The sequence below is a fragment of the Cyprinodon tularosa genome, unplaced genomic scaffold (assembly GCF_016077235.1).
Source record: "Cyprinodon tularosa strain WSP-4 unplaced genomic scaffold, ASM1607723v1 ctg4, whole genome shotgun sequence".
Classification (NCBI taxonomy): Eukaryota; Metazoa; Chordata; class Actinopteri; order Cyprinodontiformes; family Cyprinodontidae; genus Cyprinodon; species Cyprinodon tularosa.
In genome coordinates this window covers 1,703,724-1,847,902 of record NW_024039118.1, presented here as the reverse complement: position 1 = coordinate 1,847,902, position 144,179 = coordinate 1,703,724, and the positions used below count along the sequence as shown (strand labels likewise).

At 37.5% G+C, this 144,179-nt stretch overlaps 4 protein-coding genes across 15 annotated transcripts in view; 1 reads left to right on the top strand and 3 right to left on the bottom strand.

Annotated features, from left to right (window-relative positions):
• arl8 (ADP-ribosylation factor-like 8) overlaps nt 1–5,280 on the bottom strand; it is a 9,632-nt gene extending 4,352 nt beyond the window's left edge. The window contains exons 1-3 of the mRNA XM_038297999.1: nt 4,866–5,280; nt 1,622–1,682; nt 1,376–1,523 (exon numbers count right to left, since the gene is read on the bottom strand). Coding sequence (XP_038153927.1) covers nt 1,376–1,523; nt 1,622–1,682; nt 4,866–4,911 — 255 coding nt within the window. The 5' untranslated portion in view covers nt 4,912–5,280. The remainder of the gene's footprint in view (nt 1–1,375; nt 1,524–1,621; nt 1,683–4,865) is intronic.
• A 2,002-nt stretch (nt 5,281–7,282) lies between these two features.
• On the top strand, nt 7,283–21,938 carry nsun6 (NOP2/Sun RNA methyltransferase 6). 5 transcript variants are annotated; one of them, XM_038297989.1, is made up of 12 exons: nt 7,283–7,336; nt 7,606–7,707; nt 10,143–10,298; nt 10,374–10,471; nt 12,063–12,169; nt 12,251–12,404; nt 13,340–13,421; nt 13,587–13,706; nt 16,262–16,406; nt 16,506–16,654; nt 20,809–20,934; nt 21,014–21,938. In XM_038297989.1, exons 2-12 carry the CDS (start codon nt 7,633–7,635, stop codon nt 21,191–21,193), a joined length of 1,392 nt encoding a protein of 463 aa, XP_038153917.1. In that variant the 5' UTR covers nt 7,283–7,336; nt 7,606–7,632; the 3' UTR covers nt 21,194–21,938. The 5 variants fall into 5 exon arrangements, with proteins under 5 accessions (XP_038153917.1, XP_038153920.1, XP_038153918.1 ...); XM_038297992.1 differs by lacking the exon at nt 7,283–7,336 and having other exon boundaries at nt 7,344–7,707; nt 10,377–10,471; nt 16,509–16,654; XM_038297990.1 differs by lacking the exon at nt 7,283–7,336 and having other exon boundaries at nt 7,344–7,707; nt 10,377–10,471.
• A 2,889-nt stretch (nt 21,939–24,827) lies between these two features.
• Nucleotides 24,828–118,064, bottom strand: cacnb2a (calcium channel, voltage-dependent, beta 2a). Of its 8 annotated transcripts, none has more exons than XM_038297970.1 (14): nt 117,756–118,064; nt 116,548–116,640; nt 45,074–45,193; nt 36,388–36,510; nt 36,137–36,273; nt 35,938–36,014; nt 35,588–35,721; nt 31,707–31,787; nt 31,557–31,615; nt 30,979–31,088; nt 29,145–29,296; nt 28,469–28,564; nt 27,773–27,955; nt 24,828–25,764 (listed from the first exon to the last, which is right to left on the bottom strand). In XM_038297970.1, exons 1-14 carry the CDS (start codon nt 117,837–117,839, stop codon nt 25,012–25,014), a joined length of 2,202 nt encoding a protein of 733 aa, XP_038153898.1. In that variant the 5' UTR covers nt 117,840–118,064; the 3' UTR covers nt 24,828–25,011. The 8 variants fall into 8 exon arrangements, with proteins under 8 accessions (XP_038153898.1, XP_038153901.1, XP_038153902.1 ...); XM_038297973.1 differs by lacking the exon at nt 35,588–35,721 and adding an exon at nt 35,359–35,378; XM_038297974.1 differs by lacking the exons at nt 116,548–116,640; nt 117,756–118,064 and adding an exon at nt 84,929–85,289.
• Nucleotides 118,065–126,548: 8,484 nt separating this feature from the next.
• On the bottom strand, nt 126,549–140,566 carry LOC119791654 (zinc transporter ZIP12-like). The gene is made up of 12 exons (XM_038297873.1): nt 140,063–140,566; nt 137,560–137,862; nt 137,267–137,474; nt 136,512–136,654; nt 136,213–136,384; nt 135,232–135,404; nt 134,205–134,360; nt 133,928–134,008; nt 130,852–130,927; nt 130,581–130,739; nt 130,303–130,490; nt 126,549–126,969 (listed from the first exon to the last, which is right to left on the bottom strand). The coding sequence occupies exons 1-12, from the start codon at nt 140,309–140,311 to the stop codon at nt 126,841–126,843; spliced, it is 2,037 nt and encodes a 678-aa protein (XP_038153801.1). The 5' UTR covers nt 140,312–140,566; the 3' UTR covers nt 126,549–126,840.
• Nucleotides 140,567–144,179: the final 3,613 nt, after the last annotated feature.

The following is a 144,179-nucleotide window of genomic DNA, read 5'->3' as shown; positions in this document are numbered from 1 at the left end:
CACAATCTCAAGAGCATGGAAGAGATTCCAGGAGACAGGCAGTTACTCCAGGAGAGCTGGACAGGGCCGTAGAAGGTCTACAACCCATCAGCAGGACCCGTATCTGCTCCTTTGTGCAAGGAGGAGAAGGGGGAGCAGTGGGTCCTGGGTTCCTCCTGGTGCAGGACAATGCCCGGCCTCATGTGGTGAGAGTATGCAGGCAGTTCCTGGAGGATGACAGAATTGATACCACTGATTGGCCCGCACACTCATTATGTTTTGGTCCATCCGACGCCGCCAGGTTGCACCTCAGTCTGTCCAGGAGCTCAGTGATGCCCTGGTCCAGATCTGGGAGGAGATACCCCAGGATGCCATCCGTTGTCTCATTAGGAGCCTGCCCCCACATTGTCAGGCATGCATACTCACGTGGAGCCATACAAATTACTGAATACAATTTTGAGTTGCTGCAATGAAATTTCAGTAAAATGAACTAGCCTGCCGCATCATTTTTCAACTGTAATTTTTGTGGCGTCTTTGCATTTAGCCCTCTGTAGGTTGATCGTTTCCATTTCCATCAAATGATGTGGCATCCTTTTGTTTCCTAACACATCACCCAGTCCATATCAGTATAAATAAACAGCAGGATTTTTTGCCCCATTGAGATCTGATGTGTTTTCAAAGTGTTCCTTTAATTGTTTTGAGCAGTGTAGTATTTTAACCCAATTCTGTCGATTCAATGTAAAAGGCAAAACCTTTCACAGCGACTGAATTCACTCAGACAGCAGGACAGTATTATATTTGCTTCTCTTATGAAAAGGCAACCAAGGAAGAGCCAAAAGGTCTCAGATGGACATTCATAGAGCTGTAAGCTTTGGCTCTCAAAAGAGAATATGGAAAAAAATTAAATCTTTACCGTCATGTTAAAGCTTTACTAAAACCAGAAATTAAAAGTCTGCCATAAAAACGCCTCATGTTTTCTGCTTACAGACATATTATTTGCTGATCCTAAGCATGATTAGTTTACAATTACTGTATGAAACATGTCAATCTTCATCTTTATTTTTATGAATCTTATAGGCAGAATTATACTTTAAAAATATAACTAAAGTTTCTGTAAATGTATTTATTTCAGTTGAAAGGTTTCACGTACAATCTGGCTTTTTTGAGCAATCTCCTCAAACACATCTGCCTCTCCAACTTTTGGCCCGTCTGCAGACCCCACCTCTACCTCTTAGTCAGGCCTCTTTGTGAAACTGCTGGCCTCTGACCTCCTAAACCCCCCAACAGTCGGCTCTGAATGAACACAACAGCAGCCACTCTCAGGAAAAAGAACAAAAAGAACAAAAAACAAGAGGCAATGGGAGGAAGTTAGGAACGATGTTAAAATGCTTCTCACCTCTGTGTTGGAGTAATAGGTGTTCCAAGAAGACCTCAGAGATTCCTGTCCCCCTATATCCCACATCAGGAAGTGGGTGTTCTTCACCACTATCTCTTCCACGTTGCTCCCAATGGTGGGCGATGTATGAACAACCTCATTCATCAGACTTTAGCAATGAATAAAAAAGACAAAGCATTAAAAAATAAATAACAAAAAAAAAAGTTTATGAAAGTTTTAAGCAGTAGTTTCAAACACCATACTTACAACTGGTAAAGGATGGTGGTTTTCCCTGCATTGTCTAGACCCACAATAATTACCTTGTGCTCTGCGGGAAGGAAAAACAGGGATTTGTTTTATGATCTGCTGAAAGACACAAACTGTACTGTTTAACAGGACTGCGTGGCAGAGAGGGAAAAATACAAAGCATTGTTTTCAGTCAACACAAAGCACTCCCAGGTGCAAAATACAACCGACTAAACTTCCTGTCTCGTATCTCACTGACATCACACCTCATTACGCTTTATCTTTCATATTTTTATTTTAAGAGAGATAAATAATATTCTGTTGTATCTTAACTAAGAACTGCTAGAAGTGGAGGGAGGACTTCAGCTGAGTACATCTAGTAGAGCAAACATTTAGGATCAGGGTGTGAACTTTTCTGCCAGTTTGAGTCCTGAGAGGAAGGAAGTTCTGCTTGTTAGGATGAACTCTGCTGCTTTCTGCAGGATAAACACAGCATATTACTTCCTTCATTGTTCAGCTACTGCGTCCATCACAAGCACTGCATGCCAATAAAATGCATCTGTGACCTGTTTTATAAGTCACAACCTGGGAAGATTTTATTTCCATCTTTGACAGTCTTTTCCTTCCGAGTTAAGTCGAAAGCACCTTGTGCTTTATTGGGATTTCATGCAACTAAAAAATACGGGTAAGTTTGAAGAGAAAAACAGGAATCATTTTTTTTATGGCGTTGAAAAAGTAATGACGCTGCTTCCCCTGCCTAGATGTGTTCAGTGTCTTGGCTGCTTCTACTTAAGCGTTGCTATAATGTGCTGTTGTACTGCTTTGGATATTGTTTTACAAACCTAATCCTGCATAAAACCTCTCTGTAAGGTTATCCTTTATAAAACACAGCTGACCTGTCGGCTGTTTCTTGGCGTGGACCTGTGAGGCCCTCAGAGAATGGTTCATATATGAACAGTTTGAATTACAGACAGCTGAACTCTGTTTAATAATTAAGTTACTCATGAAGGATCATGTAATGTGGTTTCATTACAGGTGTCAGAGTAGGGAATATAAATGCACAGCCAACTTTTCTTGTTCTTATTTGTAATATATTATGAACTGTGAATAATAGTTTCCCTCTGCTACATCTTCTCTGGTTGATTCTGTATTTATCAATCACATAAAATTCATCTTGAGGTTTGTGGTCATAACATGACTTGCTCGACAAGAAATGTCATCTTAGCATTTAATGTAACGACCGCCATTTTTGCAGATCCTCTGCCTGAGTGACATGCAACCAGAAACACTGCATTAGTGAAAATGATTTAATGTTGTCACAAAGTGAGAGCGCTGTACAAATAAAGACATCTACCATTATTTTCCCTTCATGAACTTTCACACAGTTCTGTTTTATTGGATGCCATCCAAATAACACTAGCTGGTAACTTTCCAGCACAGTTTTAATAATATTGTAAGGTTTTATCTAGTGTTGCGGCAATGCCGTTTTTTGGCACCGATAACGATAGCTGGCTGTGCAGTATTGGCCGATATCGATACTATCTGTTTGAAATTAGTGTGTGTGTGTGTGTGTATATGAAGAACTGCATACTAATTGGATGTAAAATAATTGCCATCATTGCTTTGTCAAGCTGCCGCCTACCTTTGTGAAGCAGGAAAAAGATTAATACAAAGTGAGTCCAGTAGAACTTTTTATTGCCTACCTGGAATGGGTGACAGTTGAACGCCCGATATTGTTATTGGTATCGGTGCAACACTAGTTTTATCTGAAAGCTTCGCCTATTGGGCCATGCTTTCAGTCAATCTGATGAAACTACTCAGTATCCCGAGTTAACTTAACCGTTGTTTAGATTTTTTTCTCCGATTTTGCACTTTAATAATTTAAAGGCTAGGTATTTAGTTGAAAGAAGCTCTGGGTAAACCTGCAGTATGGTTTTCTCTTTTCAATTTAACAAGTCAACAACCATTATCACACTGTTGATATGTATGGTTATATGTAGAGACTTCGTGTTTTATTTTAACCCAGAAGGAAACACATATTGGCCTATATTAGTAGGTTTTCTCCTATTGAAGTTCTGTAAAGATTCTCAGTCATCCAGGTCAAAGTCAGTCTTAACAAAGCTGAACTTTTCAAGCTTGTATTGAAGTAGGTAATGCTTTTGATTATTTATTATGTTGTTTATCACCTTTCTCTACCCCCAGCTTAAGACACATGATGGAGAACAGAAGATGAATGTTAACTTTCTCCATGTCAAATCAGACAATTAAGTAAATATTCCCAATTTACAGGATATTAATATTTCTTCTTCCGCAAATTCTTCGCAAATGTAACAAGCAGAGCTTAACTGCATAGCTATCTGCCTGGATAGCCAAAGGATTCAGATTAACACTGTTTAAGTTCGCCAGCTCTCATTTTGAAACAAGCAGTAGTTTAATAGAATTCACAGGTGGTGTTTCCTTTAGTTTTTGCAACTAACTGTGATTTTTCCACTACCATAAGTATTTGCAGTATAACTGAATATCTCATTTTTGTAAATGAAGGGAAAGGCTTCTTTTAGCCAGCTGATTAGCAGTGTGCAGGTGGAGGCATCTTTAGTAAATTATGATGTAATATATGATATGATCATGATACACTCATGTGAATAGTGAGAGGAACAACAGGATAAGTAGATTCAGTTCCAGGAAAAGTTGCAGTGTGTGTTGTTTATGTAAACAAAGCTAACATGCAAGGTTCTGCAGTTGGAAGAACCCTCTGTTACAGGTTTACTTAACAATTACCAACTTGTTGAGGGCTGGAAACGAGTTCAAGCTAAATCCAAACTTTCATGAACCCTAAACATGTTTTAAAATCGTGGAGCATTTTATCTAGTTGATAATGTCAACAGTGAGCAAACTCTAGAAAGCTCATAAGTTATGCAACGCTGGGTGTCCTGGATAGGGAGCTAAAGCTGATTGACAAACTGGATAAAGTGAGGCAGGCTCTAGGTAACTTAATGTAATTATATCGCCTGAGTGATAAACAGATTAAGCGCTGTGGACACGAAGAGACGCGTTTGGAGTTTGAGTTGTTTTTGTCACTCATTTCAAACAAAGAAGGGGACAGATCAGAGTCAAAGAGATGCGTGGCGAGATAATTCCCCCCTCCATCTGTTCCTGCAGCTCTCGCTGTTCGGTTCATGCCAACAAACTCATTATTTCCAGTAGAGTTAAGCTTTAGTCAATCCAAGTGTGCGGGAGGCTTTTTTTTTCCAGACACGAAACCTACCTTGGTTGCAGAAGTAGCTCCACAGTTTGGCGAATATCAGGCCCATGGTCGGGTTGGGTTTAGGGGTGTTCGGCTAACAGCAGCCCTTAGCTTATACTCTCCGCTCCCTGCTGGTCCACAGCGCGCACCCGTCGGTCCGAGCCTGGCTGCTGCCGCAAGCTAACACTAACTGCACATTTTCTCAACAACAAAGCGCCTCCCTGACACCCAAAATCTTCACGTGCTGCGGTTTCTACTAAATATACCTGACGTCAAGATGAATACCGTGTTGTAGTGATTACGTATAGATAGAAAAAACGTTATAAAAATGACAAAGAAACTGGACAAACGCCTGTTCAGCGGAGCAATGCGTCCACACAGCTGGTGGTTAGGACCTGAGCCAGCGATAGCACATCACCGGGAGAAAGCAATCCCGACTAGAGGTGGGCGGATCGATCCCAGGATCGATACTATCGATACCAACGCTGGTATTTATATTGAACAATATTCGTTTAACAAGATCGATACTTTTTATCCTCTCTCGCGCGCGCTGACTGCTGCGGAGTCACCAGTTTCCCCATATGTGTAACAGCACTTTGCTCCCCCTCCCCTCTCCTACAGTCACATGGCTCAGCGGCGCCAGCCAATCAGCGCGCAGGCTTAGCTTGGCCTGCCCACTCAGCACTACGTCACACAGACAACCGCGCTGCCGGTTGCTGGGTGAGTGCTCACTCAGACTTGGATGGAGAGAGAGACCAAAGACCCGCCTCCAGCCTCAGACAGACATCTTTGACCCAAGCGTTTCAGTCCTCCAGAGAATATCCAGGTAGATAACAGTGGTCATCGTCTGCAGCACTTCATTATACATCATATATTACTCAGAAAGTGTAGTTAAAGGAATAGTACACCCAAAACATGATTAGCCTTCATTTTCTACTCACCCCCATGCTGAACAAAACTCTGGAGTACTTTTTTGATATCTCAAATGCATCTGGAGATCTGGGAGGCTTCTTGCTGTCTGCTGACATTCAAATAATGGAGGTCTATGGCGCCCGAGACAGAAGGTCCACAAAAGTCCACAAAAACTTGTCAATATTCCTCCATACTGCTCGTCCAATGTAATCCAAGTGTCCTGAGTGGGTAGCATCCAGAATTTACTCGAAACAAAGTCATTTAGAATGTTTTTAGGGCATAAACAGTAGTGTATAGGATTTCCTAATAGCGCCCCCATGCGCGCTCACGATTCTACGGAAGCCGGCAGACCAAACCGGAAGAAAGTGCGCATTCAGCGTCTGGTCTGCCGATAATGCAAGCGTAGAAGAAGAAATGTGCTGTTTACCTGTGCAAAGAAAGAAACAACGAAAGAAAAATGTCTGAGGACTTCAGTGTTGAGGAAGAGCATGAGTTCTTTGCCGAGCTGAATGCGCTGGTTTGGTCTGCCGGCTTCCGTAGAATCGCGAGCGCGCATGGGGGCGCTATTAGGAAATCCTATACACTACTGTTTATGCTCTAAAAACATTCTAAATGACTTTGTTTCGAGTAAATTCTGGATGCTACCCACTCAGGACACTTGGATTACATTGGACGAGCAGTATGGAGGAATATTGACACGTTTTTGTGGACTTTTATGGACCTTTCTGTCTCGGGCGCCATGGACCTCCATTATTTGAATGTCAGCAGACAGCAAGAAGCCTCCCAGATCTCCAGATGCATTTGAGATATCAAAAAAGTACTCCAGAGTGTTGTTCAGCATGGAGGTGAGTAGAAAATGAAGGCTAATCATGTTTTGGGTGTACTATTCCTTTAAGACCTTGAAAAAACCCAGTACATTTATCCCATTAAAAATTGTTAGCTAAAATAAGCTAACATTAGATAATCTCTTATTTATTCCACGATTGAGAACTTTATAGAAAAAAAGCAACAGGCAAGTGCAGCTTAAATGTAAAAAGTATCGGTATCGGTATCGATATCGGCGATACTGACCCAGTATTTACTTGGTATCGGATCGATTAAAAAATCCCGGTATCGCCCACCTCTAATCCCGACTATTCACTTCAGTGTGGTACGTCATGACGTAATGCTACGTCTGTTATATTTCAGTTACGCTCGCATAAAGCAAATTGCAAAAGATGACGATATTACATTTCAGATAACTGTTATTGAAATACTAACAAATAAATTTAATTAACTAAACTACTTAATACTAATTATAATATAATAGTATAATTATTCTAACTAGTAGTTATTTTTATTTTATGTTATTTTTTATGTTCATTAAGTTTTGAGTTGTTTCATATGTCTGTCATGTGACGCGCGTAGTGATTAAAAAATTGAGTTTGATGTAAAGTAATGTTACTACACACTCATGTACAGTAGGTGGCGGTATGCACCTTAAAGTTGCTTGCGATCCGCCTTAATAGAAAAGAAGAAGACTCGCGTAGTGACGCATGCGGAAGTAGTGGCCATAAGAAAACAATTCAGATCCATGCCGCGTAAGTATAGAGAACTTGCATACTTTAGTAAAGCGTTTGGTTAAAATTAATGATATCATTCCTTCTGTTAATATTCATACAAAGAGAGTATTTTTAACGGTTTAGTGGCTTCTTTAGAGCAGATTTACTTTCATAACAAAACGATCAAACGTTAGCCGCTATCAAGTCATTGAAGATTGCAAGGATAGTATTCAGTGTTGCTTATTTGTATATCGGGTTAGGATTGTGCAATTCTTGTACATACATTTTCCCACGTTTTCTTTTGGCAGTCTCAGGTTCTTGTGCACAAAGGAGAAATGTCAGTATTTCCAAGAATCTCCCTGAAGCCTGAAGTAACAGAACATTTGAGAAGCGTCTTCTTAAACAAAGAGGTAAATAGTTATTTAAAATATATTATCATATTAAAAAAAAAAACTAAAAACGTTTAGATACCTTTACCAACATTAAATACTAACCCCATGTCACAATCTTTATTTGTATTTACATAGAATATTACATTCTTGAAGATGTAGGAGATAACAGATAATTAGTCTATGTCGCTGTTCAAGAGTTTTGTTTTATTTCCTTGTGCATTAAAAAAAATACATAAATGAAGATACATCTGAGGGGTTTTAAGCACATTTTAAGTTCACCACAAGACATCTTAATTTGACTTTGACTGGGCCAAAGTTGTAGGACTTTTCAATCAATGTCCTACAACATTAAAGTGTGTTTAAGCTTAATGTCACGTAAACAGATGGTTAGGCATCCATGTTTTACCAATCATAGGAACAATCCCGATTATTGTTGGAAAATGTGTAACCAAAACAGTGTTGTTTTAGTCGGCAGTGGTTTTTCCCCCGTTACCCTCCAATTAAGGCTATTTTTATCCATCTTTTTTCACGGTTTTGATATCAAAATTTGTTGAATGATCTGATAAAGTAAGAAGAGATTAAAAGCATTTTAAAATACAATTATAAAGTGGCAAATACTTTTACTGTATTTAAGAAAGGATGTTCCAACTGCCAAAAACAATATCAACAGCATCACAATAGGGGATTGTTTAAAGGTTGTATGTATATATATATATATATATATATATATATATATATACACTATATTGCCAAAAGTATTTGCTCACCTGCCTTGACTCACATATGAGCTTAAGTGACATCCCGTTCCTAATCCATAGGGTTCAATATGACGTCGGTCCACCCTTTGCAGCTAGAACAGCTTCAACTCTTCTGGGAAGGCTGTCCACAAGGTTTAGGAGTGTGTTTATGGGAATTTTTGACCATTCTTCCAGAAGCGCATTTGTGAGGTCGCACACTGATGTTGGACGAGAAGGCCTGGCTCTCAGTCTCCGCTCTAATTCATCCCAAAGGTGTTCTATCGGGTTGAGGTCAGGACTCTGTGCAGGCCAGTCAAGTTCATCCACACCAGACTCTGTCATCCATGTCTTTATGGACCTTGCTTTGTGCACTGGTGCACAGTCATGTTGGAAGAGGAAGGGGCCAGCTCCAAACTGTTCCCACAAAGTTGGGAGCATGGAATTGTCCAAAATGTCTTGGTATGCTGAAGCATTCAGAGTTCCTTTCACTGGAACTAAGGGGCCAAGCCCAGCTCCTGAAAAACAACCCCACACCATAATCCCCCCTCCACCAAACTTTACACTTGGCACAATGCAGTCAGACAAGTACCGTTCTCCTGGCAACCGCCAAACCCAGACCCGTCCATCAGATTGCCAGATGGAGAAGCGCGATTCGTCACTCCAGAGAACGCGTCTCCACTGCTCTAGAGTCCAGTGGCGGCGTGCTTTACACCACCGCATCCGACGCTTTGCATTGCACTTGGTGATGTATGGCTTGGATGCAGCTGCTCGACCATGGAAACCCATTCCATGAAGCTCTCTGCGCACTGTTCTTGAGCTAATCTGAAGGCCACATGAAGTTTGGAGGTCTGTAGTGATTGACTCTGCAGAAAGTTGGCGACCTCTTCGCACTATGCGCGTCAGCATCCGCTGACCCCGCTCCGTCAGTTTACGTGGCCTACCACTTCGTGGCTGAGTTGCTGTCGTTCCCAAACACTTCCATTTTCTTATAATACAGCTGACAGTTGACTGTGGAATATTTAGGAGCGAGGAAATTTCACGACTGGATTTGTTGCACAGGTGGCATCCTATCACAGTTCCACGCTGGAATTCACTGAGCTCCTGAGAGCGACCCATTCTTTCACAAATGTTTGTAAAAACAGTCTGCATGCCTAGGTGCTTGAATTTATACACCTGTGGCCATGGAAGTGATTGGAACACCTGATTCCAATAATTTGGATGGGTGAGCAAATACTTTTGGCAATATAGTGTATATATATATATATATATATATATATATATATATACAGTTGTGCTGTGAGCTGTTGCTCAACACACACACGTGTGTGTGTGTTGCTCAACAGCATTTTATTTCAGGATTAACACTTTGAGACAAACACTGAAATCAGGTGTTTTCTGTAATGGTCAGTAAGAATTCTATGCATGTTGGCAGTTTTTATGTTGGTTCACTGTTCAGCAAGGTCCTTTAGGTTGTCTAGGACAGTTTATTTTTGAGATTATTAAAAAAGAAAAATCTATATTTTATTTTTTAAAGTTATTAGTAAATTGTTATTTTTTTTCTGTTTAGTGTTATTTGAATTATTAGTGTAAATTTATAAGTTTCTTTAATGGGAGGGGATGTAAACTTTCAAGCACAACTGAATAGAAATGAACTCAACCTTACTGAAAAAAAAATGGGACCTGAAAGGTTTCTCATTCCTGCTGTAAATGGTTTAGGTGTTGGCAGCTGTGGGTCTCCAGGAAGCTGAGTGCCGTTTCCAGAAGCTGCTCACTTGTTTGTCTCACCCACCTTCGTATACTTGTGTGCGAGCCAGTACTCACCTGGCTCCTCTAGAGGACATCAGGCTCAGCCTGGAGGAGGAACTGAAGAAGGTGAGAAAGAAGGTGTCTATTTATTCAAAGCTTTCACTTGAGTTGCAGGTGTGTGACTTAGTTTCATTTCTAAAGCAGCAGAAGTGCAGCTCATCAGGAGAGAAGCTGTCTATCCAGATTGCTCAACACCCACAAATCAAAGATGTGCTGCTTCTGCCTGTTGATGGCCCGAGGTATGCAAGGAATCCTGAAACTTCCTGTTTATCTCTGTAGCTTACATTCAACATGAGTCCTAAAGCTCAGCTCAGAAATTAAAGAAATACAAACATGAAAAAATTGCATCCTGTGTTTAATCAAAGAATAACCCACAATTGTAACAGAAATAACTTTAATCTGACAAAAATAATGATTAAAAAACTCTATGAAGGAGCATCGATAGCAGACCATCAGTTCTTGTTTGAGCCAAATTGGACTTATTAAGCGTTGATCAAGAAGGACACCATTGTTGGAAAAAAATCATAAAAAGCCAGAGTGGAGTTTGCCAAAGCACATTTTGACAAGCCAAAATACCAAAAAATTGTTATTTTTTTTGCCAAGGTCCATCAGCTCTATGTTCACAGACAGGAAGAAATGAAGTATATCCAGAAAAGAACACAGTCCCTACTTTGAAACATGGAGGAGGCTCTGTTACGTTAGGTTACATAACGGTGAGAGAGTAAAGCACAAAGACATTGCCATCCCATATGTTGGTAGACACTCTGAAAATCTCAAGGGGATTTTCATCAAACACAAAATTTCAGTACATTCCAAACTAAAAAAGACCCTTAAACAGAGACTAGTGCATCATAAGGACAAAAACCCCAGACCAAATATGCGCAGGGTGGTGTATGAAGTTCAGTGCAGTGAGGAATGATCTGACCTTCATATCGGAGAAACCAGATACCTCTCCTCAGACGCATGCCTCAACACAGGCAAGCTACCTCCTCCGGACAAGATTAGGCTGTACATCTACACCTTAAAGGACATTCTACTGAGCACCAGAATGTTCACATTTTGGACCAAGAAAATAGGTGGTTTGAGAGCAGTGTGGGTGGACTCAGGTTTCAGCTTTCAAAAACCTACAATGTAGCGATGCATTTGATTCCTTTCGGCTATCATCGCAACCCCCACCCTCATATAGGGGACCAGAACATCTCGCATGTTTGCAAGGCCAACAATTCCCCCTAATGACCCCCTTTTTGAGGCATAGACCAGTATCGGATATTGCAGGCTAACAAAGGACCTTGGCTCAAGGCCTTGTTTTGTCCACTCTATAAAGCCTCGAACTCAACGCTAATTCTGATATTTTGAATTGAAAAAGTTTCCTGGATGGGAAGCGAAACATCCTCAAACTTGGAAAAAAAAAAGTCCGGTGGATTTACTCTTTTTTTATTACTTTTTTGGATTGGCCTTCTATAAGTCCTGGCTTAAATCCTATTGATCTTTAGAAGGAGCTTAAAAACCCTTCAAACCTGAGAAAACTGGAGCCTTTTGCTAAAAAAGGTGGGGATCAAAATACCTGCTGAGAGGCGCAGAAGTCTTAGTGACAGTTACAGGAATTCTTTGATTGCAGTGATGCCTCCAAAGGTTGTGCTACAAAATATTAACTTAAGGATACCAACATTTTTCTCTAAATTTTTTCCAAAATCATTCTGTGGAAGCATGATTGAAAATGAACGTATGACTTTCATTTCTTGAATTGAATTATGACTTGTCAGAGTAAAGTTCTTTCAGACAAAGAAACAGACAATTAAACATTTACTGCATGTACTCCTGTTTTCTTAGACCAGTGGAGCAGCTAAGCTCCGAGGTGGTAGTGGGAGCTCAGTGCGGCAGCGCTGTACTCAGAGGAGCCCATGTCTTCGCCCCTGGGATCATTGCCAGCCCTAAATGTAAGACTCTTTCATTTGATTCACTTGGAATATCTTCTTTTCCTCCTATGGCTGCTCTTCATGTTGTGTTATTGTCGTCAGACATGAAAGCGGGAGACTTGGTGTCCGTCTTCTCCGATTTAGAGGGAAGGTGCACTCGTGGAGCGACGAGCTTCCAGGGAAACAAAGTGTTTGTGGGGAATGGCGTGGCAGAGATGGATCGGTCGGCCATCTTCAATGCAGAGACCCCTGCAAGGTTGGTGACATTTTTTCTTTTTTAAGCTAAATGTCTGCCAAGCCGGCCAGCCATGATAGTTTCAGCATAATGTGGATATTATAGCCTGACAAATTCCGCAGAAAAATGTCTTAGATTGAGAGTTTTTATTGTGAAAAGTGTTTTTTTTTCAATCATATTCTAATAGGAAGAAATGAACATGTAAGGATTCGGATTTCTTATTAGATATTGAGAACTTTGGCTGAAATATAATAATTGAGGTCTTTCTCGACCCTGAAATATATTTCCCAGCAAATGATTTACCAGTAAACAAAATAACTGGATTAGTTTGGAGTTTTCTGATACTTTGTATCAATTAAAAGAACACATTAAAGTAAATTATGAGATTTTTTAATGTTTAAGCATTTCCTGATCAGCCTGTAAATTAATGTTCTTAAACTATTTTTCATTTTATTTCATACAGTCACAAGCTTTAATGTTTTTCATTGGGATTTTCGATAATAAACTAACTAAATACTGTGATTTTACAATGAAGCAAAAGTGGCATCTAAATTTGGGTTCTTTTGCTTTTATATCTTTAAAAAAATCTAGGGAAAACCTAAGACCATCTTTGTTAATAGAGTGCACTTTTTTATGATTTAAGTTCAGTAGAAACTCAACTGCTCAGTCAAGAATTTTGCAGAATTAAAACAACTTCAAAAACATTTTATGAAATGCATCAGATCAGCCAGGAATAATGCTTTTCAGATTTATATTTCTTGTCCTCCTATATAATTTCTCTCCTTTATCCACTAAGACATGTTTTTATCACAGAAAAGGGTTGGTTTAAGGCTGATCATTTTAGCTTTGAGTATTTGGCAATCCATTTTTTGCTATTTCCAAATAACCCTAGATATCGTCTGTCATCATACCGATGCTCACAGCTGCTGTATCTCTTTGTCTACTCTGCTTTTTAGAGGTGTAGGTGTACGGATGGTGGATCCACTTTTCCAGAGTCCCTCCTTCGATGGAGTTCTGCCCAGTATGGCGTTCTTACAGGTAATTCTGTCACTTCCTATTAAAGCAAGGGTCATAAATGGTTCATCTGATATACTCAGGCAGGGTCCAGCTTTTATCAAATATAACCTCTTTACTCTCTCTTGACTAGTGGAACCTGCTCTACATAATCTGCAAACATGAATGCTTTTTGTGTTGCTTTTGAAGAACCTTCCCTCTGTGGTCGTGGGGCACGTCCTCGGGCCCCAACCTGGAGAACGGATCTTGGATATGTGTGCTGCCCCTGGGGGGAAGACCTGCCACATTGCTGCTCTCATGGGGGATAAGGTACAGTGATGGTTTCTGTTGTGGGAATCCCAAGACAGCTACAACCACAGACATGTATATGTAGACACCACGTTGGGCGCAGATTTGCACGTCAACATCACTGCCATATTGTATGTGGCAGAAAGTAGTTAACATCTGTTGCAGTGAATGCCTATTGGCTGTGCAAGACCATTCTTTTTCATGGTTTTTAGCTTGCATACCGTACAGAATGTATGTATGTATATGTATATATATATATATTAGTGCTGTCAAAATTATCGCGTTATTATCGCGTTAACGCAAGGCCATTTTAACGGCGATAATTTTTTTAACGTGAGATTAACGCTATGTGGTTTTATGGTACAATTTTCCAAGTACATCCCGCTGCAGCCTGCGGGAAGGCGGGGCTATTTTCCCCCAGTCTATGCATTTTCCATAGGCTTCGAGAGCGGAGCTCCTCAAGGAAAAAAGACGCTCATACACTGGGTAGCGCTAGTGCCTTTTTTTTAAGCCCCACCACCAACAAACAAGTTGAGTGTCTGGTAACTAGTAGCAACCTGAAATACGCTGAGAAAACAGATTACTGAGGTGAAATGGAATCTGCTACGGCGCTCTTGCTGTCTGTGTACGCCACAGGTCAGTATCGCGTGTGTGTGTGTGTGTGTGTGTGTGTGTGTGTGGGTGGGTGGGTGGGTGGGTGTGTCTGTGGGTGGGTGGGTGCTTGTGTGTGTTCTCATTTTTGTTAAGAGGCTGAAAAGTAACTTTCTAGAGCATAGACTACCTCCATCTAGTGATGTCGGTCTATTGATTTTGATGTATTGATTGAAAATTGTTCATTATTATCTTGGTTAATTAACATCTAATGTTAACTGTACTACATTTTATAGCAGTAGGGTAAAATGCTTGTCTTTGTTCAAAAGACTGTATTAACTGTAAAGACTGTCTTTTACATCAGCCTGTTTTCAGGGCCTTTTTTTTGGCTACATATTTGTTATTTTTTGCTACATGCCTCCCCATCTTCTTGCCATATGTTTCTATGGCATAAATCAGTGTCTGTGACCTGTTTTTATTTAAAAAAAAGAACATTGGCACAAACCTAGCCTGTATGTATTTTTTGTATGTCATCGAGAGTATTTAAATGATTTTCAATCAGAAAAAAAATTTGCGATTAAAATGCGATTAATCGCGAGTTAACACAGGCATTGATGCGATTAATCGCGATTAAAAAAATTTAATCGATTGACAGCACTAATATATATATATATTAGGGATGGGACGATTTATGAAAACCGTCAGAACCGTTCGGTTCAACTGTCTCGGTTCGATTCGCGTGTGTTGCGTTCGGTTCATGCACTGCTCCTTTTTCTCATAGGCAAAGCGTGTACACTCCAGAGCGGAACGTGGCGGTATTGCGACATAAGCCAACCACCAGTAGTAAACAAGAAGAAGAAGCGAAGCAGCTTAGCCGGGTGTAGCAGGGGAAAAAATCAGTTGTTGTGGAGAATTGTGTCGGACTGGCGAGTGGGAAAGAACAGGAGTTGGAAGACGCGCCAGCAGCACTTTATAGGTCTGCTGTATGGGAGCGCTTTGCATTTAGAGTGACCTACGATGACGGCGGAAAGAAAGTTGTGGATAAAAGTGCAACAGTGTGCAAGCATTGTGCAACACGTTTTGTTTATGCTAACAGCAACATGACCAACATGTCATGCTAACCCCGAAATCCCACATACTCCATCAGCGCTCCGCCCCGCTGGCTCCAGACCGGCTGCTCAAAGCAAAGCCTTCAGCCCCAACTGTGGCTCCCGTCCGCTCCCCTCTGAGTCCCTTGGAAATGGTAGAGAGCATGCGCCAGATGATTAAATTCAAAACAGCAAAACATACGGAAATGATCCAGGGTTTCCGCGGATCATTTAAAATAATTACAATCCATTATTTTTGGGGGGATTTTTTCATTAATTACATAAATTTTTATGGGATTTCAGTGTAACAATCAACATGTATCGAACCGAACCGAAAACCGTGTCCATGAAACCGTGAATCGAACCGAACCGTGGATTTTGTGACTCGTTCCCCTCCTAATATATATATATATATATATATATATAATTATAAGATAATAACAGTTAGCTTGTCAATTCAAAAAATATTTCTTTTAATAATTTTTTAACAAATAAAAGTAGACCATTTTTTTTTTTTTTTTTTTTAATCATGTGAATGGGATAGGCTTCCGTAGATTCTATATGAAATGTATAAAATGATTTTATGAGCATTATGAGTTCAGTATTATTTTAACTCATAAATGTTATATTTAATTCTAGTTAAGTTAAGTTCCTTCTCGTGCTATGTCAAAGTGTACCAGTCGATCCTCTTGTATTACGGATTGAGCCAATGATATTTAGGAAAAAACTCGTTCCGAAATGCGACGCCAGATTCGACAAATGATATTTGAAATCTTTTTTATTTTTTTGAAATTAATCACTTATAATCGTGCTACTTTTTTTGGTTAAAAGTTTAAAACAATTTACATAATTATACAGTTAATACAATTAAATTCCCTCTTGTTTTTTCCGACATAGGGAGAAGTTGTGGCCTTGGATCGAATCCGAAACAAGATCGACCGCATTTGTCAGAATGCACAAACGCTGAGATTGCAGAGCATCAAAGCTTACTGCTTCGACAGCACTCAGGCTGTTAGTGTTGAACCAACGGAGGAGTATAAAGGTAAAACACAACATATTTAAGCTCCCTCTGGGTTTATGGTAGGTTAAATAACAAACGTTGTCTTTTTATCTATTTATTTTTCTTCCTGCACATCCACAGCAGGACCTCCTTTCCCTCCCGAGAGTTTCGACCGGGTTCTGCTGGATGCTCCCTGCAGTGGCCTGGGTCAGCGGCCCAACATGGCCAGCACATGGAGCCTGAAGGAGATCTGCTCCTATCCGCCACTGCAGCGCAAGTTGTTTCAGGCCGTAGGTTTTACTGCACACAGATGCAACACTGATGACCCTAAATTTATATCCTTCCATCATTTTTTGAAATGGTGATGATTACTCATTGTTACCAGTAGAGGGCAGCATTGGATACATGTTTAACATGTTTTATAAAGTCTGCATGGCCTAAAAGAAGCAAACTTCTAATTATATTTCTGATCTCAGATAAGTTAACTAAGTTCAAAACTTTTTTTTTTTATAGATTTAGGCTACTTTTTGATATTTACATTGAAATTTTTCTTTGAAGGTACATATGAACGGGATGCTCTGCCACAAGCTTTAAGCTTTAAGAAGATATCTGTCTTTCATTCTTTGTTTATAAAGCACTTTACACACAAAAGTGACCAAAGTGATGTACAGGTCCATGGATACAAAAAGAGACAAATATGACAATTGTACTTTGGATACAGCAAATTGACAAAAAGATAAAAACCTATAAAACAGCTAACAGCTGAATAACAAAATAATATAAAATCCTAATAATTAGAATTATGATATTTCTGCACGATGAGATTTAAAAGCAAAGTTACGAAAAAATAGGACTTTTATAAATTACCTTTAAGAATTTATGGCATTGACTAATCCATCCTTCCAGTAATTCTCTAAACAGAATTTACCAGCAGCAGCAATAGATGCGTTTCAATCCACCTTGGTAATAAGCCAAGTTCTGAACATCCAAAAGCAACAGAGGCCTTCACCTTAAACTTCCTGTGGGACTGTGCTTGTGTTAAAGCTCTGTTAGATAAGGGAGTGCTAGAAAGTTTAAACTCTTAACAACAAGATCATTATCCAAAAGTGAATCCTGAAATGTACTGGCAGCCACTTCATGGGGAACTTTATCAGTGTAATGTGCTTATGTCACTTGCAGGCACCATAAAGGAGAGTTGTCCAACTAAATGTAAAGTAAGTAGGGTTTGATTTAGCTAATTGAGCTCAGATGATAAAAGTGAAAGAGGAATACTGTACTGATGTGTTCTATAAAATTAAAAAGATATATAAAAAAAATGCTCTTTGATAACTCAAATGTCCAATAACACCTCTGCAACCAGAAAGTAACCACCCTCATGACCAGTATTGCGGCCATTCAAATGTAAGAAATTTAAATCCGTCAAAGTTTTCATGTCATTACAACAGTTTACCAGATTATGTGCCGACCTGCTTTCACATGCTCAAAATGGGGGGTAAATAAAATAGAAAATCCCTTTATTGTTCCACAATGGGGAAGTTCTGGTGTTTATTTATTTATTTATTTATTCGTTTATTTGATAGGGACAAGTATGTTTCATGCATCATGTCACACACTACAACAATTTAGCTAAGGCTAATTCTCAATGTCTGTCCCCAGTTAGGCTTTTACACAAACACAGTGACTGTACACAAGAACAACAGAGCAAATTACACATTAAAACATCACAGAAATAAAATCAGGTCAGTTAGGTTATTAATGTTCACATGACTGACCTCTCAATAAAAAGCAGCAAAAAGATTATAGAAAAAAATGTCACACAAATATGGACCTTAGAAAAATGTGTAAGAATAACATAATAGTGAAGAGTTAAAACATAGACAATAAAATACTGTACTGTAAAGTATTTTAACAATATGAAACATGGAGAATAAATAACCATTGTACAGCTGTGGACATTTTTACAGTAATGTATATTTGAAAATAGCAGCAACATCAGAGATGTGCAAAATGACAGCAGCATGTTATTTAACCGACTAAGATAAAACCTGTGCAACATCAGCATGAATTTAACAACTTATGGAGGTTGTTGGGAACAGTGGTGGTTATAGAGTCTTATAGCTACTGGGAGGAAGAATCCGTGATAACGCTCCCTGGTGCATTTAGGGTGCAGCAGTCTGTCACTGAAGGAGCGCTCTAGTTTTGCAACAGCATCATGCATGGGGTGGGAAAGGTTATCCAACAGAGATGTTCATTTAGTTAGGATCCATTTGTTTTCCCACCCCCAGTCCAGATGGCATCCAATCACAGAGCTGGGCCTTCCTGATCAGCTTATCCAGCTGCTGTCTCTCATCTACATGGGTATAAGCCAGTGCTCCAGTAGACAGCTACATAGAAGATGGCAAATGCCACAACAGATTCATAGGAGGTCTTTAGGAGAACCCCCCGCACTCCAAAAGACCTCAGTCTCCTCAGCAGATGTGCATATCTTCTTTAAAATAATAAAGATACATGTTTTCTAAAACAGCCTGACTGCAAAGGAAGAATATTTAGGATAAAATGTATAGGATAAGACAGAGCCTTAAGGTACCTCCACATTTAAAGGGGACTCAGGACTCACAAACTGACACAGCTGGACAGAGAAAAAACTTCCAGACAGGTAGGAGCGAAACCAATTAAGAACTCTGCCCTTAACACAGATGTCTGAAAGCATCATGGTCCAATGTGTCACAAACAGCAGTTAAATCAAGCAAAATTAAAGTAGCAGAATCTCCAGAGTCTGCAGGTAAAAGCAGGGCATTTAAAACTAAATGGAGCAGAGTTACAGTACTGGAAAACAATTTAAAACTACACTGAGTAATTTTACTAATCTGATGTAAAATAAACAGGAACTTAGATCCTAATGTTCATTCAAAGTTTAAGCCTATTTCTAAGTTGCTCCTTTTCTGTAACTGGTTGGACCATGGTATGTTTAAAAGCAGCTGACACGGAACCAAAAGAAAGAGAGGAGTTTATTAAATACTGTGCAGGGACCTTCAGCACTACAGAACTAGTTTAGAAGGTTGGAGGAATAGTGCGGCCTGGAAAGCTTCCTGACGATGCATGACAACCTAGAGACATGAACACAGACTGGTCTAAAATGGCAGGATGAATGGGGCAAAATGCAGGATAAGGACCTGCCTGTATGGCTTTATCACTACAAAAACACATTTAAATGCTTTACAGATTCAGACAGAAGTAACCAGTGAATATGTGTCACAAGGATCCAGGAGATTCTCAAGTTAATGAACAACTGAGGCTTGTTAATATGTATAGACGAAACTTAGAAATGAACTGAGATTGGAAGCTTGATATCCAGCTATGGAGTTCCACCTAGTCTCTGAAGAAATGTGAAGCTTGTCCAGTCTTCTCCTTCTCTTGCCCCATCCACAACACTTGTGTTTAATCATTAAGCCACTGCTCTGGTGATCAGAAATACCTCAGTCGTGTATATGTCAAAATCACCAGTGATCCACTATATAACTTCATTATTTAATTTAAAAAAGGAATATTTCAATGTAAAAAAATTGCTAGTAACCTACTGATTAATAGGCTGACATTAAAGCAGCAGGACATTAAAGATTCAACAAAGTTTTAAAGTCTAATGTCCATCTACAACCTAAGTTATCAATAAAAAATACCCTTTTATTCAGTCAATGCAAATTAATGGAACTTTTTACCATTTATATTGGAGTTATATACTATGCTTACTTTATGTAATCTATCTACAAGCGTCTGATAGGATGGAGGTATGCTAATAGAAGCAGATAATCTGTTAGGCAGACTCATAAAATAATACAAGTATGTTATATATTAGCTTATCTAGTGTGCTAGCATGCATTCATTATATATGCCTCTTACAGGACGTAGCCATTGCCATCTTCGATTGTTTAGATTAACCATCCAGTATGCCCAGATCTCTTATGCTGTGATTAGATTAAATACTAACATGCAAACCAACTCTGGGAGTTATCTCCAACCATGATACCCAACTCTGGGTATCATGGTTATTATATTGAGTATACACCAACATGTACTGGGAGGATGGAGTTTAGAAAATGCTAATAAAAAATTGACTTGTCTCTTGTTTCAATAACTTCCATGGCAGGTAGGTTATAAAGCATCTTAGTTATTTGGAAGGAGTTAGGAAGAAAGCTTTAACTTGTTTCTTATAGTTTTGTTTAATGTTTATACTAATAAATAGATATCTTGAATAAAAAAAAGCAATTATGGTATAAGAATGCACAATCATGTTTTAAGCTAAAAAAAAAAAAAGGATTATGTTTCAAGAGTTACTCTATGTCAGAGTCCTTATCTGCATAACAAACTTATGCAATGTGTTTATGTCCTGGAAAGTTGATTATTGCTACTTTAAATCTGAATAATGCATTTTACTTTATTGCTGCAGGCAGTGCGGTTGTTGAAGAAAGGTGGCGTTTTGGTCTACAGCACCTGCACTGTGACTCTTGCAGAGAATGAGGAGCAGGTAGCCTGGGCCCTCAAAACCTTCCCCTGCCTCACTCTGCAGCCACAGGTAAATGACTTTTACTATGCAGACAGATTGAAGGTTCAGAGATGCAAAAAGATAACATGGAGACTTCCTGCTGTCTTAGGAGCCTCACATCGGTGCAGAAGGCATGCCAGGAGCCGGACTGTCACCTGAGCAACTCAGCATCCTCCAGAGATTTAGCCCTGAGCTGAGCTGGGACTCGATAAATACGACGGCCCCTCTTTCCTGCAGGGCCGACAGGGACACCATCGGTTTCTTTATCGCTAAATTCCAGAAAACCTGACTGGAGAATGGGTTTCCTTACTTTCAGACGAGCAGGGTCTGATTCTGTGTGTGCTTATATATAGCCCATGAAGAATGGAGGAAGTTGCTCTAGAATTCAGCTGCTCTCTAAAACTGTGGGCCATATTGGGATAAGCTTTAAAACAGAGAGCAGAAGAGAGGGAGAGAAGCTGAAGGAGCATTAGCAAATGCAGCAGCACTATGGTCGCCATAACAACGGTGACGACACAGCTGCCATGGTGACGATGGATTCACTAGATTCAGGAAGTAGCATTCAGAAAGAGGTCATAAGAGTTATTAACAATTCATTGATGCTGTAGACAACCGGGATATCTAATTAGTCCATCTGCAAAGAGAAGTAACTTTATGTATTTTTGTCACATCGATTAGTGCACTTCTTTTTTATTAACATTTATTATTAATGAGTGCAGCCTTCTTTCAGTTTCCATTAAAATTGATTGAGTGCTAAGAAACTGAAATATCTCCAAAAATATTCCTGTCTGAAAATATTTTTTTTTAATTAGTTTTTTCCCCTAGTGTAATTTTAATAATTTGTGTGATTTTATTGGACAAAGAAATTCTTAAAGTTGCCTCTTTAATGTGACCCACTCTAAAATATGCAACATTGTGAAAAACCATCGGTTTCACAGCACTGACACAAAAAAACGAAAAACCAAAAAATATCATAAACATTCTTTGTGCTTTATTGTTGTTCTGGCATTGAATAAAATTATTTAAAAAGAAAACCATTTTATTGTATTTTGGTTTATTTCACACAGAACCATGCATTTTGCCTCCTGCTCTTTTAGGCTTTATACATGTTTAAGGTGTTAGAGGTTATCAGCTGTGATGGAGTCTGCAGTCGGCTGCCCCACAGGAATAACACTCATAGCTTGCTGATTTTTTGAGTTTTAGAACAGACATACCTTAGTTGTGATGCATGGTGATACTTCAGTTTCCACGGCATGTTTTTTTTGTAAACAGGTTTTTCCAAACAGCAAAAAAAAAAGAAGAAGAAAGCCAATCAGCTTTCTCCTAGAGTTCAGCTAGATGCAAACTTCTCCAACCTACCTAATTTCATTTCTGACTTACCTAGGACAAAATACAAAGCGTTTCTGACTCCTGATTGAGCTGCAAAGTAAAGATTCAAAATCCCCCCAAAGATTCCCTCAATGTTGCATTGCTTGCAATACTTGCAAATCAACATTCTGCCTTTTTGCCATCAAACACTGAAGAGAAACCAGAAAGAGATTTTTAAACTGAACTTTTAGGAGAGAAGACTAACCCCAGGGAACAGTACACATAAGAATGAAAGCTCTGACCATTATGACACACTGAAGACTTGATATTTTTATCATATTTTAGTGAAATTTATTTTGATCAACAACACTTATTCTGTTAAAACTGAACTCTGAGCATCCAATTAAATATGTTTGTGCAGCTATCTGTATTGCACATCTGTATGTATATATGGGGCCATTGTGAGGTAGAAAATAAGCTTCAACTAATGATGTTATTAAAAAGATTCAATCAGATGCATCTAAGGGAGCACTTGTCTATTTAGGTGGCAGCCCTGCAAAGACGCCCCTTGCTATTTTAAACACTGTGTTGTCGTTGATGTTGAGGTCGCCATGACGACTGGGCGGGAAGGGCCGATGAGCCTTCCTCAGTTCTTTTTTTTTTTAAGCAGAGTTTTTCTTTACTATTAATAGACGACCCCCCCCCTCTTTGAAACTAGTTCCTATGACAAAGCACACATCGAAATCCCCCCCACTGTTACATTTCTCTGTTGTCATCTTTATTCTTTATATTTATGCATTATGTACATACACATGTACAATATTATAAAATCTGTGGGGCTACAAATGTAGCATAGAAATATTTTTTTTATATATATATAATTACACTTGTTGGGTGAGAACAAAAAAGGGGGGTGGAATGCAAAAACTGAGTCAAAATAAAAAAAAGTGTCGCAAAATATCAGGTGGAAACTGCACAGATCAGGTTGGGGGAGTGAACAGATGGCAGATACCAACACTGAAAACACTTTGAGCTTGTTTTATGAATGAATATTTCAAGTGCAGAACATTCTGAACATTTCCTTTTACTGACATTCTTTATACTGTAAAAGATGTGGGAGTACAGGTGGGAATTCAACATTCATTAGAAAATGGGTCAGACTTGATGAAAGATGAACCAGAATGGAATCATATTAAACCACTTTTGTACTGGAACCAGAATGAACTGAAAACAAAATGCAGGATATAGCATGTACCCATGTAAGAACGTGTTTCTGGACCCATAAGAAGAACAGGACTGCATGTCTTCTCTGCAGGGAGAAGAACAGGAACTGAGCAAATAATGGTTACCCTAAGGTGAAAGGAGTAGCCTGACAATTTGGGAAAAATGCTTTTTTTTATGTGAAAACAGACAGACTTACAATGTTTTGGTCAATATAAAGACTTTTTTTCAGCTTAGTCTTAAAAAAAATAATACAAGATTTTCTTGTAAACAAAGACTCACTGAGACGACCTATTCAATCTTTTTTGGAAGCAAAAAGGTACCTCGCTACAATCTGTTTCAGAAATAATATCAGGACTGTGTATGTCTTAGCTAAACTAATGCCATCAAAAATTACACCTTAAAAAGAAAAAGTCAGTATGTGATTTTTAATAATGTAAAGATTAATGTTTTTGCTCATGAGCCAGAGGCAGGCCTTGTGTATACGAATATCGGTCAGTATTACAGTTATAGTTGGAACAATTAATCATATTACACTGTTGAGGAGAATAGGTGGGGCTTTGAATGAAAGTCCTTCCTTTTTGAATAAAATGGTCATGAAATTAAACTAATATGTATCCAAACTGGCATCAATGCTCAAGACAGGATCACTTTTTTCAGCAATTTAGCATTAGAGAACAACTTTAGGATGATAAACTAGACCTACTGTTTGAGAAATGGGCATAAACAAATACTATATAGTTAAATGAGCTTCGCTTAAAATGAGTATCAAACGCAAAAATGACAGGAATATTTCTTTTTTCCCCCATACATTTGAATTAGAACCAATCAGACACGATTGCTTACTAATCAACTTATCTATAAATTCAAACAAGAATATTTATTGTAGCACTTTTCCATAAGAAATAAATACTTCCAGGTTTTTTTTTTCTCTTATTTTCTTTAATCCAAGCAAGCAAATTTCCCAAACTGGCAAACTAATCTGTAATTACAGCATCAAAATATGTTGGCTGGTAAACCCCCCACCCCACCCCCACCCCAGCAGTAGTCTGAAGGAACACATTATTATTCAAGTGGTAGCAAGCAATAAACTTAACAATAATATTAATATTAAAAATAATAAAAATTATAATGCTAATCACAGAAAGCACAGCTCAGTACAGAAAAAAATTTCTGCTTTCGTGTCATGCTTTATCAAAACACAGATTTAAAATATGCATATTTCAAAATAGTCATGCATATCCACACATAAACAATGTCTATGCATAGATACACACACACATATATACATATATATAAATATATATACGTATTTATATATATATATATATATATATATATATATATATATATATATATATATATATATATATATATATATATATATATATATATATATATATATATATATATATATATATATATATATATGATTTATGTTCACATCTATGTAGTCAAAATCCTGTAAAAGACGTGAGAGCATTTACAAAGATGGGAAGAGAAACAGGATGCTTCAGAGTTTAGCAGCATGATGGGGGAATGAGGAGTCCAGAGGGGCTTCAGCAGGCCTTTGGTCTGTCAATGATGGATGTGAGAGTCTTTGGCCCACGCCTCGCCTGTCTCGCCTCTCCTTTTGGGAGCCACTTCCCCCTCTCTGTCTCTCTCCCTGTCCCGCTCATAGTGATGGTGGTGGTGTTCACGGGCCTGGCGGCGGTGGTGGTGAGAGCGCTGCTTGTTGCGCTCGTTGTGGTCCTGCTCACGCTCTTTCGAGCGGTGATGCCCCTGGCCGGCCTCGTCCGCCCCGCTGCGATGATGGTGGTGGTGGTGATGGTGGTTGTGGTCCCGATGGGGCAAAGGCTCATGTCGACGCTGCTGCTGGGGATGCCCCTCCCCTAATTCCTCGTCTTCGTCGTCCTCCTCCTCTTCGTCGTCCTCGTGGCGTTGTGGAGCTCTCGACTCAATGCGAGCAGATTCCTTGCTTTCGCGACTCTCTCGGCTCTCGGGGGTCTCAGAGTCCAAAGTCTCCTGCCGAGAGAGGCCCCTGGCTCTGCCGCTGTGGTGGTGATGGTGGTGGTGGTGGTGATGGTTGTTGTGGTGCTCAGTCCTAGTGGAGGACGACCTGTGGTGGATGTGTGGGGCTCTTTTACCAGACTCTGTCCTTAAAGGGCGCTCCTCCTCATTGCTGTCCCCCTCAGCCTCTACGTCTGCCTGCTCCTGGCTCTGGTGATGGTTGTGGTGGTGGTGTTTGTGATAATGATGCTGCTGGTTCTCCTCTCTGGACCCCTTCCTCTCCACCAATGCCTTCTCCCCTTTTGGCTCTGTACCATTGCCCTGGAAGCAGTGACACATTATAAGAAGGACAAAGATGATAAAAACGTACAAAAAAGCTTACAAGATATCATTCACCATATCCACATCAGCACAGAATACTTTAATGTCATGCATGGATCATAACACCACACTTTGTCAAATTCAGGAAATGTTTTTAACTGCACTGCACCACTCAACTCAGTCCCACAGCATAGCCAAACTTACCAAAAAAGCAAATATAACCTCACTCCTGATCCTCATCAGCATCAGCATTGTCCTCATTCTCAGTCTTTCATTTCCCAATGAGATGGCAATGGGTGGAGATAGTGTACTAGTAAAGACTTTAGCATGAACAAGCGACTCTACCTACTTTTCAACACATTGACTATGAATAAAGCAAAGAGTTTACAGTGTCTGCAAATGTTTTCAGACTCCTTTTCCACATTTTGTTAGTTTACAAAAAACAAACATTTTTTCTACCATTTAATGTCATAGATCTAGGTGTGGCCATTTCTCGTATCTTTATTGTTATACATTTCTAGGGACCATTCATTGAGAAAACTAGTGTTGAATGAAAGCTGAGAAGTTGGTAGGAGACAAAGGAACCTGTAAAATAAAATTCCCTACTTTAATGAGACCAAAAGTAGCTTATGTTTTTGTCCTCCATTAAAATTCATAAGGTTGACAGGAAATTAATGCTGTACATCACCCTGAGTAAGCAATCCCTACGGCTGTACATGGTGGTTGCAGTATCATACTGTGGGAATTAGGCCATCTAGCAACCTTGCCTGGTTAACATTCCTTATTTATCCATTTTTGGGCATAAGACTCCCCCTTGGGTTCAGGATAACTGGCTTGGTGGTCCCTTCCTCTCAGTAGCCACCTACAGGGGTCGGTAAGTTTACAAGAGGTATGGGAAAAATGGAAGGATCTAACAAGAGGCAAAGCTTGAAAATAAACCTGTTAAAGGCTGTAAAAGATGTTGAACTGGGGCAGCGGGATGACATCTATAAACATACAGCTAGAGCTGTATGTAGAACTATGGGTTGGTCAAAGCACTTTAATTTAGAATCTGTGGTAATTTAGAAACTGATATTCACAAACACCGTTAACAACTTGACTCAGATATAAAAGTATTAACTTAGAAAGAGATCTGAGCTTTGCCTTCAATCTCTTTAATTTACCATCAAAAAAAAAAAAAACGGGCATCCCTTTTCCTTTCTCTCCATGTGTGGGTCTATCCCAGACAGCTGCAATCTGTGGCTCTTTGGACCCTCTACAATGGCTTTTCTTTTGTAATTGAAATGATAAGAACCGAGCAACATTTCTTGAATAAAATAAAATACCGGTCTTAGAAGCTTCAGGTTTTAAAAAAAATATTTTAACTGCAATTTCAAAACAGAATAACATAAAAAAAAAATAATTTACATGTTTTTCAATCTCATTTTTTTGTCTTTAGCTTGGAAAGTATGTTTTGTTGATAAACATAATTTTCCATTAATAATATTCCAGATAAGAAAATCCACACTTCTTCTTTATTATTAAACATTTCAGTTTTCTCTTATTTTAAAACATATACAAATAAACTGTATCTGTAACAAATAAAGTGTTGTTCAAAATGGCAACAGATTTTCTATAGAAGATATTTAACAAAAATAAGTTTTGTTTCACAAAAAGGTTATGTAATATTTGCTTCTCTTAACAACTTTTATCCAGCTGGACTCAGAGTAAATTTGGATTTTTAAAGGTTGCAGTGCCCTGATCTATCCCATCACAACCCCAGTAAATGAAATGGAAAATATAACTGCAGTATGACAGAACATGATGGTGTTTCATTGCTTTTGCAAGGCCACTGTAAGGGATTTTTTACGCATGTATATCATATAAATCTTTTTTTAAGAGCTGACCATTCATCTAAAAAGAAAGAAAAAAAAAGAAGCCCTTTCTAAAACAATTGAATTCAGACTGAACTTTAAAGTTTTATTTTTCTGAACTGTCATTTCTGTGGTAGACTCCTCAGCATCCATACCTGGACACCAGAGGCTGGCGTTGGTGCGCTGGGCAGGGCCGCTGCGGGTAGATTTGTAAGCACCGGGTCTGGGGGGCTGGAGCTGGTGGGATGAGTACTCCTCCAGTAGGCTTCGAGGTAATCAGCCATGTGCTCACATGCATCTTCCAGCTGGTTCTCATCTAGGATGATATCAAACATCTCCTGGGAGAAGTGAGACAGTCCCAGATTAAGGAAATGAAACAGACGCAGGACCTGACCAGGTCAAGAAATATCAGGCTGTAATGTTGAGAAATTGGCTATTGGCATGTCGTGAGAAATCTAAAGATAAAAACAGACGTGTGACTGCAGAAACTCATCCTGATTTTCATAAATACAAAATGCTACAGCTAATGTTAAACAAACATCCCTCTGAATGAAATATCCCAACTTCAGCGACTAACTCTCAGGCAAACCTTGAACGATGATTCCCTGAGGACACCCAGAGTTATTTGAATTAAATTAAGCCTGCTCTTTCGCAAGCAGAGGATGCTCGCTTCACTTTCTAAAATAATAACTAAGCCGATTAATGAGGAGTGGAAATAGAACTGGCAGGAACTACAAGCTTTCAGCAAAAATAAAAAAATAAAAACTGCAGAAAAAAAGCCCATTAAATTTAGAGCCAAAAGGCATTTAACTGAAAATAATTCCCACCAGGAAAGATCACCCTCTACTCACAGAAGGACACTGCGCCAACTTGTCAGCAGCCACCATCTGGACATTCAGGTGTTTGGCCTGAGACTTTCCTCTGGACTTGATGAGGCGCTGCAGCACCTGAGGGCAAAAGAGGATGGAGGACAAAACTTAACTAAAACCAACACTTTGTTTGGGCAAAAGTGTTATGTTCTATTCTGCTTCATTACATTTCAAAGTTGCTCTACATCAAAGTAGGATTATTTTCCCCTTTTGATAATTGACATGGGTTGAACTGATAATGCATAAGTTATTGGTTTGAATACTCTTATGCTTGCTGTTTGTAACCTAATTAAATCTGCCAAATAAGACAACTTTCATTCCTTTTCTCCAGTGAGTGAGAGGATAGATAAAAGAAATGCATTACATCTTGCTGTGAACGTCATCCAAAGATTTAGAGCTGCATCTTTAACATCTTTAGTAGTGTCTGCTTTTTCACTATATTCACATGCCTCTTCTCAATCAATTCTAAATCAGGAGACTTTATTTTTAACACTTGCTGAAGGTCAGAGAGATGATTCAGTGCTCCCATAAATTTTTTCTCACATATTGTCGTTCCCGTCTGACAAGCGTTTTAGATTATAGCCGGGGAGCAGCCAAGCTCCGGGAAGACAAAAGGATACCTGCAGGAATGTCATTATTGTGCTGCTTTTTGTCTCACCTTGGGGGAGGTGATTTTTACGTAGACGATGATGGGGGCGAGGGACGTCTTCCCCAGCTGAGAAGGATGGTTGATTGTGTCGGCGTCCAGAACCACCAGCTGCAGCGTACGAGCCAGTTCGAATATGCGCTCAATCTCACTTTGAACTTCAGCTAAAAGGATGAGAGGCCTATTAGAACTGGAAAAAACTTTGCATCATGCCAGCTGTGTGGTTGGCTTTGGTTTAAGGACAGTGCCATATGCAAAACATAAGACTTGAGTGTTAAAACTTCGGGAGGTAGGGTTTCTGCTTAACACTGAGCTCAGGTCTATACACTTTAACATGTCCAAATTCCCACAATTTCAGGAGTTTTTTTTTAATAATAAGAAAGACTTTATCAAAGATCCTTCCTCCCAGCAGATGTAAGGCTCTATGGCCACCACTGTTCCCAAAAACCTCAATAAGTTGTTACATTCATGCTGATTTTGCACAGTTTCTACCTTAGTCAGTTAAATATCATGCTGCTTTAACTTTCTACATCTCTGATGTTTCTGCCTTTTTCAAATTTTCATTACTATAAAAATCTTCATAGCCCTATATTGGTTATTTTATTCTCCAGGTGCAGTTTTTATATTGTTATGTTATTCTTATACATTTTTGCTAAGGTCCAAATTTATGTGGTCATTTTTTTCTATAATATTTTTGCTGCTGTAAACACCAGAATTTCCCCATTATGGGACAAAAAAAGGATTTTCTATTCTATTCTATTCTTGCTATTATTATTATTATTATTTTAGCCTGTGTGTGCACGTGTATGAACTGTTACTCAAATAAGAAACAATCAAATGTAAAAGAAAAACAATGCTATGCCTTGGTCTTGCTATATCCGACCAAAAGAATATTTAAATGAGTTTTGACTTTTCTAAGCAGCCCAATAAACAAAGACTGAAAACAGTAATGACATCCTCCAACATGAGATTAAAACAGCAGAGATTCATCTTGCATAAACACATAAAGAGGGACGTTAAAGTTTAAACTGTGTAAAGTTTAAACCTAACTGTAGGAACCACGGCTCCTTCAAAAAGTCTTTTTTTCTGACAAAACAAACCCAAGCAGAAAAGTAATCCCTCTCATTTTCACTAAGATGTTTTTTACACAAATCATTTGTTTAATCTTCCATAGGTTTTCTTTTAAACTACCATCACATTTTATTCAATTATTTCATAACGAGAGGAATATTTCTGTTAGTTAGACGGCTAAATAGATCTCATGTGGGACTCATCAAACATAAAGTAAATACAATCATTTGCATTCAGTATAATTTATGTCATGTTCAGTTAGAAGAACTATTATAGGTGCTTAAAAAAAAAAAAAAAAAAAGGAAAATAGCCAAATCATCATCATCATCATACATTGTTGTGGCTCTCTAAATGTCAAGATCTTTAAAAAATACTTCATATAATGACATGTTTTTGCTTCCATTATTCACTTTGGCAGGAGCTCCTAGTGCTGCTGTAGCTGCTGACTGATGCTTCTGGCGATAAATAGCTGAGATTAGCTTTCGTCGCCTCTATTTCACTCAGGAATCCCTTTCATTCTAATCACATCTAAACTCTAATCAACCTTAGTCATATCAGAGCAGATGTAGAGCTTGTTACCGTACTTCTATGCTCACTTTTTCATTCTCCAACAAAGGGTAGCCAGCAAAGGCCATGGAAAGCTTTTGGGGTTATCTTTACCATTCTCGAGAGTTTGTATAATTGCTTCCTTCCATTTCTGCGTCAACCGTTCTCTTTAGAAACATTATCAATCAAGGAACCCAGATGTTCCCAGGCTGATTTAGGGCAAACTTACCCAAGTTGGAGCGTGTGTTGGAGCGCTCGATGATGGCGTGCTTGCTGGGATTGTTCAGTACCGAGCGTTTGGCCAGTGAGATGTCCGCCGTGACACGGGTAATTGAAATTCTGAAAAAACAAAGAGCACGATGAATGAAATAAATGATTGGCGTGTGTTACACAACTCAAAAATCTTCGTTTCATTTTCAGGTTATTTCCAAATAATGTAAATTTCTTGTATTTAAGGAAAAAGTAAGAAAAACAAACTGCAAAGCAGAAACAACGGGCAAATGACATCCGACTGCAAGATTACACTCAAATAAGCAGCATTATTTGATGCCACTGGCAGCCTGAGCTGATCTTAAGTAACTTTATGGCTTCAGCATTGAATAAGAAGAACCCTGCTCTGCTCCAGGGCTCATATGGCCTATTAAGGACATGGAGAGAGCCTATTTAAAGCGGCAGCACACATCCCTCGGCCAAACAAACTTGTTACACACTCCCTTCTCTAACCTCAGGGGACTGATAAATACCAGCCTATAGACATGGAGAGAGGAAATTAGATCCTTGCGCTTTTTCTGAATTGAAGGAACTCACCTTCCTTCAAATCTGTGTTTCAGGAAGTCAAACAGTGCTTTTTGCATCATGTCTGTCACCTGTTGGCAGGAGATTCAAAAGAGTGAATGAAGAGGAAAGTTTTTCCACAATAATGATGTGAAGTATTACATAGACAAAGCGTTGCTGCACCTCATAGCCCTTCAGAGACGGTCCAACTAGAACTACGGGTCGCATGGAAGGCACAACGTCGTATGGAGGAATGTGTTCCGTCTTTAGAAAAACACAGGAAGGATTTTTCTTTCAGTTTTATCGAAAGAGGTACAACCTCACAAATTATGGAGCATTTAATTATTATTAAGCAAAGCTAAAAACAACAACAACCAAAAAAAACAAAGAAAAGAACACCAGAACTTTTCAGAACCATGACACAGAACGTCTCAGTTAGCCTGACAAAATATGAGCAGGCGTCTAATAAGATGAATCAGTTCATTCAAGTTTTAACAATGCAACTGCTTTTTGGAATACATAAAAATATAATTTAAGACTGATCACAGTGTGTCATGGTCCCTGTTATTGAAAACAGAGAGAAAAAACGGAGAGAGCCATCATGGTGGAAAGGTTAGTCAGAGACTGAAGATCAACAGAGGACACGGCTAGAAAAACAAACTCACCGTAGATGGGACAAACTGGGATCTCTGTCTGAGGAGTTTGAGATAAGCATGTAGATGTGCTGCACACTGATATCAGGGTAGACACCCACTTTATTTCGTAAAGTCTCTCTTATTAACCAGTCTATCATCTGGTTATTGTCTATAATTTAGTTATCTTGTAAATGTTAAAGGAAAGTTTTCCCCCTCAACATCTGTAGAAATTCTCTCTCTAAAAACAAAAATTCCATGAAAATTAGACCTTTGAACTCTATTTAAATATGTGTAACTGCCTAGATTATGATGCAGATTATAATTATTAAATCCCGATTTTTCACTTTTAATTTTAAGAGAGGCACAGAGCATTGGTATCTAAAACAACAATATAATTTAACAGATTTTAACATTAACAAAGCATCAAATTATATAAAGTAAAAGCTTTTTCTATTGTTTTCTGTTCTCTTTATAAACTCTTAATAGAATCTCAGGTAAAGATTTAGCCTTGATATAGTCTTATTACTATCTCTCACACAAAAGAAGGTCAATTTTCCTAAAGTGAAAAAAATGTTTCAATGATTTTTTTTTTTTACACCCATTAAAGCAGCAAACAAAAAATACTGAGTGGAATGGAGATGATTAAGTTTGATATAAAGCCCCTGAATTTTAAAGTGGACTAGGAGGAAAAGCATAACCTTTAGTTTCACTTCATCCACGTAATTTTATTAACCCAGAGTCTTTAAATAGCTCAGCGTTAAAGTCAGGCTTCTTATATGAAAGTGCACCAAATTTGTATTTTACAGTTTTTTTAGCATCTGAATTAACATTAATCATCCCTACTTCAAACTCTGCAACAATAATATGATTCACATTTGTTCTGATTTAGTCTTATTAAATTGGGGGTAATTTGATGCAATGTTTGACTGCTGTAATACCTCTATTCTGTGTTTAAATTAAAAAAAAAGAATACAGGCATCAATGCTATATATGCACTTCAGTCAGTGAAATGTCCATCTGCATCTTGTCAATGCTGACGGCACCACTTGTACCACTCAGTTGGCTGCTCTCAAGCTCCACATTAAAAACTGGTTTAGATAAAGGATCAAGGAATAAAGCATAAAAGGCATACACACACACACAAATAAATGTATACCTGTCCAAAATTTCATTTATAAAGCTAAATGTTTTCATTTGAAATTGTATGTTTACTTTTACACCTTTAGCCTATGAAGATGTATCTTTACCCCACTTAAGTTCTCTATCCCCTAAAGCAAAATTAGTTTGTGATTTCACATGAACTCTGAGGGCAGCTGAAAAGCAAAAACCTCATCTGAAGGACTCTTCGTTCCCCATGCAGCCATGTTCTCTGTCATTCTCTGGCCTTTGTCTGTCGCTCTAATAATGGTTTCAGTGGATTACTTGTGACTTTTTTATCACAGTCCATCATCCTCCCTTACTCATCAACCCACCTCTAAATGTTTTTTCCACCTCACCAGGCTTCCCTGGGGATGTTGTGGGAACTGATGAATACTTCTGGTAGCTACAACTAGGCTATCATAAAACAATGTGGTTATGGTGAAAAACTTCTGGTAGATTAAGTAAATCCTTGTAATACATTGTAATCAGGTGCTTAACATCAAACTGAGAATGACAAAGGACTGTTTGGAGTGTAGTCTTCATTGGCTCTAATTTTTTTTTTAGAGTTATTAGCTTGCATTGTAAAGGCTACGTTAATATCTAGCTAGCTGGACAGTCTAATGATAAACTGCTAAGACTGACATTTCCCAAAACCTTATGTCACAAAGAGCCGGAAGCACACATGGGAAAGAGAAAAAATAAGAAACTACCCATATTTCACACCTTATACCATCATAGCTTGTCATGATCTTGGCACTGATGACTGGACTAATGGTTCATTTTATCCAGCTGCCTAGCTCCGCCCATTTCCTCATTACCACTCATCATATCCACCTGTTCCAGCTTTTATTTAAAATGTTTGCTCCCAGCCATCAGTGCCAGATTATTTGAGCTGTAGATGAGAGTTCTCTAGTTTGTTTGTGTTGATAACCTGATTCTAACTAATTTCGGCCCTTGGAGTTCTGAGATTGCCTGACCCTGTTCGACCTGTTTGCCTGACCCGTCTCTGGATTTCCTTTGGATTCTGCCTGCTTACGACCTTGGATTTGTCTCCTGACCCCAGCTTGGATTTCCCTACGGTACCTCTTCGGATCTCTTATCTTCTGGCATAGACTTCTGTTTGCCTCATCAACACCGGCTTTGGCTTCTCCTTCTGGAATCCCCTGCTCCCTCTCATCTTTTGACTCCTGCTCGTCAGCCAATTCAGCAGCCGTTTGGCTTTGGCTCCTGGAATTCTCTGAGCGGCGTCCGCTATATGCTGTGGAGAATCATCTGGCTGGAATCCACTTCTTCCTCTGGGCTCGGACTAAACTTTATAACCAGATTGGTAACTCACACACTCGTTATCGTCCTCTCTCAGAGTTACGTTGTCACTAACCTGTGTTTTCTCCTCTACGAAGACTCCAGCTTTGTTGTTCTAGCTGCTGAGTCGCAGATTTGTCAAGCAGTCAATAAACGCTATTCTAAATTACTTTAGTCTGTCTGTCTGAATTCTGGTTCCAATGTTCTAGTTTCTGGCATAGCTGGGTTTTCTAATATGGTGAAGCCCCGTTTACCAGCTTTAAATCTCTTTCCTACTAAATGATATTGTTCTGGTTGTTTTACTACATGAAATATTCTATTGTGGGAAACAGGTTGTCACCATTATCTAAATTGGGCTTCTTCTGTGATGAACCCTGGTGCGGATCCAGCCAAAGTGTCATCAGTGTTTTTTACTGTTCTGATCAATGCAATGGTTTTACTTTCCACAGTGCCAATTAATTAGTTCCACATCTTTACCAACATCTCTTTGTGTTCTGTTGAGATATTAAGGTTAATAAAGAGATAATAAATGATGTGGCTTACATTCATTTATACTAATAAAAAAAAAATCTCAGACTGAGGTCCCAATAAGTCAGGATTACAGGATCACGTACAAAACACAGAGGCAAAAAATGAGAAGGGCAAGAGTGAAGTAAGGGGGGAAATATCTTGTTAGGAAATGCAGAGTTTAAACAGATTAGTTCAGGAGGTTCCTCCTTAGGTCCTGCTGTCATGTTTTTCTGAACACCAAAACTTACCGACTTTTGCTTCTGCTTAGCTGTGGTTGGACGGAAGAGGGAAAGAGAGAGAGGTTAAGATCAGGCAGGCATGCTAACAGCGGAGTGCACGTCGTGGGACGACAGGGAAACTGGTGCTGACAAACAAGCCGGGGTAGGCGTTGAGAGAGGCCTAGTGGCCACAGGAGTTTTAGTCATAGCAGTGCCGGCGGGCAGAGAAGAAGACGCAGTGAGGTGCTCTAGAGTTTACCTTCTTAAAGAAGGGCATACGTTTCTCTTTTGCTAGGGGTGATATAACAGTGTTTGGACTGGTTTTAGGGGAGCGCAGGTTGACCGGGGGCTCATTTTCTTCTGGGTCTAAACCTGTGGTGTCTATGTCAACAGCTATTGACACACACAGACATGAAAAACATCACACAGAGGTCATCACAGCTGGCAGGTCACACTGACTACAGATACTACTAAATGAAACAATGAAAATGATACATATATCACTGAATATCAGTCAAAAATGGTCCCTTACCTGTTGTTAGATTTCACTTTATAAATCGTGGTTAAAAATGAACAGAAGAGAAATGTTTTTCTTACAAAGCTACTTACCAGATGAAGGAGGAGTAGACTTCCTGGAGTTTGAAACCACTTCACCTAAACTAGATGATGAGTTCGCTCCTAGTTTGCTGAAACAACAGATTTTAATCATCTAGCAAGAACTAAAGACGAAATTAAATTTTTACCATTTATTTTAAAGGGTTTTGTGGCCAACAATCAAAATCATGTAGAGAGGAGCAGTTTTTTGTACCTGGAGTGAAACTTGCCCTGTTTGGCTCTCTGCTCCTGGAGGATGCGAGTGTTTTCCAACTTCACTGGACTGGGAATAAAGCCAATTTCACAGCCTTCTTTCACCAGACGTCCTATCCACCAGTCGTTATTGAATTTCTGTCAAAACAATATAACATAGAGTTATGCTGGTCATTCCTATGATCATCAACAAAATATATGATATGAGTATTCTTATGATCATTAAAAAATATCTTTTGTAATGTTGGTCACCTCTTTGACATGGAGGAAGTCCTTGGCCTCAAAGGAGATCGCCATTCCGGGCACAGGGACATCGTCGTCATGACTGGGACTGTAGCTGACATTTGTGCGAACAGCAAATGCAACTGGTTTGGTCTACCAAAAATAAAAGGAAGGAAATACAGACAGAAATGTCAGATAAAAGGCTTTATTTTACAAAAAATAAGGCACATGCATTTCTGGTAAGATGTAAATATGAAATCCTCATTAGTATACAGAAAAAAATGCATAAAAATAATGAAAATAAAAAATAATAGATACTGGTTTTATATACCTAAATCTCCAGAAATATTTGATTTAGACTTAGACAAGCTTTATTGTCATTTTGTATACACAGAGTGTATACGGAATTAAATTATGTTGCTTTCAGCTTACAAGATTGAAATGAGCATTACCATTTAAAGTGCAGCAGTGATCATCATGTAAATAGTATAGGAGAAGAGGAAGACCAGTAAAAAAAAAAAAATTAATGTGCAAAAGGGCACTAATGTGTAAAGGTTCAGAAGTATCGCATTGAGTTCGGTCTAATTTAAAAGGATTATAAAAGTTTTCAGTCATGTTGGTGGAGCAAAATAATGTTGCAATATAAAGACATTTGGAAACATTATAAGACTCAAGTAACATTGAGAGCCATTACCAACAAAAAAAGAAAACATAACAATGATGAATCTGCAAGCCTAACTTGTCTCAATTAAGGTCAATGTTTAATTAAAAAAAAAAAAATAGTGCGGACAAACCATTACCGATGGGGAGATACAAAAACTAAAACTACATTAAACCTTTGAAGTATAACCTTAAAAGGACCTTTGCCGCTTTCAAACTATCCAGTTCGGCTGAATCAAAACAAATTCACAAAACGAAGGGCCAACACATTAAAAGTAAAAAAAAAAAAAAACTAATTCCCATTTAATGATGGCAGTTTTTTTTTTTTTACTCCACTGATATTTAGTTGAATGCATCTAAGCAGGTTTCAAGGTTTTTTTTGCATATCAATAGCTTTTAGTCATAGTTATTACATAGTCATAGCAATTGCCAAAAAGAAGTTGCTATACATCTGAGCTCCATTTTAACCTAGTATTTATATTGTTGCAGAATCCTTTCATGTCTGTTGGCATTATAACCATAAATAAGTACTGATATATTTTGGATACGATTAAAAAAACAACAATTTATATTCTATATATACATATTTCAGTATAATAAATACATTTACTCTGAACCAATCTTATGGTTTTGTGGCTGTATTATTTCTTTTCCATTTATTGTTTTGATGAAAATTTATAGCTGTGACCTTTAAACAAACTCTATAAATAAATAAAAAACTACCAAAAAACAACAACAGAAAAAGTAATACAATATGCATCTAAATTTGTGTCAGAAACCTGCTAATGATGGGGGAATATGTCTTAGCTGTTATTTGTATTTTCCTTTATCCTGCATGAATAAAGGAATTCAATTCTTTTAGTTATGAATTGAATGTATAAATGATAAGTAAAGCAACAAATTATTACATTCAAGTCGGATGTTTGCATCAACTGCAACAGGAAGGACGTCTGAGTTTTCTGTTCATTATTGTTGAGCTGAAATCCTTGTTTCTTTAGGTACAAAACAACGTTGGGGAACAAAGATGTGTGATTTCTGATTCTTCTAGACTTGTGACCAAGATGGTTTGACTGCAGCACCGTCTCTGCTACTCTTGTAGTAAATTTGCTCCCTGTCAGGAATCACTGTTTCGACACCCTTTGTAAAACAACGCTCTTGTCTTACACTTATGAAAAGCAGGAACAGCAGCACTTGTGTAAATTGTTCATAAATCAATTTAACAATCTTTACAACAGCAGGATCAATACTGACCTTCCTTTCTGATAACTGCTGCCTTTCCTCTTTCAGACACATAATCATTAAGTCAAGGCAGGATCTAAAGGAATATTTGCCGGATAACTGTGAGGTATGGTGGGAAAAGATACCTTTTCGCTGTTGATATTTTTACACTTGCATTTCTGCTTAAAAGCAAACAATATCTCCTCTATCTGCAGGAAAATGAATACCTAATCATGAATAAGTATGAGCAAAAGTTTTTTTTTACAATGCTGAAATATTAAATTGAAACGCATATTTCAACAAGCATTACATAAAATGCTTTTGGGCGTAATCTTGGAGCACGTCTGGCAGCAGTGGCTGCAACAGTTGGCAGCGTGGTCATGCCCTCAACCAGATTACATTTGCTCAGCTTCTGACAGAGCGAAAAAACTGGATAGAATTCAGCTGAAATAAACAAACAGAAAGCAAAAGGATGCAGCTTAAAATAATCCCCCGTTGTACGCTCACTTGCTAAATATTTACCTCCAGATAAAAGGAGAGGGCTATGACATATAAAATTCAGCCATAATGAAGCCACCGGATCACAGCTTGGAGGCTATAATTCAGCTGGAATTTATACAGATTTTGAGAAATGCTTTCAAAGTGCACTCAAATCTCGCCTGCTGGAGCACAATCTGATTTTCTCTAGGCAACCAAAAAACAAAACAGGAAAACAGAGAGAGTTCACCGGAGATTTAGGCCTTTAACAAAATTGCTTGGACAAATAGGAAACACGAAAGAACAGATTACAAATCACTCCCCCTGATTTAAGAGCCAATAATACTGTATGTTGAGCTGCCCCTTTAAAGCTGTTTGATTTAGCTTCTCTGCCTATAGCTCACGGTGAGTATATGCAAGTCAGTGGAGAACTGACTAACAACCATTTTCCTAGCAAATCTATAGAAATGCGTGATGAATTTTAACAACACTGAGAAATTCAAATAATAAAATAAACAATAAAATCCCAACAGAAAAGAGATTCCATTTCTCTGTAAAGTATGAAAAATGCTCCCATATTTGAATCATCATAAAAAGGTGCTACAATCAAACATGGCTATGGTGTAGGTACCATGGCAGGATGGAAATGTCAACATTAACAACCTTACTGTAGGTCTGGTTAAAGGGTTTGCAGAATTACATATAAGCTACTCGACTTCATGGGAAATACGTATGCTGTTATTTGTACAGAACTTTAAAGCTACTGAGTTTTCTAGCAAAGCCAATGCACTAATTTAAAACATTAAATGCGGATTTGAAGTGGAGCACATAATATTAAAATATTAACGTTTAGTGATATTGATGGTAAAAATACACAACAAAAAATGTAATAATAAAAATATGAAATGTGAAATCTACAAGTGCATTTTTCTTATGCACTTCCACGATTCAAAGCAGCCCATAATACTTTGTGGTTATCACCACTGTAGAATAAATCACAGCACACTAAAAGAAACAACCTATTACAGCTGGCTATGTACAACTGATTCAAATAAAACTAGTTTAATAAAATAATCATGACTAATAACAGAAATGCCTATAAAACCAGTTCCTTTTGTACGGATAACAATTTGAATATTTAAAGTAATGATAGTCTAGGTTGACGTGTGCAAATCTGCCCCAGAAATTCTTGTAGAGAATATGTAATTCTGGGGTTCTTAAATGATAGTCCTTTGCATTTTGCATACGGTGAGTCACATTACTGCATGATGGTATTAAGGCTCTTATTAATATGCATACTTCAAGAGATCTCATTCATTTTGCTCCTTTCTCCCTTCCTAATGCTCACTTAGCTTTATCAGCTCATTTTAGAGGCAGTCATGCAGTCCTACATGCTAAGGTGTCTCACTGATGACTTAAAGATTTAACACGTCTCAGTAAATGATGAGGACATAAAACAAGAAAAAAAAACAAGCCAGAAAGAGAGGAAAGAAGAACTATGAAAGAGCCTTTGGGTTGACCAATTGAATAATGATCCTGTCTATAACTGGTACCATTGTGAGAACCGGTAAACAAACAAGATCATCTTTTGTGCATTTTCCATGGGGCAATCCCTCCCAGTCTTCTCTGCACACAACAACAAAGTGACCAGTGCTATATGTGGTGAGGACCATGTGTTTATTCCCATTGACTTCCATTGATTTTCAGTCATTTTCACCTCTTTCTATGCCCTAACCCTAAAACTAACTCTAAACCTAACCATTACCAATGCATTCCTCATCCTAACCCTAACCAAATTGACAATGTTGCCCTAAACCTAACCACTAGCAAAATAGCATGTAAGGTCCAGCGAAATGTCCTCACTTTACAACAACTTGTCCTCATTGTGATGGTGAAATTGGAAAAATGGTTCTCACTCCGATGGCTAGACAGGTACATACCCACACACACACACACACACACACACACACACACATCTACACGCCCGCACACTATAGATCAACATCCCAACATTGTTTCACCTTGAATGTTGTGGATCGATTTAAAATGATTTCTCCACAGCTCTGTGCACCGGCCTCAGGCTGTACTCCCAGTCTGTAACATCTATTATTATATGGGACCATAATAACTTTTATTATTCTATAATGGGAAGATTGTTTTATAATACTCCAAGGTTACTTGAATATATCGACCAAGCTCTTCCAGCTGCCAGGTATTTATTCTTCTGATTAGCCTGCACAGCTTTCAAGAAACTTTTGTTATATTTCCAGCAGGTTTTAAAAAATATATATATTTTTGTCTCAGTGTGTTTGCTTATTTAAAAATGCTATTTTTTGAATAGCATACTAAAAGAGTCTCTAAGTTACATTCAAAACGTCTTTGAGGTGTGGTAAAAAACCTACAATCTGTTAATTCTCCATGTGAAAGCCTAATAGTTTTAAATATTGAAAGGATAGCTAAAAGAAAGATGAAAAAAAGGAACCTTTGATACATATTAAGTTTCCAAATGCAGTTCTGACATGTTTTGGAATAAAAATAACACAATAAGCATCACTTCGAGACTTACTTTTCACATATATCTAAATCAATATCAGATATCTAAAGTCAACAATCACTTTAGATATCTGAGCTTAGCATGGCCGTGACCTCCAATAGCAATTTACCTGGTCATTAAAAAAAAAAAAAAGCAACACAAAACATGCCTATGTATTATATTCAAAGGTTGCAAAAGCATTGGCTACCAAAGGTATGTCTCTGAGTCACGATATCTGCTCTATGCCATGAGTCCAACAAAAAAAAAAACCCCTCAAATATCAGTCTTTAGATGTCATGACATTTAAAGCAACACAGCCTTCATGAAAGAGGAGATTGACAGTTTTTTTTTTTTTTTTTTGCAAATGTTGTCCTGGACCTGCACCTAAAAACCTGCTATCAAAAAGTCATACCAAACCTCCATCTTAACGTTATTCAAATCTTCAGTAAACATTTCCACCTGAAAACATGATCAGTAGGAATAAAACAAAGTTACCTCACTGGTGGTGTATTTTTCCTCTTTCATTTTTTATTTAGCAAATTAGCAAAACTTTTATCAATGTTTTTATTGACTTTATTGTAAAATCATTAGTGGAACACCCATTTTAGGTCATTTATGAACAGTACTGCTCAGTACAGTATGTTTTTCATACATGTTAGGAATAAAATTAAGTCAGATCTCGTTTAGCAGTTAAGTATTTGTAGTACAAGGGAAGCGAGTGTGACATAAAAATTCAGTCAGAGTCTGCACTTCCTCTGACCTCAGCCTGCTCTGTCTCTCTCTGCTGCCCAGACCACCAGAAGCTATTTTTTACCACTCATCTGTCATGTAAAATGCCAGCAGGGGTAATCTTTGCCAGGTTATCTATAAAGTCAACTTATAATTTTAATTAGTGTGCCTGAGAGGGCGACTCTGGAAAATAACGACACAAATCTGCAGGAATGATCTGTCTTTGCCAGCTAGGAGCTACTCTAAGACGCAGTGCAGGAGGAATAAAAAAACAACAAAAACATCTGCCTGAATAAATGGATGGCCAAAAGCTTAAGTCGCTGCTACAGACACTAAACACCCAATGAAAAACAACTGAAACATTTAAGAGACAGTTGCTTGAATTAATCTATAAAAAAAACTACCCAACATCTACAGAGCTAGAGGAGAGAAAAACCGACAAGGAAGCAGAATTTCTTCAAAGATCAAAGACATGCATCTTAACAGGGCCGAAAACTCAGTGATTTTGTGGAAGTTGGCTCTGATTGGAATTCCTGTTGCGCAAAGGCGAGCCTGCTCTGTCATGTGTGTGTTTGTTTATGTGCTGCTAATTGTGGCCAAGAGCAGAGCGGGCAAGGCTTATAGCTCTGATAAACAGTGACGCTAAAACCTCGGAGGCCTCTAACCTCTCACATCAGAGACCTCTGAAAAATGCCTTCTTCAAATGACCAGTTCTAATATCCTGCTACTCTATTTGAAAATATTGAAAGACTTTTAAAAAAAACTTAGATTTATCCCAGACTAATAAGAGGTGCCATTATGAAGCATCTGTTTAATGTCTGGTAAGACTCATTTTAAACAAATCTGAATACATGGATCTCTGAATTAAAGTTTAAATGAAGCAAATGCGGAAACCAAAATGAGGTTCTTGAGAGGCAATTACATAAAAAAAGGAGACTCAGATTTGTAAGAACAATCAGTGTAAAGTTTACATCATAGTTTGAGTGATGCCTTAAAAAAACTTTTAAGGTCTTGAATTGTATCTGCTCTTTATAACCTTTACAGAACTATTTAAATCTAACACAATATTTTATACTGCTATAATTGATTTAACGAAGGTGAAGCCAACAGGAAAAATATGGGTACACAACCTTTAGCAAAAAATACTTTAGAATACTAAATTATACCAATCGTTTATATAAGTATTTTCTGCTTTTCAGCCAAGCTGATAAATTCTCAAGAATACAAAATTATAAAGGAGTTCATGGTTGATTACATGACTGCAAGCTGCTCAGGTGACTGAATTTTTAAAACAGGCCTAGATCAGCCTAGCCTAGATCCTCTGAACATGGCTGATATTATAAGGTAACTGGGTGAACACACTGAACACAGTGCTTCGAGCACAGGCTAAACATCTCAACATCAGTCCCAAAGAGATGTTTGGGAAGTTATGTGCTTCATTTAGATGAAAAACTACAAAAACAAGGGATATTACTTGATTAATTTTAGAGAGAATAGGCATTCTTCCCAGTAGCTCTAAGCAATAAATCTTCATTGTTCCTCTAATTATGCCTTCATAAAGTGGGACATGCTAATCAAAGCCTGTAGAAAGGCTAACCAGGAGTTACAGTTCAGATATTTTTTAGGCTGTTATAATTTTAATCTAAGACCTACCAAAATTATGAAAAATAAGTGAACTTAATAGTCTAATTGATAATGATAGAAGGTTCAGCATTTATCACTTCACTTGGCATTTTGGCTTTGGCATTTTGCCTATGATGCTTTTTTAGATTTACCATCCATACTTTTATGTAGTTTACTATAGCTGTTTTTAATTAAAAAGTTAAAAAACGAACTTTCCAATGAACAGCTAGTTATGAATAACCTAATATAAGACAGCTGTAATTCTCCAAACAAACTGCAATCAGATTACAGAAAGCAGGAATGGTAGGTTGCGTATACAGTTTACTGTGCTGAATCATGGGTATTGGTGTTTTTTCCCAGCACAATGGTGGTAAAGATTTGCTGTCATGCAGCACTTGAGAATATTTAAAGCAGAAGGAAAATGAACGTCTCCTGTTTTTCCAAACAGTTTTGGCTTTTTCATTTCTAAACACATTTGAAAGAAACAGGCTAATAGGTTGTAGCCAGAATATAATACGAAAAGTAGTATTTTAATCATGTTATTTATGACACAAGAGCCTCTGGCTTAACCCTCCACTCAGCTCATGTTTCGGGTCATTGTTGATTGACGATCCAAACATGCCTCTTATTATGCTATATGGCTTGTTCTGGTCACATTTCCCAAGGTGTGACTGTTTGGAAGATGAGTCAGGGCTGCAGGATTGATGTTAGAAAAAAAATCCTTCTTCTTTTTCTAACTGACATTAAAATAGATGGCTTGTTTTACTCATCTGTTAAACCACCCTTTTCTGTCACACTATAACCCTAACAGAAACTGCATTCAAAAAAAAAAAATAAATAAATATATATATATATATATATATATATATATATATATATATATATATATATATATATATATATATACAAAACATTAGTAACTCGGCATGCATATAAATCTCTGCTATGAAACGTAGATAGAATCCCTCCACTTCTATCAGGTCAATATCGGTAGTTGTTAATATTTAAAGCTGTGATATTGACATCATATCGAAAATAAAAAGTTGTATCGGGACAACCTTGCTGTAGGAACCTGTAGGACTAACGGGGAAAGTCTAAGATGCAGACCGGAAAGTAATCATCTAAACAGACATTTGGAATGTAAACTGTTTGGTGATGGAATAATCACCCCCCCCCCCCAATATTTTATTGTTGGACACATTTTCTGATCATTATTTCTAAAAATACATGTAATCAACAGTAACTGGCAGCTGCTTTCTTTGTTAAATCCAGAAACCAGGAATGCATTTAGTTTGTGATTTTGATTTGTTCATTAAACATTAATAAGAAATAAATATATTTTGTGTTTTTGTAAAATTTCAATTACACTTAAATAGAAATGATGTTTTTATGAATGCTTTTTAAAATAACCCTTCTAGTACTGTTCAGTTGAACAGATGAAAGTGAGCGTCGTGTCCCTGGCTTACAGAAACCAACCTTGGCTTTGTCAAGCTGTGCCTGAGCCTGTCTCTCTGCCTCTCTGCGCGCTGCCTCCTTATCCTCCTCAAGGGAAACATCGGAGTCTGATGGACGGCTGGTGTAAGAGTCGGCCGAACCCTGTGGAGAAACAAAAAGCAGCACCTCAGTAAAAAAAAAAAACTCAACTAGAAATTGATCTCACGTCTGGAAAAAAGCACAAGTATTTAGAGGATTTAAAAACAAAAACTTTTGGGCTTTAGGTGTTAAATGATACATTCATTTTTGTTTTTTTAATTCAATATTCGATACAAAGGCTGTGTGCAATGACTTTTATCATAAATTATTCATCGATTAATTGAAAGTCTTTCAGAAAACCAGATCATAGCAATGTGTAGATGTGACTCATGCGTTCCCACAAACCAACAAAGGTAAGTTCAGCAAATGCCCCACTCTAAATACCCACTTTACAAGTTAATTGATTTTAGTAAATCATTTTATTTAGACTCATTTTATTGTGATTAGATGTTTTTCAAAGCCTTTAGTTTAGTAAATCGGGATGTTTTTACTTATAGCCAAGAAAAAATATGATTTTTAAGCTCAGTATACTACAGTAGACCAGTGAAAACATTCAATGAAATTATGTTTTCTTAATTAAAAGTATGATTTATACCTGCTTACAGATTGTTATAATCAAGGGTTCTTTTTTTTTATCACAAATGAGGCAAGTTATATTTATTGAACATAAACTATAATAGGAATTGGATATCAAAAACACCCACATAACACTAAGAACGTTATTCTATGGCTGTTTGAGTATTTTATCCTAAAATTTCAAGAATAAATGAAAGAATTATTAAAAGAATCAAGTCAAGAAGAATTAAAAATATTTATCTTCCTGCAGGCTAAAGAGTGAGTATTGCAAGTTTTCAAGCAACATAATCAGCCTCTACTAAACTATTTCTATACATTTATGATGACTATTTTAACTCTTGTTAAAAGAACAGAAACAAACATGCTTTGGAGAATCATTGTGGGATTTATTTTGATTTTAGAAAATCAATTTAAATACTACCTGTGTTGTTTTCAGACCCACATTGGAAGCTATGAATCCCTGAAACAACCTCCTTTAGTTTCAGAATAGTAAGAGTAATACATTGAAATAAGGCTAGGATGGATAGGGCACATCTCTCAAATTTAAGGAAGCCGTGAAAGACAAGTCAGGAAAAAATATATAGGTGAAAATATTTCCTCTTTTGAGAAAAGGGCATTTTTTCTCTTTGTTTGTGTAATACTTTGTTTCACCACTAGGGGCACAGACCTTTACTGACCATATACAGCCAAATCCCTGTACTTACAAAACCCTGTGGGTCTTAAGCAGGGTTGATTTCTGATTGAATAGGGAAATTTACCCTGTAAATTTCGTAAAATAATTGGTCAAATTTTTAAACTTACTGTATCTTCTAAAATGTGCTTGATTTTATGAGTATTTTGCAAATTAATCAGCTTTTGGTCGCATCATTCGACACGATATCCCCTCCACTCTGGAGCAGCAGGACGCTGCAGTCAGCCTCTATGAGAAAACCCTGTTGAGATTTGAGCTTCCTTCTATTGAGGTTAGCGAGAAGAAAGTAGAGCCCTGATTGGATAACACTCAAAAATTAGACACTTCAAATTAGGGCTGGGCAATTAATTGCATTAGCAATATAATCGCAATTTAAAACCCCCCACAATTTTAAAAGATTTTTAATCACTCTATATTTAATAAGACACTAAATCTCTCCTTCCAGCCCTTTAGATGGTGGTAAAATGCATGAAGTGGGTTTGTTGCCACACAGAAAGGTAGAGAGAGTTGCAGCTAGCACACAGATCCATGCATGCAAGTAGAATTAAGCACTTTTTTTTTTTTACAAAATTATTACAGTTAAGTCCTGTAACAATGAACTCTGGACAAGCAAGCTTTCAAGAACTGAAAACCCGGGGTGAAACATCTATAAGCTTGAGGTTAGTGCAAAGGAAAAAAATGTAAATAAAATTACAATCACAATTTTGGTTAGAAATAATCTAAATTTTTCATCTATACTTCTAATGAAGCTAAACCCCTTATGAGGTCTATGGAGCAGGGGCAGGTTGTGAAACTGGCTGCTCGATGCTGATTGTCAAACAAATGTAAGGATTTTTGATGCACAGTAACCAGACAGCGAGGAGGTTTTCCTCATGGGACTCATTTCATTTGGAAAAAACAATCATCTTGTTTTGCACTCTGTGGTTTCTGGAGCTTATTTAAGATCACTTCAGCTTCAACAGCTATTTTTTTGGTGTTGTAGTAACGTGTTTAATCATCTGGTAATGCATTACATTACATTTGAATTTTATTAACACCATTCAGTTAAGACCAGCAGCAGCCACCACTGGTCTTAAACCTTTTAACCTTAAATCTTACAAGTGCAGAAAAAAAAAATTTACTTTCCTTTTATGGCAGGAAGAAAAAAACAAAGATGGCATCTATACAATTATCTTTGGAAAATAACTTTTAAACAAGCATTTAACTAATTCTGAATGTTTTGTATTGCTCTGATTAGCATTGCTATTATGAATTATGTTTTTTTTTTAAATATATATATATGCAAGTAGAAAATCAATATATATAGAAAATAAAGGCTTGGAAACCTTATTCTGGGTACTTTTTTGACAACAAGATGGGTATCCAGTGTTTTTACATTTCAATGTACCAACTTGAACAACTTAGAACTGCATCTACTAAGCCTCATTTGGGTTGCGAACAAAAGAAAAGAAAAAGTCCCTCTTTTTAAAGTACAACCTTGATAGATACACATATTATTATAAGGTAGGAGCGCATTTTAATTGTAATCACCTAAAAATACAGAACCAGTTCACTGTGATAACAATAAAACAAATATATTGTTGTTAAAACTTAAATGTTGTGGGTCAAACTTAAATGTAAAATTAAAAAGTGAGACAATAACTTAATGCATAATCCCATTTTAGATTTACAAAGAAGACATATGAAAATCCAAACCTAAGACTATTTAGTTAAATAGCTTTTAAAGCTTTTTTTTAAGAATAAGGTAAATATAGAAGTGTCCCCAGACAAAGGATCATCATATTTCCAAGCTTATCGTAGTTTCTAGACCTGAATCTAACAAAAAAAACAATAAAATGATCTGAAGATAAAAGATTACATGAGAGGAAAACGTTATTGTATGCTCCAACCTTATCAAAAGTTTTTGGAGAACACTAATCAGAGTTCTGTTGGCAAATCTGGTTCTATAAGAAAATAAAAGCTGCAGTGTTGACTTTGTGTAAAAAAAAAAACAAAAACAAAAACACACACAGCAAAAAACATTTTTTCTTGATTTAATACATTTACCCCATCAAAGGTTGCATTTTCATCAGAGAGGTTATGAGACTACAATAAAAACTGAATTTATATTAAGGTTTTATGTAAACACCTTACTATAGTTGGACATTTCCCATTAACATGAAAAATACTTCAATGTGTAAATGAGGGAGGCCCCTTCCTTTTTCTAAGACAATCATCAAGGGTTGCGGATAAAAGCAGCTCTTCTTTCATCCAGTGGAGTCGGTGCAGGTTTGATCCTTACCTGCACACTCCTGTGGCAGCCACTCACACAAGGTCTTTCATTCATCTCACTGCACCATTACACGCTGCTGTCTGAGTTAAAAATAGCCTCCCTCAATCTGTGCATGATGAGAATAACCAAACCAAGATCGTACCACTTCATCCTCTTCACCCACACTAACTGACTGATGTAACAGAAGCAACTCAAAGGGCTGTTTTTCTTAACAGAGCAAGGTAGGTGACATGTACGCCCTCCATCTAACACAACGCCCCGCTGCTTATCAATCATCTAAATGTCTTTTATACAATAATAAATTAATATATTTACCAGCTTGTTAGTGATTCACTTCTTTCTATTGGCTTTTAATTCAATACCTGCTCAAGGTTACTATGCAGCACTGATATTAGGTAATAGGTGAAGAAAATGTCTATTTACTGCTAATTACTTATATTTGGTGCTGAAAAAAGCTGGTGAGCACACCTGGGCTTCCGTGTATAGACCTAAAAATACGAGACGTGATCATGAACAGTCATTTCAGTGGGTCAGATAAAGGTGATCTGGAGTTCTGCCCAGAATCTGACGGTCATAACTGATACCCACACTCAACTTCTCATCATCACCATACTGCCACACTGACCCACAGCACAATGTAAGATAGCCCTGATAAAATGTTAACGTAAGATAAAGCACATATCTGATGCATTATACATAAATGCATGCACAGGAGCAACTTTTATATACAAATTAGATTTAGAGGGTAAAAAATTCCTCCTTACACAGGCATCGGAGCTCTTGACTCGACCTCCCTTGGCTCGTTTCAGCAAGCGGATCCAGGTGGCCTTCATGAGCCACACTGGTCATTCAGTGTCCTGAGCCACTGCCCCCCCCTGCTGCTACTACAACTAAACCAAACTGCACTGCTGAGGTCTCCTTTGCACCAGCTTTGCTGCAGCTGTCACTGCTTTGGCTACAGGTACATTCAACACTGTGGCTCCATCGGCAGCTGGTTCCTCTTACACCGTGGCTGTGAATGCTGCTTTCAATCCTGGATAAATAAATAGATTTGGAGTCGGCGCTCCTTGTTCTGCTGCAGCTCCAGTTGGCTCTGCTGTTGTCTGGAGAGCCAATGCTCCAACTACCCCCGCTGCCGCTGCTGTTGCCAAAGATGGGGAATCCACTGGAGCTCACTGCCCCGTGCATAATCTCAGCAGCTCTCTCCCCCTCTTGCTCCTCGGTGAAGGGAGTGCTCGGTGTGCCGCTGCAGGTGCTGATGCTGACTCCCAGAGTGAGTCAGGTCGGAGAGATGCCCCTCATCTCCTCTATCATGCTTTCACTTCTGCTTCACTGTAATGCTGCGTTTCTGGCTTCTCATACGACTGTGCAGGCGATGTGTGACGGTTCATTTGGGAGAGTCCCGGAGTGGCTGCATGCAACCGACTCTCCTGCTGATGAGAATGAAGCTGCTGCTGCAAGCTCTCCCTTTCTCATGCTGTGTCTCGGCTCGTCAGTGTGTCTCTTCCTGGCTGCTTCCTTCAAGCTCCTTTGTGCTATTTCAGCAATTCTGATTTCTCTGTCTCAACCCTGCTCCTCCATCAGTCCTTTCATTTTTTCCTCTCAACATCTCAACCCATCTGCTCTTCGTGACTGCAGCAGTCATTTCTCTAAACTGCATGTTCAGAATGAATGGTGGCAGTCATCAATAGTGCATACACTTTTGGTTTCTGAAACCCTGCCACACAGAGTACACAATCTGCTACTGATATATAGGTAGGCTTGCCAAAGTACACCGACCCTTTGACTTTATCACATTAAACCATCAAACATGATAGACTAACACATAGCACTGCATGATGTCAAAAAAGCGTCCATGCACTTAAAATCATTACTGTTTGTGCACTGTTTGTATATATTTATTTAATTGTTGCAAGATTAACTTCTTTCTTGCTTGGTAATACCCACTAAAAGGTTGTCCTTCAGGATTACCCAGCTTTTAACTCCACCCATCTATTAATAGTTTCAGATCAGCTTTCTAATTGGGGATGAAAAGGATCTCCACATCATTACCCACCACTACCATGTTTCATTGTTCAGGTCGATAAATGTTTATTCTCTTTCAAATGGAGCATTTTCACCTGTAGGCAAAAGCATTTTGTTTTTGTCTCCTATGACCAAAGCACTTTTTTAATATCTTCTATGTCACCTCTGATTTTTCAAAAACTAGGCTCTATGTCTTGAGGCTTTCTCTCAGCAAGTTTTTAACTCTTTCTTGACAGCCAGATCTTTCCAATGGCCAACTAATAGTTGTCACGACAACCTTTACTCCCACTGGAGCTGTGGTTTCCTGAGGCTGATCCAGAGGTACCAGAGACTTCTAGCCTTCTTGTCTGATTAATTTCTAGCCTGACAGTTTAGATTGACGACCATGACTTGGTAGGGTTAAAGGTCTTTTTTTAGATGATGGATTAACCTCTGCTTCATGAGATCTTCAAAGCCTTATATATTTCACAACCTGACTCTGCTTTAGATTTCTGTAAGACCATCTCTTTGACATTTTAGCTTGATTTTCCTTCAGGACACTCCTTGTTTTCTAAAAACGAGACAGTGGGTAGCACTGCTGCCTTAGAGCAAGAAGGTTCCGGGTTCGATCCCCAGCCCGGGGTCTTTCTGCATGGTGTTTGCATGTTCTCCCTGAGCATGCGTAGGTTCTCTCCAGGTACTCTGGCTTCCTCCTACAGTCCGAAAACATGACTGCTAGGTTAATTAGCTTCCCTAAATTCTCCTGCTATAGACTGGCGACCTGTCCAGGGTGCACCCCGCCTCTCGCCCTAGACAGCTGGAGATAGACCCCAGCACCCCTTGTGACCCTGCTTGGGATAAGCGTGACAGAAAAAGGAATGGATGGATAAAATTCTACATTTTGTTGATCAATCACATTATATCATTTAATATTTGAAAGTATGTAGGTGCGATGTAACAATTCCTGAAAAATCCTACAGGGTAAACTTAACTCCTCCTGTCCAGTAAGTGGCACGCTCGCTCTCATCCTGTACTGTTTGTCATTGGGTTGTTAGCTCCGCTATTGCTAATAAGAATTCATTACAGTAAAATTAATATTTTTACTCTTCACCACTCTGGACATTTTGTGGATGTATTACTTAAGAAAAATCATTTTTTTTTTTAGATGAAAAACTCATAACTATGATCTTAAATTCGAGTTTATAACCTTTAATCAAACAAAACTGCAACTTCTATTTGAACCAGCACACTTTTTATAACTTAAGACATGCAAAACATCTTCTGATTTTGACAGTTACAAGTTTGTATCAATGCAAATTATAGCATTTAAGCTTTACTCTGTTGTTGTAGAACCAGAGAGAGATGGTAAATCCTGACATTTGACAGGAGAGAGGCTGCAAATGTTTCACATATTTGTGTAAATTAAGACTAAATTGAGTTATTAGATGACTGGCTGCAGGTCATTTAATTACACAACTTTCTGTTTTGTTGCTCTGTTCCACAAGAGACCTTTCACATAATTTAAAGCAGTGACTAGAACAGAAGAACGAGTGACTTCTGTAAGTTACTTTTGTATGCATAGGTAAATATATGTTTACACACCTCCTAATACTGCAAAAATGTGTAAACCTTAGACTATAAAAGTAAAAACTGAACATCAAATGAAAAAAAAAACAATCAATTTTATATCTATATAAAGATAGAAATGCATCTGCCATTACTGCTGCAGCTGCTGCCAAGTTAACATTCCAATATATACTGCATGTTGTTGAATAATTGCAGTACAGATTTATAGACTTTGAGAGCTATCACAATTTCTTCTCAGTATATTTTTCAGCGATTGTAAAAAAAAAAAAAAAGAGTAGACACATCAAATGATGATATTAAAAAAAAATATATATAAAGAAGTCTGTTTTTGACTGCAGAAAGATTGTCCAAAAAAGTTTATAAGATACTTGGAGTTCCAGTCTTGTTGCTAATCATTGTTGGCCCGAAAGGAACAGTAACAATGCTCTTTTTTAAGTCTAGGTATCTACTGAGAGATATTTACACATAGCATGTCCTCATATTAATAAGTCCAATGCTGAATAATGTGATTATAGCCTCCTACCACCAATTGGTCTAATGAGGAAGGAAGTTACAGAAAATAAATCAGCATTTGACAAAAGATGAATAAAAATGGAGGGAGAAATATTATATGTTTTAATTTATGAAAAAAAAAGAAATGATAGTGATAATTAGGCTACTGATTAAAATATACTTTAGGGTGAGGTGTTACAGGAATAGGGTTGTACTAATGAACTGAGGTCCTATTCCTTAAAGCAGCTGTCATGATTGTGAATCCCAGCCCATTTATCTTCACCTCCCCCTCTTAACCCCATTTCCTGTCATCTCACTTTCAAATAAAAGCCACTTGTGCCAAAAAAAAAAAGATATCTGTGAGAAATTTTGTGAGAACTTAGGGCAGACCACAGATGATACGACCCAGAAAGCCGTCTGTGAAGGCTGCACTCTGCTGGCAACTACTGAAAACAACCGGCAGCGACAGAAAGGACCCAGAGGCAGCTTGACACTACGCCTCCTGTCTCAACGCTGTGCTGAACCCTACAGCACAGCACCACTCCCACAGAATCCACTAATGATGATCTGACAGTGGTATGATGACATTTGGCTCAACCAGCACACCAACAATCAAAGCTTTGTTCAAAGCAGCTGGTATCATAAGCCATCCACAACATTTTTTTTCTGCTAAGGGCTCTTGCTGCTAACAAGATTTTTTAAAACGTTATAAAAACCCTGGAAAAAAAGTATCTCAGTCTGTGTATTTGAAAAATAAACATTGACTTGAAAAGATAAAAAAAAAAGGGTGGAAAAATCTCTGCTTCCAGGAAGTTGTCAGGGAATCATGGGACATTTCATATAACTCTATAATCAGGTTTATATTGGTTATTTTGGGTCGAATTTAACTGAATGCTTTTAGATAATATGCCATGAAATTTTCAGTCAAACTAATTATCTTATCATCTGCTAAAATGTTAGATTTTTGGCTTGTTCAGAAACCAGAATCAGCAAAACAGAGCTTTTGTTTATCTGATTATCTGCACAAAAATATTTTCTTGTAAAGGTATATTCAATTAATACTTGAGAAAACATTAACATTTCAGCAAGAAAAAAAAAACAGCAGTAAGAGCAGCAGTAATTGACACTTCTTGATGCTGATTTTGCCCTTTGAATACACCATAATTATGCTTTTTAAAAATGTCTTTCTCCTTAAATGTTTAAAATTCAAGAAGGAACTGCTTGCCACGAGGTCACCGGCCAAGTGTGAAATGATTTCCACCTTGGTGCCATTTTACACTGACTTTAAAAACTTTCAGAGCTGTAGTGATTTTCTGTAATACGATCTGAGTCAGGTGTGAGAGAACATGTTTGATGTGACTCTAAAGAACACTAACCGAGGGGGAAGCCACTAATTGGTTTTGGTTTGATCAGAGGCAATAATTGTTGCAATAACATATTATTGCAATAATATGTAATGCAGTTTCAACCACTTGAACCTGCATTACATAACATCCAACATCATAAGATTGTGTAAGCCTTTTAGTTATGTCCATTTAAAAGTACAAACCTAGACATATGTAAAAAGTGAGCAACACAAATCAAGCTCATGGCAGCCGAGAAAGTAGCTGAATGAGTGATGATGTTACATAACATATATAACAGAATCGCCATCCAACACCAAAAAGCTAACAAAGGCTCCAGCCGGATCAGAGGTTCATAAAGCTATCATGTATTTGGCAATTTACCCAATGAAAATAACAAAGTCAGGGCAGGGGCATTTGGGAGACTAAGATTCTTTGACATTTAATAGTTTTCCAACCTATTTTCATCTTTCCAACAAACCAAGATGGACAATATATTTGTGCAGGTGATGTTTGGAATTTGTAGAACTAATGGTAACATGCATGTAAGCACTGCTTTCCCAGTTCATAACACAAATGTCCAAAAATGGAGAAACTATTTGCACATATATAAATAATTAGCCGCCTATTTGGAAACACTATGGCTTTCAATGAGATGACAGAGGAAAACACAGGATGTTGTTAGTCCATGCAAAGGACTTAAACTTTCATGATAATGTATGTGTTCACCAGGCAATTTTATCAGCATGTGCTGCAGCTCAATCAACAAGCCCTGAAAAGTATTTTCACCTGCAGGAAATTCAAAGTGCTTTCATGAAAACTGTTAAATATAAGAAGGAAAACCCAGAGGGGTGCATATCAGTTGCATCTGCATATTTCTTGAAGGAAATTATGTTTTACACTGTGGAAAAGGGATCCTTTAATGAGCTGCTGAAAAATTTAGACAACAAAAATGTGCGTCCTAGACAAAGAAAAAAAAACTAAACATATTTATTTATATATATATATATATATATATATATATATATATATATATATATATATATATATATATATATATATATATATATATATATATATATATATATATGAGGACATGTGACAAAAACATATAATCGAGACTCTAGCTTTCTAGCTGCGACCAGCATTGCATGCTAACTAACAATCCTGGTGAAAAGAAATCACATATCCATCTGATTTGTTCTCCTTGGAGGACAATCCATTCCACGAATGGAGGAGATTTCCAATTTTCAACCATAAATAGAAAAAAAAACATCCAGTTTTAAGGCTTTGATGTAGAAAATTCTGTTTTAAAATTACTCAACCATTATGAAAAAAATTGAAAAGCTTTGAAATATTGATATTTTATGCATGAATACTTTGGTTTGCCGGCATTAAGAATGGAACAATTTTAGGTACATCAAAAACATCAAAATACATATCTAATACTAGAAAGTACAGATTTACAATGGTTAAGTGAAGTATTACAGTAAATAGATGTCTGGGATGAATGACAATGCATGGAGCATAATGGGGATAGGACTTTGGAATTTAACCTCCCTTTTTGGAGCACAACATTAAAAATATGATTTTAAAATGTTATTTTTTACAGGTGCAGGTATTTTTAGACCATAAGATCAGACATGTTCATCAAACTAAGAATGTTCTAAACATTAAAGGCGGTCTTGAAAGGGTAATGATCCTTAAGTCTGAACTGTTAACGATTTTAGCAGAAGTCGGCTCTTCAGGACTACTGCTGACCCCTATATGGAGCACTGGCATGGTGATAATTACATTAGAACATACAAATCACAACTGTAAATGCAAGAGTGGAAGAAAAGACCCTGAGTCAGCTGTTGCAGCCTCGTTTATCTGACAGAATCACTTAATGTGACTGAAGTAGTTAAACTAGAACATCCCTTCATTGCCTAAAAGCTTTAGTTTTATTTCGAGTCACAGCTTCCATGTCTGCATAGAAGTCAGTTGAAAAAAGGCTTTGCACAGAACTTAAAATGGGTCTTGTGTGCTTTCAGGTATTTTCATGGTTCTACCTTATAGTTAACTATACTGTCAATACTGTTTATTGTCCTTGAAGTATCCCCCCAGTTCCTGTTATCATTTAATTTCTGCATTTTTCCATCTCTTTCTCCTCTCACTCAGCTTCTTCCATCCCAGTATTCCCAGTAGCTTTGATGTTCTTGACTCAGTGGTTATGCACAAGCAAAGGAAGCGGTTACGCATTTAGCAACTGACGTATTTTCCTCAAATCCCACTTGATGCTCTGTTTTCTGCCATGATCTCAGTCAAAGCTGGTTTATTTAGTTCTGCTACAAGACTGATCAAGTTTCACTCACTGAGCATTACCTGTGATATGTATGCTGATTACATAAGCAGACACTGAGAGCAGTGATGTATATTTATTTTAGATTAAACTAATATGAATGTATTTTAACAGTAATGCCACCAGAAAGTGGAACCCTGCTTCTTGCAAGAATCAGCTACATAATAGCTATATGAAGTGCAGCTAAGTTAATTATTTATCAGGTTTCTCTTGTTTAGGATTTCTTAGACAGTATTTTTTTTATTTGACTCTCTTTGAAATAAAATGTATACTTGAAAAGTAAGTGAGACGATGATCATGTTAAAGATGATATTCAAGTATTTTATTTTAGAAGTATTTAAATATTCAAGTATGTTTTCCATATATTTTCTGAAATTAAGACTTTAATTTTAAGGGTCAAATTAAATTTAGAAATTCAGGTTTAGTGGAAGTTAGATGAGGGCCCAAATGCAGGAGGCAGAGAGTTAAATATAATTTAGAGTTACTGTAGATGGTAACAGAAGCACAAATCCAGGAATAATAAACAGATAACCAAAACACTACAAAAAACACCTAGAAAGAAGTACAAATAAGTCTTAAATTAAGTGCATTCACCCTTAAGTTGAGTAGGCAAATGATTTGCCAATGGAATGAGAATTTTATTCTTAAAATAAGATAATTAGATACATGCATTTGAAATAAGAGACTGCAATTGTTTTTTTTTTCTTATTTTAAATGTCAAATGTCTTGTTCCATTGACATTGAGGAGCTAAGTGTCTCACTTAGCTCCTTTGGAGAAACATACATCAGGACTTAAATAATGAAGAGAATCCAGCAATAAGGAACTGAACAAGAGGTGTACAGTATATATGGGAGGTAGAACAACTCATGGATTAATCAGCTGATAGGGAGCGGGTGTAGACTATGGAGCTAGATCGGTCTTAATTTGACACCTACTCACGTGTGATTCATACATGCACAGGACAAGATCCACAACCACACACACAGCTTGAATCACGCAAGCATACAAGATCCACACATGCACAGCACATGATTCGCCAAAGTATTTCTGGTCCATAAACAATTATAAATGAAATTACAAAGTACCAGTGGTCTTTAAACTTCACTGCATTTGTGTGTGGATTTTTTAGACTCCCCTGAAGTGCCTCAATACACAAATGAACTTTTCTTTTTAAAACAAGGGGGTGATTTGCCACCAATTTTCAAGTGAGGTGGAGGTTTGACCGGACTCAAATGCAGACACTGAAGCTGAAGTGGTTTCCTTAAGATGTAATAAAAAAAAAAAGGATAATAAAAGCAAAAATCCCAAAAAATAAATCTACAAAATCCACAAAAACTGAGAGCCATGAATACTCACAAAAAGGGGGCAAAGAAATTATGACAAACCAACAACAAGCAACAGTGACTGAGCAGGAGGTGCATATATGGGAGAGAGAAACAAAGACCAGGCTGATTGGGAGCAGGTGTGAACAGAGGTGTCTAGAAAGGAGCTAGGGAAAGGAGACTGACACAAGAGGGCAGTAGAGGGCAAACAAGAAATACCTAAGAACTCAAATACAATCGAAAGGAAATAGGATAACACAAAATGGAAATAAAACAAATAAAACTAGAAAACAAAGAAAAACATGGATCAAAGTGAAACTGAAAGCTCAAAAACAGAACAACTGTGACACCAATCAGAGAGCTCTCTTATATAAGCCAATCACAAGAAAATACTTGTAAACTAGAAGCAAGCTATAGTGGAAAAGAGACTGTCCCAAAGGAGATATTCCATTCAACAGATATATCTCTCACTCAATTATAATCCTATTCATATCAAAATACAAAGATTTTACGCTCCCAATATTTGTATTATTCGTGGTCCTGTTTGGATTTTTTTTAATCCTATAATATATATTATAAAACCAAACCAGAATAATAACTGCTTGCATACTCTATAGCTTTCAGTAATTATCACATCAGACACCTCTGCTTTAGATCTGAAAAAGCAGGGATCAAACTGTAAATGAGCAAACAAGCAGTAATCCTATCTAAATGAGTCATAGGGCAAAGTTAACAGACTTAAACAAAGCATTCCTCAGTAGCAGTGCTTAGAGAATGAGTGAAATGAAAGAAAATTGTATTTCAAAAAGCTTAAGAAATATTAATAAAGGCAATGCTAACAGATTAGGAAAACATCTGGTAAACTTGGATAAATTATGCAGTATATTTAACATGGGTATTACATAATGACTGGTAGTTTATTGAGTAATCTAGTGAATCAACCTAGAAACACTCCAATCACCAATACTCAGAGACACAGTATTGCTTATAAAATGATAAGAGTCCACATTATGCTTTGCATCTTTTATCATAAGTTAGTAATGATTTTTATCACCCATGCCAAAGCCTCTAGAGTTTGTCTGATACCCTGTAGCTGACGGCAGCAAGCTGACAATAGGCTGAGCGAGTGTGCAAGCAGTTTCAGACGTGGAGTGACTCATTGCTGGCTAGAACTGAAGCCTCTTTTTTTCTGCCATCTGTCCATCACTGCCACTTCAGTCAATGCAACGCAAAGTCAATTAAATTACGAACACTGTCTCCTTCGTCAAAAATGGGACAATGGCAGGAGACATGACAGCAAGAGACATGTTATTACTACATCCATTTTGGTTTCTAAAATTGCCAAAAATAAAGAATAAAAAGCAAGTGAGCACGAAAAGAAATAATAAACAGATTGTTTGTGAACCTGCAAAAAAAAGGCAAAGATGGGAAAATAAATTAGAGAAGATGTAGAGTACAAAGGGGAGCTTCGCTATGATCGCTGCTTTACTGCTGTCAAGGTGACACTGACAGTCCCTTAAGAAGTGTTTACTCAGCACTCTATAAACCAGTGCATCAAATAAGAGAATGATCCAATCCAGCCTGTCACATGACATGATCAATAGCTGCTGCTGTAGATAAAGGATTTAAACCCAACATGGAAAATAGAAAAAAAAATCTGGAGGCTAAGTAACATAACAAAATTACAAACAAGTGGGCAAAATTAACTCTAACTGAATAATGATAATAAATGGCTTTATCAAGTTTAAATAATAACTACCCATAAATAACTTTTAGCTTAAAACTATTCTGTGAAATACTCCAGTGGTTGCCAGAATGAAAATGCAATATGTAGGAATTTTCCACTGAGCGGAGAAGATTCAAAGTTAACTGTTTCCAGTAGCTATAGACTTCATATAAACAACAACAACAATTTCATTCTAAATATTTCAAAAATCACAGTCAATAAATCTTATCTTTTTACATCGAAAAAAAAAAATAAAATAAATAAACTTTACTGTTTTTATAGCTGATGATCTACAGTATTTCTATTGGTCAACCTTGAAAATGCAAATCTCCAAGATAAAAAAAGGGACAGCGGAAGAATGTATGATTACATAAAGACATTTTTCCTTCCAAATATGGTTTATTCTTTTAGAAATGTGAGGATTTTGTTGATTTCTCTTTGTTGAAAACCACAAAACATGGACAAACTCTCCAGGAAGAAGGGAGCCTGATCTTTACAGTCTTTAATAGTCACCACAGTAACTACTCTACTTAGTCAACATCTCCTCTGTAATCATGTCATCACTGTGCAAAAATGTCAGTGAAATCCACTTTAACTGCAGAGCTGTGTAATAGACTCTCTGCACTTCACACATTGTGTGACACTATCATCAGTAAGGAGCCAATGCTCCTTATAAAAACAATAAACAATGCTTTACGATCTTAGACAGGTCTAACAGCAAATCAGTTTTTTAAAATCCAGATTAAAAATCCTACCAATAACTCTATATTAAAAGATAGCAATTCAATGTTTCAAGTTATACAAAAAAACAAAAAAATGTTAATTACAATCTGACCCAAAAAGGAAAAAGAGGTTACCTCTATTTTTGCTTAGTTTCTTTTTCTATTGATTCCTGTGTCATACACAAAATCTGATGGATTTAACAGTATTATCACATTATCAGCTATACCAAAACAGAGTGCTCCCCATCTGGGCTTGCATGTAAACTTTTCAATTCAACTACCAGTGGTTTAACTAGTGGTGGCTGGCCAATAGAGGGCGCTAGGGCACCACCCCACCCACCCAATGACCTTGATTAAGACCTAAAAAAAATGAATAAAAATAAATTAAATAATGCCCTGCGATGGACTGGCGATCTGTCCAGGGTGTACCCTGCCTCTCGCCCGTAGACAGCTGGAGATAGGCACCAGCACCCCTCGCGACCCCGCTTGGGATAAGCGTGAAAGAAAATGGATGAATGGATGGATGGATCATGAGTAAAGCTTTTTCTTATTTCGTTGGATTGGGGACCTATTTCTGCCCTGGAAATCTTTGGCCATTGACTCTCGTTTAAAGTTGTACATATGCAGTAGCTCCTCTGCAATGCAAAAGGATAGGCGAGCTCGGGGAGCTGTCGTCACAGTCGTAGTGCGGCTGACTGACAGGTCGAGTTATGGAAGTGAAATCTCTTAAAGCAAACTTAACAAGAGAACCTACTTGCTTTGATTCTTTTTTATTTTCCTATATTTCAATCATTTAAAGCACTTTGCGTTGTCTTTGTACTGAATTGTGCTATACAAATAAATTTGGAGTTGAAATTGTTTGTACCTGATCAGAGGAAAATCTAAAATAATCAGCAGTCCAAAAGACAGGTAGAGACAATACACTCAGTCTTTTTCCAGGACCTGGCTAACTGCATGCAATGAGGCTAAGGCTTTATTCTGCATTACCTGCCTCCTTTTTTTAAATGTCAGGATCTGACCCAACATGGATAAAGACAGGTAGGACTGATTTAAAGCACTTTTTAGAAAAGGCAAAGAAGAGTGAACAATCTGGGATTCACATGGAAAATAATATAATATAGTGTACTGTTTCTAGATGTTTGTTATTTTGCATAGTTGCTCTTAAATAAACACGTTCTGAGAAAATAAATAGTTTTTATATATTAAAAAATATAAAGCTGACAAACAGTTTCTCTATTATCATTTTTTTTAGGTCTGTGAAACCATATTGGAGCATGCAAAACACAGATTTGCCTTCACAAAGCCTCAGAAGGTCAATATTTATGTAGAAAAAGTAAACCTGTACATGAAATCATCAATCAATCATCAATCAATCAAAATATCAAAATTAACAACAAGACTGAAACAAACATTATAAATATCTAAAAGTAAAAAAATAGAAAGACTTTTGGAAGTTTTGTAAGGATATTGCACAACTAGGTTATAAAACAGAAAAGTTAAATATAGTTTGGAGTTAAATATAGCATAGTGTATAATATAACATTCGAAATTTAAAAATGGCAAATTTCACTCTTTGTGTTTATTCACCCTAAAGCTCAGAGGAAACCCTACTTGCAATGCTATGCCTGACACATCTAATGCTTTTTAAAAAAAACACCAAACAGATGTCAAAAATGAAGCTGAATAAGGCTTAAGCTTAATGCTTAAATGTACAAAAACATGAACCAAATGAAGGGGAAATGTGAGGCACGGGCCGGCAGTTCCTTTTCTCTCCTGTGCAAAGACAGACAGCACACATAATCGGATGAGGGCCAGACAAGAAAACAGTAAAAAGTCTGGAGTTTGCTCTTTGCTGCTTTTTTTGTGCTTACGTCATCAATATTTAGTCCTTTTTCCTGTGTGAGGCAAGCATCAGATGATTAATGAGAACTGGCCCAGAGAGCCAAAACAAGCTTCTTATGACTATAAAAACAAACCTTCCACTAACTGGATTTGTCGGTAATAAAAAAAAAAGTATCTTTTCTATCTGTTATTTTCTGTTCACTGATAATAACAATATTGATCAGTAAAATAAAAACTAGTTCTATAGTTTATAAAACATTAACAACACAAATTTACCCTTTAATCTGCAAGATAAACTTTCAAGATAACAGCAACACCTTGAAGGGGTATTTTCTACAAATGTCCAGAATGTACTGACTCTGATCATGTCCCTTAGTGTTAATTTAGCTTTTGTGGTTGCTTGCATGTGTTAATCTTATTTAAACCATATTCTAAGTGTTTTGTTTGGCTGTGAATATCTTTTTTTTAATGAAACATGAGCAGATTTTATTCAATGTCTGGGTTTTTACTAAGTCCAGTCCAAGACTTAAGCTTGAATTTATATCTAGCACCCATCATATTTAACAGTATTATGCTACTTTTAAACAGCTCTGGCTGACAAAAGAAAATGGGCTCTTTTTAACTAATTTTATTCACACATCTTCATTTTCAGACACTTTAAAAAAAAGATAAGGTTACAGACTGAATACAACAATGCCTATCTAAGGAAACCAACGGATTTCACAGTCATTAAAAAAACACTCCAGTGCAACAAATTGATTTTTAAAGAAATATATGGTGTTCCCTAATGATACTGGCCCCTGTGGCAAAAACACAGAATTGCAGCACTCGTCTGCGTGTTCTTATAGTGCTCGCTCATACTTAATTTTTTTTTTTTTTTTACTTTTTTAACCGTAGCAGGAGCTGGCATTGGTGTCTGAGTTGAGCTGGATGTTGGACTTATGAGTATCCACAAAATCAATCTTGAATATAACGATTTGATTTTGCTAGGTTTGACCAATTTAACATTTAACATGACATAAAATCTGCAAAACGGTAAGGGAAATTCCGTACTTAAGTACTTTCAGGGAAAATAGGATACAAGCTTAAGTCAGGCATACACTGTACAATTTTTTCAATCGTTGCATGCAGCTACAGCTCACACTGTATGACGAAACTGCAGGGTTTAAAAGTCCACAGATGGCGCTACTCGGACTCATCTATTCGGAATTAAAACGAGTAGAAGGGGGAAAAAGATGGAAGTGTCAATGCCTTCTGTTACAAATGAAGCTCCCTAGATTAAAACGTGCTGCCTTGGCAATTTGTGCAGTTTTGTGTTCTGAAAGCCATTAAAATGAAAAGGTGACGACGTATTTGGAAAAAGACATGGCAGAGCAAAGTTGGCTACTACGGTCTGTCAATTTTACAGAAAGAACTCCATTTCACTGGCATCCCGCCATGCTTCTGTATTTTCTTATAAGAGGAACAAGGAGCAGAAGAATCCTTGTTTGCGTATGCGCACTGAGCAATTTGTCCATGTCCACCTTATGATGGGCGACTGAATTTCAAACATGTTTGATTTTCTCCTGACCTGAGGATTCCTAATCGAGAGGTGGCCGTGAGAGGCTAATCGCCCCTTGTTACCCACTGTATGCTACACGATGCAAGATCAGGCATAAATTCGGCCCGATCGAAAAATTCTGGCACAACTGGAGAAACGGCCAGAAAAGGGCAAAAAATCGCACAGTGTATACCCGGCTTATAGATGCCTCTGCGCTGAACAACTGAGGCGTCAGTCTACTCATCAAATTATGTTTTAGTCATAAAGGGTCAAGTAAAAAATTATATTTTAAAGATATTTGTCAGTAAAAACTTATAAAATGTCTCTAAAATGACAGGTTTAGAAGTGAATCGACCAGTGGGGACCAGAGATTTGATATATTTGTCGAATATATATTGATATAGATTCATATTCCCACACGGAGCAAAAAAAAAATAGATCATAGCACAACTACAATCCTGCAAGATGTGGCTTTCTACCTAAACTGAAAGGTCACACAAGGAGAACTTTATTTAGAGAAGCAGAACTCTAAAGGAACTGAATAGAGCAACAGCTTAAGTGAAAGCATGTTTCAACAATTCATCTAGTTCAATAATTTCATTAGTTGTTCACTCCCCAAATCAGATCTTACGGTGACAAGATGAAAGCATTCAAAGTGGATGCTACTTGCATCAACAGCAGGTAAACATTCCTACTTTCCTGGCTTGTAGCCGTTCTTATGTGACATTAAGTCAGTTTTTCAGCTACTACATTTAAGTGCTTATAAGGTGCATGATTCAGCAGTTTTTTTTGTGCAAAGCACTGCTAAGAACAGTGTGTTTGTGGTTATCATGATTGTAAAGGAGGCTGCGAGGGCCTTATACGGACAACGGAGAATATGAGCATTCACAAGCGGGAATGATTTTGGAGTTTACATGAGATTACGTCAGAGTTAATTTGAATGCACAGGTTATAATGGTCCACATGGTGGAGGCAGAATAATGCTGTGGGGATTGTTTTCTTAAGTAGGGTCAGAAAAGTGACAGAATGGATTAGGCTAAATATAGGACAGTATGGACATGTCAAAAGCTACAGAGTCATGCAGGAATATTCAATTCTCAGAATCAGAAAGTCCAGACTAAATCCATTATAGGAGAATAGGTGGCCAGAGTTAAATTACGCTCACAGAGGCTCTGACCCATTCTGACTGAATGAGCTATTTTGTGAGGAAGAATGGGTAAAAATTTCAGAATCTGGATCCAAAGAGATTTTATTGCCATGCTCTACTGTAAATGATTTGCCATTGTAATTACAGTGAAGGGAGGTGCAAACCCTACAAAAGATTGACTAAAGGGGGTCTGCAAACTTAAACTGTTAAACATTCAAATCCGTAAAAACTATTGCTTCAATTTATGGGAAACCGGATCATAAAGCAAGCATTTTCCAAGAGTTATTTGGGATATTTCAATGGAAAGTTTTGTTTATATTGTAGTAACTGGGGAAAGTTGCTGAAAATACCCACAGAATATGATTTTTCAAACAGGATGTGGATTAACCAAATTAGTGAGGACATCATGTCAGCTCAATTAGCCTAAAATTTTACCTCTAAACGTAAAGACTTGAGACTTAACCAGGTTCTGTGTTTTCTGCCGGTCTAGTTAAACTCAAACAGGGTGTTTTCTTTTTGCTCCTTACAGCATTAGTTAACCAGCATTTGAAGCCTCTTTCTCCAGACTAAGTTTGTTGCAGCTACAGAGCAGTGCTCGCAAATTCTTAGTGGATGGCTTTTACTTTAAGCTTTACTCAGTAAGGGAGCCTACAAAATGCATCTTTATGGAGACTTTTCATCTTTCAAGGAAATAAAACTGACTTTGTATGTTTTGCCTCTTTAAATCCTGCACTTATCCCCTCGGTTCTCCTCCACTCCCAGTTCCTCTTTGTTTAAACGACACAGGAATGGGGATTAGAAAAGTTTAGCACATGTTTAAACAAACTCACCAGATCTGACTCCTCACTTGTAGAGTAAAACATTTCTACCCGACTGAAGTGTTCAATCCAGGCAGGGAGAATTGTCCTCAGCTACAGCTCATCTTCTTTCTGTACTCAAAAACTCCCAGCCCACAACCACAGATCCCCCTATTCGAGCTCCAGAGAACAGCTTTTTCTGAGCAGCCAAGGCATAAAAAGTTTTAGGCAGAGAAGGAAGGTATGTTCCTCTCAGTCTTTCTTTGGCCTACTTTAGTCCCTAAGAGGCAGAGGCAGAGGCAAAGTCAAACGTCTTTCCCACGCTGGAGGAGCACTCCTTCAGAGCACTGCGACCGTCCTCCAGTCCCAAAAAACAAACCCCTTCTGCCCCTTTCTCCTCCCACATACCCACAAGCTCTCCCTGTCACACACACACACTAGTTAGGAAGTAAGATCTCCGGCCAACGGGGCCAGCCTGAAAATTCCAGAAAACACCAAAAGCAGCTGCAGTGGCTTTTTATGTCTGAGCGTGTGATCTGCAAAGTTTACATGTGTTCTCCTTTGCTTTCAAGAGGCTCCTGAAGGATTTGAGTTGACTGTGTCGACACAACACATGTCTGCAGAGACCTAAATGTCAGGGAGCAATTATCTTCACTAGATCGAAAAAATGCCATATTTGCTTTTATCATCAATGAGATGAAAAACCAGCAAAACTTTCAGCTTGGACATTTAATGGCTGCTAGTTTGACTCAAAATTTAAAAGAATGTCTCTCAAAAAGGGTTAAAGTACATTAACATATTGCAAGACCCTACAGACATATAAAAAGGATGGCTAAGTAATCAAGAGACATGAGCAGCTGGCATACATCTAAAAACTTTAGTGGTTACTTGAAAGAGTAGATCTATCTTTGTGATCTGGGATCAGACACCATTCTGTGCTTTGAAATCAAAGCTGCTTAGAGGATGCATGCAGAAACACGGTGGATATCATTGTAGCATATAAAACACGAGCTAAAGTTTTGGGTCAGGAGTTTGCAAAAATGTAACCCTAACTAATCAAAATGTTCAAGTTATAAAACAGAAGCAGCTACTGAAGACTACAGCTCTGGAAGAGACTGGCTGATTTCATGTTCCTCCAACCTGCAACATCATTCAGCATATAAGCTTTATTCAAGCGTCTGCTAAACCCAGATTTGTAGGAAATGTTTTCTGGGCAGCCCAACCTAAATCCTAGATTATTTTGTTTGATCAGCGTTAACGTCTCTCTGAGGATTATTACCAGGTTATGTGTGGGGCACGTGCAGTCGAAGGGATTGTCATCCCCGTTTGATTGTAACCACTGTTTTAAAGCCCTTCTACATATAATCAGAGCAATGGTTCTTGCAAACTATACACTTCCCTGTTTAAAAAAAGGTCATATATGTTTTTTCTAACAATAGGCAGAAGAAACTCGACATATTGGATGGAAAAAGCGAAAGCATTCTTTGCAATCGGAGGCGGATAATCCAGGTCCAGAGTCTGAAAATCCCACCTAATTTTCCTTCATCTTCTTTATTTACCCAAGTGATTAGCCCCACACCTTAAGTTTACCGTGTTTCCTACAGTTCACAGCATGTTGCAAACCTTTAATACAATTTTTTTACAAAAATATTTTCCTCTTTTCTACTCTTCAATAAAGGACATGGTAGCATCAAAGATTAGTAGTTGTCCCTCTCATCCAGAATTAGCATTATCCTCTTACTGCTTCTCAGTAGGACCCTCTCTTTGCCTGGCTTTTAGACGTTTCCCTGCTTCAGCATAGTTGGTTGTCTTTGATAGCTAAATAACAGGCTTTTGCTGAACTGCAATCATCAGAATCAGCTCAGCTGAAGCAAAAAAAAAAATTGAAAACCTTTAGGACGGTTAGCCTCGAGGACCAACTTTCGACATCCCTGGTTTAAATGCAATGCAACCATGTTTGGACTAGTTATTAACACCTAACTCCGCTTTAGACTTCTCCCCTACTTTGACTCTGATATGCTTCTCATTGTGTTTCTTCTCTAGGCTTCTAAAATAAACATCTATGGCCTTAACAGACTAGCCCGAAACCACACACAGGGGTTTTACTAATAAACTAATAAGGTAAGGAAGGCAGTTTTAATCGATTTAATTGCAAGAATATGAGTATTTATAAAGGGGTAAAACAGCTGGTGCTGTTATTTGAGTCCATCTTTCTTTCTGATTTACAGCCATTGTCACTAAAAGTTGGGTTAATGTAAAATAATCATTTATTTCTTTAAGCTACCATCAGGAAATTCTTTTTTCCCAGCAGCATGTCAATGAACTTAAAATGAAATCCTCCCTTGCCAATACTATAGGACGTTTAGTGTAGATCGGAGTCTATACACTGTTTTGATAGTATAAGAATAAGGGAAATACTTACCCTGAATGCCTGGCTAAAAACAATTGTGAAATTTCCATGGTTTGCTTTTATGTCGCTGCCACATGCAGACATAAAATCAAAGTTTTTATGAGAGAGAATTATGATCAAGACTTGACAATTTGACCTTATTAGGTTATAGATGTGCATTATGGCTTTCTGTCACTCCACTGAAGCTACAACTGACACAAGCAGGAGTTCAATTAGTGTAACAGCACAAATCACATTATGCTGTAATGCAACATAGTAAGAGCGTTTTACTTAAGAAGGCATCATCAGCTTTCTTTGAATGAGCTTTCTCAGTAGGCTTGAACAGATCATTGTCCTATAGCTGGAAAGGCAGTCATTGCTCTGCCTCTGGCGTATTGATCAATGTCCATGCACACAGTGACGTCAGTAGACATCCACACTGACAAGCACACAAAGACAAACATTTGTAACCTACAATACCAGCTTACAGTAATTGGACAATGTCAGGGAATCAATATAACATCCCACAGAGAGGTAAACTGCCAACAGCTGTTTCCCTTAATTACAAAGTCACCTTGTACTGCATGACATTCCTCTCTACCTCAGTGATTTCCGCATTATAAAAAAAACTGGTTATGTATTGCCTGATTCTACATTCATTCACTATGAATGAAAAACACTCTACAAACAAGTCCCATTCGAGTCACACATATTAATAACTTTATCATGTAACACAGGCAATCAGTCTTCTTTTAGGTTGGTGTTCTTCAAACTTTGGATTTAAACAAGCATATCTTTCTAACGTGTGGATTTCCTATCAGCCACTGCATTTTTTTTTACGTTATATGTGGAGAAATAAACCTCAGAAATAATTCTCATTACTTTGTTATTTAATTTTCTCTTTTGTAAGCCTGACTGTTATTATTTTCAAGCTGAATTGAATGCTAAACGAACAATGCAGTGAAAAAGTATTTAGCCTATACAGTTTTCTTCTGTTTTTTACTTTACCACTCAAATGTTTCAGATGATAAAACACATTTAACATTAGATTAAGATTACTTGAAAACAAAACTGATTTTATACTTATGTGTTTAAGAAAAAGCTATGTACACCTAACTCCTTATTACCTTTCTTTTTGTTTTTTTGTTTAAAAGATATAACTAATTTTAATAAGGTAAATTTTCTTGCGGGACACTTCTCTGGTCTTTGCATACTTCAATGCAAGACTTGAGAAACATGTCAATTGATATAGAACCTGACTGAAAACATAATTTTGGCAGACATTAAAAAGCAAAGAAGCCAAGTCATAGGTTGTCAGACTGGAAAGAGTTAAAAGGCCATTTCTGAGGCTTTGTAACTCCATTGAACAACACTGAGAGTTGTGTACTACAAATAGAAAAAACATGATACAGTGGTAAAGCTTCACAGGAGTATCTAACTTCCTAGAGGGGCGCAAAATACCCCAGAAAATAACTAAAGCACTGCAGGTTTGTCTCAGTTTAGGTCAGGGCTCATGTTTCACCAATAAGTGCAGCAAAACATATGTTGATGATGACAGCTAAGAATTTAGAGAAATATTCTGCAGGGACAATAATGGAAAGGGTGCCTTCCATCATAGCCATTATAGCCAAGTGGCTAAAACAACCCACAATTGGCAACAGATTTTCAATGTGGGAAACTTTTAGGCGTTAAAAAAGTTCATTTACTGGAGAAGCAGGTTTCCACATAGTAGCTAGTCCGGATTAAAAGCCGACCAGTCTATTTTCAACAAGTTAAGATTAAGGATGAATTGAAACACAATTCCTGGCCGTGCTACATTTCTCACAGAAACCTGACTGAAGCCAAACATACCTGATGTTATTGTGCTTGCAGGCTGCAGTATTCACAGATCAAACAGTCATTTCTACAGACTAATGCTACGTCAGCACATGGACAATTTACAAGGTGCAGCTCAGGGTTTGTTAATTACCATCCGATTTTTTTTTCATAACATTCATCCCACTCTCCCTACCTTGTGTGGTTAAACCACATTAGCCTGCTTTATAATCCAGCATACAGACTACTCATAATATGAATAAGGCCCACAAATCATTAGAGCCTGAGCAGAAGGAGCTATTGACAGGTTTGACTGTGCTAATCATTACTGCAACACACATGAACTGTGGGGGCCCCCCTATCTTTGATGCTGACCACCAACAAGGGGAGACTCTGTAACACAATGATCCCTATAGGGCAACTGGACCTAAACGAGTGCCAGCATGGCAGAGCTAACAGCGTTACTCAGAAACCTATTTAATGTCTCCCTCGGGCAGGCATCCACCCCAATGTGCTTTAAGACAGTGAAAGTTACCCAAGAGCCAAAACAATGAGCAATTAAGTCCCTTAAGGACTAGTGGCCAGTCGAACTGGCACCAGAAATAAAGTGCTTTTTAAACAGCTTATCTCAAAGCACCTGAAGACAAGCTTCCCTTCCTTTATGGACCTACACACGCGCTGAAAAAAAATAATGCATCCGTTTTTGGCATTTACTTAATCGTATTTACGGTAGTTACTTTAACTCAATTATTTCATGTTAGCAGGGTAGGACAGTAACTTTTTAAGTAAATGCCAAAAGCGGATGCATTATTTTTTTCAAGTCATTTCCTTATAGGGCAAACAAGACAACTAAGGATGCAGAATTGCTGGTTTTCACCCAGCTCTGACAAGCCTAGATCAGTAGGACAGATGTGAGGATGCTTTTCATTGATTAAGGCTCTGCCTTCAACACCCCTTAAGTAGTCTGTACATGCTTAAAACCCAATAATGTAACCAAATAAAACCAATTTTACTAAGAAGACTGGGCAAGCAATCTTCTGCAGGAACCTACTATCATTCTCTGAAAGACCACTATTAAAAAATCAGGGGAAAAAACAGATTATTGGAAAAATATGACTTAAAAGATTAAATTCATTTGAAAAAAATGGTAAATGGCTTGTACTTATATGGTGCTTTTTCAAGTCAGGAGACTTGACCAAAGCGCTTTACACTACATTCAATCGGGGGCAGGGCAAACTCCTGCAGCCGACGCTACCAAATGCCATAAAATATTTAGTTTAGTAAACCAGATTATAGATGTTGCATATTTTTATCTTTTGAATATCTAAAAACATGAGCGATAATACAGAATGATGAACATTTCTACACTCAATTTATTCATACTAGATATCAGGAAAGACTAGCATCAAATATTGTTGCTAAATGTAGTAGTTTTCCTACTTTGCTATGTGTGTGAAAGAAACACAAAACAAAAAATAAGACGAAAATATGAGCTAATCCTAAGGACTAGTTCCACAGGGGAAAAAAATATTTTTATATCTAACTAACACTAATCTTCCTTCAAGGTTCTTTCACTCTTATGAAAAAGTATCTTTGATCATTTCACTAAGAGTTAAGGCTACTTGTAATGTAGTGTTCATACAGATTCATTGAGTAGACTTACAACGAAGATGCACATTACTGAACTTGATGAGAGGATATAATTAGAAAAAGGATCAGTCTTCAACCTGGGGGATGTTTTTGTTTATATTTTCCTGCTCAAGACCGCATTGGAGGAATACACATCTGCACTCTCTCACTGCTGGGATACATTGGCCATGTAATGACAGAGTGACCACCAGTCACTATTAAAGTAACCACTCAAAACAAAAACCTCTCAGCAAGGATAACTGATGAAACATAATATAATCAATTTATCTACAGCTGCAAGCATGCATCAAACTTTTTCCATGACATGTTGCCTGGGACAGAGATATTATCCAGTGCTATAAACAGTAGTTGTTCTCTATCAACAAAGCTACGGTAACATAGGAACAATGCTTAGTAAACTTAAATAGATCCCTGAAAAGCTAAAGAGCACTATAATATGTGACCGAGAGGATATCAAGAAAGGCCCCTCTAAAGGGGCTGTGCATTGCCAAGAATGCTATTACCCAGATGAAACTCTCTAAGAAGCTTTTTAAGTGCTCTTGGGCAAATGTTTTAGTATTAAAAAAACACCCACAAATGGTAATCGTTGAAGAAAAAGGTTGTGTGCTTGGCCAACTTTTCCTCAGAAACTTCAGAAACAGAGTGGTTTTCAAATATAAAACAGATAAAGTTAAGAAGTTGGTCTCTTTTCTTATATAGTGTAGGCCAACAGGTGCAGTAATGGTGAATCTTTGAAAAAAGCTTGCGCAAAAACATTTTTTGCAGATCTAAATTAAGTTTGTGCATTAAGAAACCTTTAAATTTTGAAAAAAAAAAAAAATATAGCAGTTTTATGATTTTCAACATTCACTTGTCAACAAAATATATATATTATTATCACTGTTACTGCTTCTGCTAAAAGAAATAATCATACAGATAACCATATTAATTGATACAGAATATGTCTACAAATATTTTAAGTAAGTTTGCTTATTGCACAGAACATAATGGGCTATAAATTCCACAGTCTTAAATATGCAGCGTCAAAGTACATTGATTCTTTAAGAGTTGCTACAACAACTGCAGTAAGATACACACTATGTAGAGAGTTAATTTAACACTAATTCAAATGTGCTCTTAAAGTGTTATTTTAACACTGCAAAATTTAGGAGTCTGCGTGCATAACATGATGTTATGCAACCCGTAGGAATTTAACTGTTATTTCTTTTAGCAATGAAAGAGATGAAAGATATTTTAAAATTATGTTTTAGCTATTATTTGTATTTCTTAGTGACACAAGAAGAATGTGGAAGCTTCCTTTTTTTGCACCTGACTGGCAGTACACAGCCATAGGGCTGAAAGTGGCAGTGCTGTGTTAATCTGTGCTCCAAACAGACGGGAAAATAAGTCTGTCACGACCAAAGCCTTTGTTTGACATCTCATTAAAAATTCTTGCTTGTTTTCAATCTCAAACTGTAATTTTGTCAGAGGCTGGGCACTCTGGATGGGTCTCCAGTCCATCAGAGACATACAGGACTAACAGCCATGCACGCACAGAGTCAGACCTAAGGGCAGATTCATGCTTTTAGGGCTATGAGAGGAGGTTGAAGTACCTGGAAATATTCCATGTATACACACGAAGAACATGCTATTTCCATGCAGAAATGCCCAAACCAGGACTTTACCTATATTTCGAACAATTGTACCACATCATGAGAACCTTTATAAACTAAATACCACCAAAATCACAAACCCAGAGATTTCCAAATGATGCAAACAACTTTCAAAACTAAACTAAAACCATGGCGGGATCTTACCCTTTCCAAGATGTGCCTTGTCTGTGGAGACAAGGGAAGCAAATCAAGCAAGTCAACAGGAATGAAAATCATGAGCTCAGAGGTAGATGCACTTGATGACTTTTGAAGTGTTGACAACTGAAACAGTGTGCAAAGTCTATCGGTGGCAGTGCTGTGCATGGTGCTAAATGAGTCACTTCACACTATGTGAGCACATCATCGCATCGGCTGTTCCACATGGAGCCACTGGAAAAATCTCTCCAACTGGCAAACTAGACCTGCTGTGACCAACACAGTCACACACAGGGTCAGGAGAAGCAGTGGCAGAGGGTGGTGTTGGCTGCAGATGCACAACACTTTACAAGAGTAAAACTAGCTAACTAAACACGAACTTATAACAGGATGAAAAAACAAATAAACAGAAAGCTGAGAACCAAAGATTTTACTTAATCAAATATGTAGCCTGATAATAGTAAAAATTAATGCAATGAGCTCAAAGGAGAAACTGTGTTGTCATTACTCAGTTTCGTCACTATCCCTTTAGCATTGCTTTTTCATCAACTTTTGTGCCAAGTTAAGTGCCAAAACAAATCAATTTGCATGATACATGTAAACGAACCATCACGCAAGTGATGCACATTTGAGACAAACATATAAAACAAAGAAAACTTCTAACAAAATGTGATCTGAAATTTAAGTTTGTAAAAATGTCCCCATTGTAATTGAAAAAGAAACTTGCATTCGTGTTGATAGCTTTTATCAATGCCTGTGATTGTTTCTCTCTAGCCCTGTTTGGACCTAATGCAAGAAATCAGTCATGGATAAACAGATCACTTTGCCTCAGAGACTCTGTAGAAGATCTTGTGTAGAGCTACATTATTTTACGAATTAACTCCCTTTTTCATCCCCTCCACATAAAAAAAAGATATATACTGTACAAAGCTGCATAACATTAGCTTACGTTTTTTTTTTTCAATTTAGAGAAATTAAAATACAAATCTCCACATCAGTAGATCTAACAGTATAAAAATCTAATCTGTTAGATTCTGAGGAATCTAATAGATCCACTACTCTCCTAGGGTGTCTTAAATTTTTATTTCTGAGAGATTTAGTTTTGTATTTTGGCTGTGCCATCTCCAAAAACTATATTAATTCTGGTGAGGTATGCATCACTGAGTTGGATGTCTACATAGACTCACATTAGTGATGAAAAATGTCTTAATCTTCAGTTTCCTTGTAGACATCTGAGGGGCTTTTGATATAATCTGCTGTTTGAAACTCGTCCTAATTCCATTAGCCTCCCATTACAACAAAATAACTTTATGTGGCTTTTTTAAACAATGCAAATGTCAGAAAGATAATCTTAGGTCAGCTTAACTTTATTATAGTTAATAAGATTCACAAGAGCTACTGATAGATGTAAGTTCGAAAAGAGTGAATGCTGAAATTGAATCAAAGTGTGCTTCAACAAAGAATTGTGCACACTTATGCAACCAGGTTATTAGAGCCCTTTTATCTTTCTCCCAAAGAGATTGATTCATTGACTTTAATGTAGAGGTTGTCACACTAACATTGGAAATATTTGCACATTTCTGAATTTTTAACTCACAAAAACCCAAAATGATAAAATACTTCTACTGTTTGTCTTTATAATGCACATAACTGAGAGGTCGGCCATATGACCTATGGAAAATTTATGATGAAAAATGCTGTTCTCTTTTAGTTCAGTGGGTGGTGTTATTTAGAAACCAAAGGCATCACTGGCTGTTCCTATCCCTGCCTTAGTGCAACTTTCCTTGACCTAGTAATCATGACGGCATGAAGCAAAGAGCTATGCACTTAAAAGAAGCCAACCATCATGAACTATATGATATAATCCGACTAAATTCTTTCTGTGTTTAACTTATTCTCATGGATGAAAGCTAGTGGTGGTTTGTGAAGTATGTAACAGGTATTCAGCATTTTCTCTGGTTATAGTGAGTCTTGGAAAAGCATAAACCACAGACATCTTCTAAAGACCTTAGCTATCAAGCAAAGTCATATGATGAGTCGATCAATGTTTTAGGATTACACAGCTACATTTTTGCCTTAAAACATTGTAAATGTTCCTTTTGTTTCACAGAGATTTTAATTAATTAAAAAATACTTAGAGAGATATTATAAACAGTCTTTTCCCCAGAACAGAAAAGCAAAATTATTTAGATGAACTTAAGCTAAAAAGCCCTACACACAAGGATAACAAGGAAGGTAATTGTGTGCATCCATTTGATCTCCCAACTCCCTCTGTATTTATTGACTCTAAGTAATGAGATCTACATCTTTATTGACCTTTTTGGCTTATCGAGGTTTAAGATTACTGGAAAGGCAAAAATCCACAATAATTGTAGCTCAAATTATACTTGTGAGCGTTGAGTGTGGGCTCAAACAAAATTTAGAGGTAAATGGTGTTTAAAGGTGATAGATACCAGTTCAACCCCTCTCGGCCAGTAAATAGCTCATTCAAGCTCTCCCACTATGTTTCATCCTGTTTGCCAGCCGGTTGCCAGGTCAGCTAATGCTAATGCTTACATTCTCAACTCTATTAACGAGCTGCAAGAATCTGGCAATGCCTTAGCTCTGTTTCTTTACTTTGGCCTGTTATACCTATCCATGTAGAACCCTTTACCCAATGTTGGCATTGCAACTAGAAATACATATTTATATATTTTGGACCTATCAAAAGCTATTTACAATATATAAGTTTTCTTTTCCTTTGTTTCAGTAAAATTAATACTTTTATTCTGCATCATGTTAGACCTTCTTTAAATGTACTATAATTGATTTGGTGAAAAAGCTTTGAGTTTATGGAAATTAACTGTGATTTCTGATGCAATTTAGTGTCAACAGCTATGTCTTTATATAACAACTTTTAATATTGTGCAGAAATCTGAGGTAAAATGAGCTTTGTTATGCACATACAAGTGGCCTTTTTTGGGCCATTTTCCTACTAGCTGCAATCACCATTCAAAAGCTGATAAACTATAACGATTCCTCATGAAATAATGCATTTACGCAGTTTAATTATTTGGAAGTAATTAAAACATTTTCATGTTTTAGATTCTCAAACTTTGATATTTAGTTAAAAATGGATACAAGTTTAGAATGAAAAAAATGTTATAAAAATATTAGCCCCATTTTCTCATATTCTGAAATACAATTCTGTGAAAACAACTGCCTTCTACAGCTACTTTTTATCCTTGTAATCATCACCAAATTTTAATCAATTGTTCCTTGACATGAGGTAAACCTTTGCTAACAACCTCCTTAAAATCCTTTCATAAGTTAATAAATAAAGCACGGTGTGTATCTGAAGCCTCTGGTGTTTGTTCTGCTCTTACCATCTTCAGTCACTCTATTTTCTTGTTTGATCAGCAGATCGACACTTAGAGTTGGGCATGGTTCACCTTTCATGTGTATTTATCTACAGTATAATACTTCTGGACTTTTTAAAGGGGAACTTTTCCCACCAAATAAGGTTAAAGAATCCTTTAAAGAGATTCCTGCATCCAGATTATGATGTGGATCCTACGGAAAAGGATTACGGCCACTGAAAAAAAAAAATGTTACAGATTCTTTTATTTTATTTCAGTTTAATATGAGAAAAAAACTCTGACATTTTTCCAATATAAAACTGAAATAAAATGTAAAAAACATTTAACTAAAATTTTATTCAGTGGCCCTAATCCTCTTCCATAGAATTATCACCAAAATGTGATAGGTTGTTCTTTGGAGGTGCACCTTTGGAAAAAAAAATAAAAATAAAGAAATTAATAAATCATTAAAATTCTTTTATAACTTTTCAAGTTATCCTGTAAATAGACAGACAAACAAACAAACACAAACGTTCCCAAAACATAACCTCCTTGGTGGGAAAAATAACACGAATAATAATGAATATTACTTGCATAGTACTTCCCAGATAACTCTATCACAGTGCTACAAATAAAAGTATGAAAACAAAGTTTCCATACTGGATGGAAGTACAATTATTAAATAACAATAATAACCCCCGTAAAATCATTGTCATGATGTTTTTTCCTATTGCTTTAATTACATTCCTTTTATGAACCCTACCTGCATATTTCTGACAGTCCAAATAAGTTCCGACATGCATAGGTACAATGACATGTAGCGTCTATAATTGCACCTACATCCCCTTATTGCCACAATGACTGCAGACATGTCTGTTTGTGAGTTTGTTCCAAACTGTTACACATGTTTACTGAATTTTTTGCATTGTACTGTAAGGCATGTTTAAAAGCATTACATTTTCTCCAACTCTGACAATACTTTATATAATTTAGAGCACATTATACAAGAATTAATTCTGGTTGTGCTTACTGACCTCAAAGTGCTTTTGTGTGATTGTTTCATTACAACTTCAGTAAACTACAAATGCACAGTGCTTGCGGCATTACGGCTGCCATAGTCAGGAGCGTAAAAGATAATGGGCTTGACCTCAAAATCGCAACTGTCAAGAGACATGGTTTTGATGCAGACTTCAAACTCAAGGCTATCAGTCACGCAGAAGAACGTAGGAATAGAGCAGCTGTTAAATAAATCAACATTATTGAATCAATCGTAAGGAAGTGGAGAATGCAAGAAGATGACCTGTGCTTTACAGTCTATTGAGCTTTATGAAAAAAGTTTGAAAACAGACCATCCTGTTATTTTGCCTGATCAACATAAACAGTTGTCTGGAATCCACCCTTGGGGATGGGGTTCTTTCTGGCAACAGCTTTGGTTAGTTTACACTCAGGTCCAGCCCTGTCACCCTGATTACTTATTCACTCCACCTGTGCACCTCCTTTTATCAGGGATCATGTTTTCCACCTGCACTCCTCCCTATATAACCAGTCTGCTAACCAGTCACTACTGCAAGATTATTTGAAAGCTTCACAGTGAGTAGAAGTCTAGCATTTCTTTCAGGCCTGAGCCCGACCTTCCCTTTGCCTCACAGTTTACAGGCCATCACCGGACTACCCTGAACTTTCTTATTTTTGGACACAAACCTGATATTGCCTTCTCACTAGCAATTCCCACCCTCCCCTCAGGAAACTCCATCTTATTCTAACCTCTCAGCTCTTACCCTGTTTCTGCCCCAAAACCAAGATGGAGAATCCGCCTCAAACTGTTTTGCTGATTGTTCCCCCGTTCCTATCTGTTCTTGGGATCAGCATGCTCTCCCTCAAAGTAGTACGAGACAAAAGTGACATCACCACAGAACCAAGCCCAATTCAGAGAGCTGTTGTACAACCGAAGTTCAGTCTCTTGCTGCATCACAGATTCTGAGAAGATTAGTGGCTTTATTTGTTTTTGCTCAAATTGGATCAAACCAAGCAATTAAACTGATCTCTCTTCCAAGATATTCCTGTTCCTACTGCTGATAAATTGTTTATTTAAATAAATGTGTTTAACAGTGTAAATTGTGTCTGGTTGAATATTGGGTCCTTATTCTGCTACAGTACATTGCAACACTTTATAATCCAGCATGCCCTATGATGAGAACAGTATGGTAGATGCCAGAATTGTACCCACAATCTGTTCAGGTTTGTTAAATGACTTTGGAAGTGTAAGGAATTGCATTTTGATATTCTCCTCCTGGAATTTTCCATGTTTGGGTCATCAGTGTATGTTCTGCATACACATAAAGGCACACACACAAAAATGGCGCATCTTGTGTTCTGCCTTTTTGAGACCAAGAATCAGATTCACACCTGGGGGGTAGATTAGCCTTGTGTGCAATTATGCAAGAGTGCATGTGCTTTTAAACACGGGGGCTAATTGCAAAGGCTTTAATCACCTCTCTACTGTGTCAAGGAAATTAAAAGCAAAAAATTTAAAGTTTGTAATTTTAGCCCAAAACAAGTCTAAATAAATTAAAGAAGTATCAATACCTTTGTAAAGGTATTGATACCTTGTCATTTAAAAATATTTTAAATGGCAATGTCCACAGCAATGTACATCACTTATATAGAGCATATGGGAAAAAGAGCCATACAATTCTCTGAATGATTAAACAGAGGATTAGATGCACAAGCCTGTGGCTCTGGGACCTGTGTGAGTTATCTGCACATGGAAACAGAAAGATGACCCTGCCGTTTGTCTCTCACCAACAACAGGGTAGTAACACTCTAGTCAAAAAATATGCTATGGCTAAGTTTTAAGGAATAGCCTCATGCAGAACCCCCTTTAATTGTGATGCAAAAAAAACCATATCAGCATAGAAAGTACAATATAAGAACTCCATTGTTACCCAAGATCTAGAGACGCAGACTTGGCTAAAACCCCGCAAAGAAAGTAAGCTGTAAATTTAAAGAATGTTTTTCCATTTTTTTTCTTTTTTACCTTTTTCTTCTTTGACATACTGGTTCTCCCACAACGACCAGAACACCTGTGTTGCCTTTCCGCTCCTCTGCGACAGTCATAAATTATGCAAGTCCAGGTTTTTTGCTGTTCAGAGTACCGGGACCTAGGGTTGTCAATATCTGACACCTGGCATTATTAGAGGAAAACTCATTCTCAGTCAAAAGATGTCTTGATGACTTTATTTCCCAGCTGAGGTGAAACCTATAGCAGAGGAGGTGAGCAGTCAGCATATTGAAGAGCTCCTCCAACTGTATGTTTCAAGTCAGTGTGGAGTAAAGTCAACTGAAGAGTCTCACAGTGAGGCAGATCACACACTGACAAACTAAGTTGACACATATACACACATACAACCAAGTGTTTAAGCTCTGTGGTATCATGGTTAGCCCTGCAGTGTTTTTCTTTAGCTGGCTTGGCATTAAGCTTTATTTTGATAGCATGACATCTGTTGCATGGTCCAGTCAACCTTCAGAGGCAAACCCAATCTGCCTGAAAACAAATAAAGCGAAAAAAGAAAAAAAAGCAAATAAATAAATAAACACGCTCATGCACACACCGACATAGAACAACCTTAAAACTGACAATACTCAACAGCAAGCAGTAACATTCAGCCCCAGTGTCACCGTGATGCTGAGCGGCTTGGACTTCTGCTGTAAAACATGTGACCTCCTGCAGCTGTGCTCCTGTGGTCAGACTGTCAGTCAGTAACAGCACCATCTGGAGTTCTAATCCGCCTGGCATGGCCCACCCCAGTGATTATAAATGTAGCCCTCAAAGTCATTAGGCTTATTGGACCGACAAGTGGATACTCTCTGGGGTGAGTCGCTGTATCCAAAAAGTTTCTACAGATGAAAATAATGGCAATGTATAAACTGACATGAGAAAAAATGTATTTCTTTTTGTTTTACTTTAAAATGTATATATGTATGCATGGAACTTTTATTTAACCAGGTATGCCTCGTAGGATCTAAAATTTATCTAAAATTAATTTATAATTTTGGTAAGATTGACGTGGAAGAATTATTTAAATGTGGTTGAGTTTTTATAACTCAACCCATAGACTGAGTGTCACAATTTGATAGATTGATTATTGACATATGTCTTATGCCTGGCTTCAGTTTTTCTGGAAGAGCTTGAATACATTTCATTAAACAAAACTCTTATACCATTTGGAAAGCCTTCCCAGAAGAACTGAAACTCTAACAACTGTAAATGGTCAATATCATGTAAAATCCCACAAATGGATAGATTAGATGGTTAGATTATTCATTCGAGCTAGGGGAGATATTATAGGTCAGGGGTGCTCAGATCCAGTCCTCAAGAGCTACTGTCAGCGTGATGATAATGTTACCAGGCTTCTCTAAAATGCACCTATGATCTTCATATCCTGCCAATATTATAAAAAAAATAACATTGAGAGATTTTTTTTTAAAGCTACATGAATACTATGGTGAATTACTTTGTTTCATAATTATCTCATGGCCGTGGTATAACAAAATATTCCTGTATCAAAAAGAATGTTGTTTTTATAAGATTTTTAAAATATTTTTTCATATTTTTTACAGTTTTCCTTTTGCCTGAAATTGGGTAAAATGTTTTAATTTGATATAACCCATTTTAATTCAAGAGAAAAACTGACTCGAAGTATAGGCCTATTACTTTGAGGATTAAATCTATGTAAGTTTCCCCTTTTGAAATAAAATACATTGTAGGTCTTTACCTTGCATCAAGTACTGTAGGTCGTAGTTTTGAATCCCAGCCTTGAGTCTGTCTAAATTATGTTTTGCCTGTTCTGAAGACTGGTAGGTTCTTCCAAGGTACTCCCAATTCTCCCAATTGATATAAGATCCTGTATTTCTCTGTTATCTTGTGATATTAATGCAACCTGTCCAGGATGTGCCACACCTCCATTCTAAGGATCGCTAGAGGAAAATATGAATGGATGGATGGATGTGTGGACAGAAGGAAGGATAAATGGATGGATGGATTGACATATGGATGGATGGATGGATATATGGATGGATGCATGAATAGATGGATGGATGAATGCATGAATGGATGGATGGATGGCTGGATGGATGGATGAATTGATGGATGGATGGATGCATGCTTGCATGGATGGATGGATGGATGGATGGATGGATGGATGAATTGATGGATGGATGGATGCATGCTTGCATGGATGGATGGATGTATGGATGGATGAATTGATGGATGGATGGATGCATGCTTGCATGGATGGATGGATGGATGGATGTATGGATGAATTGATGGATGGATGGATGCATGCTTGCATGGATGGATGGATGTATGGATGGATGGATGGATGAATTGATGGATGGATGGATGCATGCTTGCATGGATGGATGGATGGATGGATGTATGGATGAATTGATGGAAGGATGGATGCATGCTTGCATGGATGGATGGATGGATGGATGAATTGATGGATGGATGGATGCATGCTTGCATGGATGGATGGATGGATGGATGGATGGATGGATGAATTGATGGATGGATGGATGCATGCTTGCATGGATGGATGGATGTATGGATGGATGGATGGATGAATTGATGGATGGATGGATGCATGCTTGCATGGATGGATGGATGGATGGATGTATGGATGAATTGATGGATGGATGGATGCATGCTTGCATGGATGGATGGATGGATGGATGGATGGATGGATGGATGCATGCTTGCATGGATGGATGGATGGATGCATGCTTGCATGGATGGATGGATGGATGGATGGATGGATGAATTGATGGATGGATGGATGCATGCTTGCATGGATGGATGGATGTATGGATGAATTGATGGATGGATGGATGCATGCTTGCATGGATGGATGGATGGATTTATGGATGAATTGATGGATGGGTGGATGCATGCTTGCATGGATGGATGGATGGATGTATGGATGAATTGATGGATGGATGGATGCATGCTTGCATGGATGGATGGATGAATGGATGTATGGATGAATTGATGGATGAATGGATGGATGGATGGATGCATGCTTGCTTGCATGGATGGATGGATGGATGGATGCATGGATGGATATGTGGATGGATGGATGTATGGATACTGTAGATGTTGAATGGATGGATGCCTGGATGTGGGGATGGATGGATGGATGGATGAATGGATGGATGGATGTGTGGATGCATGGATGAATGGATGGATAGATGGATGGATGAATGCATGAATTAATGAATGGATGGATAGATGGATGGATAAATGCATGAATGAATGGATGGATAGATGGATGAATATGTGGTTGTGTGGAGGAATGGATAGTTAGATGATGAATGGATGGATGAATGGATGTATGGATGAATTGATGGATGGATGGATGCATGCTTGCATGGATGGATGGATGAATGGATGTATGGATGAATTGATGGATGAATGGATGGATGGATGGATGCATGCTTGCATGGATGGATGGATGAATGGATGTATGGATGAATTGATGGATGAATGGATGGATGGATGGATGCATGCTTGCATGGATGGATGGATGGATGGATGGATGCATGGATGGATATGTGGATGGATGGATGTATGGATACTGTAGATGTTGAATGGATGGATGCCTGGATGTGGGGATGGATGGATGAATGGATGGATGGATGTGTGGATGCATGGATGAATGGATGGATAGATGGATGGATGAATGCATGAACTAATGAATGGATGGATAGATGGATGGATAAATGCATGAATGAATGGATGGATAGATGGATGAATATGTGGATGTGTGGAGGAATGGATAGTTAGATGATGAATGGATGGATGAATGGATGTGTGGATGGATGGACGAATGCATGAATGAATGAATGGATGAATGGATGGATGGATGGTTAGATGATGAATGAATGGATGGATGGATGAATGGATGTGTGGATGCATGGATGGATGGATGGATGAATGCATGAATGAATGAATGGATGGATGAATGCATGAATGAATGGATAGATGGATGAATATGTGGATGTGTGGAGGAATGGATGGTTAGATGATGAATGGATGTGTGGATGGATGGATGAATGGATGGATGAATGCATGAATCAATGAATGAATGAATGGAATCATGGATGGATGGATGGATGGAGGGGGGATGGATGGATGCGTGGAGGGATGGATGGATGGATGAATGGATGGATGCGTTAGCTTTTTGCTTCGTTATATGTGGCTCACAAACAGCGAATGGATAGACAGAGGCTTTGTGTAAGTAACAAAGACATCTACCAAGACTCCTTTGCTTCTGAGACTGTAGCACTAACTCAATAGGTGGAATTACCTCAACTTTAAAGCTCAGGAATATTAGGTTCAGTTTGAGGAAACAGAAAGCAGCAGCATGACATATGCGCCATATGGATAGGTTGAGTGAAAGTGGAGCAGTGTTTCCCTCCGGAGGAAAACAGATAAGTACGTCTTCATGTGCACGTCCATTTGTACACTATGCTGCACAAAAATGACAATTCAAAATGCTAAACATTTTGGTTAAATTTAAGCTTCAGGATCCTGAAATAATGTGATCATGGTTTGTTTTTGTTTACTTATGTAATCCCCGAGTCTATTCACTTTTATGTCTTTTTTTTTAGTTTGTTCGTTAGTTTAGCGTAGGTTGATTTTAAGCTGAGGGTAACTCAACAGAATGCTTATGACAAAAAAGCTAGGGGTAGTGCGCCTCCTTATAAATTATAACAAGATTAAATCTTCAAACAAATTCAGACAGGAAGTGTATCCAATGGTAAACCAGAACTCAATCCTATATCCAATGCTCCCCCTGCCCCAAACCCCCCCCAGCCCACACACATCAAAAGTAGCTGATTTCATCCCTCGCAAAGCCACTCTTACTATAATCTGCCCTGATCCATCTGCACTGGCAGAGAATTAGATATCAAACACGCACATGTAAAAAAAAATGTTATGACAGAAAATACTGATGTCATTATTTAATATCAGTTTTTATGTTTTCACCAAACAGGTAAGCATTTTCTTAGAGCTGAGTTTGCCTTAAAAATATCATCTCAGTATAGTCCACAATCTTTATTTAATGAGTTTATTTAGCAGACTTAATGAATACATTTCATAAAGTGGACATGTAGTACATTTTAGTTATATAATACCTACATTTTTAAGCCCTTCTTTGGAATAGCCAGTGGGTTCAAAAACATTGGAAATTAATGATAATGCATGGCAGTATTCTAATTAAAAATTAAAGTAATATATATGTCGCTCAAGATGCAAAATGTTAAATATGGGGATTTTAAGCCCCTTTTGAGAAAAGGTTTAATCTTGAATTCAAAACAAAAGGCCAAACTCATATAAGGATTCATCACTTACCCAAGAGACATTTTTATTGTTGTTTGGTTTGATCATGGCAACAAGTGCAAGCAGGTAAAGTTGCAAGAGGAGCCCAGGTCCTCAGCAGATATGTCCTACAACCTGCTTCCTGGGCGTGTCGGACGCCGGTTCAAAGGTGATGGCTGGGGGCGCGTCAAGCTCAACGATAGGTCATCATCCTCCCTGCAAACCCACACGCCAACTGCATCTTCTCTAACTGAATCCTGCATCTGTCAAGTCTCCAGTCCCACTGCATGTAATGATGAGAAAGTTTGCAGGCTTTTTCTGGCTCATTTGTGAGGCAGAAATAGTCAAACTATAGAAACGTTCAGTCTCCTCCCGCTGCCAGTGTTATGTGACCTGAACAACTGGTTATGAATTTAAGCTTAGTATTAATATGCAGCATCCTTTCTGTTTTAACCCCACCCTCATGAGCCACAGCATGTGCCCAATCACAGAGAGGATCACTGCGGCCAGTTCCCGAGGGTGAGCTTATGGAAGTATCAGGATCAAGATAGTAAGAGGGAACAGAGCTCTTTATGTTCTGCATGACTTACACAAAATAGATATATTCTAGTAAATTAAAATCATGTAAAAAATCATTTAAAAAATGAAGTTGGTAATCCAGACTAGATTTCTTTCCCACTCATTACGCTCCAGTATGTTCTGCTCACACTCTCCCAGGGGTGCATTTTCTCACCTCACCACTATCTGTTGTCATGGTGCTCTTTTACTAAGAGACAAATACCAGGAAAGATATTAGAAGAAATAAATAAATAAATAAATAAATAAATAAAAACCCAGCAGCTCTCCCTTTGATGTCTTTTATAATATCTTGATATACTAAATCTTTTAACCACAAGGAATAAATGTGACTTTGATCTCCTCCCTTCTGGATTCCTGCTTCACTCTATTTTGTCACCATCCTGTCAAAGACAATACAAAAAAAAAAATTCCTTGTTGTAACAATCTGATTTAAAAAAAAATGAACTTAACTGAAGTTGATCAGCGGCAGCAAAAACGGCCTTATCACATATATCAACACACCAAAAAGTAATTGGAACAATAGCATTTTATTTTAAATCTTTTTGTAGTATGTTTTATGTAACCTTAAAAACTGAAAAAAGGGATACATCAGGATATTGAGGTCATCCCATTGCTCTCATAATGGCATTAAGCTCATAATGTCCCACCGAGAAGCAGAAAGAGCAATAACATGTTTGACTGTCTAAGCTGCATATTTTGAATAAAAAAATGAACAAACCAGACCAACTAAATCACTAATTCATTCGGAAAATATAATCCAGGATCAGAAGTACAAAAAAAAACAACAAAAAACAACAACAAATTTATTCACATGAAGGAAAAATTTAAAATCTCTTCGGTTGATGTTTAATTGGACTGACTGTTTATTAGATTTCTTTCATTAACTTTAATTGTAATCTGTGTAAAATGTATGTATATGCTAATATAATTCTCTTTATCTTGGTTTGCAACAATTATGCTGAGCTGCAGATTCTGATTCTTTTTCAAAAGATTACATTACATAACAAGGAAAATAGGCTACAGGATCTTTGACAGACCCAATGATTCTGAATCCAGCATAAAAAAAGGAATCAATAACATTTATAAGTGGATATGTGGTTTACCTTTAACTGACTTTTTACAAAAGTTAAGAGATGTGCATCAATGTGGTGTGTCTATAGAAAAAAAAATAGTATTTAATTTTCATGCAAGTAAAAATTATACGATTTCTACCCTTTTTGCAGCCATTGAGTGGCTATGGAAGCACATTTCCACCACATGAAAATGCAAAGAAAATGCAAAATAGAAAGTCATAATTGTGAGATTCAAAATCATAAGTTTGAGTTTCGAAGTCATAATCATGAGATGGAAGTTTGAAAGCCGAATATCTGATAATTAGTCTTTGAAAGTAAAAATTATGACTATGTTTCTCATAATTATGTCTTTGAAAGTCGAAATTATCACTTTATATCTCATAATTATGACTTTGTATTTGACATTTTCATGTGGTGGAAATTGGCTTCCATAATAACCAGTAGTTGAGCAGGTGGAAAAATAGAGCATAAACCTTAGCTCCATTACTATATAAGAGCCTGTGGCAGTAAAGCGCTACCTACTTCTTGGTCACATGACCTGGCCAATGGTGGTGCGTCCGCTTGTAGCATCGATAGTGTCAAGTGCTGTGTATTGTCCTGAGGAATCATTTAAAATAACTCATATGTGTCAACTATTTAGGTCATCAAGTCCGTGGTGTGCCTTTAAAAAAACTAATTTTTAACAATGGTCAAGAAGTCATAGGCCTTCAGTCGATTATGAAATAAACTTTACCTCAGAGCAGAACATTTAGAGTGAAAACTCAAATCTGTCGATATTAGCTTGACTTCATCTACATCTACAAGTATTTATCTGCCTTCAAATAGTACCAAGGTTCTTTTATTAGCATAAAAATAGAATATAAATACATAACTTCAATCCATAGATTAAAGAAACAGGGCAAACATTACTTGGTATCTTCCAAGGACCTCTATGGTAGATATGTTGAATATTTTGTCAGTTGTGAGAGAATTAAAGCAGAGGAGTTATGCATCACACAATCTTGGCATGACTTTATTACCCAGTTATTGCCTATTTATAACAAAACATGTGTACCTGCAGCTTATGGTATGGTTGCATTGTTAATTACCTAATGTGTACAGTTTAAAAAAAAAGTGCATTAAAGGAATAGTACACCCAAAACATGATTAGCCTTCATTTTCTACTCACCTCCATGCTGAACAACACTCTGGAGTACTTTTTTGATATCTCAAATGCATCTGGAGATGTGGGAGGCTTCTTGCTGTCTGCTGACATTCAAATAATGGAGGTCTATTGTGCCCGAGACAGAAATGTCCATAAAAGTCCACAAAAACGTGTCAATATTCCTCCATACTACTCGTCCAATGTATTCCAAGTGTCCTGAGTGGGTAGCATCCAGAATTTACTCGAAACGAAGTAATTTAGAATGTTTTTAGAGCATAAACAGTAGTGTATAGGATTTCCTGAAAGCGCGCACATGCGCGCTCACGAGCCTACGGAAGCCGGCAGACCAAACCAGCGCATTTAGCTCGGCAAAGAACTCATGCTCTTCCTCAACACTGAAGTCCTCAGACATTTTTCTTTCGTTGTTTCTTTCTTTGCACAGGTAAACAGCACATTTCTTCTGCTACGCTTGCATTATCGGCAGAGCAGACGCGAATGCGCACTTTCATCTGGTTTAGTCTGCCGGCTTCCGTAGCGTCATGAACGCGCCGGTGCGCGCTTTCAGGAAATCCTATACACTACCGTTTATGCTCTAAAAACATTCTAAATGACTTCGTTTCGAGTAAATTCTGGATGCTACCCACTCAGGACACTTGGAATACATTGGACGAGCAGTATGGAGGAATATTGACACGTTTTTGTGGACTTTTATGGACCTTTCTGTCTCGGGCACCGTAGACCTCCATTATTTGAATGTCAGCAGACAGCAAGAAGCCTCCCAGATCTCCAGATGCATTTGAGATATCAAAAAAGTACTCCAGAGTGTTGTTCAACATGAACGTCTCCCCCCACCGCTTCTCCCCCCCAACAGTACGGCGAGCGTTATGGGACAAAATGTCTTCCACGACGTCCGCATCACCTACCTTCTCAAGTGATGAGGTTTGTTTACATAGATAATTTTACAGATAGTATTTTATTAGTCTGTGTAGGGTATAGATTTCATGTAGACTTTAGATAATAAATATACCCGTTATTTTTTCTACGTCGTTGTGACGTTTTGGTGAGCTGCTTTGCATGGTGATATAAACAGATGAAGTAATTGTAGTCATTAGTTTAACAGCGAGATTGTGTTCGCTGGAAGAATATATATTCCCCGTTTACAGAGTCCAAGTCTTGTTTGTGGCACGGGGGTTACAAGGCGAGGAAGAGGGAGAGGAAGAGGGCGAGGAAGAGGGCAGAGAGGCCGGGGTGGGCGTGCAGCCAGGGCCAGCGGGGTGAATAGAGCAGAGGAGGAAAGGCTTGAAGATCTCCAAAGGAGCCGGAGAGAAGTAACCGAGGTATATATCCAGAAAATTATTTTACAGAAAATTACTGAATCATTACCTGTGAAACGTCAGGGACGTTGCTGAATAAGTATACTGGAGAGTAGCAGCATCATCATGCAGCATGTTATTGTTTTAGACAGGTCTGAGCATCCTGTACTCCAAAAACTGCAGTGATATTAGACAATTGTGTGTGTAGGATTAATTACCTGTCCAAGAGAAAACTGGCAACTTGAGCGTCACTTTGAAAACCTTTTTCCTCCATCAGTGACTTCCATCGTGTAAATGCCGTGCCAATCATGATCCGTGGTTTTTGTCGTTTTTTGTCACGCTTGCGTTTATTCTCGTCGTGTTTCCGCTTCTTAGATGACGGGGGTTCGGTGTCCGCCGCTTTTCGTTGTGATACAGAGTAGGCATGATCCTCCATTCATCTGATGTTTGGCCACACAGTGCCAAACAGTTTGCAAAGTCACTCACGCCTGCCGCCTTGTTCACCTTTCTTGTTACTGAAGCGCATACCTGCTTCTTCTTCTTTTTTTGGTTTCAGGCAGACTAAACGCTTCTCAGGCATAATACTGCCATCTACTGTTCAGTACGTCTCAGTTCATCTCTCTTAGCTTGCCGTAGTTATTTTTGAGCGTAATGGGAGATCTCGCAATCGCTAGTTTGTTGCCTCTGCGCTTGCCGTAGCGCAAAGATGTCTGCCTCCATGGCTGCGAGACCCGCTCCTATGTAATTATAAATAACGAATTCTAAGGCAACGCAAATATTATGGTTAAAAGGCTGAGCTCATAGGTGATGATAAATAACATAGTTATGTATAATATATTAAATTTCTGACTTTATATCCCTGTAATTATTACACACTGTAGCTTTAACTAAGGAATCTAATTTTATTTGCAAACATTTTAATGAGAAAAAAATTTAAAATTAGTATTAAATGAGAAATTTTAATCGCACAGAACTCTAATTTTCATGTAGAAAATAAGAAAAAAATGGTTTACCGTAACAAAGGACTAACACAGCTCGTAATGTATGTCTGTCAACCTAATTAATTTTCTAGTATACATATTAGCCAGCAACCCTCCCTCCTGTGCACGAGGTTGTCCTCTTTCCACTGGTGTTAATTGGACTGAACCAACATCTGCTCCTGTTTCCAGTGATGCTCAGTTTGGGTGTGAGTGCCTGAGGTATGGACTCCAATATTCTAAAGTCAGCAAAACTGCACAATTTTAGACAGAATAATTGAAGGTTATAAAAAGCCAGCAAATCACCACTTTTACTAACATTCAGTTAATACAAGCTGGGAAAAATAAAAAGGAATGAGGGGAGCAGTTTTTATATTGTTTCAAGTCTAAAGCATAATTTAGATTTTATTTAAAAAATGTAGAGAAAACTATAGCTCAGCAAACACCAGACTATATGCTGACATATTTCCCTCTAATTACATGTGTTCATATATAATGTTATGACACCTAAAGAAGACATCTCTAAGTAGGCTTTGCCAAAAACTACAAGTCTAAGGAAATGATGACAGCACACTAGCCCTCAGAGCAGCTGTTTTCTGCTGATAGCAGCCAATATTAAGTATTATAGGAAGCAGACACATGGCACAATTAATGCCATCCATGGAACCAATTTATTTATATGCATAGATGTGGGAGTTTATAAATCTGCATACAGTTACTTTAGCTATACAACTATCCATCTAAAAGCAGTAAAGTCCTCCATCATTCTCCATTGTCTATTGGTATATCAGATCACTGGAGCTGATTTAACTCATCTTGGTTTATAGAGATATAATTCCAAGGTTGTCACATTTGGCTCAGCTGGTACGGCTAATTCTGGAAACACAGGTCAATCATCCATTGGATGAAAGCCCTAACAAATCAGAATACTAATAGTGACACATAACCATGCACACACACCTTGGGCTACATTTTTTAATAGTTAACCATAATAAACATTTCTCTGGAATTAAACATAAGACAAAATGCAATAAAAGATAGATTGTGTAAAGAAACTGCAAAAGGAATGGTGGCTTGTAAGAGCAAAGTTATAAAAATTAAGCAAATCTTTGCCTGCACAATACAAATCTAACCCTACTAAGTAAACTGGTTTGGTCTTTCAAAGCAGATACTGTGCAGCCAGGGAATAACCAAAATGGTACAGTAGGCACACATGCAAAAAATTTTAATAAATTTTTCCGGGTTACCCAAATTTCATGCTAAGTTTCCTCAATGCTTTATGCTTTTCCAATTGGAGTTGTAACAGGAGCTGCTGGAAGCCTTGTGTATAGAATGGATTTGCCTGTAACAACGTAGATAAAGTTGTTATTCTAAATTCTAGACAGTTTTGGAAACAATTTAGAGTAAAAGGAGTTTACAAGTTTGTTGCATCCACTTTCACTCCTCTGTCTCCAAAAATAATTTGGAATATAAGCTATAATGCAGGCTCTTGTATTTTTATGAACCTATTATGTTTATGAATAATTCTATTATTATTCACATAAAGTGAAAGGGTCATGCATAATTTGATGTGCTTAAAAGCCACATCTGCTTACCAGTGCAGCTTAAAGCAAAAATTACACTATTTCTGGCAACTTTCTGTTGAAGAACTGGAGATATTACACAATTAAACATCAAGTAACTGAAAGTTTTTGTTTGTTTCTTTGTTGAGCTTTTTACTGTACAGCAACCTCTCTGCTTCTGTTATACCATTTAACTTGCTAGCAAACAATCTTTTAAAAAGAAAATTACAAACTCCAGTTGAAATTGGATTTTTTTAATATAAATTATAACACTGCAGTAACTGTAGCACACATTTCTAAGGTATTCCTTACAATTCCAAATGAATAAAATTGTAATCAGAAAAGAAATGTAAAAGAATAATAGAATATTCTGTAACTAGGTTGCAAAGGTGGGCACACCCGTAAAACAAAGCCTCAGTCGCAGCTTTTAGATTTCTCCAGTCACACTGGGTGCACACCTAAAAGGAAATAGAGTGAAAAATAACCTCCACTAATTAATTGGAATGTTCCTTAAAATGTTTTAATCTTTGGAAATCATTAAATTCAACAGGTTATCTGTAGATTCACCTGAGGAGGACAATGAAAAAGACTGAAAACTTGATTGGGCAAATATTATGAAGTCCAGATGTAGGAAAGCTAAAGGACTCCTTTAAAAAAAAGGACTGTGAACTAAAATCAAGGCAAAAAATGGACCAACAAAAGTCCTAAAGTGACAAAAGTCCTAAGATTGAAATATTAAATTTTCTGTAGGAAAAAGTCAAAAATGTTTGCAGAGGAAAAGCTTTGTTTTGGCACTTTTTGGGCAGCCATATATATAAGTTTTGTATGGCTTATAAAGTTTCATCACTCATAATTTCTTAACTTGCTGTATTGTTTCCATAAAACCAAATTTTTTTCCAAATATGTCCTGACAAAGCATTGCTTTCTACCTCAAATCCGAGTGTTAGTTAATTGATAGGCCAATCTTATTTGGCAAAGCAGAGATATTTAACTGGGGCACCTAATGGCTAAAATAAAAAAAAATTAAAAAAGCGAGAACATCAGAAAAGCTGGAGAAGATTAGCTCTAGACTGTTTTCAATTTAGCAAAGGCTTGACTTTTGATAGCAAAATATAAAGAGACAATAAGTAAAACAAGATTTAGCCCTAAGTGCCCACACATTCATAAGACCCTCCTAGAGTGATTAGATAAAACTATAATCTGCCTTTGAAAGTAAATTCCGAAAACATTAAAAACCCCATTAATAATCATAGAACTTTATATTGGTATGCATGGTATAGTATGAAAATACATTGATGAAAAATGTAAAAATGTAAAATTTCCAGACATTAGTTCACTTTTCCAAACCAGTGAGGCAATACCAAACTCAGACAGTCGTAACTACAACACGGTTAGTGAGCATAATCCCATTGACATCAGTGTTTCCAGGCTTGAGCTGAGTTATACGCTGTGATTTCCTCCACAGATATATATCACACTTTCCATTCCGGTGACGTGATACATTATGCAATGGCAATGAAGAAAAAATCCCCCACTAAAATCTAAGACATTCCTGAGGGGCCTTTGTGACCAATTAGCCGCTCGGTTTCCGGAAATTTCTACATACTCTGGAAAAGTGAAAGAACGTGTAGATGCTGCCAAGGAAACCCTGCAGTCGACTCTGTGCTGGCTGGACACTCCTCACCGGGCGTGCTTCCCACTGCAACAAAAAAACTAGGAATTCCAGCTCACACTTTTGCCATGGGAGCTCTAATAAAAAAAAAATCCATAGTCTGGGAAATCAGCATTTACTCAATTGTACCAGGAAAAGTGTTACTGTCTCGACTGTGTCAAATGAGTCGGCTCCAACATTGAGACTTAATGATAGTGTGATTATATAGCACAAGGTCATCCCTCTTCATTTCTTGCCCTATGACATATAAGATAGTCACCTATGACCCTGAAAAGGGTTAAATCAAGTTTAGATATGTAATGGATGAAGGAAAAAATTATGGTGGGGTTCTTGAATAGACTGCTGGATTCAAGTCATCTCAGCAGATTTTGCAGAAACCTCATTACCTGATCCTGGTATCTGCCTCATGGTAAGAGGAGAACCTTGAATACAAATTGGGGAGCAGAGCAGACCTGCTGTCTTCAATTAGCCGGCTTTCCGTGAGGAGTGTCTGGGATTGGCTCCCCAGTATTTTAGACGGAGTCCCATCCGGCCGGGTCTCCGTGTTCCACATTCCATCCAGAGCAGAATTGTGTTCTGCCCCATTTCAGACGTAAAACGGTGGTTTGGTGCCCCATATTGGAAACATGTGAGATGGGTGTCATGGACACAGACCGTGTCACGGCAACTGGGGGGCCACCCTAGTTTAGTCATGCACTACCCCCAGCCAAAATTCCTGCTCAGTGATTGACATTTGATTTCATGCAAACCCCTTTCTCATTTACTTTAAATTCTTTAGTTGCATTTCAACATATGGTCTGCCACAAATCCACTCATCAGTAAAAAAAAGCTTATTCAGTTGAACAGTAGATGTATCATAAATCTAAATGGTTTATCCAAAATATAGGAGTCTGAACAGAGCTGGTAGCATAAAAAAAACAAAAACATCTCCATGTAGACTTTTCCCTTTATTAACCACATTTGACAGAATTTGTTTGCCTTTTTTAAGATACTGTGTAGAACTCAAAACACATAAATGTAATTGTTTTTGAAGCTTTAATTTTGAAAAGATTAATAAGGTGTGTCCGAACGTCAGCCCTAACCCCTAAATCTCTCAGTCCCTATAGAGCATGGACTACACAGTGGACTTTATAGTGAACTCAGCTAACTGACCGTTGGGACATATGATCACTACTTTTGATTACGTCACTCTGCCTCCACCTCGCGGTGCCTGAGCCATCTTTGCTATTAGTCGCCGCTGTCGCGGAGCAACAGCTACAGTATGGCAACAGCAGGCCGCTGTGACAACAAATCCCATAATGCTTTGTGAAGAGAGCTCTCAGCTCAAAGAAGATACATCTGCTTGTCTAGTGACCATAGATAATCACTACTTTTAAAGGTGCATTGTGGGAAATTTCAAGTCCACTACATTTTCTTCCACTAGATGTTCGGACACTCATCTAAAATGGCGTAACCATTATACAGTGCCCTATATAGTGATAAGGATGACCTCTCGGAAAAACAGCCGTAGTCTTTTAATCTCTTTTTATTTGCTGAACCTCTGAGACACTTAACAATTAAGTGTCTATATTAGGCAAAAAAAAAACAGAGAAAATTATGGGGAAGGGAGGAACTTAAAGAGACATTACGGAGTTTTCTAATGATACTGCCACCTGTGGCCAAAACATAAAACTGCAGCACCTTTTTGCTTGAACTTAATATATTTCTTTCTTGCTGTTGCTTTTTTTCACCTTACTTGGAGTTGCCATTGCTTCCAAGTTGCCCTGGAAGCTGTTTGCTTCATAGTAACAGCAAAATCCATCTTGAATATAATGCTTCGATTATTTGCCAGACTGGACCCAATTCACGCTTGACGTCACATCCACAACAGCACTGGAACTTCTGACCCGAAGTACATTTAGGAAAAATAGGCTACATGTTCATAGATGCATTGGCACTGAAGTACTGAATTGTTAGTCTGCTCCTCAATTAATGTTTTAGTCATAAAGGTTCAAATAAAAGGTTTTTTAAAAATATATATTTTCTATTTTTTTATACTGCATCAGCTGCATATAAAGCAGTAAAACAAGCATTTCAGAACAAAAACTCGTTTCAATGTTAATAGAGGTGAACCTGTGGGTGTAGTTATCAAAGCAGCTCAAATAAACTGCTTCCTTATATGAAATCATAGAAAAATCTAAGCAAATTAGTCAAGAAATCATGTAGAGAATCAGGTTTTGTTCATCCTTAAGTAGACCTATAATATTCAAGTGGCTTGAATCAGACAGAGATCTTCAAATGTCTTTCCACATCAGAAGACATTGTGAAAGTGATGTACTAAAGTGGTAAAAAAAAAAAAAAAGTCAGTAAAAGAATTCCAGCATGGACTGAAAAGTCACTCAGAAAGGAAGAATACACTCCTACTATAGAAAAGTAACCCTAAAATGCGTTCAGAGACAAAGACTTTCACTTTGACAGAAGATAAACTGCAGTGCTTGACTATAATGACCATCGCTACATTTGGACAGGGCAAGTTCGGGAGGACTGTGGGTGGTGGAGATTTGTTTCAGAAAGGACAGGTGAATTTAAAAAACAATTGACTGCATCGTTAGAAGAGATAATTTAGTCGAAATATGAAAATTAAATAAAGACATCAGAAAGTTCAACTTAGACACACTCACATCTTTCACTGAACAATGACCCTAATTATAGAGCCATATTAGTTACAAAATCACTTAAGGGCAATAAGGGTGATATTTTTGAGTGGCCATCCAAAAAGCCCCGGTACAGAGTTTAAGTACATAAGTAAGTCTGCTTTATTGTCAATTTCTACAGTACATATTGAGGAATTAAAAAACCATAACTCTCAGTCCCCTGGCGACACAAATAACAGCTACATTTGTGGACAGAGCAAAGCATCAAATTACTGTGCAATAGTTTCACCCGGTCTGTCAGGAGAAATGGAAACATGAACTCTATTTTTTTTGTATTAATGAGGCTCCAACATGTTTCTCATTTCCATTACATACGAGAACAGCAAAAACTGCAGGAAGAAAAAAGATTCAATGGATGGATGGATGGCGATGCTTTACTGTCTTGAACAAACTGTATGTGGAATCTGCTATCCCAATTTAAGACTGTGGTCTGTCATGGGTACACAGTGTTCCTGTACTAGCAGAGCTACCGTCTCAAAAGCCAATATGAGTCATTTTAAGTATTAACTTAAGAAAATTAATCATCTTGAAAATATAATCCCCCCATTTCGTTGATGTTAGGACATCATGCCTGTTTACAGCTGTTTTGTTGATGACTCTGCACTCAGTATGGCTCCTTTCATATGAAATAAAGTGAAAGTGTAACATGGCCATCTAGTGGTGAACTCCAACAAAGTGAATCATCCTCTGCAGCAATAGAGAATGAATGTGTAAAGCATTGTATGCCCATTTTTTAGAGCATAGCAAGAGTAGATCAAATTTAGAAACATACATTTTAGGAGAAAAATAATTTCAAATTCTATGCTATCAGAAGGTTTATACGGACAGCAAGATAAACCTTGTTTAAGACATCAACAAACAAAATATAGTTGGAAAAAAACAGAAGTAAACTGTCAGCTGAGCTTGTGTTTGGGGTAGTTCAGCCTGATGCTGATCTGTGCAAGTAGGTCACTATCTCAGTTCTCTGCTCAAAGCCTAGAATAAAACATTTATGATATCTGGTTGGGTGCAATGAGCAAGAGAACAGCTGAAAACTTTTAGCACAGACCGAAAAAAACATATTTTTTTCGATGATGCAAGATTTTTGAGTTGTCACAGGGTACCATTTACATCACAGAGCAGTAAATAACATTAAGAAAGCTGATTCTTTGAAGCATAAACTCTGATAAATTACTCCTGCTAGATCTATTTTTAACTATTTTTTAAAGAAACATCTCAACTATTATTCAACATATGATTAAAACCTTTGCTTAATCATCTTGTGATGAATCAGGATAAGAGCAACAAACTCACATATGGAAGCTGTGCTCTCCGGCGATGGCCCAGCCCACAACACGGCATGAAGGGGACCAGGGAGGGGAGGAATGGGTGGCCGTCTCACAGACTCCTCATCAGTCAGCAGCGCTTGCAATGCTCAGCCTTAATCCATCCTTGCAGACTGGATCCACGGTGTTGCAGACCACCAGAACACAGAGTCATGCCAAGGGCGTAGACTGACTCTTGATGCAGGAGTGAGACAAAAGAGCACAGGACTGTCCTATTCACTAGCCCCCCTCCCAACCCACCCCCCTTATTTTGATGATTCAGAAAGTCAGATTATGATCCTCCCCTGTCAGACCGTATCTCCAGACTGTTGCAGCAAGACTTCTGCCATCCGACAGTGAGGTGTACGTCTAAACTGTTTATCCCACTCCAGAATCTGTCCACGCTCCAGCACATCTTTTGTGCTGCCAAATCCTCTGCAGCTCTGCTGTAAAATGACAGTTGCAGGCTGGCACGCCGTTTTAGCTGTAGTAGATTTAGACCCTCTTACCACATACACAACTTTCTTCTCAGGAGCATTTGGAGGAGGTGGAGTTCTGAGTGTCCTTGATTGACCCTCTGTACCTTGGTTTGAAACGAAGGACCACATCTCGATGGACCACAACTCTGCTCTGGTTTTAAAAGCTTTACACATGACTGCGTGTACTGACTTTCTGATGTCCCCTTTTCCATTGATAGCTTTTTAGTGTCATCACTCAGTCCTCATTTACAATGCAACATCTTCCATGAATGCAGTGTGCTGGTGATTGTGTAGACTGAGACAAGAACTGGTTGGCTAAAAGGCTGGGCAATGCCTTGATGCTACAAAGATCCTGAAGAGAGCAGAGCAGTAGCTCAGCATTACTTTTAAACCTGATGGCAGTCATTTGCACACTTCAGCTCTGAGTGACAGCATGGCTAGTGTCACTATTTTTTCCCTCCTTCTAATCACACACTTTTTCCTTCCTTCCCTATTACACTCAAAAAGACACATAGAATCTCTGTTGGATACTAGAGCTACTGTAGCATTAGCCAGCAATGATTATTTCTCTCCTTGTTTTAGTGCTTTAAGACATACTGTAAATTGCCTTGCTTAAGTATTCACACCTCTTAAAAATAATCCCTTTTAGTAAATCACAACTACAAAGTTTAAAGGTAGGTTTTGGAGATTTTTATGTGAAAGACCAACACAAAGTACTGACATAAAAAAAAAGATTGATAGACATATATTTGTGCTTAAAAATGAGTCCTCATGGAAGATCCAGGACATGCTGGAGCTTGAGCTTGTCATGATCTTGGAGCTGATCGCTGGCTTAAATGCTCATTCCATTCAACTGTCTAACTCTGCTAGGTTGCTCATCACTGCTTATCTGATCCACCTGCTCCTGCATCACATCGGACACATGTCGGCCTGTAAAATATTGGCTGTAAGAAGCTTCGATGTTGTCATGTTTCTGTTTGACTCAGTGTCGGGTCTGAAGAAACATAATACAGGCATCTATTGATGTCATGAATAAGAAAAAACTATCATAACTGATTTTCTTGTACCATGTTGCAGAAGAATTGCTATAACAAAAGCATGTAAAACAAAACCCAAGATCAAAGTGAGAAAATACATTTTCTTGGACTAAATGTTCTTAAACAATAACATCACAGCCTAATTCCAATGCATAATGTGTGTCTGTATCAGACACAAAAATAAGTTATCAGCTTTTCTTTATTTTATATGTCCCAATAGATTAAGCACTTATGCAATGTGCATTAGTTTAAGAACGATCTGTCTTACAAAAGCAAAAAGTGAATTAGCAGAGGAGGAGGCAATGTAGACAACACAACATGCAAGCTAGAAGAGCTCCCAGGCTTAGGACCTAGTGCTGTCTCTAAGCAAGAAATCAATGCTACAGCAGAAAAGGTTGAAGAGCTGGGATAAGAATGTACATTTTTAAATTAAGTTTAACATGCCACCTACTGGCCTTGAAAAAAAAAAAAAATATATAATACTTTTTAGGAATTCTTGTCTGGATGGGATTTTTTTATACTATCGAGCAGTTTAAGAAAAGCATCCTTAGTAGTATAGATGGTCTCAAAATAACCTGTTCTCAGGTTAACTTTTTACAACAAAACAGATTGGTAATTGGCAGAAATTATATCTAATATCTTTAATAACTGAAATCTCCATAATCAGTTGTAAAAAACTACAACTAACTAATTTTGATTTGTAAGGAATAACCTATGTTTGCATAAATATTGGATTACTTTATATATCTGTCACGTTGGAAGTTTGTTTCAAAAGTAATCAGTCATTTTTAAGGCGTATGAAAGGGGCTGTATGAAAAAGATGTTGGACCTACATCAGCTGACTTCTCTGGATATGGAGGAGCTGCAGCTCTACCCCGATCCTCTTCTGGATGACCAAGCTCCTCACCCATAGGTTTGGGTAGGAAAGCACAAAAACATTTTTTATTTATTTCAGCTCTCTCTTCACCGCAAAGACCGTTGCAGCGTCCAAAATACAGCAGCATCCACACAGATCCGTCTATTGATCTCCCGTTCCTTTCTCCCCTCACTCATGAATAGGACCTCAAGATATTTAAGTCCATATGAGGCAGGAACTGACCAGTGGAAACCTACCTTTTGTTCACATGCTGCAGGAGATTGGCACCAGCCCAAATGAAACCAACTGACAAGAAATAAAAGATGGACTGAATCAATTACAGAAATCTAATGAAAAACTGAATAACAAACGGCTATTGTTTTGTTTAAACCCCAAAAATAAATTGATATTTGAAGATATTTTATAACATAAGGGAACAATGTAAAAATAAAACACTTCAGTGCAGAACCACAAGGGGCTTCTGTTTATTAGCACGCGAGGTGAAGCTGTGAAGATAAACCAATGTCCAACATAGAACGTTTTAAGTTATTTAGGTAGATGGTCATCAATCCATAGGGATACGGGAAATAATTACTCAGGTATGACTGGCAATATATATTTTTTCTTATTATACTCTTTGAAGTTTTGATTAGTTTGTAGAGCTGTATATTGATGAACAAAAGGCTAAATAGTATTTGTGTATGTTTACAATGATAAGCTAATAGGAATGCACTGAGGTCTTAGAAACAATTTTTATGAAAGAATGTTATAACCAAGGTAACTGTGTTAGGAACTATTTAGATGATGTTGCTGCTGCACTAAAGGAGAGTTTAAATATAAGTCGATACTTCTACCCTCTTTTGAAAGTGAACAGTCTTGTACGGTCGTTTACTACTATTTTTCTTTTGCTTGTTTTTATTTTTTTTTTCTTGAATTTCTTTATAGATTATATGTACATTTGTTTAAAAAACTAAAACCAAAAGCTCATTAATTTTCTTTGAAATTACTAGGTAAAAATCCCTCCAAATAAATGCCACTAAGACATTTTTTGCCATCAAGAGAATTGTATGTTCAGTTACTTACTCCAAGTTTAAAATGGTAAATGGCATGTACTTATATAGCACCTTTTTTAAGATCAGGAGACTTGACCAAAGCGCTTTACACTACATTCATTCACCCATTCACGCACACACTCACACACTGATGATGGCGAGCTACATTGTAGCCACAGCTGCCCTGGGGCTCACTGACAGAAGCGGGGGCTGCCGTACACAGCTGGTGCCACCAGGCCCTCTGACCACCATCAGTAGACAATGCAGGTGAAGTGTTTTGCCCAAGGACACAACGACACTGAAACTCGGAGCCAGGGCTTGAACCGTCAATCCTTCGATTTCAGGGCAAACTCCTACATCCAACGCCACTGTCTTCCCTTGGTGCTTGGTGAGGTCAGATACCCCAGTTTGTCTTTTTTCCTAATACTACCTGACCATGTAATCCTGTTGTTACTTTTAGCTTTGTTGAACCATCCTATGATCAACAATGAAAATAAATTTGACAGATCCAACTATTTATACTGCTTGATAACAAAACAACACCTTGGCTATTTTTATTGTGTTTATCTTTATCTGTCCATGTTGAGAGATAAAGAGAAGATTACAAACCCCTCCATAAGAGACAGAAAAAAAAATCAGCTGCCAGTAAAGTGAATTGAAATTGACAAAAATAATAAATAAATACAAATTTGAAGAACCCAGTTTTCAAGGCCAGACAAACAGTGGGATTATTCAAAATGCGTTAACTTATAACAGGCGGATCTTCGGATCTGCAGTGACAGCAGCTAGGGCGTTCATGACTGGAGACTCTAGTTTAACAGATCAGTCCATTGCCAGAGAACGGAGTAGAATCCAGCAGGTGGTCAGCCCCGGAGAATATGCAGGAGTCCGATGTCAGTACAGGGACACAGATAAGACCAGAACAGGCTGGTTCAGACTTCAGGCAACCCGTTGGGGTTGGATTCCCCAGATGGGAACAGACAGGATTCAGTGGTAGAGAGGCAGAACGGGTCAGGATCAGGAAACCAGAACCACTATGGTACAATAAAAACCACTATCTCTACTGAGATCAGACAGATACAGGCAAGCTCAGTGGTAGAGAGGCAGAAAAAGCAGGATCAGGAAATCAGAAACACTATGGAAGGCTAAAAACCCCTCTCACCACTGGCCAATGAGAACAAGCACTAGAAGAGGAGCAATAATCTATCTCTGATAGCTGGGACTGAGCAGTTTAAATACAGGCAGGAGCAGTGATGGGACTAACGGCGTTGAAACTAACGGCGTTACTAACGCCGTTACCTTGTTTTAGTAACGAGTAATCTAACTAATTACTTTGACTGTAACTATAACGCAGTTACCATTGCAGGCACCCCGTTACTGCGCGTTACTCAGGTCGCACAATGAACCTTTTTTCATGATAGGACTCGTGCGCAGCTGCGTGAAGCTGACACCCCACCCACGTCAAAAAACTCTGCAAATAGACTGAATGGTTAGTGCAACGTTAGTGCAGATTTGTGCAGAAAAAAATATTGTTTGTGCTACTTTTGTTTAAGAGATATTAAAGATTATTTTTTAGGTCATCCAGAGGTGCGCGCCTTGTCATGAGAGAGGGGAGGATGAGATTCCGTCTGTCAGTTGGGTAGGTGGGTGTTTCTGCTGGTGGGTGTTAACGTACAGCACACACAGAGAGATGGAGAGTGATGATGACTCCAGCAGCAAAACAGCGTTTTCCACATGGAAATACCGGTGTTATGTAGAGCTGCGTTTCCCCATCACATAACGGTTTCCTCTGCATCTCCACACAGCGCAGGCGGCAAGAGTCACCGCGCAAGCGGCAGGAAACGCGCATGCTCGCTAAAGGCGCGCAACAGTCGCCCTGTGCTCGCGCCACAGGAGAACTATGGAGAGCGTGAACGATCAAATGAACCTGACAACAGCCAGAAATGTATGGAGAGATATTTGTGCCATCGGTTTGAGCGCGCAGGAACCAATCCGAGCGTGCAGTGAGACAACACGCGCGCGCGCAAAACCGGTCTGGCGCGCGCTCAACTCTGAAAAACCCTCTCAACACACTGTTCTCGCGCTCAGTTTCATCTCTGCGCGTGCTCGAATCCGTCTCTGCTCGCGCTCGCTCGACCTGCTCTCTCTCCGCGCTCAACACCAGCTGTGCGCTCGGCTGTTTCTGCGCTCGCAACTTCAGCAATGTATGTAAATGAACCATACCATCAGCCAATCACACGCAGCTTCTTTTCATCCAATGAAAGCATTCCTTCCTTCTTCTTCTTCTTCTTCTTCTTTTCTATCATGGCGGATCGCAAGCAACTTTAAGGTGTATACCGCCACCTACTGTTCATGAGTGTGTAGCAACATTGTTTTACATCTTTTAAATTCTATTTCTTAATTTTGTATTCTGCAGATAACTAAATAATGCTTTCCTTAATCTATAAACATCCTTTATATTTCCTTTATTTCCCAATAATCCTTTAAGACTCCATTCTTGGCCTGTCATTTCAACTACTCTTCTCAATTTTTCCATTTCAGGTTCATATGTTTTACAGTTCATTAATATGTAAGCATTCGTTCCAAATACTACATCCGGTTAAATGAAAAAATAAATAAATAAAATAAATAAAAACACAATCAGGAAAATCAAACAACTCTTACAGTTATTTTGTCAACATTCCTAAGATAGTACTATAAAATATCTTGAATTATCTCAAATAAACTTCAGTAAAACAGTTATTAGATCATTGCCTCATCCATCTCTTTTACCTGCTATTGACATGGATTTAAATTTGCTGTTTTAAAAGAAAAATAAGGAGGATATTTCAGGTTCAAGTATGGTTCAACAGTATATAGATAATGTTTTGGATCATATTGGCCTTACTCTTAGCTTTTGTGGCGGGTGTTTCTTCTTTTTGTTGTTTTTTATGGAGGTTGGCAAACAACAATTACCGCCACCAACTGAAAAATCCTGTTTATCAAATTATTCTTTTTAATATATATAATAAAGAATAACCCTCTTATTTAGAGTCCATCTGTAAAAGGTCTTCTAAATAATAATTGTTAAATTTCAGATCAGGTCTGCTGTCTGAATAATTGCGTTTAAATTAATATAACGGTCGCTGATCTAAAATCAGAGCAAACTAAACTTCTTAATGGAACGATTTCTTCAATCCATTGTAAGGCCAATATGATCCAAAACATTTCTCCTTTGTAGGCTGAATTCCATCACTGATTCTTTTACCCGATTTAAAAATAAATTCTGAAACTAAAACAAAACACCATTCCTAATATTGGAATATTTTGAAGCATCCATAAAAAATTTAACATATCCATAATATTTTTTATCTATATATTGTTAAACCATACTGGAACCTGAAATATCCTCCTTATTTTTCTTTTAAAGCATCAAATTTAAATCCATGTCAATAGCAGGTAAAAGAGATGGATGAGGCAATGATCTAATAACTGTTTTACTGAAGTTTATTTGAGATAATTCAAGATATTTTATAGTAATATCTTCTGTTCATCAAATGGTTAGGAGTGTTGACCAAATAACTGTAAGAGTTGTTTGATTTTCCTGATTGTGTTTTTATTTATTTTATTTATTTATTTTTTCATTTAACCGGATGTAGTATTTGGAACGAATGCTTACATATTAATGAACTGTAAAACATATGAACCTGAAAGGGAGAAATTGAGAAGAGTAGTTGAAATGACAGGCCAAGAATGGAGTCTTAAAGGATTATTGGGAAATAAAGGAAATATAAAGGATATTTATAGATTAAGGAAAGCAGTATTTAGTTATCTGCAGAATACAAAATTAAAAAATAGAATTTAATAGATGTAAAACAATGTTGCTACACACTCATGAACAGTAGGTGGCAGTATACACCTTAAAGTTGCTTGCGATCCGCCATGATAGAAAAGAAGAAGAAGAAGAAGAAGAAGGAAGGAATGCTTTCATTGGATGAAAAGAAGCTGCGTGTGATTGGCTGATGGTATGGTTCATTTACATACATTGCTGAAGTTGCGAGCGCAGAAACAGCCGAGCGCACAGCTGGTGTTGAGCGCGGAGAGAGAGCAGGTCGAGCGAGCGCGAGCAGAGACGGATTCGAGCACAGAGATGAAACTGAGCGCGAGAACAGTGTGTTGAGAGGGTTTTTCAGAGTTGAGCGCGCGCCAGACCGGTTTTGCGCGCGCGCGTGTTGTCTCACTGCACGCTCGGATTGGTTCCTGCGCGCTCAAACCGATGGCACAAATATCTCTCCATAGAAATGATGCCTATATGGAGAAAGGGAGAAATCTGGATGGATGGATGGATGGATGGATGGATGGATGGATGGATGCTCTGCCTTCTCAACCTACTGTATTTTTTATTTTAAACATTATCTGATGGCCTTTGTGGCAGGGATGGAGATCCATATTTTATGTCACACACAGAGTATACATCTAGATAGATAGATGATAGATAGATAGATAGATAGATAGATAGATAGATAGATAGATAGATAGATAGATAGATAGATAGATAGATAGATAGATAGATAGATAGATAGATAGATAGATAGATAGATAGATAGATAGATGTTGCAGTATCTATAACAACCCAAACACACAGGATTTCAGAATTAGACATCCCCAGTTATTAATTTCATATACTCACGGGATCTGAATGTCCTGTTATAAAACTTCACATCGCGTTCCCCCCTGATGTCATTTACGTTGAGTTGCAATAAATGCTAAACTGTCTGCAGGTTCTTGTCTTGTCGTCCGCTCTATTCAGCTGGCTTTGGAAACACACGGCGAGAAGGTGGGGGCCGGGTGGTGAGGGTTACGGGGGCGAGAAACGCAAAAGTAACGCAATAGTTACTTTTACTAGTAACTAGTTACTTTTATTGTGGAGTAACTCAGTTAGTAACTCAGTTACTTTTTGGGAGAAGTAACTAGTAACTATAACTAATTACTTTTTCAAAGTAACGTGCCCAACACTGATGAAAAGGCACCATTAGAAGCGGACCTGCAGACCTTAGAGTGAGAGGGTGGCACTAAATCAGTTAACCTGCCAGAACATGTCACTGTTTGGACATAAGCATCATTCACATACTGGTGCCACTAATAATTCTGCAGGGCTACATCGCAGAAGAGGCCTCTAATTTTAATACAAATGTACTTTTTCAGAATCCAAAGGCTAGATTATTTTCTGTGTTGGATTTTGTTTACTATATGAAATAATGTGGGACAACAGTATATAATAAAGCTATAAATAAATCAGCTTTTTTTTTTACCAAGATGGCAGGATCATTAAATAAGTGAAGTAAGGAGTGGTTTAAATGCATGAGAACAGTGTAATTTTATCCCTCTATTTCCAAATTAAAACAGCAAATAGAGCTAACTAAAATATGGTAAATGGCCTGTACTTATATAGCGCTTCTTCAAGTCAGAGGACTACAGTAGACCAAAGTGCTCCACAATACATTCAGTTATTCACACACTGATGATGGCAAGCTACATTGTAGCCACAGCTGCCCTAGGGCTCACTGATAATCCAAAAAATAACCTTGAGGAGCTGTTTTGGAACAACCTCATCACACATTTCCATATTTTGACTGCAATTGAATATGTAAATGAAAATAAACTTCTAAATGGACAATAGTAGGAAGATATTCCCTCCAAAGAAAGTTCAATCAAAAGCTCCCTCAGATTTAACTGAATAGTCACATTTTTATTGCTCCTAGAAAATCCTATAATTGAGTAAATTGAGCAAATTTAGCATCAAACATGTCTGAACTAGAGTGTTAATGAATTGCTTTGCTAATTGATTGATCTGTGAATATTTTTTCAATATAGAAATTATTAATCGGATAGCAAAACATGCTTAATATGAGATTTTCCTGTACAGAACCTAAATATATGTCATATAAGGAGTTCTGGACTCTGAACAGTTATGTTTTTACAGCTTTGGCTGTCTGCTCTGAGTGGCTTGTACTTTTTCAAATTACCTGTTTGTGTGAATACTCTAGCCAAGGATTACCTGATTACCAAATTGGTTGATGATTATTTCAATAATCAGAATAAATCAAATCAATTGATTAGTTAATGAAGCTGCTTCAATAATCAAACTGCTGTTACAAACTCTAAACTAATCCTGACAAAGTCTGCTGTCATACATTTCAACAGTTTTTTTGTTGTACCTTATAAAAGCGCAGCTTAAAAAAAACAAAAACACAAATTTCAATTTTATATGAACCTATCGGGTTTGCAGGAGATATCTTTTATATTCACTTTAGGTGCACTCTGCAATTTGTTTTATCTTAGAATATTTTTTGTTGTCCTGTGTTGTGCTGTGTCTACTGTCCCACTCCTTTCCATGTGCTGCTACCGGTAATTCATTGTGAAGATGGGCCTTGTCCTGATGATGAACTTTAGATGCAAATTCAAACTGGAAGACTCAGCCCAGCATCACCTGCATCCAATCATCTCCCTATGTGCCTCTTCTCCAACTAATCACCATCAAGTCCTCATTCTTCTTCAGCCAACCATCCTGTAAGTCTCTGCTTAAAGCCCTTTGTCCACAAACTCTTCAGTTGAGCTTCGACCCCTCCCTACATCCACTCTCTGCCATCATGCTCTTAAACTCCTTTCAGCTTCCTTCTCCTCTTCTCCAGTCCATCCTTGATCCTGGGGAACACAACCTTAATACTAATCTTACAGGCTCATCCAGGCTAGGTACCATTCGCAGCTTCCATATCTTCAAGCATGGTCTGAGCGCCTAAGAGATTCCAAATTTAACAATAAATCTCTTTTATTGCCACTTTTCTTTATGTGTGAGTCTCTCCAGGTTGAATTACATTTTACCCATTTCCTAACTTCATCAAGCCAGCGCTTAGAGGACCAAAATAACTGCCATTCTTGGTAATAGTATGATATAGTATGGTTCCTCTAGTTGCAATGCTCCAAGTGTTTTCCTTTGGCTTATTATGTGTCTCATGGTGTTCAGACAACCATCACTGTAGATCGGCAACAGAGACAGAGAAAACGAGATGCCCAGATGCTTATCTCAACTTGCCTGTCGTCCACCTCTTACCACAAACATCTCTGAATCAAAGTCGAGTCCCAAATCAGTAAGCCTCACACCTCGATTTAGTCAGAAGCAAAATACTAACTACTCACACACCATTGTCCAGATTTTCACTAAACTCAGTCACGTCTTTCTCAGATCAATTTCTGGTCTCTGTCTTTGAACACCAAATTCAAGATGTTACTAAAAAAAAAAATCGGCTACAAAAAGTCTTACACTCAATGGCTGATTCACACTCCCACATTTGGGTAAAAAAAACAAAAAACCTCTCAACATGAAAATATTATGCTTTCTGTTGTGTGCTGTTTTTTTTAAAACAACGCACAATAAAAAGCACATTCTGTCCCCCCCACATCCAAGAAAACAAGAAAGATTTGTCAGCATGTCTGACTGAATAATTTCTCTGGAAACAGTGAAAAAACAAAAAAACAAAAACAAACAATCCTTTTAAAAATGTAATAACAATAATCATTTAAGCTTTTACTTTAGGGAATCCTTGAATTGAACTATATAACATACGAAATGTTAAAATAGCTATTTATTTTAGTGTTTAGCAGTCAGATACTTAAAATTATTATTGATTTTACTATTCGTGTCAAGATGAAGATTAATATAAGATGTTATTTGTTCTGCTCGTTTTCTTTAAGATGTTTTAAGTAGTTTTGTGTTTGTGAAAAATGAAATCTTTTTTAAAATAAAAAAATAAAAATAAATAACAGTATTTCTTTCCCTATTAGACACATTAGGATTAAACATGTTTATGAATTTTCTTAGCCAGATGTTGAAATTGTGAAAGACAAAGCTGTATAATTCAAGCTACAGCCTTTTGCCAAGTAATGCATAAAGCCAAAGCGAACAGAGGCATTGCAACCCAGAAGAAACTGAAGATGGGGTACGCCTATGTCTTGTAACATTTTGTAACACGTTACAGATTCCACACAAATATGAATATTGTACACAGATTCAAGAGGGGAAAGAAATAAGATAAACTTCTGCATATTAATAACATCTGAAACTAAGCTATGGTTTCTTTAACACTCAAAGGTAAATATGGGGTATAGTGAAGCTTGTATCCCAGTCAGTAATGCACAGTAGTAGAAACACATTCAATCACATTTTATTGAACTCTGTAATGTTTATAACTCTATAGCCCCTATTTCTCCAACTCTAATTGATATTTCAGTGTTGTGATCAGAATAAAGCATTGGTCATATTCAATTGATGTGATGTCACATATACAGTGGAATTACTTAAATGCAAAGAACATAAGTTGGAACGTAGATTTACTTAACATTTCATATTGCATGACGTTTGCTTTACTTGCAACAATATGTTTTCTCCACTAGATGTCAGTCTTTTGCACCTGTGACAGATGACAGAATCTGGAACAGTACTTTCCAGGTATAATACTTTAATCTAAAATGTACATTTAAATTTTGGTGCTTATTATTAGATTCAATAGAGTCTAGAGAAGAGAGAGAAGGAAACAATGAAAGGGTAGGGAAAGGTGGTTTTGTTTTGACTACACAGTTGGACAACTTTTATTGTTAAATCCATTTTTCCATTCTGACGTATACAAAGTATTTTAAAAAGCAACATTATACTGTGTTACTGCAGAATGTGATATGGTGAAATGTTTCCATAAAGATGGGATGAAGGAAATAGGAGGTGGGGAGCAGAGAATGAAAGTGTGCAACTTGGAAAAATGTTTTACATCTCCATAACACGATTGGGACGCAGCAGGAGGTTAATAGTGACATAATGCTCAGTTATATAAAGCAATGATGAAACTGTTACAGCATATTCTTTTTTCTACTATCTTAAGACCCAAAAGAGTTGTCCTAATTATTCATTGGTATTTTTACTGTTTAGCAGTAAGGTAAATACTCTTTTGATTGTGGGTTAGTGAGGAATATAAGAACATTTCAGTAGAGTCTTCATATTCATAACCTACTGTCCACATCTTTTGTGTAGGAGCATCGGCTGAAATCCTAAGAGATCCTTGTGGAGATAAATACAGTCTAAAAGAGGCTGAGATGGTAACATTTTCCTGTTGTAGCCTAAAGGTCAGACCAATTTTTATATTTGCTTCAAAGAGCGGCAGTTTAGTGACTTACAGTAAAGTAAGCATCCATTTTGGTTTTCTGTTGCTTGTTTTGTTCTCTTTCTGGCTCGCAGTGTCAACTTTGCATTAAAAGGCACTATATTAATAAACTCTAGATCATACCAGAAAAGATCAAAAGAATAAACTAAATAAGGATAGAATACAATAGAATTCTCTCTTATTATAGGGAAATTCAGGTTTTGCAACAGTGTCAAGAATATGGAAGCATGTAGATTCAAATAAAGTCACAAATATGAATGGTTTTGCAAATTAAAGACAGCATCTCCTGGGGGTATGGTTAAGACTGACATAGATGTGGTCACAAATATGCATTTAATTATTTTCATGAGACGCAATTTATTAAAGTCATACGTCATTCCGATAGGAATTTGAGATTACATATCTACGGAAGTGTTGCAGTGCAAAACAAATTTACTGTGGTAAAGGGGTGCAAACACAATGCAAATGCATAAATGCATAGCAACTCTCAAATTTAGCTACTGCAAACAAATGAGGAAAATTATATCAGAAAACATAAAAATTAGACTGCCAAATAAAACGCATGTGAAGGAAAAAAGCTACAAAAGACAAACTGCATAATTACAGAAAATACAGAGCAGCAAAGTGCAAATGAACTGCAAATACATCACTGGGTGAGATGATTGCTATCACGTATGGGAACAAACCGTTCACAAGGGCATAAATGGGATGCTCAGAAAGGTTGAGTTTAGAAATAATTTAAAGGAAAACTGACTCTTTCTCACATCCCCGTGAATATCCTCTGGGTGGGCATCCTGTTTTTTTTTTGTAAGTATCTGATCTATAAACATTCATTCGGAATAATGTCCGTGGTCTAGTCCCATATAAGTTGATGATCGTTCTTACCTCTCTAAAGCCGGGCATACACTGTGCGATATTTTCAATCGTTGCATGCAGCTACCTACAGCTCAAATTATACGACAAAACCGCAGGGTTTAAAAGTTCCCAGCTAACGATGTATGTTCTCACACTGTCAGCCCGATGCTCTGATGCAACCTAAAGACAGTCGGCTGAATTTCAAACATGTTTTATCTTCTCCCGACCTTACAAGTACTGATCAGGAGGTGGTCGTGAGAGGCTGATTGCCCCTCGTTACCCCCTGTACACTATATGAAGCACGGTCAGGCTGAACGTAGGCCTGATCTCGCACGACTGGAGAAACGGGCAAAAAAATCGTACGGTGTATGCCTGGCTTTACATGAGTCTCGAAGCTAAGAACCAGGTCAAACCACATGCCCATGCTCCCTACATTACCTTTGCATTTAGTGACATAGTCATTAATCCTTAAGGTGAAGTTATGGGACAAGTAAATGAATTTATATCTGCATTAGGAAGCAAGAAACAATAAGTGCAGATTCTCCTATTTTTGAAAATCGGATAGGCACTCAATTTTAGTCCCTTTATTTAAGAAGGCTTAATCACTAAATCTCTTACTCCAGCCTTTCTGGTGGCAGTGAAGCCCTTTATTATTTTTTTCCACCCACAGAAAAGTAGAGAGTAACAGTTACATCCATGCATGCCTTTAAAAACTAAAACCCTGAGGTGAAACATTTACTAGCCTTGAGTGCAAATAGAAATCAAAATAAAATTTCAATAGTGCTATAGTTTTCAACCGATTCAACTTCTAATTCAAGCTTTTTCAAGTTTGGCTATAGTACTACTGATTAAAACAAAAAACAGGCAAAAACCCTATGAAGAGGTTAATAAAAGCCGAAAATATGGTCTTAATACTTACAACAGTTCCTTTGTAGGCCAGGCTGGCAGTCAGTATAGAGCATCAAACTGCATTAAAAAAGTTAATTAATTGAGACAAAAAATTACCCAGAGGTCAGAGAACCCTTGATCAAGGTGAGGACTCTGTGTAAACAGATAAGCTACCAATGGAGTAAGTAATCTGATTTCTCAATGTTTCGGCCCTTCCTCTAAAAACTATTAGAAAGACATGGGCTGTCAAGATGAAACTACACTTAAGCTGATGTTGAACACTGTGTTAAATTAAAATGCAGAATTATACTTGAGACTCATAGTGAGATGATAGCAATATGTTGATTTTGTTGTCATCATATATGACTAGAAAAAGTAAAATGTGTAGAAAAACTTCTAATCGACCAGTACTCTGCTTTCTTGCATTTTTCTCATTAGTTCTCCATTAAGCAAAAAAAAAATAAAGGGTCCTTTTTTATACTTGTTAAGTTCTTAACAGGAGTGACAGAGTCAAATAAATCAAAGAGTTTATTCTTAAAATTAATAAACTATCCACACATTATGATTGAAAATGGAGTCCAATAGATCAGATGGACATAAAGCAACTCAGAGAAATGGTTTAGGGTTAATATGATGGGAAGAGCTACCTCGAAATTTAGGATATAGATTATCAAATACAATTGCTGATGGGTCTAAAATAGGTAAAAACCAAATATCAGTCACTGATACATTTAGTTCATTTTTCCAGAAAAGGCCCAAGGTGTAGCCCTTACTGTACATGTTGGCCTGGACAAAGCTTGAGTAAGATGTAAGGATGAGTGCTGATAATAAGTACATTAACAGAAAAGTAAACAGTATGATAAAAGTAAACGGACTAATTAACGACAAAAAAATATGGCATGTTACAGATATGCAGTTTGTGAATTGATAATGTTTTTATTTGTTCAATTGCAAATCCCTCCATATCCAGACCCATCCCAGTAGCCCTCTTTATCACTGTCAAGATTTGGATTAGTTCATTAGTGATCAGAATCCTCCAAACTGAGCCAATGTAATTAATAATCAGAGGCAGCACAATCTATAAGCTTCTGAGGTGAATAGCTCTCATTCAGTGCCGCTTCAACAGCGTGGAGATGTTATCTGCCTCTAATCCTGTTCTACTTCTACTCACTTCCTGTTCCTGCAACATCAATATCATTTAAATAAATACTTTAAATGGTTTCTACGTGTTGGCTGAATTTGGATTCTCTATATTCTGTCCAGGTATTACAGAAATACTTGTTTGAATAAAAGGATTGGAAATTAAATTTCGAATTTCATTTGAAAAATTACGCTCCAAGACCCTGGAGACAGAGTGGTGAGGCAAATCAATCCAAATGATTAATCCAAAACTCCAATTAAATATTATATATTGTGATGTTGGAGGCTCTTAATATGGTGTGCAGGAGGTCAAACAAAAATGTATTATGTTTTCCAATGCTGAAAACATTTGTATAATAAATGAATTTAAACAATCATTTGCATCATACCCATAGAGATCAGTGGTCATAACTTGTAACCAGCATGGCCTGGTGCCAAGCAAACAAAGCTGCAGGTGTGTCTCGGAGTATGGATTCCAAAGGGAAAAAAGGAAGATAGCTGATGAGAAAAGAGGATTCAAAGAATGGACCGAATCATTTGTTTTCATTATCAATGCAGAAGGATTGCCTGCATTTTTGCTTTGTAATGAGAAATAATAAAAAGAGTAATTTGGAAAGGCATTTCCAGGAAAGGCATGCTAAATATGTAGCTGACCACCAAGTTGGGACTGAGAGAAAACGTGCGATTACAGAACTTCTGGATAAATTAGAGGAGTGCAAACATAGATTTAAGAAGTGGATTGCATCTCCAAACTCCACTCCTTCTGCTGGTTTAGTTGCAAGGAAGGAAAACCGTCCACAGATCAAACAGGTAGCGCTTTGATGCAGGTATGGGAAAATTCTTAATTTTTTTTCCCCAAATCCTGAAAATAAAAATATCACCAAGGAATGCTGGTGATATTTCACCAGAGAGCGCTGCTCTGATGGATGTCAGTTCCTGCTTGGTTCCCCATGACTCAATCAGCTCCTCCGAACAGAAACACGTTCACCATAGAAAGATCCTTTATTGTGTTTCTATAATTTCATCAATGCAACAAAATTTAAATCACGCGGTGAAGGCCGATGAAGAGCGTTCACCGTACGTCCCTCACCTCATGCTAATACTGTATGTGAAATTTGCTCCAGAATAAACATTTGATCATAAATGCTTATTATATATTTAAGCCCACGTAATTCTTTTTTTTTTTTTTTTTTTTTTTTTTTTACAGTGGGCTGATACACAGAGCCCGTGTTGCCATACAAGGCTTATATAAGACTTTTATATTTTTGCGGCTCCAGACAGATTTATATTTGGTTTTTTTGGTCCAATATGGCTCTTTGGGCAGTTTGGGTTGCCGACCCCTGGGTTAGGGTAATGAGGAGGTCTCATCAGCAATACAGGAGTGAGGGGCAGGTACACCTGGGCAGGTTGCCAAACCAACCCTCCATCCAACCAGAAATACACCACCTTATTCTTAAACAGTCACTACTGTTTATTTAGATAAACTAGTTAGAATAAAGTGTATTTTGTGGACTGGGGGACAAAGAGATAGAGGAGGAAGAGCACACTTATGCCAAAAAAGGCCCAGAGCAAGATTTGAACCTTGAATATCCGCGTTTCAAGGAAAGTATGAATACGATACTTCATTAGGAAGTTATGATAAACATTTTTGTAATTGGTAGAGTGTGTAGTACAAAGAACCTTAACAAAATGGGTGGATAGATGGCTGGTCAATAACAACCAGGTGGAATTTTGCTTCCTTGCACTTGGACAAAGCATTGCTAAAGAACAACGTGATTTAGACAGTGCAAAAAGGGATTCAAACTCTTAAGCACACTTAAAAATAGACAGATGGTGCAAACCACGCTTTCCAACAGCAAGACCCATCCACCTCCATGAAAATATGAAAACATTTACCTGTGGATGTTTACACTTTCTATCAAATCTGAGTCAGCATTGCCCTCCTCCCGTCTCAATGGAGCGCTGATTTACAGTTAAACAGCAACCTCGCTACTCCCACGGCTAAGCAGTCATGTCTGGCATGGCCCTGCATCCTTCCCAGCCTCCTCCACAAGGGCATCGGGCCATGACCACAGGGAGCATCTCTCTTCCCTTCTCTCGCAACCGGCTCCCTGTCTCTGAGCATGAGTAATTCTGTCTGTGAGGGGCCATTGGTGAGAAGTTAGTGGAAGTTTGAGTTAATGCCTAGAGCTAGATGGAATCGATCAGCTATGCTTAAGAGGTTCTCTGAAGACACCTACAGGTCTGAAACATCTATAAAGTGCAGAAACAAAAGGTCAGACAGGAAGTTGAAAAACATTCAACATTATTCAAAACTCTTTACTACCAGTAAGCTACTTTATCTCCCTTCAGTGAAGACAAGAGGACTGATTAGTATCACTTTTCCCAACATGGTGTAAAGGGGAACTATAATTCACAACAAACAAAAGAATAAGGTCAGAGCTGTTACCACAGCTGAATAACAGTGTTTACATTATTATCCAAACAGGAGGGAGGTTACGGGAAAGCTTGCTATTTCTGGGACTGTCCTGTAGCAAATATGTAAAGAAGGGTATTTTTGTTCAGTATTCAAGGTCCTCGCTGGCCTCATTTTCATGTTCCTGAGCTATAAAACAGGCATAATATTCTTTAGATGATGGTGTAACAAAGCAGACAGATAACAAATCCCTGCCCTCTTATGAGAAGACTTACTGCAGGGAAAATGCTCAGTTGGTAAAGGGCTGTGGGAATGAGAATGAGCTCCCTGGGGTGTTGGTCAAACAGTTTGGTAACTTCTATCAAGCAGTTTCTCTGAAGCCCTGAGATGAAGCAGATGGCCGTCTAGGAGGTGCCATTTTGTTCTGATCTCGGGCTCCCATCTCTCTGCCGCCACCATGCCAAATACAAGACGATCTGTACCTCCTCCAAAAAAGGCAGAAATATTCAGGAGTGTACATCATCAGCTCAACCTGTCCTGTCCCTTTGCAGGTCAGCTCAACAAAGAGCAGGCTCATTAAATATGTTCCTCGCAAGGTCTGCTTTATAACAAACTGCATGCAGCCCAGACGAGAGACTTCTACTCAACACAGTGTACCCAGAGGTGTTTACAAAAGCCTTTCGCTGCTGTGCACATCTTATCCATGATGGATGATGATGACTGAGGTTTAGCTCTTAAACCAGTTTGCTTTTACTGTCAATATGTTTACAAAAAAAACTCAGACACACACAAACACAAGTGTAAGACTCCAAAGGAAAGACAATGTTTACAGGACATCAAAATGCACCTCATTAAACTCAGGGTTACTATGCAGTCCGGAAAAATAAGAAATCTGTTTTCAGGTCTAAGTAAATATAAAATAAAAAACCCTGTGCAAAATATTTGCATTCCCAGATGTAGTTACATATAAACTTAAATTGGTCGATACAGCCACCCACAGATTTCTTTCTTAATTTATTCAGAAATACACACTATCATCTAACATATCACCATTTCATTAATCCATGATTTATCATATGCATGTATTTTCCTCCTTTCTTTTATCAATTTTCCTTTTCCTTCCTTCCTTCCTTCCTTCCTTCCTTCCTTCCTTCCTTCCTTCCTTCCTTCCTTCCTTCCTTCCTTCCTTCCTTCCTTCCTTCCTTCCTTCCTTCCTTCCATCCATTCATCCATCCATCCATCCATCCATCCATCCATCCATCCATCCGATCTCTCTCTTACTGCAGTTTTTGCTGTCTACATATGTAAATATGTGCAAATTGACATGTTGTAAATGTATCTCTGGTAAAGAAGGCTTGGCTTTACCAAAAACTGTTAGGGCTGAAAAAAATTTAAACAAAAAAAATTAGCAATTTGGAAGTTACCTGGCGAACAAGGCTGTTAGTTGTAGTGTCAGAGGAAGTGCTGCCATCTGATCCTTTAAACCGACTTTTTCTCCGGGCTCCTTTGCTTTGGACCTAAAGAGACAAAATGAAACAAATATTATTTATTCAATGGAAAACAAATTCTGCCAAGTAAGAAGCATCCAACCAGAAACAGTTCTACAGTACTTTAATTAATCATCAATGTGCTGTTAATCTAAAAATAAAATGGTTTTCTTTTAGGGGTAAAATTCAATTTCACAGAATCATGGCAATTATGTGGGTGGTCCACTTCGTCTGCAGTTAGATGAAGGGGTTGGAAAAGTAGCCTGGAGCGCAAATGCTCATATGTTGTCATTAGCAACTGAATAACAGACATTTATTTCCAGCCTGACTTTCAGTCTAGCTCCGTCTCCTGGGACATGTTAAATATGCATATAAAACGAGAACACAGAGAGCTGTTCTAACTGCTCCTCAATAGCCTGTTTTTTACCATATGAGAGCAGGCACAACCTTAAAGACCCAAACTAGGCTACAAAACATAGAGATCAACATATTATCATGACATTTGTGTTATAACTGTGGATATGTTGTAATAAAGCCAGAGAAATGTGAGCAATTGACCGGGTAAAGTAAAACACCAGCTCATTTTACATTAAAACCAACGATGACAACATTGCAGATCAGGCAAAAGAAATTATTCATCATAATAATAACGCTTAAAAGCTGCTCAAAGATGTTTTAATGCAACCTGTAGCTAAAATGCACCAGGATTTAAATAAAAGCTTTTGAAATTAAAAAACTTGAAATTTAAATAAAACATTAATGTAATCTGACTTACTTTTGTGGCATTTTAACACAAAGAAGTTAAGTTTTATAGACATGAATAAAACAACTAGAAATGATCTAACTAAATTTAAAAAAAGGAAAAATAAATAAATCAACTGTAAAATATAAATTAAGGAGAATAGATACAATTTGTAAACTAAAACACCTGAAACCTAAAGCAAACATAGAAAACCCAATATATAATAAATATCTATTATTAAACTTAAATTGATCTAAATACATTGGTCACAAAAAGTAAAATGGATCTCAAGTTACTGGATTTATGTTACCAATAAAAAAAGAGGAAGGAGGAAAAAAGGGTTTATTTTAAGAAATGTCAAAAGAGCACGAGGTTAAAGCGACATTAAGATTAAGTAACTTACTTGAAGGATAGGATGTTCCAGAGTCTCCATGTGAATGTCCAGATGTTCTTCTGCTCTAGTTTTAGGGCTATTGCTGATGACCATTACATCATATAATACAACAAACAGTCAACAAGCCCCTTTTTCTAGGAGAAATACCCCAGTTGTGACCAAAATGAACGGGAAAGTGCATGTTGAGCACATGTGTGTTGAGCAGATGAGAGGAGCTGCTTGTGGATCTGCTCTCAGAGCCAATTTTAAAGTTTGAGTCGAGTGCTTCAGAGGAGGAGCTTTTACTGAATAGGTTTGTGCTGCCTTTCAGATTCCGATGCTGGTGAGGATGTGACTCCTGCTTTATTTTAGCCTTCAGCATCAGCGAGCCTCCCGATCAGCTCTCTCCTTCCCACACACAGAGAGAGAGCTCAGCTCCATGCCCCCTCTCATCCGCCGCCAACACCTCAACCTCCTCACAGTTACAATGGATGAACATTGCAGAACAAGTAGAAGGAAAAAAAAAAGTATTAAACAACTCGCTGCACGGTTGTCATTATATTACTGTAAAATTCACATTATTTGCTGTCAAAAATAATCAACAATTAACCTTTCAGTATTTTTAAGTTAACTTTCACAATGCATTCTCAAAATCTACAAATTTCATCTAAATTTGCTTTCTGGATACATGTGGATTGGCTAGGGTTGTGGGAAATAATCGTTTTGGCGATATATCATGATATTCGGCTGCCCAATATAATATCGATCTTTCACTTCTTAGTATCGATTTTCAAAAAAAAAAATTGGTTACATAAAACATTGATGGGAAAATGGGCTACCTCTGCACCACCACTCTGGCAGAAAGCGCTGTGGAGCCCTTTAAATGTGCGTGCAGCACCAAATCTGTATTTGAGGCAGTCACAGTGGAAGAAAACCCCAAACAACATGGATAATAATACCTAATCAATATTTTCTGATGAAAATATACAGCACTTGCTGTTTTATCTCATCATTTGATTTTGATAGCTGGGGAAAATATGGCAATATATAGTGATACTGCAATATCGTGATAATATCGTATCGTGACCCAAGTATCGCAACATGTATCGAATCGCAACACTCATGCCAATACTCACCTCTAGGATTGGCTATTTTTTGCTTTCATATTTTTCTTCATATTTTTGCCAGTCTTTTGATAAAACGTTGCCCCGTCCGGTCTTGGTGCCTCACTCTGAAATATACCATTTAATCCCCTGAAATAATGTATTTCCCAGACAGTGTATCTTCTTCAGCACTAACATGGAATACCACCCAACATTCAGAATAAAATAAGTCTTATATGGTATAGTGTGTTGTATTTACATTATTATGTAAATGTTAATCCCTTTATTGTCCCACAATGTGGAAATGAACTTTCTGCATTCAACCCATCCATTGGGGAGCAGTGGGCTGCCATTGTGCATTGCCTGGGGAGCAGTGTGGGGTTAAGGGTTTTGCTCAGAGACCCAGAGTGGAAGCCATGGGGATCGAACCGTGTACTTGCAACCCTCTCAGTGCTCTGACAACTTGGGCAACACTCTTCCAAGGCATTATTCTTATGCTTCATCAATTAACTGGTAAAATATGTTTGTCCACAGGTTACATTAGACATGTGGCAGTCATCTAGCATCTGTGAAATGTAGCTAGCCACTGAATCACTCCATCATGACATGGACACAGGGGTGGAGCTAGATGAGGGGCCAGGGGAGGCCATGGCCACCCTTAGCCAATCATTGGCCACTCCTTTGGCCACCCCTACCATTTTTTCCCTTCTAATACAGATGAAGGCCGAAGTAATACTCGCAGGTGGAATATTCAAAACATTCTAATTTGTTGTGGTTACTTATGGACATCAACATTCTAACATTAAAGATGATAAGTACAGAATTCATGCTCTTTTCAGAACTACAGTTTGTGTTATATGGGGTAAATGATGTGGAAAATGTTGTGTCTCTGCAAGTCATTTAGGAGTCTTCAATGTAATCAAAGATAAATAACTATTTTAATAAACACATAATCAAGTAAAATATTACCACTTTTAACTATTAATTGTATGCAGAATGATTATTGATAAAAGTGGTAATAAAGTAATGACAATGGAGAAGATGTTTGCCCCTAAACCCAAACTTGAAAGAATTTTATCCACTATACCTTTTATCTAGACAGCATGGATGTTTATTATATGGATATATGCGTCTATTTGTTAGCAAAGGCTGTAGGAAAGTGTAGTTTGTCTTTCTTTAGAAAATATGTACGTTTTTCTTGTTAATTTTTCTGTTGGAACAGTATAGATTGACCCTGAGGTTCTGGTGCCTATCCACTTTCGGCCACCGTTCAGTGTACATTGGTTATTGCCTGACCACCCTTATAAAAATGTTCTGGCTACGACTCTGAATGGACAGTAGGCTAAAGAAAAACAAAACACTGTCAATATACTTTACATCACTTACAAACAAAATTAAAATTCTGCTCAGCAAATAAACTGTGAAATGTGGATGAAAAAAAGAGCATCAAATTTATCTTCCCACCTGCAGTTTGAGGTAAATTTCCAAAAAATGCAGAAAATACGACATGATAGTAAGGAATTATTAGCAGTAAATTGCTGTATTTTAGGAAAAGAGTATAGCACAATTAAAAGAACAGTAGAAAACCTAAATCTATTATTTTTCTTAGTGGATTTAAGGTGGAGTGATGCATTAGAAAATAAGAAGTTGATTCTGTTGGAATTCTGCTGTAAATGAACAGCTATTGGTAACTGACAGCAATAAGAAAAACTGTCATATCCTTTATTTTTGAAATAACAATACAAAACTGAACATTTTAATAACACTAAAAAATGTTTAAAGTATCATAATGGTAACTATGCTGCCAGTTCTTTTCTGTAACTCTATGGTAAAAGACTATAGTGTACGTTTAAAAACTCTACAGATGATTCTTCTTTATATGATGGCTTAGAGTATTATTACAAATAATGAAACGTTGGATTGTTTTGTGCAGATGTAAATTTTTTAAGCTGGAAAAAAATGTACATGGACCACAAGCTTTGATGTATTTATCAGGTTGTAATGTAATTATAATAGTAAAATACGAAGTGAATTGTGGAGGTGGTATGAAAATTGTACTTGATATTTTTCTTAACTTTCTTTATTTAGTCTGCTGCTTTTAGTAGGTATTTTAGAAACTGCTTTCCTGTTACTAAACAACTGTATGTGTTATTTTTATGAGTGGACATTATACCTGAGCAATAGTTTGAGGGTTAATAAATAATATAAGTAAGACACAGTTCTGGTCATTAACTGTGTCTGCTGTGTTGAACCATCTAAACCAGGCCTGCCCAAGAGGGGCTACTGTCCTGCAGGTTTCAGAGGGCTCCCTGCTCAAAACAGCTGATTCTGATTATTGCAGTTCTCAATCCGCTATCAATGGAAATCAGCTGTGCTGAAGGTGCAGGGAAACCTAAAACCTGCATGAAAGCGACTCTCAAGGGCCAAATTCAGGCAGACCTTAAACCCTTACTTTATACTGTAGGTCTTCATGTACTGTTTTGCTCACTTTATGGATAGCTTCCACTCCATGTTTTAGCCTCTTAGCTGACTTTCTTAGAGATTTGCCATATATTAAGCTCCACCCATCCATGCCTGTCTTAAAAAAGTACAAAACAAAAAAAAGGGAGGCAGAAAGGAGACATAAGAAATGATCAAGAATCTTTACTTTCATTATGAATCAATTTTCTTTAAACTCGCAGCTCAGAATGCACACATAACACTAGACAGTAATAAATAATGGAAAAAGTGAAGTATCTTTAGTGGACACCCTTTATATATATATATATATATATATATATATATATATATATATATATATATATATATATATATATATATATATATATATATATATATATATACATGCTATAATTATAAAACAACTTTAGAGAAAATCTGGAAGATTAATTCTATATAGAAGAAAATAGAACACATGTAGAACCTATAAAATATCTTAAGTGGAAAATAATATCTTAAGAGGAAATATATATATATATATATATATATATATATATATATATATATATATATATATATATATATATATATATATATATATATATATATATATATATATATATATATATATATATATATATATATATATATTATACATTCTCAAGATTATTTTGTTAATCAGAATAACAGACATAACATAACTTTCCAACTAAACTAAACCTCTAATATCTTCAAAAAATAAAGTAGCACAATAACAGGCTGATAAGAGACTAAGCAGTCATGTGGCAATTAAACAGAAACAGTTTAAGTGTAGCTAATTTTAATGTTTCTTTTTATACTTTTGACCACCAGATGCCACTAAAGGGCACTGTGTTAAAACATCTTTGGGCGTTTAACTTTTTTTTGGAAAAAAATAGCAATGATTCAGAAAGCGTAATTAGCCTCTACTCAGAGGCTGGCAGGTGAATATCCGTTGTATAGCTTTAGAGAAACTTGTAGTTTTTTTTTTTTTCTTGGTCCACCTGTCAGTTTGGATGAATTGCCATGTCTTGGTAATGTTCATAGTCGTTCTATACTCTTTCCATTTTCAGATTATACTTTGAGCAAAGCTTTGAAAAATGATTGAGTTAGGGTTAGGGATTGGGATGCTTTTTTTTTTTTAAGTCAAAAAAGCTCTTCCCAAAATGTTATTTCTTCTTGGAAATGTTTTTGGAGAAGCATTCTTAATGTGGTAGATATTTTTTAGATCATAATTTCCTTGAAACACTTCAAATGGCCTTAACCGCACACATTTTCAGTTTAGTTCAAATGTCCCCAAGATTTGAAATGTTCTCAAATATATTAATAACTTTGTAGTCAATGTTCTCCAGGTCTTTTGAAGAAAAGCAGACCTACATGATCACAGGTCCTCAGTGAAGGGCTTTCAATTGATCCATCATCTACTAAACACCAGATTGATCTGGAGTCCTTGTCTCAGACAGATACATTTTGTCTCACAAAATGAATTTAAAGTTTCATAAACATTTTTCAAATTCCACGTTTACATTTGTGTTGGTGGGATAGACTGTTTAAGTTCCTGGGATTCCTCCCAAACAACCAGTTGGTATGTTGACTGAAATCTAATGATTGATATGTTGTATGTAAAATTGTTTTCTTATTCTAATTGCTGGTTTCGTCAGTAACTACATTTGGATGGGATTGAACTTATCTCAGATAATAAAATAAAAAATATTGGTTTTATTTTTGATTAGGACCTGTCTTTTAAATCCCATATCAAAAGGTTTCTAGAATTTCCTTCTTTCATCTGCGGAATATTGTAAAAAATTTGAAATATCCTGTCCAGGGGGGGTGCTTAGAAACTAGTGCACGCATTTCTTAAATGAAATCCAAAAACTGTAGTTAAAAGCCTTCAGCAGATCCAAAATGCTGCAGCCAGAGTTCTTATCAAAATTGAAAAGAGAGATCATGTCTCTCCTATCCTGGCTTTTCTTCATTGGCTTCTTGTTAATTTCAAAATAGAATTTAAAATCCTCCTTCTCACATATAAAGCCTTAAATTGCCAAGCTCAGTCTTATATCAGAGATATGATTGTACCTTATGTTCCTAACAGAGCACTTTGCTCTCCATCTACAGGTTTACTAGTGATTCCTAGAATTTCTAAAATTGGGAATGGGAGGCAGATCCTTTAGTTATCAGGCTCCTCTCCTGTGGAACCAACTACCGTACCAGTTTTAGTCCGTGAGGCAGAAACCATGTCTACTTTTAGGGAACGCTTAAAACTTTCTTTTTTGATAAAGCTTATAGTTAGAGAGGCTCGGGCAATCCTGAGCTATTTCTATAGTTATGCTGCTATAGGCTTAGACTGCAGGAGGACATAGGAACCCCTTTTTCATCATTCAGCTTCATTCTATCTCTATTCTCCCCCTCTGCAGAATCGGTTAGCTCAATCTCTAAAGTTATGCTCTCTCTGTTTTTTCTCATAGTAGCTTCACCTCGTCTGTTCCTGTTTGGCTTTGACACCATTCCTGGAGAGAAATATCAGCTGTGCTGCTGCCATCAACACCTTTGTTTGATGTTAGATGTTGGAGCTTGGCCTGTTTTTCAGTGTAAGTCTGTTTCTCTGACTTTGACCGATGGATGTGATCTCTTCATCCTCTGACATGGGAGTTGGCTCAGAGCTCATCTGTCTGGCTTAAGTGTTTCCTGGACCAGGCCGCCTTTTAAAGTTGCTTTTTGTATCTCTGCTGTCTCCTTGAACCCCAGGCGGCCTCGGCAGATGGCCGCTCACACTGAGCCTGGTTCTGCTCGAGGTTTCTCCTGTTAAAAGGGAATTTTTCCTCTCCACTGTTGCTACAAGCATGCTTAGTGTAGTGTAAGAGATTGCCTTTGAATCAATGACCCAATGCAATCAACTGTTTTTCCTTAGAAAGAAAACTTTAAATCAATTTGACTGTAGGTTCTGGTTAACTGTAAAGTGCCTTGAGATGACATGTGTTGTGAATTGGCACTATATAAATAAACGGAACTGAAATAATAGGTTTAAAAAAAAGCAAAAAATATGCATGGCTGATGTTCTTCTAGATGTTGTTTAATATTGTAATTGTGCAACCCCAGATCTTTTTTATCTATCTACTTTAACTTTATTGGCTATCTAGTTTTTGCTAAGTTTCACATGTTGTTCTTTTCCTTATAAAAACACGTATTGTCAATAACTATATAGGAACAATTTTTTAGAGTAGCTCTGTAAAAATAATTCTATGCCACCCATCTATGGAGTGGTGCAGTGAGCTGCAGCCTTCTCTGACAAAATAACATCTTTGACGTGTTAATGTTTCATCATCGCCCTCTTGTGGTTCATGGTGTAGTTGCATTTTTTGGCCTCTAAATGCACAAAGACTTCACATTGATTTGGAGAAGTTCTCAGTAACCTGCGATTATAGTTAGGCGAGGTTTTAAGATATTAACCATTTAGTCCTAATGAGGTTAAAGCACAACTACTAAAGATATTTTTTAATAGTGGTACCAATATTTGGTGTATTTACGTGTGGGATCATTAATACATACAAACAGATGTGGTGCCATGGGAAAAAAGTATTTTTGCAGAAATTTTATATGACAGTATCTAATTTGCAAATATAAGGTTTCTACAAAGTTTGGAAAGAGATTGAATTTTACTTTTTTTATTGTCAAAGCCATAATAATTGCAAGAATAGTTAAAGTAGAGAATAAGTAAATTATTTATTCACAGATTTTTTGTGTTGTTAGCCAGTCTGTCTGTCTGTCCGTCTGAGTGTCGGTCGGTCGGTCCGTCCATCCGTCCGTCCGTCCATACATCCATCCATACATACATACATACATACATAAATACATACGAACTGATTTCTTGCAAAAAATATGAAAATGTGTGCATAAATTAATATTGTCCAGAAATTATACAGATTTCTCAAAATTCTTAATAATAACAATAAACAGCCTCTTGGGCAGTAATGGGCTGCCATTGTGCGGCACCTGGGGACCAATTGGGGGTGGGTCTTGCTCAGGCACTCAGAGGTCAGACTGTGGGGATCGAACCGGGTAATTGTAACCTTCTCAGAGCACAAGCACACTACTTTTACCACTAGGCACCACTCTTCTTGTGATGCTTTTAAGTGTTATTCTTACATTTAAAGGTGTAATTAAAATGGGACAAACTGCACATGAACGTCTCAGACAGTATGAAATACTTTAGGTACTAAAAAACAGTGCCAGTGTGATCTTGTCTGAGGATAAAAACAATGGATACTGTTCAAATTCAAAGGGAAATCTTTTTATGTTTCCTGCCCGTGTCTGTTTTTCTCACTTGTTTGTGTGTTCTGGTGCCCTGATGCCCTTCTAAACTCTTCTGCTAGGTCTCTGCTGAGAATGCAAGGATAGACAGTGCTTCAACAATGCGCCCCCAGATGAAAGCTATTCCTTCCTCCATTCTGGCAATAGTTGCCTTGAAAAGTGGCAAACATGCCAAAAACTGACATTTCGACTGTTGAAGAGCAGATGTACTCTCAAATGTGTATGTTCAATGTTTTCCTGGAAATGCCAATGAGTGCTGGCATTTTCTAAGCTGACAGCAAATTTGCAAGAACAGTAGAAAATGCAGTTGACTTCCTTCAATTGTTTGGACTCTGCACTAAGCGGAGTCAGCTTTTTTTTTGACATGATAGGTGAATAATCCCACAGCACTGATGAAACTGATTTTGCAGTTTAACAAAGAGGAATGCCAATTATAGCCGGCTGATCAATAAAGAAACTAAACTTTTTTGAGCCCACTCACCATTTGAGTACCACAAATTTATTTCTGTGGTCAAATTATCTTTCATTTGTTTCATTGCAGCTGATGTATTCATCCTGCTTCCTCTACCTCCTCCTCCTCCTGAAGGTCCACTTTGACAGCTGAAGAGTGTTTTGCACTGTGTGGGTCGGACTCTCTGTGTGTTTGTACAGTACCAGGCATTAGTCACCCAGGTTGGTGGATGGAGAGAACGTGTGGTTCAGGTGGGTGGAAATGCCCTCATATTGGATCATACAGAGACCTCAAAAAACAAAGAACAAAGTGTCGGAGATGAGAGTAACAACTATCCCAACAGAGCTTTATAGATAGATGTAGAAAATCTTACTGCCTGAAAGAGAGGTGGCTTCTTTAACCTTAAAGTTTTTCATATCAACAGCATTAAACCACATCTACTCCTGTTGCTCTGCCCTTTTTTTAAATCATGGGAAAAAATCATGGAAAAAGAACATAACAAAGTGAAAAACAGCAAATTCTCAGATTTTATTTTCTTTCAATAGTGGGGAGTGCCGATGTAAGCCAATGTCAGTAAAAATCAAAATGCTATGCAATGTAAATCTCAATGAATATAGAAAACTTCTCAACCATCAGTGAACTAAAGCATTTATTTATGATCCAATGCTGTAATTGTGAGATGATGTATTGTAACATTTTGTCCAAAAAGTAACGCTCGTGTCTGATAGATTAATATGTACAATGCACAATGAGATAAATATAAAGTTAAAACCAGCAGAGCAGGTCAACATCTATTTTAGAATTTTAGTTCATGTTCAAAAAGTGCAAGCAACAAAAGACAAGTCCAGCCCAAAAGCAAACCGAGGTTCTGCAGGAGAAATGTGACAAATGGCCTGTTGGTCTTCACTCGATTCATCTCCGGCAGCTAATGAGAGAGGGAAGATAAGAGGTTAAACAAAAACATGTTTGACCAAACTCAGCAATTAGCATTATTACTATTTATTATTATTATTATTTATCTCCTTTCTTATTGGTTCCTAATAAAATGATACATCTAATAGAGAATGTTGTTTTTTGAGGCTTGCTAAAAAAAGATTATTTTGATTACATTGTTAGTAAGTAAAAAAAAAAAAATATGGTTCCTGTAGCATAACTAGATGGTAAATAAATGGCTTACAGACTATCATTTTTTTCAAAAAGTTTTTTTCTCGCTCTTAATAGATCCAAGCTAGAATAATACACAAATACAGAAATAAGAAAACACCAGCCTAAGGTGGTCAGCAGAGGCAACGCTAGTTGGTAAATGCTGCAGCAAAATGGCTTCCTGCAATTGGTGATAATGCAGAGAAATACCAACAAAATCATTCAAGTTTTTTTTTTCATTTTTTTTTTCAAAAGCAGGCAAGGAGCAAATCTGAGAATATTAACAGTGACGTGCGGTCAGGGGAGGCAGGTGAGGCAGTGCCTCACCAGCCATCATGGAAAGAAAGAAAATATATAATCATAAAGTAATTTAAATTGTTATATTCATCCGGTGGTTTGTACTAAAAAATATTCATTTTTCATGTAGCTTCACCAATTTCGATTTTTATTTGTTCAAAATCGCTGAATTTTCTTATTTTCCCATTCAAATGCTTGGAAGCGATGCCGGTGAGGCAGCAGCGAGCTCTGCCTCACCTTGGATTGCGCAACCCCTGGCTCTGCGCTGGCTGCAAAGCGGAGAGAGCATGTTGCTGTACGGCGTCAATAAAATGGTTTAAACAAATGTAATATGTGAACTTATTTCTAATAATTTGGCTTATGTATATAATGTACAGAGCTTTTTGTCACCAACTGTGTTTGTGTAACGTGTTTCGTGTAATGAGCGATTATAAACGGCAGAGAACAAGTTCGAGGTGAGGCAGGCAGTTCTCTTGCCTCATGGCAGGGGGTGCTCAAGAGACTGAAAACATAAGGCAGGAACAGGACGGATCAAGGAAGGCTTTCTTCCCTGGCAGTGATCTCCATTGAGACAGAGAGACTTTTAAAACTGAAGGAAGATAAGGAGGACTTCTATTCATTTATAAGTAAAGGTAAGACAGTAATAACATTTATTTTGTTTTGTTTTTTAAGGAAATGTGTGTTTTGTGAGCTACAGTTTGTATGTGTAAGGATGCAGAAGTGAAACATAACCTGTAAACTGCTGTCAATCTATGCATCTATTTGCAAATCTGATTCTGATGACGTCAGTGCCTCACCAGCTATGAACCTCACCGCACGTCACTGAATATTAACATATGTGTGGGTGGTATTGCAGCTGTACATTATTGAACAACAGGAAGAATAGACTGAACAGAGTAATGTGTGTTGTGTCGTTTGCAGTAATAGTGGGTATTGCATGATATGAGGCTTTTGTAAGTGTTCAGCCAACACCTTTATTTTCTTTAGTGTGTCTTTATATCTAACATATCCTGATTATGCTGATATTCTTTTTAATCAAAGGATACTTATTGAACTAAAGCAAAGGATGGCATCATTGTCCTTAGTCTTTGATCATTAGATTAAACAAAGCACTACAGGATGACATAAGCATTAACCATGGTCACACCAACCAACAGGGGGGGACAAACGGGTCAATTGTCCCCAGCCCAGGATATACTATGACCATTAAAAACACAGGCAGAAATAATTTTTCAGATAATAATTGTGATAAAAATATTTAATACTAGAGTAACTAAATATATATATGCATCAGGTATATCTAATATATATTCTTTAAGTAAGGATCCATTTGATCTCTAACCACATATATGAAGTGAAGTCATCTATGACTTGTTTGGAGGACAAAAAAAAAAATCCGTGAATAGCAGATTATTGAAGAATATAATAGCCAAAGGAGAATGAAGTATGCAGTTAAGTTGACTTTTGTGTGCAAAGCTGTCAGCTGGCCTTAGCATGGTAGTAGAGCACAGCTGTGTTTTGTTTATTTTGTGGCTTAATGCTACCTCACTCTTTTTCTTTTTTCCTATTTATTCTTTTTTCTGTACATGACAGGATGGTGACTGGACTTAAATTTTCACACCTTTCTCTAATGTTCCTGCAAAAATCAACTATACAGCAAAACCAAAAATCAAGCAAATAAAAAAAAATATTAGCTTAAACATATTTTAGTAAATGCTATTGAAAAATATACAACAACATTTTTTTCTTGTCCACTAGTAGGACATTTCTTTATATTTGCAGAGGTGTCAAAAGTATAAATATTTATTTCTGAAGTAGAAGTAGACATCCTACTGTTTCAAAACACTTTTTTAGAAGTTAGAGTTTAAAATTAAGCTTATTACTCAAGTAAAAGTGTAAACGTAAAAGCTAATGATGGAACCAAACGACCCATTCATCGGTTACCATTTGCATGTTTCCAAGCAATACAAGGCTTTGTCTATATAAGACTCAAACTCACTGCGGATCCAGACATTTGAATTGAGAAAGCTTCCTGGAGAGGTGGCAAATCTTGGAAACCAAGTCCAGTGGATATTTTTAAATTTTTACGGAATGTAAAAGTCGCTTTTTTCAAATGAAAATTTTTTCTACATATCTGATTAATAACTTCCTTACATTTTATAACTAATGGCAATAGTGTCAAATTTAACTTGGCATCATCTTGAAAAACTATTTATTTTGGTATGTAGTGAATTCCAACCACAACAAAAATAATTGTCTGGATGAAACAAATTATTTTTATGTTTTTTTTATTTTTATTTTTTTTATTTTTTTTTATACCTACATGCCATAATGAAAATGAGCTCAAAAGAAACAAAACTAATGATTCCATCTTGAAAATAGAAGTAGAAAGCAGAGATAATTGCAACAAAATGTAAGGAGTAGAGGTAAAAAGTTGTCTAAAAATAATTATTCCAGTACAGTAGAGAAAGCCAAAATTTCTACTTAAGTAGGTAACAAAGTATTTGTACTTTGTTACTTGACACCTCTGCATATATTTGAGGGATGAGTGTTTTTTTTTTCTTCTATCCAGGTTAAATTATAATTGAGAATAAGTCTTTGCCTTCCTTTGTCTAAGCTCATTGAGATTTTAGGCATGGGTTCAATACATTTCATAATTTTCAAATTTATTGGTATTTTGGTTTAGTGAACGATGTAAGATAAAATCTTAGCAAGGGCTGACTATTACACCAAACCTACTGTATGTTTATAAATTCATTTTTGGACCTGTTGATAATAAGATTTAAGAATATTTTTTCCTCATTTAAAAGTGCCTCACCATTTCTACCAGGGACAAATATAGAAATATTCCAGCTGTGACAGAGAATATCCACTGTTGTACATCTGTGTCGGAGGAGACACAGAGTCCGATGTAAAGACCCATGAAAGCTGTCAAAGCGCTGAGGAAGTTCATCAGTACAGCAATCTTCACTGAGAGCCCAGAGCTGAGTAACACAGCAAAGTCCCCTTAAAGTAAAAAAGCAGCAGAAAAATGATCACTCAAGGGTATTTCTGTTTTCTAGCCTCAGCAGTAAAACAAATATAATAGCCTCTCACCCATCTCGTGCGGGATCTCGTGGCACAGAATGGCCACTGTGGTTGCCATGCCAGTCTCGGCTGATGAGGAGAAAGCCGCCCCAACAACCAGGCCATCAGCAAAGTTATGAAGACTGTCTCCCACAATTACCATCACAGCTAGCAGGGGAACCTCTTGTCCTGGACACACAAAGAGAGTGTGTGCAAATGAAGGATCCTCTGTTGTGCCAGAGGACTAATTACACACAACACATTATTTTTAGACACATTTTAAATGAGCTGTTTTGCTTACTCTGATGAGGATTGCTCCCGGTGTTTGTATGTTCAGGAGGATTTTCTGGACCCTCTACGACGTCTTCCACTGAGCCCTGAAAAAATGAAAACAATTATTATAGGCTTTCAACCCTTTTTTGACCTTTCACAATTTCAATTATAGAACAATAACGGATCAGGCTTTTTAACAAATAAATATCCATGCAACTCATAAACTACAAGCTTTTTCTGAAAATATAACACAGCTGCATCTTTATTGCATAAAGTTAATGTTAATATCCCTACTTTAAAAAACAATCTATAAAGGACACTCCTTTTCTATTTGGGTTGTTAGTCATTTGGCTTTTCTTTCTTTTTCTTTCTTTTTTTTTTTTTTTTTTTTTTTACAGTTTTTATACTTTAGCAGTTTTAGTGTTGTGCCCGTTTTTGGGATATTTGTTGTAGCCATAACATTCAACAAACATGTGGTACCGCAATGGTATAAAAAGCTGATGATATGAATTCGTTTTTTGTAATCAGCTCACATTTGTCTTATTTGCCATCTAAACTACACTCCACCAGCGAATTTTCTTATTTTATAAGTCTTTGATACAGGCAATAATTGATGTCCCCGCCTAAGTCTTCTGGAGTTTCTGACAAAGTATCCTAAGCTAAATTGTGTTAATTGGACTGGAGAAAAATCAGAGAACATGATTCTCACATGTCTACAGTATATGTCACGTGTCTATTCCCACTGTGTATATGAGAGTGGGATTGTTGAATCAAGTGTAGGATAGCATCTTAAAATCTAACTCCACGATGATAAGCAAACAGCAGTGAGTCATTATTGCTGGTTGTTTTTTTGAGGTTAGCAACAGAAATCTCTCTAGGACCTTTATGATGTGTGATGTTAGGACATCTGGTCTATAGCAATTGGCTAATGAGTCTTCTTTGGTACTGGAACAAGGCAGGAGGTCCTCCACAGTGGTGGAACTGTCTCCTGAGTCAGACTAAAGCTGAAGAGGTGTTGCAGAATCCGACAAATCTGCACAGTCCTTTATACTCTGAGGCTGACAGCAACTGGACCTGGTGACATATTGTGATTCGGTATCTCCACTTGCCTCTCCCTTTTACTTGAAGAGAAAGACAGGTGGCAGAGTGAGCAGCAACATCTTCTGATTTGGTTGGAAAAATGCATAGCAGCAGGAAGGTCCATGGCAGAGATGGACGATGAAACATTTGAGGTGTGAATGAGAATCTTTGGGACAAGGGAGGACATGATCTCCATTTGGCTCTGGAAAGCATAGAAGGATGTTGAGCTTGTTCATGAACTGAACCAGCTGGAGAATGCATTCAGTTTTAGGTTGTGTTCAAATTTCCATCTGTCTGAGTCTCCTGCTTGAAGCAAGTGATGTTTATCACATCTGATTTTTTTTTTTCCTGCTGGAAAGTTCGGGGTGTTTGCTTTCTAGCTTCTTCCTGTATACCTCCATGCTTTCTCTTATCTTGACCTTGAGTTTCTTCTGTATATTCTCCTCAACAAATCCTTTCACTTCCTGAAGTGTTTAGCCATTTCTTCAGATCACTGGTTATCAAGAGTTTATTATTTGAAAAACAGAAGTTTATGTAGGAGGTCACACACTATGGCTGCAGAGTGCATTCCAGTCTTAAGTCTGTAAACAACTTGGCAGGGCTTTTTAAGCTTCCAGTTTGTAATTTTAAACCAACACTAAGTAACTTTGGAACCTTTATAAAATATTTTCAAAACTTCTATGATTGAAGGTCGACTTACAACTTGTTGTAATTCAACTCAAAATTGAGACTTGTGAATGAAGGCCACCCTAGCCTCCGGAGAATATGAGTTCAACTAAAGAGGTAATCAAGCAATGTGATTCAGCTGTGTTGGATCAGGTAGATATCTAAAAGTTGCAGGATACAATGACTTGAGGACTTGAGCTGAACATCCTTGCCCTAATTGCTTGAGGCCTGTCTCAGAAGGAACTAACAGTGTTGGGCAGCAGCACCGTTATAAGTAGCACCATTACTAACTTTTATTGTCCTTGCATTGCCTTCTCACCTACAGTATATTGGAGTGGCACTTTAAGACTACCTATTGACAAGCTACAATGCCTGCCAAACTATGCAAAAATCAGTCAAATAATTTTCACATAAAACACTTTATGAATTTTTGTTTTCTCTACTTACGTTTTTGGAAAATTGCACTTCATGGAAAAGCTATACACTTTAAGTTCTTAATATTGTTTCACACAAGATGATATTTGACATAATTGACATAAAAGAGCAAAACTAAATAAACCAATGAGTTGTTTTTATTGTAATAAACCAATGCTTTGCTTTTATTGTGACTTTCTCCTGCAAAATGATCGTTTATCTCACCTAATCAGATCACATTTGACTTGGCTTTTAGTGGTGGCAAGATAAAGTCTGATATGCTTTTTAAACAACAACTCAATCTTAAGAAAAAACAGACTGTACCTCTGTTTTTTAAAGTAATTGCAGTTTCTGACTCAACAATAACTTTAGAGTATCAGCTTTTATAATAAAAGTTTATTTTTTTTAATCTGATCAGGGTTTCTGTAATAAACACTACAGCTATCTAAAAATGATTCACCAAAACTATATATTTTCTTAGAATAAAGGGTTTCTTAGGAGTAAATGGAGTGCTTTTCTCTCTCTATATTTGCTTTTTTTCTTCCTTTTTTGTTGTTTTTTCATGGAGTGTGTGTTGACAAAAATAAATTCAAGCAGGCATTTAAAGGGATCTGTTCAATTCAGTACAAGCTTTCTGGGAAATGCTATCCTTTATTGTCCAACACCCTACTTGCTATGTTTCTTTACTCCCTCCTACACTACTCCATCTCTTACATTATATAACTACAGAGGAGGAAGGGATTCAAGGGAAAGTAGGGATTCATTAATTAATTTTAGTTTGTTTCTTGTATTTCCACCTTTTAGTATTATCATGCAAAACTTGATTGTTGCAAATGTCTTCTCCTTTCTCTATCTAAATCAAAATAGAAAGGGAGATAACAAGGGTTTTCTGACAGCAATCCTTAAACAACCTACAATGTGGCTATTGCTGTGATGAGACTCACCAACTGGATGGTTGAAATGGACTTGCTCCTCTGAGACTGACCATTAGAGTTCAGGTCCAGGGTGAGGTCACTGCAATGACCCTACAGACAAAAGAACATCAGGTGACCATTGTTACACAACATCCAAAGTCATGACAAAAGTGTTTTTCTCAGGATTCTCACAGTTTATAAGAAAGCAATCAGTCAGCGCTTTAATGTTTTTGCTGTGATACATGATTATTTATGCTCTTTCTCAATGTAGGTAACTCTGGAAAGGCTGAAAAAACAAAACCCTTACATGTCCATGAGATGGGACCAAGAAGGAAAATATTCTTTCAATCAGAAAAAATCCATAAATTCCAGCAATCATGCCCAGGATCTTCCACAGATACTCCTTATGCTCAATGTAGAGCTCATCACCATGACTGTGAGTACTGTCATGTAGGCCAAGAATCTACAAAGGACACGAAAAGAAACACAGTGAATCCACAAGTAAGACATGCTAGCCATGAACCCCAAACACCAGATTAAAATTATTCTACTGTAGGGGCACCACTTGAATATTGCTAGATGAAATCCTCGTTTTAGTTTAAAGACAAACAGAAGATTAATGCATTCTAAGAACTCAGCAGAAGGTTGTTGTTTTTTTCGTTGTCTTAACAATCCCAATACTTTGGTGACCAGGAAATGTAAAACAATATAAGATTTACCTGAGAGACTTTTACAAGTTTGATCAAATACTTTAATGTGTTTTACAAAACAGTGGGTCTGTTCGGATTGACAGCGTCTGGCTACCACTTAGTCTAATTGTTTTGTCAAACTTTTAAAAGTGTCTGATGTAATGTAATATTGTTTTACACTTTACGGCCACCATACAATACCATTATGATTACAAACGTAGGTGGATGCTTTCCCCTCTTTTATGTAAAAATATATAAATACTGATGGTTTCTGTACTGTACCTCCACACTCAATGTTAGCACTTCTTTGGAGGTGAAACAACCATTATTATTTCTATCAGCTGTGTAAAAGAATACTATATAAGGTGCTTTAACTTATGGTGCATATATAGATTTTGTACCGTAAATTAGTTTTACTGCTTTGGCCACCATGATAATGAACTCCTACAATTTCCCCACTTACTTAGTATTTTACCACCCAAACATCTTTACTCATAATAAAATCCCTTTTACATCAGGATTCTCTGATTTATCACATAAAACCTGCAATCTAACCCATATTCTGTATGGGTTGGATTATTTTTGAAAATCATGGTGTATCTACAGTCTGGTGTGAAGCGGTCTTTGCAATTCATTGTGTCATACCTGTGGAATAAGGTGCAGGAGAGCATCACCTGAAAGGGTTCCCACTGCCAGGCCCACAAACAGCTGCAGGATGAGTGTGTAGGTCTCCTGACATGAGTTGAAAAAAACCAGGCATATCCCAAACATGGAGCCAAATGTGATGATCAGGATGGCAGCTGTGCTGTAGCCATACTCTATTGGAACAAAGGAACGTACAGTGCTACTGATATGTATTTTTATTTGTGCAAATCAAAAGTATGAAATGTGAAAAAAAGTCAAAACAAAATAGCATAATTATATACAGATATAGCTGTATACAAAAATGCTTTGACCTGACAGTCCTGTATCGTCTTCATAAGTTAGAATTATAAAATAATAAAAAAAAGTTTTCTCTTAATGTCACATAGATTAGCAGCAAATTAGTTGTGATTTTGTGTAATGCAAAGTATTTGTCGTTAAAAGGGTTATAATATTATTTCAAAACAATCAGAGTTGTCACAGAGTTGATAATTTTAAAACAATAGTCTATATATAATTAAGGCAGGGAAATAATCCCACAAGTCTTTGTGTGTATTTCCGTGAGAATGTTTCTCTTTTCCCTGACAACATTCTGTTACCTTTGTTGTTTTTTACTTAGTGTCACTGCTACATACTAAAGGTTTTACTCTCTAAGGTAGTTTTTATGAATCATAGACAAATATTGTTCACTGACATATTATGTTGTTTCACTTTTAATATGTTCCTTTGTCTCTTTAATTTTAATTAACACGTACGTTTCTCTCACTAACAGTTTTGGTAATGAGGTTTAGTGTTGCCAATTTTACCTGGAAGCATTAGTGTTATGTATACAGACTCTTGATATTTCTGAGTGTGTAAACCTGATCATCACCTAATTTCCGAAAACATTGCTTTACATGCCAGACAAACTTAAAAGTTATAACATTTAATTCAAAGGAATTTTGTTACATATAGAGAAAAGGAACAGTTAGTGGATTGACTTACTTTCAATAGCCGTAGGAACTCCCCCCCTTGGCATTTGCTGCAGTGACCCACAGACATTGCCTAGCAGCTGCTGAATGATGGCAGGACAGATTTCTCTGAATTGGTCCTTGGAAATGGCTAAACGATGGTCCAAAGAAAAAATATCCACCAGCTGATTGGCTGAAAAACACACCTGAATAGGTAAAGATGCAAAAGAAACTAGATGAGAATAAAGCCTTTCAAATTAATTTGCATTGCACCTGCAAGTATTTTTAAAGGGATCCTGCCATGACCGAGAATTCACTGTTATTAAGCCTCACCTGTGCCCATTCTCCATTAGTATCTTGGCTAAGATTTTTCAGCAAATGTGAACTTCCATTGATGCTTCGCTTCTTCTTATTGAAAGAAAGCTTTGCTTTTTCGCCATGTCCAACTCCTAACTGACGAAGAAGCTCCTCCAGGTCTAGGTCGAGATGAGAGAGGTGAAAAAAATGCTTCTTCAAAGTATGGGGTGGTAGAGACATTTATGACCAATAACTATTTAGGAATAATAATTGTAGTTTAAGCATAATGAAGGTCCATGTCACGATCCAAGAAGTTATAGGAAATCTGAAACGTCTTTATTATAAGTGTGTACATAAAATTTTAAAATAATACAAACTTGCTTTTTTCTTGTCCAGAAGAAATTGAATTAATCTTTAACATTAGATTTTTGGTCAACTAGTCGAACGGGAGGGGGTCTAAACTTGTCAAATTTTAACTCTCCAGGGATAGGAGGACTTAAAAAAGTTTGTGTGACTCCCCAGTAATCCATGCCCTTTTCTAAATAATTATAAAAGACTAAAAATGGTTTACCATACGTAAGGACTTGGCTAACAGGATGATATCCAGTAATATAGAACGGTCAACATTGTGCATAATTGCTCTGCACATACAGTAAGGTACAGTATATTAAAAGTCTTTAAAACCAACTAAATGTTAACAAAGCCACTACAGCCTCAAAGTACTTTGAAACAGAGGCTACTTTATTATATATGATGACTTAAATATCTGTGAGTTAGTATGTTTTTCTTACCTATGATCTGTGGGTTATTTGAACCATTTAGTGAGTGAAATATGTAATCTGTGAAGAAGTCTGGGGATGGGAGGTTTCTTGTTGAAAAGCAGTGTCCCTGCAGGATGTGGCTGATGATAGCTGCTGCTACTTTGGGCACCTTTGCCACAGCTGCACCAGGATTTCCATCAAAATCCGCCTCTTTCAGAATATGAGCTGAATGAATGCACTGAAATCAAAGATAAATAATTCATCTAAACTTTATATTGCTTCGATAAAGACACATCTGTCTAAAAAAAAAAGAAAGACCCTACTTGCAAACCACTTTTGGAGGGACGATAGTGCTGGTTAATGAGCTGCAGAATAGTGTCTGTCTCGCTGTATGACAGAAACTGATTGTTTTCATCTGGATTCAGATTGATGAAGTGCAGCAAATAGAACTGTAAGTTCCCAGATGAAGGAGAAAGGGCTGATGGAGGGCTGACTTTTGAGACACACAGGTCCTTCAAGTTGATTATGTAATATAGCAGAACTGTTGAGATCTTATAGTAGTCTTCTTCAGTGAGATTAATCCTGTCATTTTCAAGAACTGAGAGAGCTCTGCTCGGTGTCAGGCACTGTTAGAAGAAAAACAAGAATGATGTAAAACATCAGGTCATTTAGTTCATCACATTGTTATAAAATACTGCGTTAATTTGATACGTTTTACAGCCTTGTGTATAAGTTTTGAAAAAGAAGGCAAAGCTCAATTTGATCAACCAGTAATAGCTTGTAAAACTCAACCCTAGGTTTAAATCTTCAGTGGAATTTGGTTAATTGAATTCTAAATCTTACTTTCCCGGCACAATGTGCACTAAATCCCACAACGAGTTCCCACCTGAGAAAACATGCACTATGTCTAAATCCATTTTATTAGGTCAAACTAAGTAATGTCTAAAGCCTCTCTGCATGAGTGACCTATAAGCTCAAGCCTTTGCACTTGCAGTCCAGCAATTACAAATGCAGTGACTTTCAGAGGTATTTATACTTTATCAATATTTCACATTTTCTTATGTTTAAATAACAAAATTTTAAGGATTTTGTTGTGGGATTTAACTAGACTTTATCAGATCTAAATCAAATTGAAGTTTTTCCAATGTACTTGGTCCCCTTTTTATTATGATACACAGAAAACAACTGTAATCAGATGTCAGCTAATTGGTTAATGGAATTCAATTTGGTATGATTTCAGTTCGTGTAAAGAAAACTAAATCCTACAACTTTTTATACAGTATCTCTGACTAATGTAATTTTTAAGATTAAGTGACATGTATAAAAAAAGTATCTAATTATTAGCCAAAATTGAAAAGGTTTGCTAAAATGTGTATTTGTGTGTATCATCAGATCATTTCATAATTATTTTTTGAAAGCATATAGTATTTTTTCCTTTTTAAGCTTTCATTTTTTTATTTTTTTTTTGCTGGCTGCTTGGTGTCAATGAATAAAGGCTTGCCAGATAATGTCAAAAGGCCAATGGAAACATACGCACACACACACACACACACACACACACACACACACACACACACACACACACACACACACATATATATATATATATATATATATATATATATATATATATATATATATATATATATATATATATATATATATATATATATATATATATATATATATATATATATATATATATATATATCTTCCACTGTGGAATGGTTAAGAAGCTCCTTTTTCTGAAAATGGGAAGAGTATGATACATTGCTGTCCACCTAAACTGGCAGGGTAGGTAAGAAGCCCAGTTCCCCAATTTCCCTCTTAAAGAGCATCAGAGTCCACACCTACAGACACATTCTTCCAGCAGGACAGTGACTCTGAATGCATAACCAAGGCTACAAAGGAATGGTTTTAGACCAGGGTTTAAAAACCTATGGCTTCAGGGCTCCTTGATCTCCTGAGAACCCTTTTATCTATTCGGGAACACAATTAAATATAAAAAAAAATCAGCACAGCAAACCTAAAGTTATGGGTTTTGAGCATAGCTACAGAAAAAAAAGATGGATATTAAATGCTGTATTTTGACAAGCATTTTAATTTATATTATTCTTTTTGGTTGGAAAATTCAGTTTTTAACAAGGCTCTTCCTGCAATAAAAATATCCTGTTTTGAATTTGATGGCGGGCCTAAGTATGTTAATGAGGGCTTCCATGCTTCATTAGAGTTTGGATGTAAAACAATAACTGGTTACGTTACAAGACCATTTACTGAGAGAAAACAAAATGAGAGCAAGATTTGCATTTACTGTATTAACAAGAAAGCCCAGTCATTATGAAGAGGGGGATTTGGAAGGACTGTCCGTTACTGCAGAGCTGCTTGCCTCCTATTAGCAAACAACAGTTTGTTTATGAAAACAGTTTCAGAGTTGGTCATTTGTAGGAGATGACAAATGACAGCAGCTTCAACCATACCTTGAAATAAAGTACAGTTTATACTCATACTTATACTCATACTCATACTTTATGTGAGTCTAATTTGATTTATTTACAATACAATTACTGGATCATATAGGTTAACCAATTGTTTGCGGCTTTATAAGACCTTTTAAACATTTTAAATGGTTCCCAAGACAGTAGGCCTTCCCCACTCCTGGTTTAGATCAATGCACATTTATGAGTTTGAACTGCCCAGTTAAAATTTTGACCTTTGCCAATGCAGTTTTGCTAAAATATGAGAGGTATAAAGTATTGGACATAACAGTAATTATTCAGAGCGTATCATATATTGACAGACACATGATAAAAATAAGACTGGCCTTACTTCCTCACACATGTCCAGGGTGATGCCCATCCTCTCTGCACAGTGCACATCCTGAAGCAGTTTTTTGATCAGGAGTCCAATTTTGCTGTTCTGGAGTGTGGGCTTCTCATCAGTCTCCAAAGGTAGACCCAACGCCCTGAGAGTGCCCCGCAGGTACTCTTGGTCCTGTGTTTTACCCTTGGTGACTCTGCCCAGCTGACAAAGATGCAACAGGAGGACCAAACATAGAGCTGAGCTCCTAAAGTACATTTTCCCAACAGTGCTAATATCCCTTCAAGCGCTGATATCTGGCAATAGGTCTAAGCGAAGAAAGTGATCAAAAAGAAAAAAAACAAGTAAACCTGGAAAACAAGAAACAGACAACTTTAAAAAAGAAGGGTGTTTGTTCTTGTAGAGAGAAGAATTCATATAAGGTATGCTGGTTTGATAGAGAACAAGAGATCTCAGCGGGCACCCTTGATCTGACCCAGTCCTTACAGTGCTACGCAGTTAGTGAAAGCCTGGGCCCCTCAGTCCCAAACAAAAGGATTAGTGAAGGCAAGTGAGAGAGAACAGGGCACATAGAAGGGGAAACATGGGGTGGGGGCTTGAGACAAAAAAATAAGGATATAAAGAGCAAATGAATTAATGTACAGCAAGGCTTGGGAAAATTAATGTTCATGTGAGACAAAGCTATAAGGTAAAGGCCTTTCAAGGGTCAATGGATGGGTTAATTCTTTATCATTTATCTAAAATATCTGTCTACATTGTGCTTCAGACTGGCAAATGTTAAACATTCTGTTGATCAAATCCATCTCTCCCAATTTGGGAGCAGGCAGGACCAAACATCAGTGAGTAAAAGTGATATGATCTATGCCTAGAGAAAGACATAGATACAGATACTCTTCTTACTTTTCCATTTTCTCTTACTCATCATAGATCGAAAATACACAGCAAAACATGGCAAGCTTTCTATGATCCTCCCACATGGGATACCCTGTAGGTCCAATCAGCCTAGCAACAACAAGATAAAATTGTTTCTTAAAACCAATCCTGTAAAGGTACTGTGACACTTGATATATCAGGCTACCAGACTTCGCCCGGCTCCTCACCGCTGCTGTAACCTGCGTCTGCTTTTCTCTGACAACAGGTTTTCCCTGTTGAATCAGCAAGTTTATTTTAGAAAAAGGTTTTAAGCACTGGTGTTTTAAGTGTGTGTGTGTGTGTGTTGTGTGTGTTCATTTATTATTATTTATTTATATTAGCAGTAGGACTCACTGTATGGTAAATGTGCCTTCACTTTTCCAAATGCAATCATGGCTGACCCTAATTTGCATATGTGTTTAGAGATCTGATTGGTTATGTCACATGCCCCCTTTTTTGTTGATTATGTTTTTCTTCTCTTAGATATATAATGGAAAATCATTTAGATATTTTTTGCTTATCCATATTTAATGTTTTAGCAGCAACAGGCAATAGGCAGAACAGTTTTTATTCCTGTAGTAACCTTCTGACTTCAGCAAGTATATTTTTCATTCACTCTTGACATTCTAGAGCAGGGTTTCTGAATCCTGATCCACAGAGCCCACTGTCCTTCATGGTTTAGATGTGCCTCTACTCAAGAACACCTGGTCCGAATTACTGCATTTCCTGCCCAGTCCTCAAATGCTGCAAAAGCCTGTTAATTATCTTTTCATTCAGGTCAGGTGTGTGGAGGCAGAGAAACGCCTAAAACAAGTAGGACACTGGGCCCTAAGGACCAGGGTTAAGAAACCCTGTTCTAGAGGAATTCTTTATAAACTGAAAAGGTGATTATATGGAAACAAATCTGAATAGATCAGCATTTTCATAAATGATGCCACTTTGAGATGCCTGAACATGTGGAGTTGCTGCCACCTGAATGGATGACTTGCTATGTATGTTAACGACAATTGAAAATATTTCACTATGAAACTGTAATGATAGTTACAAAAAGGCAATTATTTGATTTTGTCAATTTTGGATACACTGCAGCATCCAAGGCAAGTTTATTCATATAGCAAAGTTTAGTAAAAAGATCATTTAAATTGCTTTATATGAATTGAACATTAAAATAGAAAGAAAATGAAAGCAGAATAAAACCAAGTAAAACTAAAATAATTTGTAGAAGCAAATAGTAAATAGAAACAGTTGGACCCCAATGTTAAACCAATAACACCTCAGTTAACAACTTAACAGTCACAGGAAGCGCTAAACAAATGGGTTTTTAACTTTGACTTTAAATAACTTTTACAGTCTTCTGGGAGTTTGTTCCAGATCAGTGGAGCATAGGAACTAAATGCTGCTTCTCCATGTTTGGTTGTAGTTCTAGCTGGACAGAGTAGGCTGGAACTAGAAGACCTGAGTGTTCTGAGAGGTTGATACACTGATGACAAATCTGTTAAGTATTGAGGTGATGATCCATTCAGGGATTTAAAGACTAACAGAAGGATTTTAAAGTCTATTCTCTGGGTTACAGGGAGCTGGTGGAAGGTACTTCAAAACCAGTGTTGTGTTCTACTTTCATAGTTCTAGTTAGAAAACAGGCAGCAGAGTTTTGGATCAGCTGCAGTTAATTAAACTTCTGGGATATTGATTTTGTCAGGTAAGTAGCAGAGGGGGTTGTTAATCAGTTTCAGCTGTTTGGTGTTAATGAAATTAACATCAGGTGCACTAGAGGGGCAACAACGAGACGACAGTCAAAACAGGAATGGTTTTACAGGTGGAGGCCACTGACTTCTGTTCCGCTCCTCATCTTTTCTGACTCTTTTTCACCAGTTTTGCATTTGGCTAGGGTCACTGTCACTACTGTTAACATGAGGTGCTACCTGGACCCTACAGAGGTTGCACAGGCAGTCCAACTCCTCCAGGATGGCACATCAATACGTGCCATTGCCAGAAGGTTTACTGTGTCTCCAAGCACAATCTCAAGAGCAAGGAAGAGATTCCAGGAGACAGACAGTTATTCCAGGAGAGCTGGACGGGGCCGTAGAAGGTCTACAACCCATCAGCAGGACCGGTATCTGCTCCTTTGTGCAAGGAGAAGCAGGAGGAGCACTGCCAGAACCCTCCAAAATGACCATCAGCATACCAAACAATCAGAAACAGACTTCACGAGGGTGGTCTGAGGGCCCCGAAGTCCTCTAGTGGGCCCTATGCTCACTGCCCGGCACTGTGGAGCTCGATTGGCATTTGCCACAGAACACCGGAGTTGGCAAGTCTGCCACTGGCGTCCAGTGCTTTTCACAGATGAGAGCAGGTTCACCCTGAGCACATGCGACAGACATGAAAGGGTCTGGAGAAGCCGTGGAGAACGCTACGCTGATTGGTTTGGTGGTGGGTCAGTGATGGTCTGGGGAGGCATATCCATGGAGGGATGCACAGAGCTATACAGGCTAGACAACTGCACCCTGACTGCCATTAGGTATCAGGATGAAATCATTGCACCCATTGTTAGACTCTATGCTGGTGCAGTGGATCCGACACGACAATGACCGGCCTCATGTGGCGAGAGTATGCAGGCAGTTCCTGGGGATGAAAGAATTGATACCATTGATTGGCCCCCACGCTCGTCTGACCTAAATCCAATAGAACACCTCTGGGACATTATGTTTCGATCCATCCGACGCCACCAGGTTGCACCTCAGACTGTCCAGGAGCTCAGTGATGCCCTGGTCCAGATCTGGGAGGATATACCCCAGAACGCCATCTGTTGTCTCATTAGGAGCATGCCCAGATGTTGTCATGCATACATGCACACGGGGCGATACAAATTACTGAACACCATTTTGAGTTGCTGCAATGAAATTTCAGCAAAATGGACTAGACTGCAGCATTATTTTTTCACTGTAATTTTTGGGATGTCTTTGAAATCAGCCCTCTGTAGATTGATAGATTTCCATTTCCATCAAATGATGTGGCATCCTTTCATTTCTAACACATCACCCATTCCATATCAGTATAAATAAACAGCATGAGTTTTTGCCCCATTGAGATCTGATGTGTTTTCAAAATGTTCCTTTAATTTTTTTTGAGCAGAGCATTTTGATTAGGAGGGGTCCCAGAATTAATCCTTGAGGTACCTCCCTTTGGATTTTTCGAGTCTCTGATTTAAAGTTCC

Coding starts and splice junctions, on each gene's coding strand:
- nsun6 (XM_038297989.1), top strand. CDS start 7,633: ATGTCAGTATTTCCAAGAATCTCCCTGAAGCCTGAAGTAACAGAACAT. Junction 10,472..12,062: donor CTGCCTGTTGATGGCCCGAG/GTATGCAAGGAA, acceptor CTGTTTTCTTAG/ACCAGTGGAGCAGCTAAGCT. Junction 16,407..16,505: donor ACCAACGGAGGAGTATAAAG/GTAAAACACAAC, acceptor GCACATCCACAG/CAGGACCTCCTTTCCCTCCC.
- cacnb2a (XM_038297970.1), bottom strand. CDS start 117,839: ATGGTCATCAGCAATAGCCCTAAAACTAGAGCAGAAGAACATCTGGAC. Junction 31,089..31,556: donor AAACACAGATTTGAAGGAAG/GTGAGTTCCTTC, acceptor TTGTTTTTTCAG/AATTTCAATTACCCGTGTCA. Junction 27,956..28,468: donor AGTTGGCGCAGTGTCCTTCT/GTGAGTAGAGGG, acceptor CACTTCTCCCAG/GAGATGTTTGATATCATCCT.
- LOC119791654 (XM_038297873.1), bottom strand. CDS start 140,311: ATGTACTTTAGGAGCTCAGCTCTATGTTTGGTCCTCCTGTTGCATCTT. Junction 136,655..137,266: donor AAATAACCCACAGATCATAG/GTAAGAAAAACA, acceptor ATCTCGACCTAG/ACCTGGAGGAGCTTCTTCGT. Junction 134,009..134,204: donor TGGTCCCATCTCATGGACAT/GTAAGGGTTTTG, acceptor TTTTGTCTGTAG/GGTCATTGCAGTGACCTCAC.